Genomic DNA, 144,179 nt, shown 5'->3' on the forward strand with positions numbered 1-144,179 from the left:
TGCTCTCTCTCCGAAATTGTTCAATGAGCCCTTCTAGTGGCTACAGATGATGGGCTTCAAATAATTGTTTGCAACATTCTGTTCCTACAAAAAGCCATCAAGCAGGAAATACCCCCAAATCTCCGCTGATTATCCTGGAGTGCCACTAACTGAGTCTTAATCCAGCTCATTATCAGCACATTTATCTGCCAATGGGTTGTTTTTGTCTGCAAGGAAAATATGTGCTTCTTCTCAGAGTTAAATCAAATCAAATCAAATGTATTTGTAAGGCCCGACAACACACGTTAATGTCCCCATGGGCCGGACACGTCTTCTTTAAACAAGTCAAGAAGAAACATAACAAGGGCGGCTAAGTGGCGCAGTGGGCAAGGCGCTCGCCACTAATGCAGGAGATGCTGGGTTCGAGCCCAGCTCTCGGCATTGCTACCAGCTTGGCTGGTCATTCATACTAACACAATTGGCAGTGTTAGGGGTGGGAAGCTGGTGGGGTGGGGATCGGACGTTGTGGACAGCGACTCCTACAGGTCGGTTGGTGCGCCTGCGCAGCAGAATCAGGAAGCAACGAGGGCGGCGTGTCCCTCCCACGCAGACCCTCGCCGCTGAGAGATTGCGCTGTACAGGTGAAAAGATGCGACGGCTGCCTCTTCGTGTACCAGAGGGGACACGTGATGTAAGGCTTAGTCCACATTGCAGACGGCTTGTGGGAGGCATGGCCTAACAGCGTTTGAGACAGGGGAGGGTAGAATTGGACAATACGAAATTGGGATGGGAGAAAAATAGAAAAAATTGGAGAAAAAGTAGATAAAAAAAAGAAGCAACATAACAATAAGTCAAGAACAAAACAAGAACACCATAAGGTCCAACAAATTTAAAATAAATGCAAAATAGATGAATGAATGCAAACACTCCCAGACATACCACCACAACGTGTGTTGTCGGGCCTTACAAATACATTTGATTTGATTTGATTTAACTCTGAGAAGAAGCGCAGATTTTCCTTGCAGACAAAAACAACCCATCAAGGACTCCAGCCACCCGAACAACTGCCTCTTTGAACTGCTGCGGTCAGGCAAGCGATACCGGAGTCTCAAGGCAAGCACAGAAAGACTCAGAAGAAGCTTCTATCCCCAGGCCATCAGGCTGCTCAATGAACAATAAACACTATACAACAACCATCAAATGCACACAGCACACACATCCACACGCACACACTCACTTTAAACAAACAACACACTGCAGCACCCACTCTCCACACTTTAGATCACCTAAACACACTTTATATTTATTGATAAAGGATTTGCACTACAACTCGTACACCTTACTGTAAATTGTACCTAGATTGTACCTCATCCCATTTCTGCTTTGCACTATAAAGTATTGTATATTAGTACACTGCATAGTATATTGTATATTATATGGTAACTCAGTTACTACTTCTATTCTGCATCGAACATTGTACATATGTCTATACTGAACACTGTGACCTCTTTTTTTACTTCTAATTTACATGCTATACTATTTTATTTCATACTTATCTTGTCTAGCACAGTCTCTGGAGCGTAACAGTAAGAAGCATTTTGTATAAAAGTATTCTGTACTTCTGTATGACAACTATTAAAGAAACTTGAAACTTGAACATACCCCACGCGAAGGGGGGGTTAAAAAAGGTGATTTAATACTCTGCCTCGAGATAGCCACCTCACTTCAGTGTGGTATAGCAGCTGGTTTTGCGCAGAGCCCATTTCATCGGGGGCCAATCGGCACCGCTTCTGACAACAAACCTATCCATTTGCGAGTCCAGGTTACACACAAAAGACCAGACCCCCCTCCTGCGATTATAAATGCGCAGGATGTAGTGAGATGTGTATTGGAATACTGTGTGTCGGCCTCCGTTGATGAAGAGGCAAGACATGGCAAATACACACAACTGGCAGGTGGAAAACTCGATCTGAGTAATTTTTTCTTTTTGCCTACCCGCGACCCCACTTTGGGTCGCAACCCGTAGTTTGAGAACCCAGAGGCCCTCTACAGGAAGGGACAGAGCCGGCTGTTCTTCCTGAGGAGACTCAGGACTCAGGTCCTTCAATGCGTGCAATAGGCTGCTGCAGTCTTTGACCAGTCTGCCGTTGTATGCTGGGGACTCGAGGGACACAAACTAACTGAACACGCTGGTGAGGAAGGCCAGCTCCATGGTGGGAGTTGAGCTTGTCAAACTAGAGGTGGTGGCAGAGAGGAGGATGAAAATAAAGCTGGCCACTGTCCTGAAGAACCACTCCTCCCACCCCCTCTAACCGCCTCAGCCAGTCCTTCGTGCCAGCGGCCATCAGGCTCCACAACTGGTAACCACTAAGTGTGTCTGACTCTTAACCACCAAAACCAGCACGGACTATAGCATATATTATGACCGATAGACCGATTTATTACCTATATTTATCGTAATGTGTACTATGACTGATAGGGCATACAGACCTTCATCTGCACCTTTGTTTGTACTGTTTAATTCTCTCGTATCTTTTATTCAGATCAAATTGTATTGCCTATATTTATGTCTTTCTTCTATTACCCTGCCCGTACCTGTACCTCCCCTCCCCTGTGCTGCTCTGACGGCTGAAGTTCCACAAGGGGATGAGTAAAGGAATATCTTATCTTATCTTATCTCTCTCTACAAGCCCTGAACCCTACTTTGTGTGCACTGTGGAGTAGGTTTTAAAGTTTATTTCAGCACTTATTTCAGGGGGCGTGGCCCCACATTATGGATTGTGCAGAGAAAGGACTATATTTGGAAGGCTAAGTAGGAAATAGGGCTAGTTCTCCAAAATGCTGAACTTACTCTTTAAGGAGTACCAACAGGAATGTTTAGCACCATTGTTTCAGTTTCAGTTTCAGTTTAGACTTTATTTGAACAGGGACAGCACACATCAATGAACATTACTGTAAATGTGTGAGACAGTGTTAGCCAAAGCTCATTTTCAACTGCCTGGTGTTAAAAAGCAGCTAAAAAAGAAAGCATAATATATATAGCATGCAACAGTTAATTAAGAACATGTTAAAAACACATGTTAAAACACTAAATATGTACAGCAGACATAGGGCTGGGCGATATAACGATAACGATAATTATCGCGATATATTTTAATAATCGATATCGGAAGAAAAGAAATATCTAAAGAAAAGAATATTGAAATCTTTTTTTTTTTTAGTTTTTGTTAGACGAACACGGTTATTGGTAATCAATAATAATAAACTACGTCCCCCGCCCCCCTCCCCTTTCATGCATACATGCTTTGGGAGCGTGCAGATCATATGCAGTTTGAGTTATTTCTGTAGCATCTGTAAAACGGAAATGCCATTGGATATAACGTTAGCAGCTATTAGCTCTATATCTAGCCTTCCAGAAAATATACTAGTCCCAAATCCCGTATAACGCTTATATTCACGGCGCTATAAAATGAGAACATATTGATGATTTTTTTTTTCTTTAAGCCATTTTGAAGGGACGGTTTATGGACTCAATTGACAATGAGAATGGACAGATAGCAATACTATAAAGTATAGATTTAGCTGTACAAACAGCCCCACGTTTGTTTACATTCCCCGGTCCTCTTGACATTAATTAGACTCATCCCATGGCCCCGAATGTGTTAAAAAACAGGACATACAACATAAACACTCAATCAACATAAAACAACATCATAAAACATTAAGATACAATATGCATATACAGTTGAAGATAAAAGAATAATAAATAAATATGCTACTCTCTTTCGTACATGCTTTTTGAAGCCAGTTAACCCGGGGGCCTGTATAATGCTGCTGGGCAGGCTGTTCCACAGTACTGCAGCTGAGTAAAGAAAGGTCTGCTGGCCGTACGTAATGAGTTTGAATCTAACCGGAACTATGTGTCTCTACCGCGTGTAGTCTTTTACCAACGGAGTTGCAGTTTTCCGCGATCTGATTGGCCACTGACGTTTCTGTCAGCGCCAATCGCGTGACGCCTAGTTCTATCTAGGGCTGACCTTCGAAGCTTTTTTTGGCAATCGAAGCTTCGGGGCCGAGCTTCGATTTTAATTCGAAGCTTCGAAAAACGTGTAAAATAAATGTTTTATTTATTTTTTTTATCTTATGTTGTGAGACTTGTACAGCACTTTGGTAAACTTAGTTGTTTTTAAATGTGCTCTATAAATAAAGTGGATTGGATTAATGAATTAAGTAGCCCCTTTCGTGACTGACGCAGCCAACAAGGTTTCACTCGGCTGTGTGATTTAATTCAAGGTGGATCGCTGTTATCGTTTGAACAACTTCAGATTTCATGGGAACTACCAATCCCCCAAATCAAGAATGTTTAAGATGAATGAATGAAGTAAGATTTTGATTATTTGAAATATGGCCTGTGTAGACTAAACTATGCACAGAATTATGTCAGTCTACAAGGTCCGGATTCTACATGGTCCAGCAATGTAGACCTTGTAGACTCCACTACAGACCAATTATCAGTGAATGTTCATGCATTTTTAAGAAGGGCTACTTCCACAAAAAAACAAAGAACTCACCAAAACATCTCAGTAGCACCTTATCTAAATGTTATATTTCATATATGGAGATTCATATTTATTTATGTATTGCATGCATTTCTACATTTTATTTCCTATTTTGTTTATTCATCCCAGTATCTTTCTTTCTTATGTGTGGAATTCTACAAGGCATGTAGGTGTATATGTGTTTGAGGATGATATCCTTCAAACAGGCAATAGTGATGATATAATTTGGGCCGTGCTGAGCTGGGTTACTTTCCTCCAGTGTATTTGTCCCCCGGCCCCACCCAATTGCCCCATGCGCGCACACACACACACACACACACACACACACACACACACACACAAATCGAAGTAAAAAAAAATTAAAATAAAAATAATCGAAAAAAATATTTGAATTTTCTTTTTTTTTTACTTCGATTTTTTTAAATGTTCGAAGCTTGTGCCATCGAACGAAGCTTCGAAGCTTCGAAGTATTTAAGACAGCCCTAGCTATCACTGGTTAAGCTTGGCGACTCTTTCGAAGTTGGTTAAGGTTAGAGTTTGTCTTAGAGCAGGGAAATAGACCACAAGCCCTGATTCCAAACTCTAACCTTAACCAACTTCGAAAGAGTCGCCAAGCTTAACCAGTGATAGAACTGGGCGTTAGCTAGCTAGCAGGCTGTTAGAGGCAGAAATAGGCGTAACGCGATTGGCGCAGAGAGAAACATCAGTGGCCAATCAGATCGCGGTACCCGAACGCGGAACTGCAACTCCGTTGGTAAAAGACTACACGCGTCTCTACCTCTGGTTTCATGGCTATGGTTGTTTTTTACATATTGGAAGTCATTTTGAAGGTAGCTTGGCACCTCCCCTTTATAAATCCTACATGCTTTCCCCTGAGTGTGTTTTCTAAAGTACACCCTATAGATACACCACTGATTTGGTACTGGTGACCACTGAGCTACCTAACTGTATCTTGAAACCTTCCTGTTTTTTCTGTTTCCTTGTGGTAGTAAATAAATGGATTCTGTTTTACCTAAATGGAGAGACAGCCGGTTTTCTGAAAGCCACTGACTGACATTTCCTAACTCCATGCTAAGTCGGCTTTCAATAACCGTTTTGCTTTTATTTGACACCATGAGAGCCGAATCATCCGCGTAGAGCAGGAGCCCCAGCACACTGCCCTGAGGGACCCCGCAGTCCACCGTCCTCAGATCTGAAAGGACCCCTCCCACCTCTACACGTTGTTCCCTTCCCCTCAAGTATGAGCTGGCCCAGTTTGTGGCCATACCATTTAAAACCTATCGCTGTTAACTTCCTTAAGAGGATAGTGTGGTGGTCCACCGTGTCAAATGCCTTTTGTAGGTCTAACATCACCATGCCACAGAGATTTCCTCTGTCTATCTCTTTCTTAATGTGATCTGTTAGAAACAGAAGACAGGTGTCTGTGGAGTGGGACTTTCTAAGCCCTGATTGAAATTCATAAAGCAAGTTATGGGATGTAATATATTGATCAATTTGTTCATATATAATCTTTTCTATGACACATAAGATGGACACAGGCCGGTAGTTACCATGGTCCTGCTTGCTGCCTTTTTTGTAAAGTGGTATTACTCTGGTCAGCTTAAGCTCACTTGGAAACATTCCCGATTCTATGGAAAGATTCAAAATATGCGTTATACTGGGGGAAATAACCTGAGCTGCATCCCTAAGGAACCTAGTGGGCATGTTGTCTACTGTAGCTTTAGTAAGGTTGAGCTCCAGAAACTTTTTAAGCACTGTCTCCTCTGTCACTTTTTTAAAGGAAAAGGCATTTGTCTGTACCCCCTTTTTTGCATAGTGATCCTGGATATTATGGGCTATTCCATATCGGTCTGTCTGAATGGGCAGTTTAGAGACTAGGTTTTTGGCCACTGTTGTAAAATAGTCATTCAGGCTGTTCGCTACTTAAATTTGTTCAGATGTTGTTTTCCCATCGATCTTCAGGCTTATGTTACTAGTTTTGGTGTTTCATCTGTTACTGTATCCCAACAGTTTCAGGGTTTTCGACATTTTGCTTGGGTTGTTTTTGTTCTCCATAATCTTGTCATTAAAATGGTCTTTTTAGCTTGTGCCAGGTTGTGTGTAAATGAGTATGTGCTACTGCTGCTTCCCCGCGAGGTCCAGGTTGTGTGTAAATGAGTTTGTTGTTTTTGTTCTATTAGTGATTTACACACTCTCAGTTGGTTCATTATAAAAGATACAAACCTGAAAACAAAAGCACTTAAATGTTAAATAAAAGGACCACAGTAATGAGGCAGGAGGAACATATTTTTTTGCACTATAATTAGGGATGCCCCGATCGATCGGCCACCGATCGTTATCGGCCGATAATTAGTATAAATATGCGATCGGGGAATTCCGATAATTAGTCATATTCGCCGATCGCGGAAACTGATCAAGTGGATATCTCACTCGCTTGTCTCAGACGCACAGGACCTGCAAACTGCTCCTCCTCCCTAGCCCCGCCCGTACCCGTGTAGAGTTTGTAAACACAGAGGAGGCGGACCTCCTCTGCTGAGTCTAGATAGTGCATTCGACCTGAGCTAACGTTAGCTACCTAGCTATCGTTACTGTTTAAACAAAATTACCCAGTCAACTATTCACTTTTAGTAGGCATTGTCTAACGGTATTTAGCCGGCTAGCTACTGATAGCTCCGGATATCAACAAATGCCCCAGAAGTCTAGTGGTCCATGTTGATATCTCCGTTAGCTTGCGTTAGCTGACGTTAGTTCACCGTTCAAACGAAATGTCCGATTGAACTAAATAGTTGTCTTAACGTCATCTAGCCGGCTAGCAGTAGCTACAGATAGCTCCTGATATCAATGTCTTATATCAATGTCTTATCAATGTCTTATAACATCTAGTCGGCCAGCTACCGATAGCTCCTGACATCAACAAACGCTCCACAAAGTCTAGTAGAGACGTGTATGCTACCCGTTAGCTCACGTTAGCGCAAGTTAGTTCACCGTTCAAAACGAAATGTCCCATTGAACTAAATAATTCACTGAGGCGTTGTATTAACGTTATATATCCGGCTAGCAGTAGCTACAGATAGCTCCTGATATCAATGTCTTATAACACTGATTCGATGCGTATTCGAGCTGAGGGCTTGCTGAGCACAGTTAAGTAACGTTATGCCAATAGGGTCCAGGTGCAGCGCCGGAGAATCCTGGCCGTAGCTCTGCTCGAGGCTACTCGAGTATAGGTCCAGGTGCAGCTCCGGAGAATCCTGGCCGTAGCTGGAGGCTACTAGAGTACACACAGACAGTGGAGCTTGTTGCGTGGTGGCGATGTCTCGCAGATAATACAAGTACAAGTCTAATTATATAATATACATATTTTATAAAAAAAAAAAAAAAAACTTTTATATAAAATAATTTTTAATTTCTTTTTAATCAAAAACGATCGGTATCGGATCGGTATCGGCCGATATGGCTCACGACGATCGGTGATCGGCTCACGACGATCGGTGATCGGTATCGGTGGCAAAAAACGTGATCGGGGCATCCCTAACTATAATGGTAAAATTGTTATTTAAAAATGTGGCCCTAAAAAATATTCTGTGCCCCTAAATTTCTCATTTAGGGGCACCTGTGCCCAGGGCACGAAATTAGAGCCCGCCAAGCACCATTGGCGGTCAGATTTTACGTTTGGCGAGTGAGACTGAGAGGTCTGTCCGCCATGTGGCGGGCAATCAAATAGTCATGTGAAAACCGAACGAAAATCATGATCCAATTCTTAGCGGAGTTCTCACTCGCTGTCTCAGCACAGACATGCAGCGCACTGCTCCTCCTACTGCTCCTGCCCCTCCCTCACCCATGTAAACAGAGGCTATTGCCTCGGACAGTCACCGTGACGTTAGTCTAGTCAGTGGGACCTCTGTGAGCTAACGTTAGCTACCGTTACAAAATGACCCAGTCAACTATTCACTTTTAGTTTAATACATGAGGCATTGTGTAACGATATCCAGCCGGCTAGCTACTGATAGCTCCTGATATCAACAAATGCTCCAGCAATAGTCTAGTGCATAATACCTCCGTTGGCTAGGTACTAGCTCAGGTTAGCTCACGTTAGCTCACTAGTCACTACGAAATGTCCCAGTAAACTAAATAGTTCACTGAGGCGTTGTTTTAACGTTATCTAGCAGTAGCTACAGATAGCTCCTGATATCAATGTCTTATAACATGCGTATTCGAGCCCCTGGCTTCCATCGCATGAGGGCATATTGCAGGGCTATTCAACTGGCGGCCCGCGGGCCAGATCCGGCCCGCGGGATGATTCTGACCGGCCCGCCAAAGATGACATGATAATAAAAAAAAAAAAAAAAAAAAAAAAAAAAAGATTTAACTTTTTTCTTTTCATGTCAACGTTAACACGCACAATTGAGCCAAAAGTCACTCAATTAATGACAGATTTCATTGATAAATTGAGGGAAAACTTTGCAAGTCGATTTGATGAATTTGACATGTCCAGAGAATTGATGCATTTTGTGAGCAACTCATTTGCCAATGTAGCTGCTATTTCCACAAAAGGACAAGAGTTCCTTGCATCACTTCACATTGATGAAGGTCTCCTGCAACTTGAAATAATTGACATGCAAGCATCATCTGCTCTGAAGCAGGCACTTGAGAATGAATCCACCACAACATTTTGGATAAAGTGTATTCATGTCAAGACATTCCCCAAAATAAAAACGCTGGCAATATCTGTGCTAACAATGTTTGGCTCAACATACACCTGTGAATCCAGTTTCTCTCACATGAATGCCATTAAAACAAGCAACGTGCCTCCTTGACAAATGAGCATTTGCATCACTGTTTGCGGGTAGCCCTCACTTCCTATGAACCCTCTTTCTCTGCCATTGCCCAGTCAAAGAAGTGCAATCGCTCTCATTAGATGTGTGTATGTAGGCTAGGCCTGTCTGCCCCCCACCCCCCTGATGTTTGAGAGTTAAGAGTGGACAATAAGTGCTAATAAGATGCTGTGATTTGCTGTTGTTGCACAGACATGAAGCACTTTTTCATAAGCTCAGCTGCACTATAAATGTGTTTTTTTGTTCAAGTGTTGATGTTAGAATGTTCAGATGCACATCATGCACTTGTTTGTTTTTTATTTTATTTTTATATTGAAATGTTGAAGAGGAGATGTTGCAGTTGTTGCACAGTCATAAATGAAGCACTTTTTGCAGGAGATGTTGCAGATGTGGCACATAAATGAAGCACTTTTTTTGAAAAGTATACTACTTTTGCAATGTAGTTAAATAAAAGTTGTGAAAATGTGGTTGCGTGTTGTGTCAAGTGTACATATATTCATAGCACGGGGAGGCGCCGTGGCAGTCCGGCCCCTGGCCCCTTGGGTTTCTGACAATGTGGCCCCCTGAACAATTTAGTTGAATAGCCCTGGCATATTGAATAGGGCCCAGCTGCAGCGCCGGAGAATCCTTGCATGCTGAATGTAGAGTATAGGGTCCAGCTGCAGTGCCGGAGAATCCTTGCTGGAGCTGGAGGCTACTCGAGTATACACACAGACAGTGGAGCTGTTTGCAGATAGCGAGCATTTTGACTTGTTGTGTGGTGGCGATGTTTCGCTGATAATACAACTACAAGTATGATTATATAATATAGGCCTATATATTTTATTAAAAAAAGAATTAAAAAAAAAATTGGCTGGTAAGAAATATGCTTGGCGGGTAGATTTTTCTCATCTACCCGCCACTTGCCAGTGAGTAAAAAAGTTAATTTCGTGCCCTGCCTGTGCCCCTAGTGAAAAATCTTAGCGTACAGCCCTGCAGTAGTGCGGTCCTTGTCCCCAGTAGTGCGGCCCTTGTGGTCCCAGAACACAATACAGGACGGGTGCCCTGTATCTCCATCCTGCTGCTACGCCCTCAATAAATGGGCTAACGTTAGGTATGCATGCAGATATGGCCCAGCTGAGTGGCACACTTTAAATAGATCAAACGAACACCATGCGTCAAGCGTTGAACAAAAGCAAAAGCCAGATGAGTTTGGTATGGCTGGGTGTGTGGACTGCAGAAGAAAGACAGGTCAAACTGTGGGTCACTCTGTTGGCTCACTGAAACATCTAAAACTAAGGATCACAAAATCACTTCTATGACTTAATGTTTTATAAGATGATGTCTGTTTAGTTAAGTGCTGTGTGTATGTGCATAGTATGCGTGAAAACATAGTGAGTGAGTGAGTGAGTGAGTGAGTGAGTGAGTGAGTGAGTGAGTGAGTGAGTGAGTGAGTGAGTGAGTGAGCGAGCGTGTGTGAGAGTGTACCGGTATTTGTCATTTTAAGGGAACCAACCAAACTCTGATTCACGTTAGATCAATCAGTGCCACATTTTGATAGAAAATAATGCAAATTCCAATGTCACACAATTGTCATTTCATAATAGACACAGACCAGCGCGGACCTTTAAATTTAAGAGCTATGACATCTAGCTCTTCAGCCCTGCGTTCAACAACCCTATGACAACTCCTTTCACGAGTTGCAAGCAATGGCATCCTTGCCATTGATTGATTGATTGAAAATTGTATTAACAGATTGCAGAATGGGTACAATACAGTATGGCTCAATACACACAATTGTTAAGGGGATGCAGACCAGAGAAAGACTTTCGTCTTGTTTACATCAGGGTCCCCCATTTTCAATTCATAATAAAATACACGACAAACAGATAAACAGTACTGTTACATCCAGACATTTATGACATACAAGATATACAAATATACAGTATTGTTTAAGAGACAGAGTTTCTAAAAGAGAGTACACATTTGAGGGGGAAGAAACTGTACATTGGAGGGGGTTGGGTGGGGGGGGGGTTTACAGGGGCCAGTTTCGAAATGCAGCCTCCCGTAAGTGCTCTTTGAGAGCGGTTTTGAAGGTGGGTAGGGATTCACATTATTTTACGGCTGTGGGTAGGGCGTTCCACTTCCACATTGATGTGGCATAATTGCGAAACGTTCACAGTGGAGAAATACTCTGGGCGAAATAAGTTTAGCTTTCACAGAGCTACAATAGTGAGTAATGGGAGGGAGGGCGTGTGTGTGTGTGTGTGTGTGTGTGTGTGTGTGTGTGTGTGTGTGTGTGTGTGTGTGTGTGTGTGTGTGTGTGTGTGTGTGTGTGTGTGTGTGTGTGTGTGTGTGTGTGTGTGTGTGTGTAATAAGCACAATACTATCCCAATTTCTAGGGTCATTGGAAAGAAACTTTGGAAAGTTGGGTACCGGTATCGATTCGGTCAAATGTGAACGGTACCCAACCCCAGAGAGTGTGCATCATGCTCAAGTACATTCTAATGGGTCTTTCAGATAGGATGTGGTAAAAACACATTGTTTCTTGCACCACACAATGATGGCTATTTGGTGCAGTGAGCAACACATGAGTGCAGAGAGCCACTTGGCAAATCTGCACCCAAAGTACATAGCAAGTGAGTAAGTGAGTGAGTGAGTGAGTGAGTGAGTGAGTGAGTGAGTGAGTGAGTGAGTGAGTGAGTGAGCGAGCGAGTTGTGTACAAGCTACTTGAGTGAGTGTCTGCGTGCATACATGTTGCTGCATCCTCTGTGTGTGTGTCTGCGTGTATGTGCGTGCGAGCACATGAAAAAGCCATGCATGCTTCCAGGATAAAGCAAGCTTAGAGAGCCTTGGCTGGCAGCCATGAAGTCAGAGTTAATGAGTCCCGATTAGTCTCTGTGTGTATTGGGGGATTAGAACACTGTCCCCACTGAGGCCTCATCAGGTCAGAACACACAAAAATACTCATTCCATTTACAATATCAGCTGAGTCATGAAATATCACTTGTTAAGATAATTCAATATGTTCATCATATTGGGACTGTGTGGTAACTGGTAATAGGGACACTGGTGTGCGATTCAAAACTGAAACCTGAATTACAGTTTAATTTCAGAAGTAATTTTGTGTGGGAAATCTGACTTTAAAATTCCATTATTTTAACTTCTAAAACAATGCAAGTTTAGATCAAAGGCTGGTAGGGAAAATGTGAAACAGTGCAGTGTTGTATTGTATCTATAATTCTCCTTCTCTTGTTCTCTTCTCAACCCCCCCCCCCCCCCCGTTTGTCATCAGCTCTGTAGTTTGAATGTTTTGACACATAATACAATTAGAGCTCTGTAGTTTGAATGTGTTGACACATAATATAATTAGAGCTCTGTAGTTTAAATGTTTTGACGCATACCGTAATATACAGGATACATTTTAAAATACTACTCATCACATTTAAAGCCCTCAACAACCTTGCCCCTCCCTACCTGTCCGACCTCCTCCACCGTCACACGCCCACCCGTCGCCTTAGGTCTGCAGATGCCAACCTCCTAACACCTCCCACGACCAAGCTCCGGACCTGGGGCGACAGGGCCCTTGCTGCTGCTGCCCCCTCCCTCTGGAATGCCCTCCCCAGCCATATCCGTGATGCAAACACCCTGACATCTTTTAAATCAGCCCTCAAAACCCACCTTTTCAATCTTGCTTTTGACCTCTAATTCTGTCGGTTTTATTTTATTTTGTCATGTATTATTTTTGTTCTGTTTTGTTCTGTTTTTTTGTTTTGCCATAGTTTGTCTCTCCTGCCCATGTAAAGCGTCTTTGAGCACCTGGAAAAGCGCTATATAAGATAGATGTATTATTATTATTATTATTATTATTATATTATTATTATTATTATTATTATTATTATTATTATTATTTTATTATTATTATTATTATTATTATTATTATTTTATTATTATTATTTTATTATTATTATTTATTATTATTATTATTATTATTTTATTATTATTATTATTATTATTATTATTATTATTATTATTATTATTATTATTATTATTATTATTATTATTATTATTATTATTATTATTATTATTATTATTATTATAATTATAATTAGAGCTCTGTAGTTTGAATACGCTTTGACACATACTATAATTAGAGCTCTGTAGTTTGAATACGTTTTTGAACCATAATATAATTAGACCTCTAGTTTGAATATGTTTTGATGCATAATATAATTTAGCTCTAGTTTGAATGTTTTTTGACATAATATAATTAGAGCTCTGTAGTTTGAATATGTTTTTGACACATAATATAATTAGAGCTCTGTGGTTTGAATATGTTTTGACGCATAATGTATTTAGCGCTCTGTAGTTTGAATACGTTTTTGAACCATAATATAATTAGACCTCTAGTTTGAATATGTTTTGATGCATAATATAATTTAGCTCTAGTTTGAATGTTTTTTGACATAATATAATTAGAGCTCTGTAGTTTGAATACGTTTTGACGCATAATGTATTTAGAGCTCTGTGGTTTGAATATGTTTTAATTGACGGATCATCGAAAATGTAATCAATACCTCAAAATGGAAAACATGTGTATTGTTATTCCCCTAGAGGCTGGTATGATGATGACCCTCTCTTATCACAGCACTGGGAGGGTCAGTGTGACACTCCCATCGCTAGTGCTATACTGCACCTCTCCTTCCAGGTCAGTGTGACGCTCCCATCTCTAGTGCTATACTGCACATCTCCTTCCAGGTCAGTGTGACACTCCCATCTCTAGTGCTATACTGCACATCTCCTTCCAGGTCAGTGTGACGCTCCCATCTCTAGTGCTATACTTAAGGTCAGTGTGACACTCCCATCTCTAGTGCTATACTGCACATCTCCTTCCTCTTCCTCTCTCTGGGGAACATATAGACTCAGCTCTCTCTCTCTCCACTGTGCTGCCCTCGGCCCCAACACTCAAAAGTAATCCCAGTTTCACCGATCCTCCCTCTTCCATCTCTACTTCATCCTGATGTTGGGTGTTGACAGATAGTGAGCCCTAAGCCTTGAGAGAAAGAACCTGCAAACCATCACATTCTCACTTCCTGTGGAGGCTTCCAGTTCGATCAAATCAAATCAAATCAAATGTATTTATAAGGCCCAACAACACACGTTAATGTCCCCATGGGCCGTACATGTCTTCTTTAAACAAGTCAAGAAGAAAACATAACAATAAGTCAAGAACAGGCAGTGTGGAGTTCGATCTGTCACTATCGAGGAAAGGACAGACTTTCTCCCACATACTAGACAGACTGTCTGGCTCAACAGGCCATGGTCAGGGTCCGCTCCTCAGATCACTTAGAAACACTAAGATAAGATAAGATGTTCCTTTATTAATCCCCTTGGGGAAATGCAGGTGTCATAGCAGCACGGGGGAGGGGGGGTATAGGAAGAGTAATAGAAATGTAAATAAAATATAGAGAATAAAAACATCAGATAGAAGTTAAAGATAATAAACTATAAATAAACTATGAATAAAAATAATAAGAATAAACGTGAGGGTCTGGTCAGCCGGCAGGTGAGACATAATGCTACTCTATTGATAATAATAATAGCACAGTTACAGGTGAGACATATGCTACTCTATTGATAATAATAATAATAATAATAATAATAATAATAATAATAATAATAATAATAATAATAATAATAATAATAATAATAATAATAATAATAATAATAATAATAATAATAATAATTGTTACAAAGGATCAGATTAAACCGAATATATATATTTATTGATTGATATATATTGCATAGTATTTGTATATCGTTTGATATCCCTTGTATATTCCATTGTACATATACACGGAATATCCCTTTAGCCTATTACAGACCATAATATTTCATTCTCCTATTGGACAGCGGTCCACAGGCGCCGGGGCCGTGCCTCCAGAGTCAGGTTCAAAGCCACCGTCAAGACATGTCTGTACATGCCCGGCCTTGCCCAGGGATACGAGACAGAAATGAGGTGGCACTAGATTGTTCGCCGTGCATATAAATATGGCGCAGGTGAATACAGATGTAGAGTTACCCAATAAGTTGAAGCCTCACCCACGATACTCCGTGCGGTGAAGTATGGCCTGTTTGGCCCCAAATAGAGCATTGAGACCGCGTGCGAATTAATAACTGAATTGTCAGAGTTTGGCGCTATACCGTCGAGTGCGACATATTTCTATTAAGTCAGTAATAGTCTATTTGTGTATAGTGTATCGTGCGGCTAAAGTTCTACAGTGACCAGCATCACCAACGCTTCCTCGTATCAGCTAGAGTGCTTATCCAGGCTGGGCTGCTTTCATGGCGCTTTCACCCGAGGAGACCTAGACGAGAACCGTGTGGACATGTACACTGGATTAATCTACCCGACGACTACATAGCCCTTTGCGGCTGGATTATATTTGTTTTGGTCCTGTGATTTATGGAGCGGAGAATCGCCGACGCCTACACGGTGGGATTTACCCTGTGAGGAGACCAGTCGAGTCTGCGCCTCAGAGAGCCTGAGGCCGGCTAGCTTTCTTCACTGTGGAGCTACAGTCTACGGAGAACAGCTGTATTCGTCTGTGGATCAAGAGACTATTGCACCGTCTCCTGTACTTGGAGTCTCCTTAGTCATCATTGACCAGATTCTACTACCGACAGATCCTCTACCCCTGCTGGCTTACAACCGGGGGACCCTTCCAGTATCTCCCGCTATATATTACTAGTGTACCATAGATATAATTCCCTAAGATTCAGGTTGTATAATTACCTCCTGCGTAACCAAAGAATGGACATTCATTATTGATTTGCCTACGCACATTCCTTTGCCTTATAAGCGCATCCAAAGTAAAATACAGAGAAGTATATTATGTACCTTTTGCTGCAATAAATACTTGATTACACCTTGGTGTGGAACCGATTCATTGTGGGAAGTGTTCATCATATTATATATCATGTACTGTATGGCCAGTAATTAAAGTACATAAAGCGGTAGTGGTTTAATGATACCATACTTATCATACAGTCAGGGAATTGTACCCCTCAGTTACAATAATAATAATAATAATAATAATAATAATAATAATAATAAAATAATAATAATAATAATAGCACAGTTACAGGTGAAGACATATAAATGGTAAATGGCTGACTTTATATAGCGCTTTTATCCAAACAGCTTAACAATTTGTTCCTCACATTTTACTCATTCACTCAAACATTCGCACACCGATGGTGGAGGCAACCCATTCAATGTGCCAACCTGCACATCGGGAGCACTTAGGGGTTAAGTGTCTTGCTCAAGGAAACTTCAACACACTGCCCGGGAGGAGCGGGAATCTAACCGGAACCTCCGGATTACCAGACGACTGCTCTACCTCCTGACCCACTGTCGCCCCAACATAATTATGTTACTATATTGATAATAATAATAATAATAATAATAATAATAATAATAATAATAATAATTAAGATATATGTTACTCTATTGATAATAATAGCACAATTACAGGTGAGACATATGTATGCTCTATCCATAAATAATAATAATAATAATAATAATAATAATAATAATAATAATAATAATAATAATAATAATAATAATAATAATAATAATAATAATAATAATAATAATAAAATAATAATAATAATAATAATAATAATAATAATAATAATAACATAATGACAGGTGAGACATTATGCTTTATCCATAATAATAATAATAATAATAATAATAATAATAATAATAATAATAATAATAATAATAATAATAATAATAATAATAATAATAATAATTATAATAATAACATAATGACAGGTGAGACATAATATGCTCTATCCATAATAATAATAATAATAATAATAATAATAATAATAATAACATAATGACAGGTGAGACATAATGTATGCTCTATCCATAATAATAATAACATAATGATGACAGGTGAGACATATGTATACTATATCCATAATAATATGAACACAATGTGCCAGAGTCTGTGCAGGGTTCAGTAGTTAAGAGTCCAACAGTACTAACAATTCTCAAGTTCTTCAGCCATTAGTCATCCAGCCGTTGGCCAGGTCAGTCCTTGCCCACAGTTATGGAGCCTGATGGCTGACCAAAGTGATTTGTGGTGTGTCACTGTTAGTGACTGACCATACAAACGGTGTGTGTGTGTGTGTGTGTCAGGGTTTCCGTTAGAAAAAATTGTTGCCGGTCTCCGTGACCTGCAAGATTTCAATCTACCGGACAAATGAGATTAATTCCGGTCATAGTTTATTGAGCTTTAAAACAATCGATAGGCAGGCTATATAAAGAATGTCATCCTCAAGGCATGTAGATTTATAATAGTATTACTTAAAACTAGGCTACTTTTGCGTATACAGTCATTAATATATTCCAAATAAAATAAGTCCCTCGATACTCCGTGCTGCTGCTGACTTGAAATAAAATAGACCGCGTATGTGGGCAGTCGGTCCGACACTAAACAGCAGTCTGTTATAATCAAATTTTTATGAGCTAACGAATTCCGTTATATTGGACATTTGTATTAATTATATCAAGCGAAGAACTGAGAAAGCAGAGAGACGGCAACATTATCGTGGTTTGCGTGACGACTCTCTCCACCTCGCAACGACTTATTTGCAAAGAGTATGGCGCTGCAGAGAAGCTGATTCAGCTGTTATTGGCTCTTTTCTGGGAACCGCACAGCAGCGCCCCCCACCCAACATTGGCTGAAAATGGCTGAATTGGAGTACTGCTGGAATACTGCATTGTGCTGATAGTGCTCTGGCTCTGCAGCTTCACAAAAGTTCGCACACGCAGCACTAAGCTCTCGCTGACGACGTCGTTGTCATTATTAGAAGCAAAGAGGAAACAAATGTAATGATCGTTTCGTTCATCGCATAGGCTATTTAATTTTAGCCTATTTTAATACAATTCAAATAATCAAATTGTGCTTAGACTCAGGGAATTATTTTCACCGGACATTAAGACCGGAGAGATGAAATATGTCGGACTTCAACAGATTTTGCCGGTCAAATACCGGTAATTACCGGCTAACGGAAACGCTGGTGTGTGTGTGTGTGTTTTTTCTGTTTTGTTGTTGGACCCTGAAGGGCCCAGAACATTTGACCGAGCAAGATGAAGCCAAATACCCAAAACAAGACCAGGCTGAACAACACTGGCACCCCGTCACTACCAGGAAGTCTTCTGTAAAAGCTACATCTGTAGGCCCTTTTACCTTTTGTCCACAAGGATTAGGCTACATTTACAGTGGGGGTGTGTAGCGTGTATCAGTGTATCATGATACTTTAGTCCATGATATTATATAGACACCTGAGTATCGTGATATATATATTTTTTTATTGTACCTTTTCCAGGCATTTAAGGAAAGACCAGTTAGTACAATAGTGACATAGTACAATGTCAATCTTGTTAACAGATAAAGATACATTTATTGTCTGTTTACTTTGTTTATTTTACTAATTTGTTTACTTGCTTATAGTATTGCAATGTATCACAAAACCCCTGTACCGTTGTGATGTGTATTGTATCGCCAGATTCTTGCTAATACATAGACCAAATATAAGCAAAACTCGGCTCCAAAGTGCACACACATTCTTTGGGGGGAACGACTCCAGGGCACTACTCCAGAAACAGTGTGAATGAAACTATGTGATGTCCAATGACCTGTCCATGCAGGCGCTGTCATGTCCCTGGAGTCTCTCCCCAGGAAATGCATGCACAGTTTGGAGAACTTGCTAGAACAGAAACTTGCCAGGTCTCTGCCATTAAAAAGGGTTGGTGAAAAGGAACTAGCATAAAGGGAGAATAATTTACCATTAGGCAGCATGTGGCTGTGACAATGTCCAATCAACAACACAGTGCCAGCTCCCATCAGCTCCATACAGCATTTTTCAGATCTCCGGTTGAAAAGCATACTCACAAAAGGTCTGGCTACTCGTCGGGCTTGGTCATAGGGGTCCAGCAAAATCAGGCAATGTTAGACTTGCTTCCTTGTCACAAAGCAGGGTACAAGACTGGGATTCATGTTAAACTCATGGCGAAATTATGGATTCAACTGCAAGTGCAAGAGGAAAGAGGGGTCCAGCCAATACTATGCAGCAGAAAACAGCTCTGCAACTTGTTATTAGGTATTTGATATAAAACAACAATGAGGCTGGACAACTTGGTGGTATTCCAACCTGCAACCTGTCTCTGTGTGTCTGTGTGTGTGTGTGTGTGTGTGTGTGTGTGTGTGTGTGTGTGTGTGTGTGTGTGTGTGTGTGTGTGTGACGTGTGTGTGTGTGTGTGTGTGTGCGTGTGTGTGTGTGTGTGTGTGTAGATTTTCTGTACACTTGATCTCAAGAAGGTACTGAATGAGCTCAGTGTGTGACCTCTGTCCCAGCACAATTGTAACATGGTGTTATTCACCGGCACAATGCAAAAAGATTCATAATTTATGGTCTCCTTTTTTTCATTACAATTTACTCAAGCCTAGTAACAGACACAATATTTCTGACACTGGGAACACATACCCCCAGATGTTCCTAGATACCAAGAACATGCTAATTGACCTTGTAGAAGTGGAGCAATCTTCCATTTACTTATATAGGCATGTACCTTTATAGGCGACATTTCTGAAAATAGGCGTTTTTAAATTTTTCAAACTTCTATCCTAAGGGATGTAACTTAAGCTTACAAACATCTCTAGTATCTAGTCTATTTTTTTTTCCTGTATGGCTGAATAGTGTTTTAGCAGAAGATGTGGTATAGCAGCGTATGTGGCAACTGCTGTTTTGTTGCCAAAAAGAGGAACTTCCAACAGCGACTGTCTCGTGCTTTAGTCGTAGTACTACTGTACATGTCAGTAATCCACCGACCATCCAGTTTCAGAGCTCATATTGCATTTCCCAGAAGCCCATCCCGACGCCTATTCTATCATTCGAAATTAAATGTTACACGTCAGAGCCTTTAGTATGATGATCCACATGGTGGAAGCCTACTACTAGAGAAGAACTATAGTCCTCCTGGTCCCCCTTATCATCTGGCAGCCCTGTTGCATAATTCGTATAAACTTTGCTGCCAAGGACGTTATTTTGGATAATAGGGTTTAGTAGGACAGATTGAAAAACCAACTGGCCTACTACACTATATTGTCTTTCCAAAATGCCAGTGTTTCAGTACACAGACATTTGTTTAAATCCCCCAAATCCTGATTAAAACACACATATACTAACTATACTTGATAATAAAGATGCACCACCGACTATATAGGCTACTATTAAACAACAGAAATATACAAAAAAAAAGAATCATGAATAATATTGAGGTGCCATCGCCCACCGGTTTAAAAACTTCCCAATTCTTATGCGGGGAACATTTTGCAAATGCCATGCAAATTAACTTAGTGAGCCGACGTCCACGAAAGTCAAGAAAGAGTGAGGATGGAACCAGGTAAGAACGCGGAATTTCTAAAAGAAAATTCGAGGAGATAAGATTACAAATGTTACAATGTTTAGTGCATTGCATAAATTGAACAAAGGTGGGAGGCAATTTATCTCGCTTGTTGTAGGCTGGAATACATTTAAAGTTATTTTTTTTTGCGCAATGTGGCCATGGTCATGTTGTTGTGGGTCCGAAGCATAGTTGTTAACACAAAAAACATTACTTAGATTTAGTAAAAACACTAAAAAACAACAAGCTCACTCTTACCTTATGAACTCACACACGATACGCCCTCAATCTTCAGATGCTGACATGGATGATACTCTTTTGACTGACGCGTCGCTGTTTCCATTCCGCGCGTCGCGAAGCGGTGCTCTCCAAGTGGCTCTGCGCGCGCCCATGCGCGCCTCCTCCTCCGTACAGTGAATGAATGAATGAATGAATGAATGAATGAATGAATGAATGAAAACGTTATTTAACAGATTGCAGAATGGGTACAATACAGTACGGCTCAATACATACAATTGTTAAGGGGATGCAGACCTGAGAAAGACGTTTGTCTTGTTTCCATCAGGGTCCCCCATTTTCATTTCATATAGACATTTATGACATACACAACATACATGACATTTATGGCATAGGGATGGTATTTAGTACTGATACATTTGTGACATAAGCGGTATTCAAATATACAGTACTGTTACCCCTAGATCCTGACAGAGTATATACATATGATGGGGAGGGGACTGTACATTAGGAGGGGGTGGGTGGGTGGGAGGGCAATATTACATACGGCGGGGAGGGAATATATACATGCGGTGGGGAGGAGACTGTCTATTAGGAGGTGGTGGGGGTTTTGGGCATTTACGGTGGCCAGTTTCGAATTGCAGCCTCCCGTAGGTGCTCTTTAAGAGCGGTTTTGAATGTGGGCAGGGATTCACATTCCTTTACAGCTTTGGGTAGGGCGTTCCACATTGTTGTGGCATAATTGCAAAACGTGTTTAGTCCCTTGTTTGAGCCGAATCTGGGTTTAACATGATTTGTTGAGCTTCCTCTGGTGTAGTGGTTGTGGTATTCACTGACCTTTGGGAAGTATTTTGACATGTACATGGGCACCCCGGTCGTATAGTGTATCTTGAAGACCAGGCCCATTGCAAGTTGCTGTACTCTGTCGTCTACTCTAAGCCATCCTAGGTTGTCAAAGTGGGCAGGGGTGAGGTGGGTTCTGGGGTTCAGGTCAAGTAGTAGTCTGACCAGTTTGTTTTGTGATGTTTGTAATTTTGTTTTAAGCGCCTTTGAGGTGCTTTGGTACCATGAGGTGCACGCATAGTCATAGTACCCTTGAATGAGTGCTCCTGCCAGAGTCTTCAGGGTATTCTTGTTTACCAGAGAGGAGATCCGGTACAAGAATCTAGTTCGTTGGTTGACTTTTTTTATTACATTGGATGCCATTTTGTCACAGGAAAGATTTGCCTCTAGGATGGAACCCAGGTAGGTAATTTCGTCTTTCCTTGTGACAATATTGTCACCCACTGTAACTGAGAAGCCGTCGGTCTTGCTGAGTTTGTTATTTGAACCGAAGAGAATGGACTCTGTTTTGCCCATGTGTAATGATAGTTTGTTATCAGCGAGCCATATGCATATTTTGCCTAGTTCCGTGCTGAGGGTTTTTTCAACCTGCAATTTGTTCTTGTCAGAGACCAGCAGGGCTGAGTCGTCCGCAAACAGGAACAAGTTGCAGTCACAGGCTGACGACATGTCATTTGCATAGATTAGGAAGAGTAGCGGTCCTAGTATGCTTCCTTGTGGAACACCACAGGGGGGGATAGAGTACCGTTTACCTCTACCATCTGTTCTCTCCCCTCCAGGTAGGATTGCATCCAGCTCACTGATAAGCTATCAAAACCAATTGCCTTTAGCTTGTCCATTAGAATGGAGTGATTGACAGTGTCGAAGGCCTTTTGTAGGTCCAGCATGACCATGCCGCAGTATTTGCCTGCGTCCACCTCTTGTTTGATGTGGTCGTTCAAATAGAGGAGGCATGTGTCAGTGGAGTGGGACGTTCTGAAGCCAGATTGGAATTCGTAGATTAGATTTTTTTCCGCCAGGTACTTTTCGAACCGTTCGTAGACTATTTTCTCCATGACTTTCGAGATGGAGGTAAGAATAGAAACAGGGCGGTAGTTGCCTGGGTCTAATTTGCTGCCCTTTTTGTGCAGAGGGGTCACTCTCGCAATTTTGAAGTCCTTGGGGACGTGCCCCTGTTTTATAGAGAGGTTTATTATGTGTGTGATGACTGGGGTGATGGCGGCTGCTGCGTCTCTGAGGAATTTGGAGGGGATGTTGTCATGGCCAGTGGCCTTGTTAGGTTGGAGGGCGCTCAATTTTTTGAGTACCTCATCGGTTGTTACCATTTCAAGTTTGAAGTCGTCTTTGTGGACCCCTAGGTTTTTGTAGTATGCTACTATGTGTTCTACCCCATAATGCCCTGAGTGGGAGGGTAGTTTGTTTACCAGTGTTGTGGCTATGTTTGTGAAGAAGATGTTTAAGTAATTGGCTACATCCAGCTTGTCTGTGATGAGCGTGTTGTCCGTCTTTGTTTATGTTTGAGAATCTGGTTTTAAGTTTTTTACTGCAGCCTAGTTGATTATTGAGTAATTTCCAAAGTTCGCGGGGTTTGTTTTTGTTTTCCTCAGTTTTGTCGTTGATGAAATTTCTTTTTGCGGTTCTGATCATGGTGTTTACGTCATTTCTTAGTCTGTTTCTTTGGATTTTTAGTTCAACCACGTGTTCACGATTTAGAACGCGGAAAGATTCTTCATCAACCAAACATGCTTATGGAAATCCAAACTGTTCACCATTATGCCTCAATTCCCTGGCATCATAAGTCATTGAAACGCATGGCATGCTTGCCCAGTGTAAAGCCGAGGCACAACCTAATGGTCTGACTTTTATCTCACACGCGCACACTTTGTAACCCAATTAATTATAGTCATACACAAATATATGAACTGGCTCGAGAAATCATCCGCATCATCGTCTCTTCTGGTTAAGAAATGCAGCACTGTAATTCTGAACATCGCTGTAAAATAAGAGGGTTTCAACGAGTAGGTGTAATTGTATTGTTTTTATTGCATGAATTGTAATAGCTGCATAGAAACAACAATTCAGATGAGTACAGCTCAGTTTTGAAGTACCCGCAATATGGAGATGGACACATTCTGATGGCACCGTTGACATATTCACCTGTTCCCCTGGCTGTTGCCTTCAGACCAGCACTTATATACTGCATTTAGCCCCCCCCCCCCCCCCCAAAAAAAGAATTATGGAGGACAATACTCACTCATTCATTCAACATCAATATTTGTAGTGCATTAATTCCACAAAGGTATGCCGTCTAAACACAAGTACAAGGCGCTCCTGTTTACAACTAGTAACAGTTTGAGGCTGTAGAGGCGAGTGAGTAGCCTATACTGCACACACTGATGGTGGTACATGTTGTAATTCACTGGCTGGAGTAGGAGTAGTAATAGTAACAGTACAGTTAGAATAATTGTGAAAAGTAGGTACAGTAGGGTGGTAATTAGTACTGCCTATTGTATTAGGAACAGTTCCGTTTAGGATGTTTTCAGGTAATAAGAGTTGATTTTGGCGATTAGCCCCTTCAAGCGAGCAACACTCACAGCTTCCCTATGTAGAAGTGGTCGCTCCATTATGAGAAGCGGGCAGTATAGTAGAATAATGATGCCGGTCCAAATGTCCAAATGCAGTATACAGGTGCCAACTTCATGAAGACTCAAGACTTGAGCGATGACACCATCTATAGGTTAGTTGCTGAACTGCAATGAGGGGTTTGACACCAAAGAGGAGTTCGTTTCCAATACATGTCGCCCCCGCCCCCCCCAAAAAAAAAAAAAAAAAAACTCCGCTCCCTTTTAAAGTAAGTAGACCAGCCACATATTAAAACATTTCACTGTATGACTTGTAAAATGGTCTCTCAACTTTTTTTCTTTCCAAAGTAACTTGGTCACTCAACTAGCACTGAAAAAAAGGCAATGAAATAACAGAACAGCGACATTATACTGTACCTGATCAATTGTAACCCACCCACCCAAAATATCTCAACCCTATCCAAACAAGGATGTGGGCTCTAATGTTAATACATATCATATTCATACTATGTTCATATAATTAATAAAAAAATAAATACATTTAACAAATACAAATGATTCTGTAAATCTGTAAATTACCAAGGGAACAGATTTACCACCCACAGCTGGATCGTTTCACACATTTTCTAGTGTAGGGATTTTCTAAAACCATCACCTCGCCCACTGATTAGAGCCTGAAGTCTTAAAGCCTTTAAACTGCTGTGGCTGTGCTATAATAACTGTGTAAAGAGAGCAGTTTCCAGCCATTCATCTACTGGACTGTGCATGTGTGTGTGTGTGTGTGTGTGTGTGTGTGTGTGTGTGTGTGTGTGTGTGTGTATGCATGTATACACCCATTACCTGACAAAGGCCAAAATGCTAATATTGACCATATTCACACATGAGCCATTTTGCTCCTATGTCACGCTCAGGTTGGGATCCCGACCCAAGCAAGAGCAAAATAGCCACTGTGTGAATACGGTCAATTATAAACACACTCACAGAGAGAGAGCAGCTAGGAATAGAAATATTATGCTGATGATTTCTGTTGGCAATGGAACCCAAACCCGCTCTTGGCTTTGCCAAAAATGTGGGGGTGGGAGGGGAGATGTGCACATCTACATGTGATACTTTGAATGGGTATATCCTGTAAAAAGTAATATGAAACAATTCCTTTTCATGATCATTTTTTTTTTCTCCAAGTTTTTTTTTGCTCATTTGTCCTTTTCTTGTACAAATCTTTGTATAATCTGTTTAGACATAACAAAAAAAATACCACCCATTAAAAAAAAAAAAAATCTCATGCATAAGTTATGTCCCACACTCTTACGGATTGCATTTTTAAGGTTTACCATCTTTTAAAAATCTGTGTACATGTGTTTATTTTTGTTTGTGTTTGTTCTCAACATAACATTTTTGCAATTTTTTTCATTTCTCACATTTTTTTTCTTTTTTTTTTCTACGGTACATTTAAATGTGTATGTTCTTCACTGAAATGTGTAGCCCAGCAAGTTCCAGGTATTGCTCCGTAGTACTTTCCAGACACCTGTCCTGTCTCCTCCTGTGCACCAGGGGGCGCCAGAGGCAGATGTGTAGAGGCGCTGGCTGTGGGGGGAAAACGCTCCGGTAACGGGAGTCGATGTGAAGTGAATGAGCAAAAATCCTTCATGTTTTCAGGTCCAAGAACTTAAGCCCCATTTCCTATAGTACATTTTTTGTTCTTTTTCTGCTATAAAACATTGTGTGTGTCCCCTCCAAAACAAAGTGGAAGTGTGAGAGAGAAAAGAGGAAGATCCTTAATACTACTAACAACCTCCCAAGGCTGGGGTCCGTCAGTCAGTTAGTCAGTAGCAGACAGGTTGGGAGGGGGGGGCAGGTGCTCCTATCTACACAGGTCTTCATGCGCGGCGTCTCGTTGATTTTTCCTCTTTTTGCCATTGCCCTGGTGGTGAGGCTTGTTACTCTGGTGGCTTTTGCTGTTGGAAGAGGAGCTCTGCTGGCCATGGTGGGTGTTCTTGTTGTGGGAACGAGACAATCTAGCCTAGGGGGGAGGGGTGTATACAGACACATGGTTAGATTACATTCAAACGTATGGTCATTATACAGCACAAGTACAGTATAATGAAAATAAGTTTGGCATCCAAATGTAACAGTAAAGCGATAGTAATACACAATGTACAGGTGATTCAACTGGGAAAAAAATATATAAATTAGTACTACAGGGTGTAGTGCTAATCAGATGTATGTACAGAATTGTAATATTAATATGTACAGTGATACAGGTATAAAAACAGTAACTAGTAAAGTAGCTAAGGGATATGTATAGATATAGTATCTACAAATAGATAACTATACATCGCTGATAGGTTATGTTTGTCTTCTATTTTTAGTGTCAGTATTAGCTTAGAAAGCCCTGTTCCAGCTTGGTTTGTTTCCCTGAAATTACTGCATTTAGCCCAGATGTGAAACATCATGATCTACACTCTGCTGGACAACAAACATGTAACGTTATTACCTTTGTGAAAATATGAGTTTGGACTGGATTGCTATTTGCTATATCAGCTGACCTCTGACTTTGCTTTGCCTTGCCCCCCCCCCCAGGTTTTCAGAAGAGCGGTAATAGGTCATCACGGAGCCTACCTTGCCTCCCTTGTTGTTGGCAGGCGGCGTGCTGGTGGAGTGGCTCTGTGATCTGTGATTGGTGACGGCACCCAAACTTTCTCTGTGGATGCTGGAGCCACGACCAGACTGCTGCTTGGCCGTCTTACACGGGGTGCCATCAGAATCCTGGAGAGAACAGGCATGAATAATTGATAACTTAATCACAACACAGTCACAGTCACATCATTATCTAGGTCATTATCTAATTCTCCCTTTCTGTGTGTGCGTTTGGAAAGACCAGATGAAGTCAGACGAGTATATTATATTGATAGTAAATTTACTGAGGATGGACAGATAATGTTGATATTTAAACATAAAAAACACAATACATAATAAATGTATTCATGATCATCATGCAACATAAATCAATTGTAGGAACGGTTTGGGAGAGGAAGGGGTTTTAGGTTGCGTGTTCCAAAAACAACAACATTTACTTAAAAGTTTAAAGCTCAATATCAAAACGTGGCACTTTACAGTGAACAGGAGGTCTATTTGTATTAAAAACAATATTGTTTTTCATTTAACACTTTAATCGCCGATGACGAGTTTAGACGTCATTCCTAGCCATGCTCATTCTGCCGAAGACGCCGTAACTCGTCTTTGATGTCAATATTTCAAAAATCTGTCATCGAAATCATATTTCCTTTCTGGAGCCCTGAGATGTACTGGTGAGCTCCACTCAACTGTCTAACGGTTCGAGAGCAGATCGGCCAAGAGGGAGGGGCGCGCCAAACAGGAAGTGCCCATCCATATGTGCTCCGGGCACTCGCGATCGGTAGCCGGACTCCATCTCAACACACTGGATGATCAATCGCTCGCCCTAACTCAATAAACAACGTTATTTGGACGTATATAGTATTATACAACCTGGAAATGGTTCATCAGGATCAACATCCCATAATCGAAAACGGTCTACTCCACGCTGATCGTCCAACGGTGCGAGGAACATACGGTAAGATTCAGCGTTATTTTCTAACCTATTCCATATAAACTGCTATGATGAACATATGACCCACTCTGGATGAATCATCTAACGCTGCCCACGGAATTATAAACGATCCCCCGCCCATCATCAGATCATACGTAGATCATTCTAGAAGTACGTCCAGTTGAAATTTTTCAACTCGCGCCGATCGCTACCAAACTGTATTTCATCATCAATATAATGCATTTAGCGATTATGTCGACTAATCGTTGCAGCCCTAGTTTAAGCCTTCGCAAATTTCCCCGACCTCCCATTGACTTCAGTGCTGGCCCATATATGGTCAAAGGGGCGTGGCACTCAATGTGTTACGTGTGGGGTCTCCAAAAAAAAATCCTAAATAAAATGGGGTCGTGGTATAAAAACGTTTGAGAACCCCTGATTTAGTAGGTATAGGTTTAAAATGGGAATGCCACCCATTTAAGATTTTTCATATATTATTCCTGTGCCCCAGGACAGTTCAGTCAATATCTAAAAAGCAAGCCACTGCTAAACAATGAATGGATCACTGGCTTTATGGAGGCATTAGAAGGTCTGTCAACTATTACACACAAATTAGGTTTATAATCTTGTATTACAAATGGGGGTGAGACAGAATTTAAACCTCATTTGGGTTAAGAGCTCACAAATTTTTTAGAGATCCACAAATTCAGTGACTCATTCATACTCTTAATTATACTTGGGAAAATCATAAAAAATTTACTGTGGTTAAATGAAAGCAGCATTGCAATAAATCACAGTATGGAATCGCAATAGAGGACTTGCAGTCACGGGACACATAGTTTACTCAGCCATGCTGGACAGCAAAAAGCAGAGCGTGATGCATGCAAGTCAACATATAGGAATACTACTGTGGGGATGTTTTTGCCAAATTAGCGGCCATAGTACACAGTAGAACATTCTAGAGTTGTCCTACTTCATACATAGAGCTTTCTGGAGCGGTCCTACTTCATACATATAGCTTTATAGAGCGGTCCTAGTTCATACATATAGCTTCTAGAGCTGTCCTAGTGTATATGTAGCACATTCTAGAGACAAGAACATTTGGACAATGAACAAAATACATCATATATTGCAGAACATTTGATTATTGGATTGCATTCTTATAATTAGCTCTCAATTGTATTGCAAACAGGGCTGAACCAGAATTTAAACCTCAAACATTTTAAAGGCCCACACATTCAGTGACATCCCTTACTTACACTTGGACTTTTTTATTTCCCTAGGGATATCATTTCAGCTTTGTTGTGGTTAAATGAAAGCAAGAGGAATACTACTGTGGGGATGTTTTGACAAATGAGTGGTCCTAGTTCATACATAGCTTTCGAGAGCAGTCCTAGTTCATAGAGTTTTCTAGAGCGGTCCTACTTCATACATAGAGCTTTCTAGATCGGTCCTAGTTCATACATAGAAACAGGAGCATCTGGACAATGAACAGAGTGCAGTATTCTTATAATTTGCTCTCAACCATGCTTCAGAAAATACAGAACTGACAGACAGGCAATCTGCCTGACATAGCATAACACAACCAACTTTGACCAACTGGCAGTCATATTTCACAGGGAAGCCTCTGAAAGTGTTAAATAGTATCGAGGCTTACTTTATGGCCGGTCGGGTGACCAGGATGGAGCTATTGAAGGTGCCTAAAAAGTCCTTGTTTTTGATCAGGTCCAAGGCGATATGTACAGTCATATTCCAAGATGATAAGTACCCTCATATCCCAAGATGATATGTACCCGCATATCCCAAGGTGATATGTACCCTCATATCCCAAGATGATAAGTACCCTCATATCCCAAGATGATAAGTACCCTCATATCCCAAGATGATAAGTACCCTCATATCCCAAGATGATAAGTACCCTCATATCCCAAGATGATAAGTACCCTCATATCCCAAGATGATAAGTACCCTCATATCCCAAGGTGATATGTACCCTCATATCCCAAGATGATAAGTACCCTCATATCCCAAGGTGATATGTACCCTCATATCCCAAGATGATAAGTACCCTCATATCCCAAGGTGATATGTACCCTCATATCCCAAGATGATATGTACCCTCATATCCCAAGATGATAAGTACCCTCATATCCCAAGATGATATGTACCCTCATATCCCAAGATGATATGTACCCTCATATCCCAAGGTGATATGTACCCTCATATCCCGAGGTGATATGTACCCTCATATCCCAAGGTGATATGTACCCTCATATCCCAAGATGATATGTACCCTCATATCCTTGTGAAGTTAGCTACATTTCACACTTAGCCTAGAAGCACTATCCCCGTTCTGGTCCCTGTGGCACTTCATACTGTCCAAGGCTAGCTTGCAGCCGGACAGCTTTCTACTGAATGTATCCATCTTGTTGTCTGACTCTGGAGAAGATGGTAAGCGCATTGCTTATAATGTTGCTGTGTTCTTTTAAAATGTAGTTGTGCTTTTTCCGTGCTTTCTTCTCTTAGTCTAAGAGAAAAAGCGAGAGAGACAATGTGTGTGTGTGTGTGCAAGTGTGCTTACCCTCCCCCTCCCACTCTATGCTCATATGGTGCAGGAGAAAAATTAGAGACCATGGGAAGAGACCGAGAGAAGGACAGTCGTCGATGCGGTTTTAAATTCCGACACTGTATTCAATGTAAAAATAATAATAATAAAATCTTCGATGCTGTACCGAGATCGTTACACCCCTAATTTTTACTGTTCTAGTCAAATCAGTGAACAATGCAGTTTGTGTGTTTGCAGGACTGACCGCGTCACTGGAGCTGGAGGCTGTGGAAGAGGAGCACGGCGACAGCGGGGAGGAGGAGGGAGAGGAGCACAAGGAGGGGGATGGAGAGGAGGAGTTGGAGGAGGTTTTGCTGCGAGGAGTGGGTGGCAGCACCACCACCACGTCGTCCCCTGGAACATTGTTGTTGCATTCGTCCAGCTGCTGGGGCTCCACCAACAGGGTGACGTCATTTCCTACGGTAAGAGCAGAGGGACAAATGACAGATTTGACTCATCTAAAATGGTGCATTTGCATTGCGCCTGTAGATTGCGCCAAACTGGAACTATTCTTAATTTTCAGCGTTTGTTTCAACGGTGTAAGGAGTTGCAATATTTAAACTTTTTCACCCTCATCAAGCGGGATGTCGAGCCTCTCAAAACTGTTGACTTTTTACGAGAACAAAACTAAAAAGACTTCAAACTGAGCTCTTATTTTTATAAAAACTAAAGTCTTAATACGGTCTTTTTACTAGAACAACAAAACTAAAGACTCTTAAGTACATTAAATGTTGAGGAATAGTTTTCATGGGATTCATCTTCTGATCTTCCAATATGTCTGACAATTCTTAACACCCCTACCCACTGAATTTGGAACATACAGTGTAAACCAACTAAAACTGGACAGCAGCACCCTCCTGAACGCCCAGAAGGGACTTTTTCATAAGACACATGACCTTTGCCATTCCTCTTACCACACTTTTGCTAGAGAAGAGGAAAGGAAGGATTTAAGTGTTCCAGAATTAGACTACAATTTCTCAACTACAAAAAAAAGATAATGTATTGGGACTGAATAACGATATACAGTATATATATTTATATTATAATTTTTTTCTTTTTAATACATACTTTCCCCAGAGGTTCCCTAGATTTTGGATAATCTGAACCCAACCTAAGTCGTTGGAGAAACGTACCGTTGAGTGCAGGGTCGTTCTGGGACTGGGGTCCCCACTGTTTACTGATCCATTCCCTGTATTCATCCACCTCCTGGGTCACTCGGATTATTCGGCCAAGTATGCTGTGGTGGGGCATTGGGAGAAAAATATCCATTAGAACAATATTTAGACAATATAACTTTCAGAGCAAGGACAGTCATGGTGATAACTCAGCCACATCAAGATGAATATTCCAAGTATAAAGACGGACTTGTTTGAGGGATTATGCATATAGTTTAAATCCTTGAGATGAACAACCAATTAGATGCCTTTACATTTGTAGATCACTTAGTGATGCTTTAAAATAGTCTCATCTAAAAAACAGAAAATTCAAGTATTATATACTTTCATAATTAAAGACAAGACATTGTGTGCACTTAGGTGGATGTATGCCATTCATATATAATTTGTACTGAAAGTATAGCATTGTTTAAACCCATATAACTCTGTATGATAGCACGTACAATAACGCTGTATACTGTAAACGCAGTATATGTATTCTTACCGTATACATATATTATCCCCATATCTGTCTGTTAGGGGTGTAACGGTACACAAAATCCACGGTTTGGTATGTACCTCGGTTTTGAAGTCACGGTTCGGTATTTTTTCGGTACAGTGGGGGGGGGGGGGGGGGGGGGGTACCAGGGGGGGTACCAGGGGCGATACCAGTGCATACATTAAAAAAAATTAAAATTAAAAATAAATTATATAAATTATAATTTTTTATTTATACAGCTACTGTTTTATATATACTGTTTTTTTTTATAGTAATAACTAGAAAGTAATGGTATTTAATCAACAACAGGTGATTGTATAGATTTGTATTAGTATCATTAATCAATGAGTAGTATGGGGCTGCAGCACTGCAGATATACCCTACTCCAATGATCCACACGGACATTATTCGTTGCTGCACTTGCTTCCAGAAGGCTCCGTTGAAGTGCAGAGGATCTGTTGTGATTTTTGCACAATAAATATTCAACATTCTCTTTTGAGACTCCGCCTCAGACTCTTATCATTTGGCACTAAAAGCTAAACATTGTCACCGATATGGCTGTCCGCAACATGTCATTAATTGTGTACGCGAGGTGGTTCAGTGACGACGCTAACGTGAGCTAGGTTAGCTAGCATGAGCTACCGTGAGATGGAAAGACTAACGTTACTGGTGAAAATGTGATTTACGTTGGAATACACCTTTGCCAACTTGCTGTACTTTGCTTGCAGGTCTGCAGCCATTATTGCTGGATTATGAATAGCCCCAACTTTAGCCACGGTAACGTTATGGCTAAACCTTTAGGTTAGCTGTTCAATGCTAATAACACCACCAAGCGAACCCATCAGAGCTCCCCGTCAACACCGCTCTGTCGGGACAATGTGGCATTTAAGAAAGTATCTGCTGTTAAAATGACAAACAGCATTGACACTTTAATTCACGGTCGGTTAAACACACGTTTGTTTTATAATGCTCACAGCAGACCGCAGTGTTGTTGATAAATTACGTGGGGCCGGGGGGATTTAAGTTCAGCAAAAAAAGGTTCCGCACCGTTGCAATCGTACGGTGCACAGCCCGTACTGTACCGGAGGTCCACATTGAGGCGGTACAGTACGTATCCGCGTACCGTTACACCCCTACTGTCTGTACATACCTGAACATAATCCTTTTACCTGTAGATACTATATCTACAACTCTACATATCCCTTATCTATAAGCCAACAAAATTTCAATTACAATAGTTCATGGTTGAAGGATAACCGAAACTATGGTCGGCTGAGTTCCTCCATTTGTGACCATCAGACTGTTCGGTTGAGCTAGGTGCACCATGCATGTGGTTGGAAAACTGTATTGCAATAAGCTAGCTGAGCTTTGTTCGCCCCCAAGTACGTATTTTAGGCTAGCAGGTTATTTTGAGCTAGGTTGTTGAGCTCGCCCGTTAGCCTAGTGTTTTTGACATGCAAGCTACAATGGCTGACATGTTTTAGGTTGGTTAATAGTAGACGGCCCTTGGGTGGATAACAATTATAGCTTGTGCCAGGCAGTGTGTCGACACCCAACACGTAACAAATTACCATATAATAAATGAGTGGTTTGATTATGGCTTATGGTGTATATATGTGGAGCACTTCTATGCTCTATATGTATATTTTTTTGTACAACCAGGGGTCATGTCTGCTTGACATGGGCTGTGGAAACGTTCGGTTCACTTGACCTTTTTGTTATTTTAAGACTGGTGAGGGTTTACATCTTTAACTCATTACGTTATGGGGGGAGAGGGGCGTCTACATGAATCTATGATCCCAATAGAAATGAATGTGAATTTGACTGACTGTAGCGGTACATAGAATTGCATTATGAGAGAATAAAATGCCTTTTCTTTTTCATTAATGAAAACTAGACAAATTTCATCAGTTTTCTGCAACTAAATCTAGACAAACAGAAAAGACAAAATCGAGACTAAAACTGACTACGTCTAAAATGCTCAGACCTGTAGTTGACTAAACGGAAAATAAATGAAGGTGACTAAATATAATGAAAACGAAAAAGGAGCATTTGACACATGACTAAGACTAAAATTTAAATAGTGGACTAAATGAACAGCGCTTACGCTGCTGGCCAGTATGACTACGACCATACTGTCTTTATACCTGCATCACTGTACATATTGGTATTACACCCAGTAGTACAAATTTATATATTTTATACCCAGTTTAATCACCTGTACATTGTATGTTACTATTCCACTTTACCGTTACATTTGCACTCTGGTTGGATGCGAAACCTATTTTCATTGTACTGTACTTGTGCTGTATAATGACAATACATTTGAATCTAATTAAAATTGTAATGTAATGAAGTAGTTAGTCACACAGTTGGTGTTGCAGGTGGACTAAAGCTGAGCTCCTCACCTCTCCGTCTCGTTATTGGGGTAGTATTTGGCGATGGGCGACACGGCGTGGCTGAGCACCACGTAGGCGTAGTCGAATGCCTGCTTCACCTGCATGGCGCCGTAGGAGCTGCGGCCCACGTCGTTGTCTGAAGAGACACAAGAGGCAACAGATGATCCAGACGCTGCCAGACAGACCGCTTGACAAATTCAACACACTTCCCACGTTTCAGTCCTTACAGCCGTCCACATGTCATCACCTTTCAAGTGACACTGCACACCAGTGCAGTTTGTACAGGCCGTGACATTATTGTACCTTTTTTCATTCCACCCCCCCCAACAAGAGGATCACACAAGAAAACCTGCAAACCCGGAGCGTCAGTTACACCAAGTCATTCTACGTCTGCTTTCTTCTGTTGCGTGTACTCCAAACACAATGGTATAACATGATTTGTGTTTTGGCCTTTTCAAGATGTATTTAGCCTGTTTTCAATTAAGCTTAAAAGGGGGCCTGAAAAAAGGCCCAAAATGACAACTGAGAACAGAAACAGCAGGGATAACACAAGGGGCAGCTACTGTTTGCCACCCGTACAGGCATACAAAAAACTTGTGTGGGATTTAATATTTAAATATTAAATTAATATACATATAAATAAATAAAGGTAACGTATTAGCATTAAATGACTGGTCATACGGCTCTATATTGTCTCAATATATATGTAGATCGACATATACATTTACAGACACTAACCACACATCGTTACTAGAGAAGACGCAGCGGACGGCTCATCTCCCTGCACTCACGGACTGAGCGGCACAGGAGGTCCTTTGTCCCCACAGCCATCAGACTGTACAACAGCGTATTATAGTGCGGGGGACCTGACCTCTGACCCACACACCTGTTTTTACACCTGTTTTTTTTTTTACACCTGCTTTTATCTAATCACGCTCCTTTTCATATTGATGGGTATGATTTAATTGAATTTTATCATGTACTTATTTTAATTCATGATGCAGACATAACGTGTAATAACTGTATGGGAACGGTCAATGTCTGTATACTGTTGTGAGCTGCGAGATACTTTCCCCAAGGGGATTAATAAAGTATCTATCTATCTATCTATCTATCTATCTATCTATCTATCTATCTATCTATCTATCTATCTATCTATCTATCTATCTATCTATCTATCTAAGTTAACGTTGTGCCAGGCGGCAGGTAGACAGGAAGTGAAGTGAGTCACTCGCTCAAATGAAACCTGTTGCTAAATCAAGTACAAAACAAGGAGCGCCACTTAGTGACCAAAACATGGCACTGCAACTAAATAATAACACAAAAATGTAGTAGGCACATTTGTGACTGTTACACACGGTTGTACCAAAGAGCAATATCACGTCAATGTAACACTCCCTAAACTGAAAAGAAACTGCCAGTCCTGCCAACCCTGGACTAATTGTTTGAGTAGCATTTCAGCAACGCAGATGCATGGGATGTGAATAACTGCTGTTCACAGTGTATTATTATACATAATTTGCATACATACTGGGGATGTCCGATATTGGCATTAAAATGTGATATCGGAAAATATCGGTATCGGTTTTCAAAAACAATATATATTTTTTTTCTTCATTTTTATAACCTTTATTTACCCAGGCAAGCAAGTAAGAACAAATTCTGATTTTATTTATTGTCAAAAGTATGCATAATGTTGTGTTAATTCCACAACAAGAGATATGTAATGTTAATTACCTGAAATTATTCTGTTTTGGGGGGGGGGGGAACCCTGCATATATCGGTATCGGTTGATATCGGTATCGGAAATTTAAGGCACTCCCATAGTCCAGCAGACTGTACACAGAGCAGACTCCGCGGAGGTCCGCGCGGACTCTTGAGCTTTGATCTCAGCGGACAGCAGACCCACAGGTGCGAAGCTCCAATTTTCTGACGCGCGGACATCCGCGCCGCTGACTTGGTTATATTTTGAAATAAAACTGGTGCTTTTATTTCATGCAATGCGTGTCTTTTCAGCACCACGCGCTGTCCACCTCAAGCCTATACGGTACATCGCTGCCTATATACCTGTTATTCAAGTGCGCAAAACTGCCCGTTTTATTATCGAAATATTGGAAACGGAGATAACATACTCTTTATTTTGATATCGGATGACGACGACATGACAAGTTGAACAGCGTGGGGACAATTGTGTAAACTGGCGCGTGACATCTAGGAAATTGGTCCACGGAGGTCCGCTCGACTATGAAGGCTCAAAGAGTCCGCGCGGACCTCCGCGGAGTCTGCTCTGTGTACAGTCTGCTGGACTATGGGAGCGCCTTAAGAGTTGGACAATATCGGTATAGGTAAAAAATATTGAGCATCCCTAATACGCATTATAGTACATAATTTGCATAGACACAGGAGTTCAAACAAATGCACCAATGTGACAATTATTTATACCAATAACAGATTGTTTACAAACATATCTACAGATGGCAATATTGTTAGTTGGTCATTTATGGCTATGTCTGTCCATTTGTTTTTCACCTGCCTAAACATAGTTTACCAAGGATCACAATTTCACCACTATTGCTGCACTTCTGTGGTTTATATAATTTACACCGCCACAATAATCAAACTTTCAACCAATTTTATGAAAAAGAGATGTCCAGCTAATTTGAAAACATCATGATAATGTAGCTGCAAAACCCTAACCAGAGCCTAAACAGACAATTTTGTGGCTATAGTGAGATCAATATTTTAGAGCTGGCCGGGTAATACAACTGTTCCCATTATAAGTGTGATATTACATTAAATGGTATGATGACTCGATAACAATACAGGCTGAATATGAACATGGCTGTTGAAACTGTAGACACATCACATCCTTCCTTACATATTGTATTTAACACTTTGATTGCCTAAGGCTAAATTCATGATATACCATAGGTTGCCAGCTCTATTTGTCTATGGATAAGTACCCCTTCTTTGCAGGGCTATAACTTTTTAAATTCTATTGCTAAATTGCCATTATTATGGCCCATTCAAAGTCCTATATGTATTGTTCATTGTGTAGCAACGTAAACTTTTTCATTCACATATTCATAGTAAAATATGGTCTAATGTATAAGTATGTTTTCATCTCTTTCTACAGCTTTCTCCAGAACGTGATCTATAGCCCCAAATGCATTATATTGATGATGAAATACAGTTTGATGGCAATCGGCGCGATATAAAAAATTTCAATTGGACGTACTTCTAGAAGTTTCTACGTATCATCTGATGTTGACCGGATGGGCGGGGGATCGTTTATAATTCCGTGGGCAGCGTTATATCATTCATCTAGTGTGGGTCATATGTTCATCAGAGCAGTTTATATCGAACACGTTCAAAAATAACGCTGAATCTTACCGTATCTTCCTCGCGCCGTTGGACGATCAGCGTGGTGTAGACCGTTTTCGATTATGGGATGTTTATCCAGATGAACCATTTTCAGGTTGTATAATACTATATACGTCCAAATAACGTTGTTTATTGAGTTAGGGCGAGCGATTTATCATCCAGTGTGTTGAGATGGAGTCCGGCTACCGATCGCGAGTGCCCAGAGCACATAGGATGAGCACTTACTGTTTGGCGAGCCCCTCCCTCTTGGCCGATCTGCCACCAGATGGCGCTCTCGAACCGTTAAACAGTTGATGGGAGCTCATCAGGGCTCCGGAAAGAAAATATGATTTCGATCACAGATTTGTGAAATATTGATATCAAAGACGAGTTACGGCGTCTTCGGCAACTTGAGCATGGCGGGGAAGGACGCCTAAAAACGTCTTCCGGCAGCCAAAGTGTTAAGGGATATTTCACTTAGCAGAACTTGGCAAGTTTCAGCAGTCTTACCTCTATGTAGTCATCTACTAGTAACTGACCACTGCTGTCCCCGCCATCCACCGTCAACTCCACCAGTCCTCCCAGATATCGGGCTCCTCATTCACTTCCATTAATTTAGTCTAAATATCATAAGTAAACAAACTACTGCTGTACAGATTTCTATAAAACAGACAATTCTGAGTCAAAGGTATGCGTTTGTTTTGGCATTTGATGTGTCTTTACATATTTATTACCTTTGAAAAATAAAGATCTGGTCAATTTGTTATAAGTTTGCAGAGTGTGTTGTGTATCTATGGCTAGCATGGTATATTTGGAGAGTGGTTACCATGATTGCCTGCTGCCTTGTTGGAAGAAAAATTCTAAGAGAAGTTGACTGTTGGTCAAACTACATCTTAAGTGAGAAATTGTTATTTTACTGATAATTTCGGTCATGACGTGCTTTAAATAATAACACAAAAATGTAGTTGCAAATGTGGTGAATTGATATTCATTCAATCTTTATTTATACTCGATAATACACAGAGTAATTAAACTCAATTACAATGGTGAGTACCATAACTATCACCGGTGTGTAGGGTGTTTGAGGGACTGGCTGTTCTTTTTCGAGCAACACTGTACTTATTGTACTTATTTTATGCCTATTTTTATGTCTGCACTTTATGCATTGCTTTTATTCTGTCAACTGTATGCTAATGTTATGCCTATGTTCATTTTATGCTATTAGCTGTGAAGCACTTTGAGCTGCAATCCATGTATGAAAGGTGCTATATAAATAAGTTATTATTATTAGAAAATGTCAATATTAACAAAACAAAAACACGTTGACCCAGAAAGATATATTACACAGAATAATACTTCTGTATAGTACTTCAGAAGTATGATATTTAGACATGGGCCTCAAAATGAATGGAAGTGAATGAGGAACCTGCGAGAAATGGTGGTGGACAGTGAACAACAGGGACCTTGTAGGTGACGAGTTCTATTCAAATGATATCTATCCCTTTTTGCCTAATTCCTTTCTTTGAAATTATCCTAGAGTAGGTTAAGATTATAGATGAGTTATTATAGATTACACAATGCTAACACACACACCTAGCATTTGCGTACTGTATGCATACTTTAACTCTTTCTCCTCCAACAACGATTAAACTAGTTATTGGCCGCCAATCGTTGAACGCCAACAATGAGTATACTCGTTATTTGATTGTTATTTCTTTTATTCGCTATTTCCATTCATTATCCATACAGGGAGCTTGGTGTTATCATAGGGAATGAGTCTGAGATCGCAAAAGTCCAATACCGCCACCTGGTAAGATGCAGCTGGTATTGCAGTTCCTTTGAAACTCTGTGTATTGAGCTGTGCGTCGATTATATTGGTCCGGGCGGACTTTTCTAATAACCTGAAGCTAGGGCTTCACCCGATCGCATTGAATCGTTTTCGGGACCCCCGATTCATTATGCTGTGGTTGATTGATTGATTGATTGATTTTTATTGTGGAGTAAAAGACAGCATCCAAGGGATAAAAACATGAGAAAGTGCAAGCACTTATTTCCATCATGGTCCCTGATTTTGGACATGGACAGACATCATAAAACATAGAGCATCATAATAAAACATACTAAAACAGAGCATCATAATAAAACATAGAGCATCATAATAAAACATAGATCATCGTAATAAAACATAGAGCATCATAATAAAACATAGATCATCATAATAAAAAACAGAATAAAACATAATAGCAACCCCATACAAAAAAAAACTCCCTACCCTCTCCTTCCTATGGCTATTCTATACTTCACTGGTTAGCCATTTCTTTGTGGTACGTCTAAAACTTCCCCCCTCTTCGATGTTTTTCAGGGCCACTGGAAGCTTGTTCCACTCCAGTGCTGCAGAATATAAAAAAGTATTTGTGCCCATTAGGGACAAAAATTTTGGCAGAATAAAATCCGTGGTGGGTTATGTTGTGGGTAGAGCTGCCGCGATAACCGCATTACCGCGGTATCGCTGTTGCATCACGCTCACCGCAGAGTTAGGCTGAATACCGCGTCACCGCTGTTTTTTTATCATAATAATAAAGTTGGCTTGCGGCTTGCGGCTCTGCAGATATACCCTACTCGGTTCCAAGCGACCCTATTGGTCCAGCCTGGCTCTGCGGCTCTGCAGATACCCCCTACTCGACGCGTCACACTTTGTAGCCTCTGAACGAAAACAGAACGCCGCGCCGCCATCTTTACTGCCTCGCTAAGGATGCATTTCATTCAGGATTTGTTTGCGACAGAACCAAGTGCAATAAACAAAAAAGAATGGATTCACTGTGTATTCTGCCTTATTTATTGATGAAACAAAACCGACATCAACCCAATTTACCACCGAGCGGAGAGTTTAGTGTCACAACAAGATCGCTGATGTGTTAAGTTTGTTGTTGTTATTAGCCTAATACTACAGTCAGCCGATATACACGAGAGGTAACAACGTTAAACCCGGGTTTGCTTGGTAGAATACACAATGAGAGGTAACGTTAGCTTTGGCAGAATAGACGCAACGAGAGTCTGGTTAATGTTGTTATTGATTGATTGATTGAAACTGTGTTAAACTCTGGCTTGCTGCAAGCCCTCGGACATCTATGCCCACAGAGCTTTCAGTGTACACAAGCGAGCGGCGGCGGCCCCGCCTGCATCCCCATTCCCCAAACGGAGTAGTACCTGGCTGCAGTGGAAAAGGAACGAAGTACCAGGTGCCTAAAGCGGGTCGAGTCGAGTAGGTAATATGCAGTGGAAAAGCGCCATTAGACTAGAGGCAGGCTATAAGAGTAGACTACTAAAAAAAAAAAAAATGCATTCAAACTTTCTTTTTTTTTGTGCGCACTGTGCGGTAATTACCGCGGCGGTAGGAAATATTTCGCAAATTCGTGCGGTAAGGAAAATATCAATACCGCGGCAGCTCTAGTTGTGGGCCAAATGGACATACGATCTACCAGATGGCAATAGAATAATTGGAATATTCTTTTTGGAATCCCACCGGCCACAGGTAAGAGCAATTTTAATGTCAATTTCAGCTTGATTGTGCCTCGTTTTCATAGCCATCGCCCTGATCAGCGTATGTTGTTGTTCTAATGAATGCCGTTATTGACAATCAATTCATCAGAAACGACCCGTAGGGACGAAATGCGAATGGATAATATATAATACACGTTGTGGGCTATTACTAGCCTCCCAGGAATTACCCTAAACCGCTCTAAAACCATACTTATTCACCACGGTATAAAACGGGAATGTATGGATGGATTTTTTTTGTCTTTTTCACATCTTGAACGATAGATACTTGATGTCAAATGGGCCATAGTATTGCATCCATAGCTATAATATAGAATATAGTTATAGCCCTGCAAACAAGGTGACTGACTCCATTGGTTTTATGTGTGGCAGCGCATAGCCATATCCCGGAAACAACGTGGCAAAGAATGAGTTAAAGTAACAACTCATACCAGGGCACTTCAAAGTCAAAATGCATAGCTGCTACTAGGGTTGGGTACCGTTCACATTTGAACCCAACAGTACCTTTTTCGGTACTTTATTCTCAGGCGATTAAAAAAATTAATCTAATTAATTACAGGATTTGTAATTAATTAATCGCATAACCATTTTAGGCCTGATATTTTATATTCTATAATAATATTTCAAATTGCATGTGTCCGGATGGCAGAATTCAGTACTGTATCTATAAAACCTTCTGTTTAATCATCTTCCCTTTATTCATTTGCTTAGATTTTTCAGGTCTGGTAAATTTTTGCATGGTGTTATTCACAGTCAAAAATAAAAGGGGGGAAAAAGAATTGAATTGATATTCTCATTTGGTTCATTACAATTTACTCAAGCCTAGTAACAGACACAGTATTTCTGACACTGGGAACACATTCCCTGAGATCCATAGATTCAGATACCAAGAACATGCAAATGGTATAATAAATTATAAAAAGAAAATCTGTAAATGTTTATTCTATGTTTTAATGGAATGAATTAGACTTAAATAATTTTTTTTAATATATATTTTTTTGTAATACATTTTGAGTTAATTTTCATAACGCGATAATTTGCTGTGTAATTAATTAATCTAATTAACGCGATAAACTGACAGCCCTACTAAAAATGTATTTCAGTTAGTGATGCACCGATGTGAAAATTGTGGCTGATACCGATAACCAGCATTTCCAGGGTTAGCTTAGTTAGTGTTAGCAGCTAACGTCAGTTAAGGTTTTTACCGCGAAGTGGGCATACAGGAATGGCGAGAATGCAAAGCATGTTAGACGCATTGGACCCGTTGCTCACAGCGTTTTCACTGCACATAAAAACAGTGCAACTTGCGAGAAGAGTGGTCACAGGTCTGTCGAACACAGGGCTGAATAGCTAGATGGCAAAGCTTCTAAAATGTAAGGTGCGCGCTGGTCTGTGTCTATTATGAAATGACAATTGCGCATCATTGGAATTGGGTTTATTTTCTAACTGGGCGAGTCTTAATCCATCAGCTCTCAAGGTACCGAAATGTGGCACAGATTGATCTAACGTGAATCGGTACTCGGTAGTACCGACGCAATGGACCTGTCTCAAACCCTGCCCTCTTTTCTTGATCCTCCAATCACAACTGTCGCTTACCTCGGACAAACCAAGTTTGTCCGAGGTAAGCGACAGTTGTGATTGGAGGATCAAGAAAAGAGGGCAGGGTTTGAGACAGGTCCATTCGGTCGGTACCCTTGAAAGTACAGAGTTCGGTACCCGACCCGAGCTGCTACGCAAAATGCGTACAGGCTGGCATGTCTGTTAACTAGGGTTGGGCATCGTTTGGATTTGAACGATTCCGGTTCCGATTCCAATTCTCCATATCGATTCCTGTCCTAAACGATTCTCGATTCAGATTCTTTGAGGTGCAGGTCAAAACGGGTCACAGCTTATTTCGCAGGAGAATATATTTTTTTCATACTACCGTACTTTTCGGACTATAAGCCGCGGCTTTTCCCCCCATTTTTCGACCCTGCGGCTTATATAACGGTGCGGCTTATATGTGACTCGACGTGACCAAACCCGAAAATGTAAAAATCTAAATATTGCTTTTTTGACTGCATTGAAATGTTATTTATCTGTTCCCTTATTTGCTAAACTTAATACAACTTGTAAATGAGTTAATTCTTGTTATTTGTCCGACAGTATTGTGTCCCAATGCTAATTACATATGGTAATTAAACATTAAAACACCTGCGGCTTATAGTCCAGTGCGGCTTATATATGTACACATCATTCAATTTAGCTGCTGCGGCTTATAGTCAGGTGCGGCTTATAGTGCGAAAAGTACGGTATTCACATTTTCAGTTGACTTGATACAGTTTAATTTGGTTGCTGTACTGTAACTAGGGTATTAATTAACAAAGTATATATAAATAATAAAAAAAAAAAAAAAAAACTTTTTAACACTCGAGTGCCACGCCGGGTTTTCCTTTTTACCCCCTTGATGCCACGGTCCACTTCAATGTTAACGTTAATATCGCCTAATCTATGTTTTAAATTATGGCTATGTGTCTAATCTGCCCGTCACTTATCAAAGACTACTTTTCCAGTCAGTGCTGTCAAGGTTTTTTATCGCTTCATTTCCGTTTCAGAGCATTTTGAAAAGCACCCGTTTTTGAAATAAAAAACAGTTCATTCTAGACCATTCTGTGATAATAGTCTTTTACTGGAATATTCCAGAACGTTGATATTCGTCTGCCTATTTATGAATAGTTTTCAAATAAACGCTAGATGATCAATATTATACGTGCGCGCAAGCACATTCGCGCCGCGCACGGATAATCGGCGCGTTCATTTCCTCATGGATTTTCAGTAAAACCGAAAGAGCCCATTTCACATAACAGCCTATATCTTCATCAAAATTTGTCTGATTATCCTAACACTGATAACATAGATTCCTTACCCGACATCAGATGGTATCCAACTGGTATTTTCCAATTCCTGATCACCATTCGAAAAAAATCGATAAGTGTATGGATCCAACGTGATACAGTAGTACACATGATTCCGCGGGGCTGAGAGGCTCCAGAATGAACTGTGGTAACCCCGGCTGGATCAGTGGACTGGAAAATGTGGAGTACCGGATTCTTTTCCCCATCCATTTTCATTGAGTCCATTCCAAAATCCCTTATGTCATCTGGGAGACGATAAGGGGCGCTTTTTTCCACATATGATCGCCGGCGGCGCTCGTGTATACTCGGGTAGGCTCGCGTGATGCAATATGATTTCAGATGGCTTATATTAAAAAAAAGAAAAAAACAAAAAAACAGAAATCTCGTGAGTGGCTTTCAACATAACTATCGGAAACCCGAGATATCTCGTGTGTGGCAGTTAAAGTGTTAAGAATCGAAATTAAGAATCGAAATGCAAATATGTTACTTCCGGTTTCAGAACCGGAAGTTAGGAACCGGTTCCTATTAGAACCGGTTTTCGGTGCCCAAACCTACTGTTAACCCATGGTACCACTGTGCTACCCCTCTGCCCTCCTTACCTGGCTGCAGAGGGTCCTCTATGTAGAGCATGGAGGGCCTGTATCCATCCATCATGCTCTTCTGAACCTCGTCTTTGGCCACATAGCAGCCGCCATCTTTTATCCTGATGCCGGTCTTCAGGTAGTTGAAGTGGCGTCCATAGAGCTCGAAGAACTCGATGAGGAGGACCCCAATGTTGGTGTTGGGACTTCCCACATCCTCCCTGTAGTGTAGCTGAGAGAAACACCATACCAGCTGATTATCACAGCACATTTCTAGCCGTCTGTACACAAGTCTTTAATTGAGTCTTTATTTCCCAAATCTCCCCAAGGGGATCAATAAAGGAATATTGTAATTTCATGACTTAGAGAATGAATACAATTTCCAGACTTTCCCCCATCTGGAATCCAACTCATACAAATTCCATGACCCGTGGGGCATCTGTAAGACAGATGCAAGAATAGGTTGCAAAAATGGGCCTGACCTGCAGAAAGCTCACAGCCATGAGGAAGAGGCTGTAGGAGCCGATGCCACCGGTGAAGACTTCGTTGAGATCCCTCTGCAGCAGGAACTGCTTCAGCACCAGCACCAGGTATGGCAGCACGGGATACTTCTGCAGGGTGGAGGAGATACACTAGGTCATATATTAACACCTACAATGTTCTTCTGCAGGGTGGAGGAGATACACTAGGTCATATATTAACACCTACAATGTTCTTCTGCAGGGTGGAGGAGATACACTAGGTCATATATTAACACCTACAATGTTCTTCTGCAGGATGGAGGAGATACACTAGGTCATATATTAACACCTACAATGTTCTTCTGCAGGGTGAAAGAGATACACAAGGTCATATATTAACACCTACAGTACAATGTTCTTCTGCAAGGTGGAGGAGATACACTAGGTCATACATTAACACCTACAATGTTCTTCTGCAGGGTGGAGGAGATACACAAGGTCATATATTAACACCTACAATGTTCTTCTGCAGGTTGGAGGAGATACACAAGGTCATACATTTGAATTCATATTTCATCAATCGAGCCTCGGGTTAGTGCTGCAGAGTCTCTGAGCTCAATTGGGAAGATACCGCCCCCTATCGTCTCTCCCTGTGTAACTGCACCCCATTACTTTACACTGCTGAAGGGGGGGTGGCCAGTTTGCTCATTTTAAAACGCGTGGATTATGTATTTACAGGACCCAACACTGTAATCAATAAGCGTGATCGATATTTGGAATGGCGATCAGGAATTGGAATAATCTTTTTGGATAACATCTGATCTCAGGTAAGGAATTTATTTGACCAGTCTTAGGATAATAAGAGCTGTTTTCACAGAGATATAAGCGTTTGCCCTATGCGTGTGGCTGTGATCGCTGATGAGGAAATGAGAGAATCGATTTTTCAGCCCGCCTCTATAGCGTGCATAAGTACACGTATACTATCGATAATCTAGCGTTTATTTGAAAACGATTCATAAATAGGCCGAAAAATGACAACTTTTTGTGTATGCTAGAATATTCCAGTAAATGCCTTTTACCACAGAATCTATATATTTTCCTGAAAAACTAGGGCTTTTCAAAATGATATAAAACGAAAATGAACCGATTAAAAAACAATCCGTTTCGACAATGTTGACTGCAAACAAGTCATTGATAAGCGACAGGCAGATGCTGTATTTTCTATGAGTTGAGTGGATGCATGACCAGAGCACTAGCTTTAATAATAATATAATATATTTGATTTGTAGGGCACTTTATAGTTGTGGAGCAAATTCCAAAGCGCTACATTGTGAAAGAACATAAAAGCGTAATTTCTTTTATTTTAATAATCGATTATGTTCCGTCACTGCATCGATGCTGAATCGTCCATGTCCGCATCGCGATGCATCTTAGAATCGAGAAATGTCCACACCCATACCTACAATGTTCTTCTGCAGGGTGGAGGAGATACACTAGGGGCTAGATCCACAAAGAATGGATTGCACGGTGCTAATTGCGCCCTTACTTACAATTCGTTATGAATTGAAAATGGGGGACCCTGATGTAAACGAGACGAAAGTCTTTCTCTGGTCTGCATCCCCTTAACAATTGTGTGTATTGAGCCCTACTGTATTGTACCCATTCTGCAATCTGTTAATACAATGTTCATTCAATCAATCACCGCGCAGGGTACAATACAGTAAGGCTCAATACACACAATTGTTAAGGGGATGCAGACCAAAGAAAGACTTACATCGTTTACATCAGGGTCCCTCATTTTCAAATCATAACGAATTGTAAGTAAGGGTGCAATTAGCACCGTGCAATCCATTCTTTGTGGATCTAGCCCAGTCATACATTAACACCTAGCATGTTCTTCTGCAGGGTGGAGGAGATACACTAGGTCAGGGGTGGCCAACCCGCGGCTTGCGAGCCACATGCGGCTCTTTGCCAGTCAATGTGCATTAAAAAAAATCTTATTTTTTTTTAATATATTTTTTTCCCATAAGAACGTAGAATAAACATTTACAGACTTTTTTTTAAATGGTCCATTTGCATGTTCTTGGCATCTGATTCTAGGGACATCTATGGATCTCAGGGAATGTATTCCCAGTGTCAGAAATATTGTGTCTGTTACTAGGCGTGAGTAAATTGTAATGAACCAAAGGAGAATCAATTATATTATTATTTCTTCATCTTTGACTTAACACATTCCCTGCCACTGGTTATTATCCATCAATATAGCCAGTCTGCCACCACTCTAAGCCTATGGAGATGTTCACCGTGTTTGCAGGGCTATAACTTTTTAAATTGTATTGCTAAATTGACATTACTATGGCCCATTCAACATCGATTATCTATCGTTCAGGATGTAGGAACGTTATACTTTTTCATTCATAGATTCATACAAAAATACCTTCTAGAATATAAGTATGTTTTTTATCGTTTTCTGCAGTAATTCATAGAACGCGAGTTATAGGCAGTGATGCCAGTAACGCGTTACTAAGTATTACTTTTCCCCGAAAATAGTAATCTAACGCGTTAATCTTTAAAAGCCAGTAATCTGATTGCAGTTACTTGTCCAAGTGGCTGTGCGTTACTATTTCGTTACTATCTCATCATAAATTCATAATGCAGGCGGAATGCAGTATTTTATTTCGTTTTCGACAGTCAAAAATACATTTTGAGCTGTTTTTCTTATTGACGTGGTGTGGCAGTGAAAGGGTTAAATACAAGAATGTGTCCCGCGGCGTGACTGGACACTCTGTCTGTGAGTGACTCTGCTTTTGTCCAATCACATTCCCCATCCACAGTCTGCAAATCAGAGGCAGAGTAGGGCGGGTCTTCACAGCACGTCATGTGACATATGCACCAATCGTGTGACAGCAGGGCTCCGTGGTCGGAGAATTCCACCCCAAAACGCTTGGCAAAATTAAAAGTGAAACCGCAAGATGACTTTTGCGGTTTCTGTTCAGAATTCCACCCCAAAACGCTCCAAAAACAGCACATCCAATTGCATTGAAAGCATCTGGAATCACAACACTAGCCGACGCTTCGACTAGGTACAGGAGGGTTGATGGTGGCAGAGCAAAAGCTCTTATTTGCCAGATTTACAGTTAATTTACATGTTAAAGAGAGACTGATTGTATGTTTATAGAGAGACATTTATAAAAACAATTTAATAGTTACAGTTGATATAATTGAATAGTTCAGCCTGCATTTGTTAGATGTGATACACTGGTTTTGTAAAACCACTGGCTGGCTGCTCTAATGCTGTGAGCATCATAGACTGTTGCTTTACCATACTTGATGGTACAGAAGCTGAAGCACTAGTTTAACAATTTACATTATGTGCAGAGAAACAAGTTTAAAAACAATTTATGCACTTTCAATAAAGCGTTTAAAAAAAACTGTTGGGGGAACGACGACGACTTCGTAACCTAGTTACTTTCAAAGTAACTAAGTTACTCTGATAATCAAGTAATCAGTAAAGTAACTTAGATTACTTTTTAAAGGAGTAATCAGTAATCAGTAATCAGATTACTTTTACAAGTAATCTGTGGCATCACTGGTTATAGGCATAAACGCATATATAGATTATCAATTGCCGTTTATTCCCTAGACACGCTATATTAAAAAATTCAACTGTATATGATCCTATACGTTATGAGTCATCATGCACGGATGAAAGGGGGGGGGGGGGTCGTTTATAATTCCGTGATCGTCAGTAAATGCTTTATGTAGTATGGGTGATATATTGATCAGATCGGTTTGCAGTGAAATGAATAAACAATTGGGCTGAAAATAGCGTCAGTGTCCTCTTACCGTGCGTCAATGAAACTGGCGGTGAAAGATCCCAGGTATAGGACGTCGATCGCCTAGGTCCATTTCCGGTTTGTATGTTGCAATAAACGCCGAAATCATATAGATTATTGCGTTTATAAAGCGATCCATTATGTACATAGTGTCTGTCGGGAGCCTTGCGACAATATCCGACGGTCGGATGAATTTAATCGACGCACAGCAGCCATATCCTGTTTACCAGTGTAACTTGCCCGACCATCCACCAGGCGGCGGTATTGAGCCGTCGTTGTATTGAGCCGTAGGGTCCAGCTGCAGCGCCGGAGGTGTATATATGAATTATGAATGCCATGGCGAAAAAATGAAATATTGATCTCAATATCGCTGTACAGCGTGGTGTGGCAGACAACGCATGGCGGGCAATAACGCTGTAAAGCGTTTCCGGCGGTGGATGTGTTAATAACACCATGCTAAATTGACCAGACCTGAAAAATCTAAGCAAATTAATAAAGGGAAGATGATTAAACAGAAGGTTTTGTAGATACAGTCCTGAATTCTGCCATCCGGACACATGCAATTTGAAATATGATTATAGAATATAGAATATCAGGCCTATAAATTACCTTATTATGGCCAAGTCGCACATCTATGGATCGGGCCAAATCGCCCCTTTCTAATGGCAGAGGTCAATCTGGATTTAGTATCACCAGGCGTGATTCACAAACCGTGAATGAAATCTACTGTAAGTACAGTTACTTTTTTATAATGTAATTTTTCATCAGATTGCAATGCCGTTTTTTTGCTAGAAGTTCACAGAAAGGTAGAGAAACTAACTGCGTTCTGTTTTATGGCAATAACGTTCAGGTTTGTGGGAGATGATCCCGAAAGATAAGAGAAATAAAAAAGTAAATCCAGAAGTCAGATGATTGACAGGGGCTGGCGTGAACTGGGTATTTTTTTGAAATTCGAAAGCCCATCGAAAGCCCTGGGTCTCTTCCTTCAAAATACTACTCACTTTTGGCTCTGCCACTTCCTCCTGTCAATATGCGCCACTTTCCGACTCAATGCCCTGAGATTTCTATAATCCTATATTTCACTAATAACAGTTAAAATTAGGGCCGTCAGTTTATCGCGTTAATTAGATTAATTTATTACACAGCAAATTATCATAATCATATATTAACACCTCTTCTGCAGGGTGGAGGAGATACACAGGTCATATATTAACACCATGGCACTCAAGAGAGATGCTACATTTGGACTACATGCAATTAACAACCTGTAAAGCCGCCCTAGCATCCTTTAGGCGGAAAGGCTCGTCGGCCATCCTAGTCTTCCGCAGGGTTATTAGAATTTTGTATTTTTCAGTTGTTTTCAGAGTGGGTTTTGCTAGTTTTAATTATTGAAAATGTTTTGTTTTAATTGAGTTTTTATTTCGTTTCCATTTTAGTATTTAATAGTTTGAAAGATCAGCTTGATTTCTGTCCAGCTGAGGAATGCACACATTTCATGTATTTAAAATATCTGGGTTACACAGCTATGTTCTGACCTCAATGTGGTGTTACTTTCCAGAAAAGGGTTGGGGAATCAGTGACTTTGAGTGTTATAGCACCCTCTAGTGGGTGGACAAAGTCAAGTAAGAGTGGCTGGAGAGGGGATTCGCCTTGATTGATTGATTGATTGATTGAAAAGTTTATTAACAGATTGCAGAATGGGTACAGTACAGTACAGCTCAATACATACAATTGTTAAGAGGATGCAGACCTGAGAAAGACTTTCGTCTTGTTTCCATCAGGGTCCTCCATTTTCAATTCATCATATGACACACACGACATACAGATAGACAGTACTGCTACATCTATACATTTATGACATACCAGATTTTCAAATACAGTACTGTTTGTGATACTAAAAAAAATCCAGAAAAAGAGTGTATATACATTTGACATAGAAACTGTGCATTGGGGGAGGTTGGGGAGGGGCTGTACATTGGAGGGGGGGGGGGCACTGTACATTGGAATACTGACCTACATTTGACATAGAAACTGTTCATTGGAGGAGGTTGGGTAGGTGGGGTGGGGTTGGGTGGGGCTGTACATTGGAGGTGGGGGGGGGGGGTTGGGTATATTGGAATACTGACAAAGCCATGCTTGGTCTTTATTTTACAACTGGGTTAGGACATTTGTAGGGGCCAGTTTTGAATTGCAGTCTCCCGTAAGTGTTCTTTGAGAGTGTTTTTGAAGGTGGGTAGTGATTCACATTCCTTTACAGCTTTGGGTAGGGCGTTCCACATTGTTGTGGCATAATTGCGAAACGTGTTTAGTCCCTTGTTTGAGCCGAATCTGGGTTTTACATGATTTGTGGAGCTCCCTCTGGTGTTGTGATCGTGGTATTCACTGACCTTTGGGAAGTATTTTGACATGTACATGGGTACCTTGGTCGTGTAGTGTATCTTGTAGACCAGGCCCATTGCAAGTTGCTGTACTCTGTCGTCTACTCTAAGCCATCCTAGGTTGGCAAAGTGTGCAGGGGTGAGGTGGGTTCTAGGAGTCAGGTCAAGCAGTAGCCTGACTAGTTTGTTTTGCGATGTTTGTAATTTGGTTTTTAGTGCCTTTGAGGTGCTTTGGTACCATGAGGTAGAGCTGCCGCGGTATTGATGTTTTCCTTACCGCACAAATTTGCAAAATATTTCCTACCGCCGCGGTTATTACCGCACGCACACAAAAAATAAAAAATAAAACGTTTGAATGCATTTTTTTTTTTTTTTTTAGTAGTAGTAGTCTACTCTTTATAGCATATAGCCTGCCTCTAGTCTAAATGTCTATCTTTAGAGGATGACTTTGCAGCATGAATATTGTTTGGGATTCGGCAAGCACGCATTAGTTATTGAAAGTGAAACACGGATTCGAAGTTTCCCCTCTGGTCGTGCGCAGTTCACTCGGTGTCGCGGGCAGGGGTGGTTACCCCTAACCCCCCCGATCCTTTCTTATTATTATTACTATAAAGTTACTACTTTATAATAAAGGCATTCGTTTTGTGGCATTAACATTATATAGTTATACGTTCAATAACATCAGCGTATTTACCGGACCATAGCAAGGCAAGCAATACTCTATTCATATCTCAGTTCCTTTCTTTGCTCAGAGCGTGCTGAGTTGTCCCATTCTGCGGTCTGTTAATAAAGTTTTCAATCAGACAAGTGTATAGAACGAAGGGCTTTTATTATAACATTCGTTGCAGACAGTAAAATCATTATGTCTCGTTTAGTACTCCTGAGGAGCGATGGTAGTCCACTCCGGCGGAGAGTTAAAGCTAACGTTATTAGCCGTGTTGTGATGAGCTGACATTCAGGACGTAAAAAACTAATACGCGCTTGCCGATTGGTGGTAACACATTGCATGACGCTACAACGTGTGACGCGTCTCTCTTCTGACCAATCAGTGGTCTGCAATGTTTCACGTGACTTTTCTGGTACCCAATAGGGTCGCTTGGAACCTCGATAGAGGAGTAGGGTATATCTGCAGAGCCGCAAGCCCAACGAGAGGAGGGTAATTTATTATTATTATTATAAAAAACAGCGGTGACGCGGTATTCAGCCTACTCTGCGGTGGCCGTGATGTAACAGCGATACCGCGGTAATGCGGTAATCGCGGCAGCTCTACCATGAGGTGCAAGCATAGTCGTAGTACCCTTGAATGAGTGCTCCTGCCAGAGTCTTCAGGGTATTCTTGTTTACCAGGGAGGAGATCCGGTACAAGAATCGAGTTCGTTGATTGACTTTTTTTATTACATTGGATGCCATTTTGTCACAGGAAAGATTAGCCTCTAGGATGGAACCCAGGTAGGTAATTTCATCTTTCCTTGTGACAATATTGTCACCCACTGTAACTGAGAAGCCGTCGGTCTTGCTGAGTTTGTTATTTGAACCGAAGAGAATGGACTCTGTTTTGCCCATGTGTAATGATAGTTTGTTGTCGGCGAGCCATATGCAGATTTTGCCTAGTTCCGAGCTGAGGGTTTTTTCAACCTTTGGTAGCGTAATTTCAGATGACACCACCACTTCCATTGAATGCATGAATGCATGAATGCAAGACCATGATTTAAACAAGGGTGTCCTATGGGTCAGGAGGCACACTGAATACTACTACATTGTAATGTAATTGTCTCCTGAGGCAAGGCTAAAAGTATTCAGTAGGGATGCAACAGTATGATGCTACAACTACAGTTTGAGGAATTATCAGTTTTGTGGTACTACATTATTATCTAGTAATTTATTTTGCAACATTATGGAGGAGAAAACACGCATAAGGGTTTTTATAATCAAACATAATCTTTCCACATTTCCTTTGGTTCTGCAAAGATAGCCGTATGCCTAGTTTTAGGCCAAATATGAAATACAAAAAATTAAATACCAGAGGTTAGCTACAAAAGGCAACGTTTTTTATTCACAGTTGATAATGAAATCGGTTAATTGTTGCATCCCTAGGGCTGACCTTCGAAGCTTTTTTTGGCAATCGAAGCTTCGGGGCCGAGCTTCGATTTTAATTCGAAGCTTCGAAAAAAAAATAAAAAAAATAAAAATAAAATATTTTTTTTTAATATTTTTTTTTTTATCTTATGTTGTGGGACTTGTACAGCACTTTCGTAAACGTTGTTGTTTTTAAATGTGCTCTATAAATAAAGTGGGTTGGATTAATTAATTAAGTAGCCCCTTTCGTGACTGACGCATCCAACAAGGTTTCACTCGGCTGTGTGATTTAATTCAAGGTGGATCGCTGTTGTCGTTTGAACAACTTCAGATTTCATGGGAAATACCAATCCCCCAAATCAAGAATGTTTAAGATGAATGAAGTAAGATTTTGATTATTTGAAATATGGCCTGTGTAGACTAAACTATGCACAGAATTATGTCAGTCTACAAGGTCCGGATTCTACATGGTCCGGCAATGTAGACCTTGTAGACTCCACTACAGACCAATTATCAGTGAATGTTCAGGCATTTTTAAGAAGGGCAACTTCCACAAAAAAACAAAGAACTCACCAAAACATCTCAGTAGCACCTTATCTAAATGTTATATTTCATATATGGAGATTCATATTTATTTATGTATTGCATGCATTTCTACATTTTATTTCCTATTTTGTTTATTCATCCCAGTATCTTTCTTTCTTATGTGTGGAATTCTACAAGGTGCGCGCGCACACACACACACACACACACCTACACACACACACACACACACACTTACATTTAGTCATTTAGCTGACGCTTTTATCCAAAGCGACTTACAAGTTCTGTACGACAAGACAGCAAGAAGGGTACAACTCTATCAGCTGAGTAACAATGTTCATCAAAGTGTTGCGTGTTACAGTGTAGGTTAGTTTATTAGGACAAGTGCATGACAGTAAGGTTAGTCACGGTTAGATTTTTTATTTATTTATTTTTTATCATTTCAGATAATGGTTGAAGAAGTGAGTCTTTAGTCGACGGCGAAAGATTGGACGGGATTCGGCTGTCCTAACTGGGATGGGTAGTTCACACACACACACACACACACACACACACACACACAAATCGAAGTTAAAAAAAAAAAAAAAAAAAAAAATTGATTTTCTTTTTAATGTTCGAAGCTTGTGCCATCGAATCGAACGTTCGAAGCTTCGAAGCATTTAAGACAGCCCTAATCCCTAGTACTCAGTTTGGGTCCTGGGTTTAAGGAACCACGATTTAAACCATACAGGTAAATACTTTCCGTTTGGTGGGCTTGTATACTTGCTTTACCAGACATGCACACTACTGGTAGGCAGCCAGTCCAATAGGTTTTTTATTGATTCGTTCATTTTGAGTCAATTCACCCAAATTAATCAAACCTTTCAAATGTTTCAGGTTTTAGAGTTTTTTTTCTCCTCTCAGATTGATCTCCTAGAGGCCGCTGGCTGCCAAGCAATGTCATGTGGCACGCAAATAGGTTTTTAACACGTGGTGTTCATGTGCATCTTTAGTCTACTTGGATAATTTTGTAAAGCCTTGGGCTTTAGTTCATGTCACTAGTGTAGGAGCCAGCCATTAATGCTTCACTTGATTCAAGTGCTTAATACTTGACTGAGTGAGTGGGGAAAGGGAAGGACCAAGAGAGTGGGCAGCCTGGCACGTTTCAGGGAACTCAAACTATTCTGAGCATTTCTATCAGAGCTGTGGGTGGGAGAGTTTGATTACATTTGACCAGTACGTATCATTGGTGACTCGGTATGTACCGAACTTAAAAATCGATTTCATAAATGTTTGTCCTGTACTGAGGCACACTGGGTCTGTGTGGAAAGAAAAGTGTTCTCTACTAACTTACAGCACGACTCATCACATTATTATTACGACGCCCGCGAGGCGCCACGCACCTCTTTGAACTCTTTGATAAGCCGGGCAGCTTTCACTCCACTTTTCACATTGAAGCTGATGTCCACTTTCACCTCGGTGAAGGAGTCCGTCAGCTTGATGATGGGGACCTAGGGACACACAGAGAGACACAAACAACACAGGAACGATGATGGAGTGTGGGTAAGAAGGCTACTTTTAGGCTTCTTCACATTTACAATATGTAGCAAGCTAGCAAACTGCACGCTGACAGATATAATAAACTAGTTTATAAACGTCAGAAAGTTGACCCATTATTGGCTAATAAAAACACATGCAAGTAAACAATGTATGCTTTCTGAAATGGAGGGCAGTGAGCGTGATGTGGGAGCTACCATTTCAATCAAAGAAGAAGGATTAGTTCGATAGAAAGGTGCTTCCGAGCCAGGGTTTTCCATTTCATTGAACGACAGATTTCTTCTTCTTTTTTTATCCACTTTTTGTCCTTATTTTTCTATTTTTCTCCCATCCCAATTTCGTGTTTCCAATTATCCCCTCCCCTGTCTTGAACGTTGCTCGCATATGCCCCCCACTGGTCGGTTGTAGGGAGGATAGAAGCCTTGCATCACGTGTCCCCTCCGGTACACGAGGAGGCAGCCTTTCACATCTTTTCACCTGCCAGCGCGGACTCTCATTGGCAAGGTGTAACGTGTGGGAGGCTCACACTACCCCTGCTATTCCCTGTCTCTGCTGTGCAGGCGTCCCCCAACCGACCTGTAGGAGTCGCTGTCCACAACGTCCAGATTACCACCCATCGACTTCCACCCGCTGACTCTGCCAATTGAGCCAGTATGACGGCCGGCCCAAGCCGGAGGCAATGCTGACACCCAGATTCGAGACCGGAGTCTCTTGCATTGGTGACGAGCGCAATCTCCAATCCGGACCCATCAAACTCACCATCAATGACTCACTCCACCATCACCCCCTCCCCCCTAGTCCGCAACCTCGGTGTCATCCTCGACCCCACCCTCTCATTTGACCCCCATGCCCGCTCCATTGTCAAAACTTCATATTTTCACCTCCGCAACATTGCCAAAATCAGTCACTGCCTCTCCCCCCCTGCTGCTGAATCCCTCATACACGCCTTCATCTCCTCCCGCCTGGACTACTGTAACTCCCTCCTCACTGGCATCACCTCCCGCTCCCTCCATAAACTTCAGATGGTCCAAAAATCAGCCGCCCGCCTGCTCACTAACACCCGGTCCCGCGAACACATCACTCCTGTCCTCCACTACCTCCACTGGCTCCCGATCAAGGAACGCATCAACTTCAAAACACTTCTCACCGTCAAAGCCCTCCATAGCCTGGCCCCCCCCCTACCTGACTGACCTCCTTCTCTCCTACCGCCCCACCCGTTCCCTCCGGTCCTCTTCCAATCTTTCCCTCACTGTCCCGTCATCCAAACTCAAAGGTTTTGGTGACCGGGCATTCTCACGAGCTGCACCCCGACTCGAACTCCCTCCCTCAGACCATCAGAGACTCTCCCTCACTCTCCACCTTCAAATCCAGACTCAAAACCTACCTGTTCTCCCTAGCATTCAACCTTCCAACCCATAACCACCCTCCTCCAACCCACCACCATTTTCCCCTGCCCTACGTTCTCTCCTCTCCTGCCCCCCCCCCACCCCCCCTTGGTTTTCCCTTACTCTCTTCCCGACTGTCTCCCCTATACACTCCCGTATTTGTTATCCGTTACTCATGGTTTTATGTTCCTGTGTATTCTTATTGTTCTCCGTTTCCCTGTGGTTCTATGTTTCTTTGTTTTCTTTGTTTCTTTTTTGCCTATTGTCAGCGACTGTGGGTCTTTGAAAAGCGCTATACAAAATAAATGAATTATTATTATTATTAACGAGTTAACTCGTTATTGGCTGCCAATCGTTGAGCGCCAACAATGAGTTAACTCGTTTTTATGATAGTTATTTCCTTTATTCGCTATTGGCATTCATAATTCATCCAGCAAGGCTCCGGGAGCCAGCTGGACTCTGTCTGATATTTCAATGCGTCAATACTGCCGCCTGGTGGATTTCGGGCGAGTTACACTCCACTCTAAACCGGATGTGGCGCTCTGTGCATCGGGGAAAATGTTCCGGCAGAGCTATCATGTTATGTTGATCCAGACAAACACTTGAGTGCATTGGATCGCTTTCGAGACGCAAGAATCAATTATGCTTTCGCCGTTTATTGCGTCATACAAACGGAAAATGGATCTAGCAGATCGAAATCAAATAATTGGAATATTTTTTCCCCAGACTCATCGGCCACAGGTAAGAGGAATCTAACGTTAATTCCAGCTCGATTGTCCATTTATTTCATTGCAATCCATCCGATCAACGTATGATGTCATACTAAAGAAAGCGGTTACTGACAATCAAGGAATCAAAAACGACCCCCCCCCCCCTTTCCTTCACGCATGATGGAGCATAATGTATACCGAGCATATGCATTTGAAATTTTTTATATAGCGTGTATAGGGACGAAACGGCAATCGATTATGTATAATATGCGTCGGGGCCTATAACTCGCGTTCTAGGAATTACTGCTCTACACTCTAAAAATATACTTATATTCACGACGGTACTAACATGACAATGTATGAATGGAAAAATATAACGTTCCCACATCCGGAACGATAGATACCCGATGTTGAATGGGCCATAGTAATGTCGATATAGCTATAATATTTAAAAAGTTATAGCCCTGCAAAGAAGGTGAGCGACTCCATAGGCTTACAGCACTGGCAGAGAGTGGTATAAGATGGGCAAACTGCGTGGCACAGAACGTGTTAACCTCTTAACGTGCACGTATACATCCCATTTTGCACTTGCGCGCACGTCACGGCACTTTGCGAGCATCTAGCGGCTCGGGCTGCATTTTTCGCTGAACATATAAATTACAGTTTGAAAGATCTATTTTTATAAACCATGGACCTGTACTACATAAGACTTCAGGCTATGGAACCATTATGTTTTCCAGCTCCTACCTCTCAGCTGGAACTTAAAAACAGGCATCTGGCAACCAGCAGAAATGTGAGTACACAAAACATTTAGTTCAGTGTGTTCAAACCTCTGTTACTTTATTTCATTAACACTCAAAGTGATTTTTTGAGAATGTTATCTTTCAAAAGAGACCAGACTCATGCATGTGCTATAAGTATAAAGTATAATAACTCGCAAATACCTTTGAGTATGCATTCGTCAAAAAGAAAAAGAAAACTAGCCCCATTTTTGCCCGATCCTTAACTCATTGACTGCCAAAAACTAGTACTCGTTTTTGGTGCCCATGCGTTTAACGCCACAGTAGCCAGCCAACTGACAATGGCGACGCGTGGAGCGAACTATTGGAGATTATTACGAAGGGGACAAAAGGTGACGATCCATCCATAACTAGGTGCGTTTTCACCAGACTACGTTGGACTCAGCACTTCTGGTAAATCATAAAAATACTATAGTCAAACCGGCCGAAGATGTAACGTTATCTGTTCACCGCTCCACAGTAGTCGCCGCCAGAGTTAAGAGCACTCCAGAGTAGGGATGGGTATCGTTAGGATTTTATCGATACTACTACTCTTATCGATACTGCTTAACGGTTCGGTACTTTATCGATACTCTTATCGGTTCTTTTTGGTTATTTTTTTGCAAGAAAAAAAGACAATTAATTAAGAACAGAATCAACATTGCTTTATTATTTATACAACTTTATAAATAAGTATTATAAATAAATATAATTTCTTCAGCAACAGCAGCAGCAATGTTCTTTTATATAACTTTATAAATAAATATAATAAATTAATATAATTTCTTCAGCAACAGCAGCAACAATGTTTTAAATGTGTCTGACTCTGAATTATAGACTTTTTATAATAAACAACAAATGCAAAAGGCTAACAGAACTGTGACACTCGTTCACCCTATCCTCTGTCATCCTTCCTCTAGCTGCTAGGGTGAAAGGACTTTGGGTGGTGGAGGGAGGTAGAGGGAGGATGTGTGGTGGCCCTGGGCTCACTGGGCTGGGACATAGTGGCTGACGCCTCAGCTTGACGATCTATAAAAAGTTTAGATTGTAGTATTTGTAGCTAAACAATTGTTTTGTTTATTAGCCTATTTGTAATAATTCGTTATTAGCCTAGGCAACTCCGTATCTTGGCTTACGGCTGCAGTGGATGCAGATGGAACACTGCGCGCAAGGCAGTCGAATACGCGCATTTCTGCACACTAATATATCATATTTTGCCAACAGATGTTTTGATAAATTGATTTGCTCGTATTGCCACCCTTACTGGCAAATGTTTTGTTGCACTTGTGGCAACGTGCATTGTCGGCATTGACCCTTGTAAAGTATATCCATACTTTAGAACGCTTCGCTCTATCCGCCATGATCACGACTCAGTGCATGCAGAGCTGCTGTCTGTGTGCAGCGCGCTATAGCACGGGGCGTCGGGGCACTTTCATTAAGGAGTACCCGTATGTAGTACCCGTATGTCTATGTGTAGCACTAGCGAGCGACTCGCGAGGAGTGTGTGTAATAATTGACTCGCTGGCTGCGGCTCGCTTCTCGTGCAGAGACAGAGAGAGGATCGTTCGCAACTTTTAAATAATAATAATAATAATAATAATTTCTCTAGAGTATCGATAGCAGTACCGAGGACGTCAGAGCTTATAAATACTCCGGTATTTTCTAATATAGTACCGGTTCCCGTTTAAAACCGGGGTCGGGGGGGCATCCCTACTCCAGAGCCAACTAACGTTCAGCAATGGCGATCGCGTAGAGCAAACTATTGGAGATTATTATGAAGAGGACAAAAGGTGACGATCCATAACATAAGGTGCGTTTTCACCAGACTACGTTGGACTCTAGTATTTCCAAACCGGCAGAGGATGTAACGTTATCTGTTCACCGCTCGGCGGTAGTCGCCGCCAGAGCCAACTAACGTTATTTATTTAAATTGTTCCTGTTCAGACTCAGACACTTCGGAGCAAGAGGGGACAGGGTTTGGCGGACCTGCTGACAAAGGTAATGTCTATCTTACTGAACCCCATCCTAAAACATGCCTTTGTGATGATCCCAGCCTCAGAAAACGAGTCTGACGAGTATGTGCCAGACACGTAATATTATGTTTTTGGTTTGTTTTTCTTTTTTTTCTCGATTTTAATATCCTATTCAATGCCAGGGACCCGTATGTTGCCGTTAGAAGGCCTACTGCGACGCCAAGGGTGCAGTACCGGCCAGATTCTCCCAGGTGGCGGTATAGAGTGCAGTAAACCCTGTTCCAGACCCTGTCTTACACTGAAAGGTCTCCGGGCGCAGATTTTCAGTAGACGGCAAGGCTAGAGGTTCAATCGGTCGCATCCAAACGTCTACAGGACATCCGACGCATATGCTGTGGTGGGTTATGTCGTGGGCCAAATGGACATCAGATGGAGCAGATATCGATCAAATTGGAATATTACTTTTGGAATACTCCCGATCAAAAGGTAAGGATCATCCGACGTAAATTCTGGCTTGATTGTGCAAGGTTTTCATACCGATCCAGCTGATCAGCGGTTTTTAGCGTTCAATACTAATGGCGGTACTGGTAATCAATAATCAGAAACGCCCCCGCCTCCCCCGCCCCCCTTTCATGCATTCATAATGAAACATAATACCTACTGTATAGATTTTATTCGGGAATACTAGCGTGTATAGGCAAGAAACGCCAACGCAAATAGTAGAATGGACCTATATGGCTATTACGCAGCCTTTCAGGAATTACCCCATACCGCTGTAAAACCATACTTATATTCACCACGGTATAACACGCGAATGTATGCATGGGAAAATTATCTCTTTTTTGCATCTTGACCGGAAGAAACAGTCAAATTACTATAATATTGTATCCATGGCTATAATATAGAATATAGATTTAGCTCTAGAAACAAGGTCACGCAGTGGTATCCTTTAACCCTTGGACCAGCTACAGCGGTCAGCGTCTAATCCCCAGCATCCAATGTGTTAAGCTTGCCCCCCATTTAGCAGAAAACAAAAGCGATTTGTTTACCTTTTTTGCAAAGCTTAGCTTTATACTTATAGCACATGCATGAGTCTGGTCTCTTTTGAAAGGTAATATTCTGAAGTTGCTAAGTCAATAAAGAAAAATCACTTTGAGTGCTAATGTATTAGAGAAACAGAGGTGTGAACACACTGAAATAAAATATGTCCTTACTTTTTTGTTGACTTGTTGCCAGATTCATGTTTTTAAGTTCCAGCATAGACTGATGTATGAGCTGGAAAACACTGTGGTTCCATAGCCTGAAGTCTTATGTAGTAGAGGTAAAACATTTTTAAAAATCCATTCAAAAACTAGTGCTTGAGGAAGGTTTTTGTAAACAGTGTACCGGAAAAATACAGCGTGAAAATCCAAAATGGCGATCCACTTCCATTCATTCTGACAACAACAGACTTCTTAGTCACCTTTCACCACCTTCCCCCACTCTCATCTACTCTGCTGCAGTCTCTTTCAGAGCGGACGCTCGTTGGCTACAATGATGATCAATAATTTTCGCCATCAGTGGTGATAGACCGGAAGTGGTCATTTGACGGAGCGGCCTGCAGCATGCAGCTGGTTGGGTGTGGTGGCGATGAAAAGGCGGCAAATTCAACATTCGAATGGTGCATTGGATGATCCTCAAAAAATGCAGCTCCGACCCGGTAGACGAGCGCAAAGTGCCGCAACGTGCGCGCGAGTGCAAAACGTACCGTATGAGACCCACCGAACGTTAACAGGTTAAGTAAAAGAAAAAACTCAGTTAAGTCTTGTACTGCTCCTAAAGCATTTTAAATATTATTATACCAAATATACCGTGATATATACCGTTACCATCCCAAAAAAAAAAATATATATATATATATATATATATCTGGGGTGTAGTAAAACCTACCGTGGCTTTGTCCAGCACTTTAATTGAGTTCTCGTCGGCCACGTTTCTCTTGCGGAGTGCCTCCTCCAGAGTCCAGAGGGGCAACGTCTCCCACTTCCCAAACACCACCAAGTCAATATCACTGGAGAGAAGACAGGTCAATCAGTGCCATATCACAACACACAAGTCACACGGCTTAGTTCAACTGATCCACATCCCCCACCCCCAGTATGGTGTCAAGAGTCCAGTAATCCAGATGACCCTTGAGTGTGTTCTTTTTTGAGTGTATGCGCGTGTCGGCGGATGCGGTTTGTTATGCAACTCAGGCTCTTTCTGAGAATCTGGGTTAAAAAAGAGGGTGGGGGGGGGGATTAGCCATGCAAAATGTACTAGCTTTTTGGTAATCCTCAAAAACAAATAAGATAAAACGTCATGAAACGTCATTGGCTCATAGCAGTGTTACCGTTTCCTGTTTCAGAAAGGCTGGTTAGTAGTCACAGTTTAGCAGTGATTAAGAAAAGGGTGCTCAGTTATCTGAAGGAGTCTGGAGAGATTCAAACAGCTTACCTTGTGGGCAGATAAAGACCTGTGCTGAAGCTCCCAAACACTTGGACCTGGAGAGAAGACACACACACACACACAATTAGGCTATTTATTTCACTCATAAATAACATCTAATATGCCTCCCTACATGCTGGCTTGAGGATAATCATTCATTTGAAGAAGAAAAAAAACTTTAAAAAACAAAATGTCTCCACATTGGTCCTCATTCTCTTTTACCAGTTTCATCACCTGTGCATTGTATGTTACTATTGCACTTTACCATTACATTTGCACTCTGGTTGGATGTTGTATTGTACTTGTGCTGTATGACGACAATACATTTGAATCTAATCGAATTGTGATCAGTCGCAAATCGCTTCCGTGCTACCTGTTTAATACAAGGGTCAGCACAGCAGAGATGCAATGCAGACCTTCTCGCTTCCGTTTTGCACACGGCCCTGGCCTTATAAAGAGCTGGTGGGGCGGCGTGTTGCTTTTTAACAGCGGAGCAGTGCAAGAATGTGACAATTTGACCATGTGACCGCGGCAATGCGGGAGAGCGGCAGTGCGGAAATAGGCTGTCTATTGCCATTCTCTAAGACAAACGCTAACCTTAACCAGCTCCTTAACAGCGCCTAAACTTAACCGTTCTAACCTTAACCAACTCCGAAACAATGCCTAACCTTAACCTTAACCATAACCATGCCTAACCTTAACCGGCGAAAGAATACACATTAAAAAAAAAATCACGTTAAAAAATTTTTTTTTTGATGGGATTCGAACTCGTCAACAACGGACCGCAGGACCGCTGCGCTGCCAGGTGAGCGCCGAATGAAAATCATGGCGGATTAGGGCGGTTACATAATGCCGCAAGCTCTGCCGCTCCGCGCCGCTCTGCGGTTGCCGCGCCTGCCGCGGGGCGTGTCGCAGCCAATCAGGGAAAACGCGGAAGCAACGGCAGCACTGCTCCGCTGTTATTAAGCAATAGGCGGTGGGGCGTGTCTGTATGCAAATTCAGGTGTACGGGAACGCACTTCCAGTTCAAGAATGAGTGACGTTTTTCATTCATGTGAATCCAGCTGCGTTGATTCTGGCCACCTACGAAGACCGTTTCACGCGTTCAGGAATCCGGAGGAGGATTTTTGTAAATGTGTTGTTTGTAAAAAGATATTTACAAAAGGGTACTTACAGACATGTTCGAGAATGAGGACCATTGTCTTTAACCCTTTCACTACCACACTACAGAAGGTTAACCCTTTCACTAGTGAAAGTAGTGAAAGCGTTAACCTTCTGTAGTGTGGTAAACTTGTCCACACGATTAGTCTTAGACACAGATGTCACAGCAATGACAGCGTCTCCACCCAGCGCACTAGGGCTGTACCGAATGCTTCGAAGCTTCGATCATAATGTTGACATTCGAATTCTAAATCAACATTCGAATTTTTATTTAATAAAAGAAAAGAAAAAAATTGTAATCTTTTTTTTGTGTCTTTTCAATCCGTTTAAACCAATGGGGGTTTTCTTCACAGTTGCAGTTAAAGATTAGGCTACACTAATATTATAATATTATACTATAAGACGTCACCATCACTTTCATACCAACCGTACCCTTATTGAAAAAGAAAAAGACTAATTTAATCAGATTAATCACTTTATTCAAATTGAGGATTCAGTTAAAAAAAAACATTCAAAGCTTCGTTCGAATACTTCAATCGAAGCTTCGAATGTCAAAAAATGACATTCGGTACAGCTCTACAGCCGCACACATCGATTTCCCACACTAAGCAACTTCTACAGCTGGAATTTCATTATCACAAGAACCTGTTCTTCCAGTTGCAAACTCATGATTACTTGCCCACAGTCTTTCTGATGGAAGACAAGCAGGAGCACAGCACAGGGCCTAACAAAACTAGCAGCCAGTTAACAGAAGGTGAAAAAACAGGGACAAGGTGATATTTCAACCCCCTGCCGGCGCACCCTCACAGAGTCACAGCCATTTAAAGGTAAATGTTAAATGGACAGCATTTATATAGCACCTTTATCCAAAGTGCTTTACAACTTATGCCTCACATTCACCCATTCAGTCACACACTGATGGTGGGGGCGACCATGCAAGATGCCAACCTGCTCATCATGAACAGTTATGGGTTAAGTGTCTTGCTCAAGGACACTTCGATGTGCTGCCAGGAGTAGCCGGAATTGAACCAGAAACCATCTGATTAACAGACGACCGCTTTGCCTCCTGAGCCACTGTCATCCCGATTACAACCAGTACAGAGACTGAGTCCTACAAGCTTTCATGCATCTAGGCTAGGAATCACATTTCATTAGAGCTTCTTTTTTGGGTACTCCATGTCACAGTGTGGAGTTCAGTTTGGGTTCCAAGGCAACAAAAATAGCTTACGCCCTGAACCTAAGCCATCCGTCCTCCTTTTGCTTTGCTCCCACGACTAACTGGTTAAAGCCTCCAATCAGCTTAGCACAGGGCATGTGACTGGGACGGAAACAAGAGTGTGTGTGTGGGGGGGATGTTGATGAATGAATGGTCAAAGGACCTCCGCAAAGAGGCCAACGTAACAGCAAGGATACCTGAGGTGAGCTAAGATGACTTGTGAGATCTTGCCACTCGATCAGCAGAACCTTTACTTACTACTACTACTACAGTAGTGCAGTCAGTTAGACAGACGGGCAGCCGTCCCTTGACCATGACACTGGGATCAGATGATGGATTACAACTCCCAGACTGCAGGCTCTTCCTCTAGTTTAATTGACCCAGACAAGCTTGCTCAGATACCTCACCTTGCTGCATGCAGGGGGTCTGGGACAGGATTGTTTACAGGCTTCGCTCCTGGAGTGCATAATCTGCAGACTGGGTGTCTTAGCCCATCAGTCAGTCTTAATATCAAACTGAGTGTATGTCACCAGAGCCGGCTCTATCCTTTGCTCTGGTCTTGGTTGAAAAGGAACAGCACCAGACAGGAGAGGGATGCTATTGTGCAACTCTTTCCACTTAGGTTGCTGCTAAGCTCAGGGCAGATGCATTCCCCACCCGGACACTTGCAGCCCGGCTCCATCGTCAGACTCAAAGTCAGTGGAAATAAGGCCACCTGGGGCACTGCCGATTACAAGGTCCAAATAGCACACCATACAGAACAGGGAGATATGAGCGGGGAGAGAAAGGATGTTTAGTAAATAGTCAGTGCTTGGAAGTCCCATGATATACCGCCTGCCTTTCAGCACCATTACAGCTGAGCTCATCTTGTTGAAAGGTCTCCCCTCTCTGGTGGGAGACAGCCAACAGGCATGAAAACCACTAGAGAGAGATGATGTGAAAACAAACAGCTTTCCTCCTGCTTCTCAGCATTCCAATTAATTATGAGAGAATTTCAAGCAGCCAGCTGTGTGGGTGAGGCCCGCGCAGAAATCCCAACCATGCCAAAGAACTGCTGCCAGTTTCTGCTCCAGTGACACTGCCTTATGGTAGCAGCTCCAGGCATGAAAACACCTCTCCAATGTGTCTCGGCAAGTAGCAGATTAGTGTAAGCAGTGCATTTGACCTCTCAAATAAGACATCTTGCTTAGCCTGTATCCACCCAGCCAAATACTCAAGAGAGTCTGTAATCCAGAGTAGCAAACGTTGCTACTGGAATTGATCTAATCCATAGGGATCCAGTAGATGTTTCCACTTATGTACTGGATAACATCGCTACTGGCCAGAACTACCTCAACTATACTAATATACTAACTCTCTCAACTATAAAGGTTGAGAGAATCTGGAGAATTTCATCCACAGAGTGCATCCGTCACATGGTACTTCATATGTCGCCTAAAGGCAGAATTAGACTTCAGCTTGGGTCCTATCTCCTACTGTCATACCTACACGTTGTCTGTGTTGCCCGACACGTAGTTACATTTTTGGCCAGCTATACGTAGGCCTCACTGTGGCTTTGGACGAAGCATCCGTGCCACGTTGACGTTCAAGAATACATTTAGCTTTAGTAGCAGAAGGATTTCTCCCATCTATTATCAACATTCAAATCAGTCCAGAATGCACAGAGGTGATACACAGTCAAATAGTGTGTTCAGTGTCCATAAACTGTTCAAGTCTGGTCAACTGCACTTGAATTTAAATATCACAGATGTACTGTAATCAGCCATAGCTAATTAACATCTTAAGCCCTAGCCATATTTTTTTTTAAATACATAGCTAAGTAAATGAAAGATTGCTCCACTTCTATTATTGGTATCTAGGGACAACTATGGATCTCAGGGAATGTATTCCCAGTGTCAGAAATATTGTGTCCGTTACTAGGCTTGAGTAAATTGTAATGAACCAAAAAGGAGTATCTTTTACAAAATTGCCACTGAGCTCATTCAGCACATTTTTTAGATGACTTGTACAAAGAATCTAAGCAAATTAATAAAGGGCAGATGATTTACAGGGGTTTTTGTAGATACAGTATTGAATTTTGCCATCCGAGACATGCAATTGGAAATATGAATATAGAATATCAGGCCTATAAATGACCGTATTATGGCCAAGTCACACATCTTTTTTTATTATCTACTTTTTCTCCCCATTTTTCTATTTTTCTCCCTCCCACTGGTCGGTTGCAATGTGGACGAAGCCTTGCATCACGTGTCCCCTCCCGTACACGAGGAGGCAGCCGTCGCATCTTTTCACCTGCACAGCGCGATCTCTCAGTGGTGAGGAGTAACGCGTGGGAGGCTCACACTGCCCCCGATACTTCCCGATTCTGCTGTACAGGCGCACCAACCGACCTGTAGGAGTCGCTGTCCACAACGTCGAAATTCGAAAGCCCATTGAAAGCCCTGGGTCTCCCCGTTCATAGGACTACACACACTTTTTTTTTTATCTACTTTTTCTCCCATTTTCTATTTTTCTCCCATCCAAATTTCGTATCGTCCAATTCTACCCTCCCCTGTCTCGAACGCTGTTTGGCCATGCCTCCCACAAGCCGCCTGTAATGTGGACTAAGCCTTACATCACGTGTCCCCTCCGGTACTCGAGGTAGCAGCCGTTGCATCTTTTCACCTGCACAGCGCGATCTTTCAGCGTCGGGGGTCTGCGCTTTGGAGGGACGCCGCCCCCGTCGCTTCCTGATTCTACTGCGCAGGCGCACCAACCGACCTGTAGGAGTCGCTGTCCACAACGTCCGATCCCCACCCATCAGCTTCCCACCCCCTAATACTGCCAAATGTATTAGTATGAACAACCAGCAAAGCTGAATGCAATGCGGAGAGCTGGGCTCGAACCCAGCGTCTCCCGCATTGGTGGTGAGCGCCTTGCCCACTGCACCACCTAGCCGCCTTGACTACACACTTTTGACAGCTTGCTTTACTTCCGCTTCAAGACAATAATTTCAAAATACTGCAATATTTGATATCCAAATCCATATTTATTAGGCTATGGGCAAGCTCTATAAAATGAGCTTGCAGGCATCAGTGCCACCATCCAAAAAGGAAGCTTACAGCTCTGTATTGGAGCCCTCTTACCTCAGCTCTGGGCCACAGGTCGTGGATGACACCCTTGATCCGCTCCACCACCTCCAGCCTCATCCTCTCCTCCTCCGGCCGTGGAGAGATGTACTCGTAGAAGTCACTGATCTCCTCGTGCAGCCTGGACATCAAACACAACACATTACAATCGTACACAGAATTAACAAGAAAATAAACAAGGCGTACATCCATTATTATGTAACTACAGTTACAAAATATTCTGCCACCATGGAAAATGTCCTCCAACACCTTGATTATACTTGTGGTGTAGGAGGAGATGATTAGGTGCCGTCTCTCATGCAACACATGTGTGATTTAGTGAATAGTATGCAAATCCTAATATGGAATTAAATTGGCTTCTTTACTAGATGCAAGCTATACCAATAATAAACCAAACACAGATTCCAGACAATACAGGCTAGCATAGTGGGACATTTGATACAGATGGGAACAAATGTGTTTGACACAATGACAAAAATGTCTAGTCTATCAACACAGTAATTATGACTGTTGTGCTGCCTGGCAGTTATGTTAAGATAATCAGTATTATCAAACAACAAGAATGCACCTGCTGTCCTGTGACCTTCAAAGGAAATTGGTGCCAGGGAGACCTGGGGTTATTGAGGCACCACTATTCATGTAGTCCCAGCAGGAGCCTCAAATCTCACATTTTACGTTCCGTTGTTCTTTTTACTGTAACTGAGAGGTGACACAGTATCCCTGGAGAATAGACATCACGTTTCTGTCGTAATTTTACCGCCCAAATAAGAGAGTCCAGCTACACCCAGCTCCCAAAGGGAAATTAATTGGTTATTAAAAGTTATTGTATTAGCAAACACTTCCAACAGGAATTGTGCCCATTTAGAATGTTTATGTGGTCAAGTTTAGGCTATAGGCCATTCCTTCTGTAAAAACCTAGTGTTCCCTCTCACTGCAACTGCACTGTAAAAAGGACTAAATTACTGGTAAACAGGAACGGAAAACAGTACCCAGATCAGTTTCACCACCGGTACATAAAAAAGCAGCCAAGCTTTCCAAAACAATGACAACATTTTAGTTTCATCAGGACCCTGGCTCAAAGACAAAATACTGTCATGTAAATTATCCAAAATACATTGGAAGTAGGGATGCACGATAATTATCGGGCCGATATAAGCAATTATGACGTCATCCCAATAAAATTATTGATAGCTCCGATAATATATAATATATTTTTTGGTTAAATTTTTTTTGGTGTGGGTGGATTGGGATGAAGGGCGTTTGTTTTGACTGTAGGCTCCTCCCGTGTTGCCAGTACTGTGGTACGACTGATAGCGTGTGGTTTAGGAAGAGGGAGTTTTTCACAAATCCAGCACTCCCTTTCTTATGCCTGGCTGTGACGTAGTCACGTAACTTTCAGAAGCAGCGCGGATAGTAAACAAAGATGGCGTCAGTACAGTAGTGTGGGACTTTTTCAAAGTTTCAGAGGAAAACAGTTTGCTTGCTATTTGTAACAAATGCAATGCAGAAGTTCCACAAGGAGGGAAAAGGGCAACAAGCTATAACACATCCAACATAATAAGTCACCTGCAACATCACCACCGCTACGATGGTGTGTTAAAAGCCTACGACGACGCACGAGCAGCTAAAGCTGCTGCAAATCTAGCCCCTTTCGTGACTATGATGCAACCCTTGGTTGAATACGCAGTCACTTATTGCTCCGTAGTAGCCAGGTTAATTTGCACCACCAAGCACTGCTTAAAAGCTAGCGGTGGGTCCAAAATATATCAGATATAAATTTCAAAAGGTACCCAGCATTCCATTAGGGTTTAACACACACACACGGCGGGGTTTGAAAGCTTGGCATTGCTAATAAACATTTTAAATTACATTTTATATTATTATTTATAAACTAGTAAAAAAATCACTGAGCTAGCTTTCGCTAAAATGGCTGCTTCCGCATTTTACAGTAGGAGCGCTGTGATTGCTGGTCGCACCAGACACGTGACAAAGCAGCCAGCAATCACAGCACGTAAGTTTCACCACGGACATATGGACCTGTGATGTTTGTTTGGTTTATTTAATTCTTTTTGAGGCGTGCTGTCCTATAAATGCCAAGTAATAGTTGTTTCATGGACCAAGACCACAACAGTCTCCTCTCCTATAGCGTCAAATGTTTTATCTGCTGACAAAGCACAATACCTGTTGGTTTTTAGTTCACTCATTGTTCAGGGAAACACATTGTTAATGACATTGACGGATTGTGAATTTTGTGATTGACTCAAATTATATTTATTTGGAAAAATAAATAGTCACTTTATTTTAAGAGTCAAAACTGTTCTCTTGGCTTTGTTTTTTTCATAGTAGTAACGCTCATGTCATGATAAATCTGGTTAGGTCAAAACTACAGGAATATACATTAAAAAAAATGTATAATACAATAAATATATATATATATCATCGGTTATCGGTATCAATATCGTGCACCCCTAATTGGAAGCAGCAGAGAACCAACCTGTATTTCTTGGTTCCTAGAAAGTTGGTTTAAGTAAGGCACTCACAGTATAGAATACTGAATATCAAATTTAGACTCGATACAAAAGTCTAAATGCAGGTGGATTGTACAAATGAGGACTCACATCTTATACTTAATGCTATCATCCTAGCTATCAGCATGGCTATCAGCATGGCTATCAGCATGGCTATCATCATGGCTATCATCAAGGCTATCATCAAGAGAAAAGGGAAGTGGGACAAGTAGCAAACATTCCTGTCACCAAACACCCGGTATAGTCCTTGGGCCAAACACTTTTTTGGTACCATCTGGGTGGGCAAATTCTAGATGTGATTTTATTATTCATACATCTCTAGATTATGTTTTGATATGATGGACCTTTTAGTTTTGTAGCTTATAGTTTTGTAGCTTATTAGTGGTTATCCCCTCCTGAAGTCTCATGCCATATTTTGCTCCCCTTCATAGATTCGCTCGTAGGTCGGGTTGTGTGGGTACTAGAGACATGACCATGATAACATTTGTATGCGCCCGAGTCTCCCGAACACGTAGAGAGTAGAGACACCCCCCTGAGTCGGACCTTCCGCTGAGGTATGGTCATTTTCTGCGCACCTACCCCCTACCAGTGAATGCCTCACTGACACTGTTGCGGTTTTTCTGAGGTATTATGCGGTAGGTGCGCGAAAGTTACCATAGCTCAGCGTAGGAAGCTCTGATAGACTCGCTACCTCAACCACAGCCCGAGCCGTGAGCGAATTACGCGAAGGGGAGCAGAATATAGCAGGGGACTTTTTTGGCTCCACCTGAAAAGTTGAAAAGGGTAAAACATTTTACATAATAGATATCACCACAATACTTTCCCAGTTCATTACTTACATTGAGACAATTATTTCATGTATAAAAGGTTTTTGGAAATGTTATGTTTTAAATATGCAAATTATGCATAGATAAATATGTTCATTTGCATATATTTCCAGAACATTGGTCGACAGATTGGATAAAGCCAGTAATTCATTTCTATACATCCCTAGATTATCTTTTGATGCAATATACCTTTTGGGACATTTTGTTGACAGTTTAATAGTAGTTAGCCCCTCTGGCAATAAAGACCTTTTTTATTCTGATTCTGATCTAATCTATCTAATCTACAGAAACGGGGCTTGGGAACAGGACTGAAAAAACTAGTTTGAAAAGGACTACATATGGGACCTTTGAAACTATACCCGTTTCAAACCGTATCATTCAAATGTAACAACCTCAGAATGCTTGGTCTCTTTTAAACAAGAGATGATTGTGGTCCTTCTAAGTGATAATTCTAAGTACAATGCCCTGGGAAAATCCACATTCAACCACATTCTGCTGCAACCAGGCATCCAATCAAAGTTTGTGAGTTCCAGTATTTATATGTTGTACAGCCCAGGCCTATACGTATTTTTATTTTATATTGTGCTTCTATGTTCATTTAGTTTATATTCCATTTTATTCCACCTTTTTATTAGGGATGCAACGATATGAAAATGTGCAACCGATACCGATTGTTCAACTAACACAATCGGCCGATACAGATATCGATATTTGTGGCAAACAAATAAAAATAATACTAATTAAAAATAAATAATAATTTTTATGAAACTACTGTATATTTGTATGTCTCTAAATGTTTTGATGAATTGAAAATGGAGGACCCTTATGTAAAAAAGCCGAAAGTCTTTTTCTGGTCTTCATCCTCCAGTCTTAGCACTGTTGTTGTATTGAGCTGTACTACCCATTCTGCAATATGTTAAAGGACGACTCCACTTTTTTTGGAAATTAGCTTATTTAACATCTTCCCTGGAGTTAGACAAGAAGATGCATACCTTTTTTGTCTCCGTGCGTGCATTTTAGCTTTGGGAATAGACGCTCCGTTAGCATAGCTTAGCTTCATCACTGGAAGTGGGGGAGGACAGTAGCCTTACAGTGCCTTACAGTGTATTGCAAGGTCTGACATTGACCAAACTTGATATGCATGACCTTGGTGGGCTCTAGGTCAACTCCTGAAAAGGGGGTCAATGTCAGACTTTGCAATCAAAGTTAGGGGGCTAATAACCCTTGCCATAATTTCAGTGCGCCCCCTAACTTTTGATTGCAAGGTCTGACATTGACCCCCTTTTCAGGAGTTGACCTAGAGCCCACCAAGGTCATGCATATCAAGTTTGGTCAATGTCAGACCTTGCAATACACTGTAAGGCACTGTAAGGCTACTGTCCTCCCCCACTTCCAGTGATGAAGCTAAGCTATGCTAACGGAGCGTCTATTCCCAAAGCTAAAATGCACGCACAGAGACAAAAAAGGTATGCATCTTCTTGTCTAACTCCAGGGAAGATGTTAAATAAGCTAATTTCCAAAAAAAGTGGAGTCGTCCTTTAATAAAGTTTTCAATCAATCAATCAGACAAATGTATAGAAAAGCTTTTATTATAACCATATAACAAAAAATTATATTATTGTTTATGAAAATGTATTAGCCCTATGCTTGACTATTATTTTAGGCATGGCAACAAATAAAAAAAATAATAATAAAATGAATAAATAAAATATTAAATAAATAAATAGGCTACACGTCTCTTTTTGTGTTACAAATTGTGCTCACCGATATGAACATAGGCCTCTTTACTTACTTAAAAAAGGAAACATCAAGAAATATGTTTATGGCGGTCAGGTGGCGTAGCGGAGATTGTGCTCGTCACCAATGCAAGAGGCTGCGGTCTCGACTCCCGGAGAGTCAGCATTGCCTTGGCTTGGGCTGATCGCTATACTAACTCGTTTGGCTGAGTTAGGGGGAGGGAAGCCGGCCTCCCGGACCAACAGTAGGGGGGGGTGCGCAACAACCAGGAAGGGGGTTGGGAATTGGCATAACGACTAACAGTGGGATGGGAGAAAAATCGAAAAAAGGAGAAGAAAACAAAATAAATACGTTTATGGTATTCCATCATGCCATGTGTGTTTTTTTATATATATATTTTATAATGCGCATTTTGCGACCAAATCTCAGTGCCGTGCGACTGGATGTTTTCCCTTGTCGCACTGGTGCTCCCAGCAGGTCTGTCTGTCTGTGTGTATGTGTATCGTTTTTTTTCCCCGTGGCCCCAATCTGGCTCTGATTGGCTCTGATCATCACCCTGCCATTATTATTCACTGAATGACGGGATAAACAAAGCAGCCATGTGACATCAACTTTCCGAATAGAAACGATAAAAAAACACAGCGTCTCATACTGGTTTCATAATACAACGTTTCCGAATGGACGTTTGGATTAAACAAAGTGTATGCAGTGATGCTTTCCCAGCGGAACACAAGCTGCTTAACGTTACACAGGTATGTTATACACGTTAATTAAGCTATGTAACATTAGACCGCAGCCCTTTAGCTTTAGCTAACGTTAAGATAGCAGGAGCCGTCGGCCAACAAAGCCGTTTCAACAAATGTATTCACAAAATGGATTATCATTCAAACGTTATTCAAGCCTTCCGTGACCAGTAAGTAGGTACATCTACTACTCAACCGCAGCAATGTGCGCTATGTGCTTAAACTTTGCTAGTCAAGACTCGACAGTACGCTTATGCTGGGTTGAGGCGCGGGCGGAATGGTGGATGTTGTTTGGTAGCCAGGAAAGCGCCTATGCAAGTTATTTGTGTGTGTACTTGTTATTGTGCAATAAACAAGACCAAGTTCATTTCAAGCTTGCCTCTGCCTCCGAGTACTGTGTTGGCCCGAACCCAGGGATGGGTAGCACCCACAATGGCTAGTTAGATCAATAAAAAATTATCGTTAGATGCAGTTCTACCCTGGACTAGAGTTGTTCCGATACCGATACCAGTATCGGAAATGCCGCCGATACTGCCTAAAATGCTGGTATCGGTAAATACTAGGGCTGCAACGATTAGTCGACATAATCGACGACGTCGATTATAAAAAATCGTCGACGAGAAATTGTTGCGTCGATTAGTCATATAAAAAAAAAAAAAAAAAAAAAAAAAAAAAAAACTTTATTTAATTTTTTTTTTTTTTTTTTTTGTGCACTACCTATCTTTGTGAGAGTGGCTTCTCAGGGTTCCAGACAACATCATAACATGATGATCCCATAGCAAATTTTGGACATTGAAAACATTGTTCCCCTGCAGGAGATGATGATCAGACTAGACACACAATACATTACACACCAGGGTTTCCGTTAGAATTTTTTTTTGCAGGTCTGAGTGTCCGGTAGATTTCAATCTACCGGACAAATGGGATAAATTCCGGTCAGAGTTTATTGAGCTTAAAAACAATTGATAGGCCTATATAAAGAATGACATCATCAAGGCATTTATAATATTTTAACTTAAAACTAGACTACTTTTGCGTATATACAGTCATTAATATATTCCAAATAAAATAAGTCCCTCGAGACTGCGTGCTGCTGCCGACTTGAGGTGTCGGTGGGCAGTCTGCCCGACCTTAATAAACAGCAGTCTGTTATAATCACATTTTTATGAGCTAACGAATTCCGTTATATTGGACATTTGTATTAATTATATCAAGCGAAGAACTGAGAAATTTGGCAGAGAGACGGCAACATTATCGTGGGTTTGCGCCGTGATGTATATCTCCACCTCCCAACGACTTGGTGCTGCTGCTCATAATGTCTGGTGAAAATAATTCCCTCTAAGCACAATTTGATTATTTGAATTGTATTAAAATAGGCTAAAATTAAATAGCCTATGCGATGAACGAAACAATCATTACATTTGTCGTTGCTTCACCAAGCAGCCGGTCAATGACATCCTGTGTCAGCGAGCTGGCAGCTGATATATTTACGTGAAGCATGGAGCAGGAGCAGACAGAGCAGAGCAGCGGTGTCAGCAGCGCCCCCACCCAACAGCTGAATTGCCAATGGCTGAATTGGAGTACTGCACCCTGCCAAGCCATGCTTCACGTAAATATATCAGCTGCCAGCTCGCTGACACAGGATGTCATTGACCGGCTGCTTGGTGAAGCAACGACAAATGTAATGATTGTTTCGTTCATCGCATAGGCTATTTAATTTTAGCCTATTTTAATACAATTCAAATAATCTAATTGTGTTTAGAGGGAATTATTTTCACCGGACATTATGACCGGAGAGATTAGATATGTCGGACTTCACCAGATTTTGCCGGTCAAATACCGGTAATTACCGGCTAACGGAAACGCTGTTACACACGCACTCCTCTCACTCACACACAGCGATCAGAGTAAGACACACACATACACACTCCTCTCACTCACACACAGCGATCAGAGTAAGACACACACACACTCCTCTCACTCACACAGAGCGATCAGAGTAAGACACACACACATTCACACTCCTCTCTCTCACACACAGCGATCAGAGTAAGACACACACACATTCACACTCCTCTCACTCACACACAGCGATCAGAGTAAGACACACACACATACACAAATTACACAGTACACACCTCTCACTCACACAGCGATCAGAGTAAGACACACACAAATTACACAGTACACACTCCTCTCACTCACACAGCGATCAGAGTAAGACACACACACATACACACACACGGACTCCTCTCACACACAGCAAACAAAAGTTATTTAAAGTACACTTCCACTTTAATTTGTATTATTTAATTTATTTATCTTGTTATGAGTGATTGCTGTATTGTTCTTCAAATACATTTTCATTTAAAGTGGCTTAAAGATCCAAATTCAAATGTTTCATGAGTCATTATTTTAATTTGCTATGGGATCATCATGTTATGATGTTGTTGTTTGGTCCTGACAAGAGTCTCAAAGTCTGGGGTGATGGTAGACAAGCAACTCTGAGGTCATGCTCAATGTCCAATCTGTTCCTCTGCTCTGTCTTCAGCTGGACCAGAGCTGAGAAGCCACTTTCACAAAGATAGGTAATAAAAAAAAAAAAAAAAATTGTTGTTGTTTACATTGGTTTTCGATTAGTCGACTAATCGAAAAAATAATCGGCAGATTAGTCGACTACCAAATTAGTCATTAGTTGCAGCCCTAGTAAATACCCTCTAATTTTGCGCTCCGATACCACGTAATTTATCAACAACACTGCGGTCTGCTGTGAGCATTATAAAACAAACGTGTGTTTAACCGACCGTGAATAAAAGTGTCAATGCTGTTTGTCATTTTAACAGCAGATACTTTCTTAAATGCCATCCTCCCGACAGAATTGCCCCTTTAATTGGCCGTTGCGATTGGTAAATATTATCTGAGGGCGGGCTTGCGAGTAGTGCTTTCAAGCCTTGCATTCGCATTTCACTCCTAAATTATCCAAGGCGTGTGATGACGCGATGACGTCACTCACGCGAGCTGAGCAGTGAGCACTCAGCAGGTATGATCAGCGGGAACAATCGACTGAGCACTCACTCTGATAGACTGGCTGACTGATTTAGCTATGAAGAAAAGTAAAGTTAGTATTGCTTCATATTTTCGACGCGTTCGACCTCCTATAGTGAGCCGAACTGAACTGAACTCAGACACACGGAGAGAGCTGCGGCGTCTGCTGCTCCTCCCGCACCCGTGGCTGTTGTAAACACTAGTCTCTAGTGGGACACTGGGACCTCGGTGAGCCTGCCAGCCGGCTAGCTACTGATATCAACAAATGCTTCAGCAAGTCTAGTAGTGCATGATAGCTCGCGTTAGCTTACTGTTCAAAACGAAACGTCCCATTAAACTAAATAGTTCAGATAGCTCCTGATATCAATGTCTTATAACACTGAGTCGATGCGTATTCGAGTTGAGGGCACGCTATATAGTCAATAGGGTCCAGCTGCAGCGCCGGAGAATCCTGGCCGTAGCTGGAGGCTACTCGAGTACACACAGACATTGGAGCTGGTTGCATATAGCGAGCATTTTGACTTGTTGCGTGGTGGCGATGTCTCGCAGATAATACAACTACAAGTATGATTATATAATATATATATTTTATTAAAAAAAAAATGATATCGAAAAAACAATCGATAGCCAGTTAGTTAGCACCAGCCAGGTATCAACGTTAGCTCCCGGAACGATAGCCACGTAACCCTCTGCTGGTGCGTGCTGTGCACTACAATCAACTCTGTGTCAGTGTAATAGCAGTCTGTGACGTCACGGTATTGAGAATCATACCGGCGGGATCTCGAAATATCCTGGTATACCGTAATACCGTCCAAGCCTAGTAGGTAGGTAAGTAGGTAGTAGTGTGCGTGTGTGTACATTGTGTACCGGATGGGAGGCAGGCTTGGTGATGGAACAGCAGCTGACTGCGGAGCGGGTCATTCTGCCCACATGTGCTGCTGAATGTCCCTTCTCTTGGCGTACTATGTCTATACACAGAGGCACAGACACAGGCATGAGGGTGCACAAACAAACACAAAGCCTATACACTAGAGCCATATGAAATCAGTTTTATTTTTTTCCAAATTCCATTTTATTTTTTTCCAAATTCCGTTTTTTCCGTTCTAATATTTCAGAATTCTGTATTTTGCTTTGTATGCTCATTTTACCATCAGAAATAGTGTCTAATAAGTGGGAATGAATAAATTACACAATTTAATAAGATATAACAGTCCATTTAATAGGGCTGTCTTAAATACTTCGAAGCTTCGTTCGATGGGCATGGGATTCGAATATGAAAATAAAATTAGATTACAAAAAAAAAAAAGTATATATATTTTTGCAAAATCAACTCTGCCTCTCTTTGTTGACTACAACAAGCAATGCTGTTTGTTATTTAAGATGAGGTCGGACTCGGCACTGACAGATTTGTGTTCATTGTGCTGCTTTTATAAAGCCTCAAATGACGGCTTACAATATTTCATGAAAGTAAAGTGTTTTGTTTGTCTAAGATTTAAAAAGGTTTAAACTTTACAGCACTGACAAAGTTGAACAAAGTGCTGTACAAGTCCCACAACATTTAAAAAAAAATTAAAATAAAAAATTATAGTTGATTCCATTTTTATTGCTCAATTCCGCGATTCCGTCCGCGATTCCGTGATCGCGGATTCCATATGGCTCTACTATACACCCACACACACGCATACAATTGCGCCAATGACCGGCTTGCCATACTGCTCCCTTTGGCAGGGGGTAAAGAAAGAGGAAGAAAAGAGAAAGAAAAAGCCATCTCTTCCATAAAAACGTCCGCGTTTCGCATCAACTCCAGCTGTAAGGGAGGGGCTGAGCCCGATACCGCCCACCTTCAATTTTAAAAGCTATGACAGCTCTTCAGCCCTGCGTTCTATAGCCCTGAGGAGCAACAGGTCCAATGCGTCTAACATGCTTTACATTTTCGCCATTCTTGTATGCCCACGTCGCGGTAAAACCTTAACTAACATTAGCTGCTAACGCTAACACTAACTAATAGGGGTGGGAATCACCAGTTTCATCACGATACGATACGATATCGATTCTTTGGACAACGATACGATATTTGCCGATATCACAAAGTCTGCCACGATACGATACGATACGATTCGATTCAGGTGCCTGCGATCGATATGAGGCGATATTATGTGCCCATTTAACACAATCAGTCACATTTAGATCAACTAAAAAAAGGCTACGGAAATATCAATTGATGTTTTTATTTTTGAGCTCTTCCAGACATTTAAATGAAAAACAATCTATTGTTTTTAATACAAATAGACCTCCTGTTAACTTTTTATATATTGAGCTTTAAACTTTAAGTAAAATGTTTTGGAACTCACAACACGCAAGCTAAAACCCTTTCCTCTCCCAAACTTCCTACAATTGTTTTATGTTGCATGATGTTCATGTTTAAATATCAACATTATCTGTCCATCCTCAGTAACACACACACACACACACATAGGGGTGGGACGATACATCGATCCAGATCGATACATCGATGTAATTATCAACGATCGAATCGGATCGATGCAATGTAATAAGATCGATTCATATCGATACTCTTATTTTGAAAATCCTGTGGCGAGTCTCATATCCGCCCAAGAACAACAGCAGTAGCTCCGTGTGTGTAGACGTTACAGCATAGCATTCTCCCTTTCTGTGTGTGTGCGCGTGTCTTTGGAAAGACCAGATGAGGTCAGAGGAGTTTGATGTTTAAATGTTATTTAAACATAAACAATATAATTAATACATAATAAATGTAGGCCTATACATGATCATGCAACATCAACAAATTGTTGTAGGAACGGTTTGGGAGAGGGAGGTAGGGAGGTGTTTTAGGTTGAGTTTTGAGTTCCAAAAAATGGAGCTTAAAGTTTAAAGCTCAATATATCAAAACGTGGCACTTTACAGTGAACAGGAGGTCTATTTGTATTAAAAACAATAGATTGATTTTCCTTTAAATGTCTGGAAGAGCTCAAAAATACAAATGTCAAATGATATTTTCGTTACCTTTTTTTAGTTGATCTAAATGTTACTGATTGTGTTAAATGGGCATATGATATCATCTCATATCGATTGCAGGCACCTGAATCTAATCTAATCGTATTGTATCGTGAGAGACTTTGTGATATCGGCAAATATCGTATCGTTGTCCAAAGAATCGATATCGTATCGTATCATGATGAAACTGGTGATTCCCACCCCTACACACACACACACACAGAATGCCCCTCACGCAACCCAGTCCCCCACAGAAAGGTAGACTGCCCAGTGCCCCCACCCTTGCTCTTTCCCAAGTCCCCTCTCCTCTCTCCTCTCCTCTCATGGTTAGCTGCAGTGCTTAGCATAGTTAGCTCACGCTAACGCAACGTTCATTTCGGTATTTAACGCGACATATTGGGCATAAAGGAATGGAGAGGATGGAAAGCATGTTAGATGCATTTAATCCCTTGTGGGGAAAAAACAACAGGCACTTATTTCGGGCAAAATAGGCGGACTCTGAAGCAATACTATCTAACGTCTACACACGGAGCTGCGCTGAGCTTGTTGTTCCGGCCGGGCGGAAATGCTCACGAGGGGATTTTCAAAATAAGAGTATCGCAATATGAATCGATCTTTTTACGTTGCATCGATCCTATTTGATTATTGATAATAGATCGATATATCGATCTGGATCGATGTATCGTCCCACCCCTACTAACTAAGCTATCCCTGGAAAGAGTTCCAATAGTGAGGAAAAGGGGGGCTGAGCCTGTCTCTCTCCCTCTCTCTCTCTCTCTCTCTCTGTATGTTCAATGATATGAAGTAGCGTTACACTATAAAAACTAACTGGATAAGGGCGGCTAGGTGGTGCAGTGGGCAAGGCGCTCACCACCAATGCAGGAGATGGACCGGGTAAATCGACATCCCATAATGGTAAAATTTCTACTCTACGATGATCGCCCAACGGCGCGCGGAGACTGGGGTGAGTTTTAGCGTGTAAAATTACCGTCTTCGATACTAACTGCTATTATCAACATTTGACCCACATTAGATGATTGGTATAACGCTGCCCACGGAATTATAAACGCCCCCTCGCCCATCCGGTCAACATCAGATGACGTGTAGTAACTTCTAGAAGTACGTCTAGTTGGAATTTTTTATATCGCGCTGATTGCCATAAAACTGTATTGCATCATCAATATAATGCATTTGGGGCTATAGATCACGTTCTGGAGAAAGCTGCAGAAAGAGATGAAAACATACTTATACATTAGACCATACTTTACTATGAATATGTGAATGAAAAAGTTTAACGTTGCTTCACCCTGAACAATACATATAGGACTTTGAATGGGCCCTAATAATGGCAATGTAGCAATAGAATTTAAAAAGTTATAGCCCTGCAAAGAAGGGGACTTTCTCCATAGACAAATAGAGCCGGCAACCTACGGTTGATAATGAATTTAACCCATGGCACCCAAAGTGTTAATAAATAAACAAAAACGAAAATGTTCAATAGGTCTACCTAAATAACAGATAGTGAAAACTAAAGAAGCATTAATTATATAGCCAAATATTAAATAATTCTTTTGTTTTAAATATTCGAAACACTGTTTAACACAACTTAATAAATAAACAAAAACAAAAATGTCCAATAGGTCTAACTAAATAACACATATCATGCTGAAAACTAACAAGCATTCTATAGCCTGTTTCGCAAATGCCTCTATTTCCCAGCGCTCGCGTTAGACTGACACGGTGCCTCGTCACAATCAGTCCCAAATCACTGCTAGGATGCTACCGAATCCGATGTTGCGAGTATACAGAGGTACTGGCAGACAGACTAAAATATTAATGTCATCATCATGAGACAAAAGTATACAGAAAACTCGACCGCAGCAGCCAATTATAATAAATAATTCAGGACTCACCACGCTGTTGACGTCAGCAACAAAAACGTCTGGCGTTGAATAACGTTAATAAAACTTCGCCAACCAGCTGCTACATTCAAGAACAAATTAAAACGTTCGCCAACTGGCTATATTCCAACTTCAACTAACAATTGAAGTTATTGAACCACTTCGGTCTGCTCTTGTCCACCATCCACCGTTGATGTCCTGTTCAGCACTGTTCTACTGTCTAAATTCTCCCTGCGGTAATTACATCCAAACAGGGACCGAAACTAAAGCCTGCCGCACGCCAGGGGCGCTCAGTTTTTACCTTTGGCGCTTGACACTTAGAGGGCTGCCCGCCGTGTGGTTCATAACGATACTCTTATTTTTTTCATACATCTACCCGCCACTGGCCGGTGAGTCAAAAAGTTAATTTCGCTCCCTGCATCCAAAAATCCAGCTTTCCCAGACGCATTGGGAACTTTCAAAAGCTCTCCCTTTACCTAATTCCATATCTGTTAACTTATCCGAGAGAGAAGAGAAGAGAAGAGAGAGAGAGAGAGAGAGAGAGAGAGAGAGAGCGAGAGCGAGAGCGAGAGCGAGAGCGAGAGCGAGAGCGAGAGCGAGAGCGAGAGCGAGAGAGAGAGAGAGAGAGAGAGAGAGAGAGAGAGAGCGAGAGCGAGAGCGAGAGCGAGAGCGAGAGCGAGAGCGAGAGCGAGAGAGAGAGAGAGAGAGAGAGAAATTCAACTGCATCGATTTGAAAATGTTAGAATAGATTATCGCAATTTTAATGTGTACACGTTATGTTATTGTCATGTCCGTTACAGCCAACACACCGACATACGCTACTGCATCAACGTTATGATTAACAAAGCAAGGCATTCGTTTTGTTGCATTAACGTTATATTACTATTGCTATCGATAAATCTAGGTGTTCTAAATTCTATTGCTATTGGTAAGAGAGAGACTATAATAAGTTAGTGTCTCGGAAAACGAGAGCCCTGATCACAATGGCGGAGTTTCAGGAAGTAAACAAGCAAAATGAGAGCTTCCGATTGGTCATTTGCTTTATTATTTCCCATGAAACCAGTCACTTCACTCTACTGTGATTGGACCGTTGGCTTGAGTGCAATGTGGGACTTGTAGTTTTTTAACGATTCTCAGTGGAAAAATAAAAAGTACGATTTAGGCTGTCATCAGCAGTTCGCACACCGTGCGCGTAATTGGTTTATGAGGTTCGCACACAATTATTTTTAGGGGCATATGCGAGCAATATGGTCGCACTGTAGAGCCCTGACCTAGTCATTGATTTAGTTCAGGGTAATCTAAGATTAGCCGCAGAGCTAACGCTAGTTAACGTGAGCTAACGCTAGTTAATCAAGCTCAGTAGCTCACAGAGAGAGATAAACAGCTGACAGCGAATAGTAGGGGTGCACCGATATATCGGTCGGGTATCGGTATCGGCCGATAAGTGCCTTGTTGACTGCTATCGGCCTATCGGCCGATAAGCTCAAATGTGCCGATAGCAGTCGCCGATAAATACCCATCAATTTGTGTAGCGTCAAAAGGCAAAAAAAAAAGTTCACTCGCGCGATCTACCTGCACACCGCCCGCCGTCCCCCACACACACACACAATCTACTGCATCAAAGTAACTACTTATGATTAACAAGGCATTCGTTTTGTGGCATTAGCGTTATATAGTTAGTGTTACACGGACAATAACATCAGCATATTATTATTACCCATAGCAGCAAGGCATTACTCCGAGTCCGTTCATTAGCTCGGTTCCATTCCGTTGCTCATTCCGTACCCAACTACACATTCTGCAATCTGTTAATAAAGTTTTCAACCAGACAAATGTATAGAAAGGCTTTGTTTTATTATAACATTTGTTGCAGTAAAATCATTATGTCTCATTTGGTCATGCGTGGAGCGCCGGTCGGCAGCTAACGTAGCTACGTTATTAGCTATTAGATGCAAGACTAACGTTACTGGTGAAAATGTGATTTGCGTTGGAATACTCCTTTGTCAACTTGCTGTACTTTGCTTGCAGGTCTGCAGTCATTATTGCTGCATTATGAATAGCCGCAACTTTAGCCAAGGTAACGTTATGGCTAAACCTTTAACAATAGTTAACGCTAGCTTTCGGTTAGCTGTTCAATGCTATTAATAACACAACTCCCCGTCAACACCCTCTCTCGGGAAGATGGCATTTAAGAAAGTATCTGCTGTTAAAATGAAGTGTTACACGTTCAATAACAAGCATATTATTTACCCGAAGATAGCAGTAAACAAGGCATTACTCCGTTAGTACGTTCATAGCTCGGTTCCATTCCGTTGCTCATTCCGTACCCAACTACACATTCTGCAATCTGTTAATAAAGTTTTCAACCAGACAAATGTATAGAAAGGCTTTGTTTTATTATAACATTTGTTGCAGTAAAATCATTATGTCTCATTTGGTCATGCGTGGAGCGCCGGTCGGCGGGCGCCGGGCCGGGCAGCTAACGTAGCTAAGTGTGTTCTGCTCTCGCAAACAGAATGCCCGGAAGTAGAAAAATTTATAAACGCTTGCCGATTGGTGGTAAGGACAGCAGGAGGTGGGTGCTAGCGGTCACCGGTGTGGCGTAATTGGCCGAATCGACTGTCAATCAAAATGGTTCCATTGCATTGGTTGAAAGCTCTGGTTGAGAGAATAGTATCCTGCTGCAGGCCGCAAGAATGGTTCCATTGCATTGGTTGAAAGCTCTGGTTGAGAAAATAGTATCCCTCTGCAGGCCGCAAGACGATACTGGGAGAGAGATAGTGATACCATAAACATATTTCTTGATGTTTCCTTTTTTTAAGTAAGTAAAGAGGCCTACAAATACAAACATACACATACAAATATACAGTAGTTTCATTTAAAAAAAAAAAAAAAAAAAAAAAAATTTACAAATACTTATATACAAATATCGGTATCGGTATCGGTATCGGCCGATAGTGTTAGTTGAACAATCGGTATCGGTATCGGCGGCCAATTTTCATATCGGTGCATCCCTAGCGGATAGTACAGGACGGTACAAATACAATAAAAAGGTGGGTGGGGGCTGTTGTGTAACCCTTGTACTCTTTAGTTCACATATAATAAGAGACGGATTATTTGCTTGCTCCACCAGTTGCTCCACAACAACACACACCAACTCTCGTCACAACGCTTTACGGTATTTTCACAGCACTGTCGCAACATTACCGTAAAACGTGAACACCGTTGTGACCCACTCGCTCCACTAGGCTGGTCTCGCCCTCTGCTGGCGCGTGTGTGCACTACACTCAAAACTCTGTTTCACTGTTATAGAAACTGAAGCGCATCTGTGATTTTGACGGTGACGGACGGTATTGATTTTCAATACCGTCGGTAGGGATGGGTATCGTTAGGATTTTATCGATACTACTACTCCTATCGATACTGCTTAACGGTTCGGTACTTTATCAATACTCTTATCGGTTCTTTTTGATAATTTTTTTATGATTTTTATATTTGCAGTTGAGAGCATTGGTCATCTCCCTACAGTAAAGATTAGAAATGATTGAATTATTGTAAATTTGTGTGGAGTGGTGGGAATAGCTGCTTCAATAATAACTTATAACAACAACAGACAAGTTAGACAACTATGTATACAAAAAAAACGATATACACTGAATGATTAGTTGTTACCTAAAGTCCTTGGACTCCACTGTAGAGAACGGGTGCAGGCCTTTGACAACAAACTTTGTCACAGCCCTGTGACACTCGTTCACCCTATCCTCTGTCATCTTTCCTCTAGCTGCTAGGGAGAAAGGACTTTGGGTGGTGGAGGTAGAGGGAGGATGTGTGGTGGGCTCACTGGGACACATTGGTGGCTGACCTCAGCTTGACGATCTATAAAAAGTTTTTAGATTGTAGTATTTGTAGCTAAACAATTATTTTGTTTATTAGCCTATTTGTAATAATTCGTTATTAGCCTAGGAAACTCCGTATCTTGGCTTACCGGCTGCAGTGGACGTGGATGCAGATGGACCACTGCGCGCAAGGCAGTCGAATACGGCGCATTTCTGCAAACTAATAAACTAATATAGTGTTTTGCAAACAAATGTTTTGATAGATTGCTCGTATTGCCACCCTTACTGGCAAATGTTTTGTTGCACTTGTGAACGCTTCGCTCTATCCGCCATCACGACTCAGTCCATGCAGAGCTGTCTGTGTCTGTGTGCAGCGCGCGTCAGCACGGAGACAGCGCTGAGATGCTTCCAGCTGCAGCACATCAGGTGTGCAGGGCTTGTATGTGCGGGGCTTGTAAGCGCTGCGGTCTGACGTGCTGCAGCTGCATACTATTGACAGCGCTTTCATTAAGGAGTACCCGTATGTATGTGTAGCACGACTCGCGAGGAGTGTGTGTAATAATGACTCGCTGCGACTCGCTTCTCGTGCAGAGACAGAGAGAGGAGAGATCGTTCGCAACTTTTAAATAATAATAATAATAATAATTTCTCTAGAGTATCGATAGCAGTACCGAGGACGTCGGAGCTTATAAATACTCCGGTATTTTCTAATATAGTACCGGTTCCCGTTTAAAACCGGGGTCCGGGGGGCATCCCTAACCGTCGGGATTTCTAAATACCCTGGTATACCGTCATACCGCCCAAGCCTACGTCAGACTACACCGCCCTATTTAGGAGCAAATTGCTTGCATGATTAAAAATGATGGTTCGAACATACGTTCGAAAAACCCTGGCGAATGTTCGAATCCCTAAAACAGACATAAAAGGTGAAGGATTGGACTTTGCGAGCTAACTGTAATACAATGTTATTTTTTACAATAATTTACATAACATCTTAAGAAATTACTAATGTGTATGCAAACTGACAAAAAAGGTAAAGGTAACTCTTAAAATGTATTATTGCAGCGGCAAAAGGCACAGTGGACATTTTTGGGTGCACCTAAATTATGTGCTGGTGCACCTAAATGAAAAAGTTAGGCGCACTGGTGCAACTAATGTAAAAAGTTAGTCTGGAGCCCTGAATCCGATTGGTTAGGTAGTAATTTAGCGCTCTGCTCGTGAGAGTCGTGACTCACTTCCTTTATTTGGTCCGTGTTTGGTCCGATGAAGCGAACAGAGACCTACGTTTTCAGGCGGACCAGAGTTTGCGTGTTTGGTCCGCACCAGAGTTCGACTGAGCATTCACACCACCCCAAAAAAGCGGACTATCCGAGAAAACGAACTCTGGTCCGATAGTCCGGACCAAACAGCTCTGGTGTGAAAGCACCCTTACTTGCTCAGTGAGTCATGTCCTGGAAAACTGATCTATATATATCTGTGTATGACTTGGTCTTTAATTCCTAGATTTGCAGAGATCCTTCTGCATGATTGCATTCCTTTGCAGAAGGATAATATATTTGGGGAAAGCCATATTCACAAAATCCTTGTTTAAACGGATCATGTGACTAGTCGACAAAATTCTGATACCATTAGACAATTAAGATGAGGCTTCAGTCCGACTGCAGTTAGTAACAACATAGCTATCATTTTCCTTAAAGGCTTGCAACGTGGTCCAAATTGTTTCTTGTGCGTCATAGTACAAAGACTTGACACATGTGGGAGGCACTCTGCTTCTCTCGTGGCCTAGTGGGAGGAGTCTATTTCCTTGCAATGCAGCTAGCCCACTCACACGCGTCACAAACCTAATACTGCACGGTGCACTCTGCCTCGTTTACTCAAAGTCTCTCACACACATACTAATCTGTAGGGGAAAGGATACAGCAATATATCGCAATATTTTGCATGCCGAAATTATATCTATAAGGCATAACAAAAAATATTGTTTGTTTCCTGTTGGTTGTCAGTTAAGGCCATGGGTAGGTAGGGAATTTATTTTTATTTTTTATTTTATTCTTTCCCACGGCAACTATGGATAGGGAATTTCTTTATTTAAAATGTTCACAACAACATGGATGCATGTACTCTGCCAGCATGTTTAATATCCATAATACTAAAGGTTTGACTAAGATTTCTATGAAACTTTATTCTAAAAAAAGATAGAAAAGAATATATGATTTTTTTTTAACTCATAAAATATATTGGGTTGTACCTAAATCGGCAGGGTCGGTCGGCAACCGGAAACAAACCATTATTTTTTTTAGGCCTAAAGTGATGCCAATCATCAACTTTCTTTTTTATATATATAATAAAAATTATTTCTTTTGCTTGCAATTTTATTCTACTGCAATCAAAATGATTGGAATGAGGTGAACAGACTGAAAATGTTATCCTATTAGATAAAACAAGATGTATATTATTTTATTGCAGATGTTAAAAGTTTTCCGGGACATCATTTGAAGTTAAAAAAAGGTAATAAATCGTGGGGGCCCCTGGCGATTCCCACCCCTACCCAATAGTGCACAGTCTCTCACTCACTCATATACTCTCCATCTCTCACACACACACTATTCTGCAGAGGCAACCTGACAGCATCAATCACGCCCATTCTCTGCAACAAAGACTGCAACATGAACACACCCAGAGTCAACATGACAAGGTCTGCGGCGGGCAGGGCACACGGCTAAAGTCCCTCCCTGGCTACAGCTGCAACAATAGAGGGCAGCAAAGGGGGGTCGCCGGCACACATCCAGGAAGGGGGGGGGGGGGGGGGTGAGTCGGCTTCCATCTGTCTGGCACTGGGCCTGAAGGAAATACTCAACTCACTCATGGTTACACTGGTGAATACAGCAACGTTTTTGTTGCATTGCGTTTGCTGTCCAAGTTAAAAATAAACGCCGTTTTGGCAGGATAACGCGTTGTCCTACTGGCAACGCTGAAATTGTGTTTCCGTTTTGGATACTCGCCAAAACTCGCAGACAATGGTGCCATGTAATCTGCGCGAGCCGGATACGGAGCCGTTGTTGCTCAACGCCCATGCGCAGTAGAGACCTGCATGGTTATTTCCAGTGTTTACAGCTGTCCCAAGGAGCTGCGGCTACAGGGCTCTACGCTAACCTTTTTCCCAAGGAGCACATGTGCTCCTAAATGAAAAAATTTAGGAGCACACAAAGAAATTTAGGAGCACCCAAAAATATTTAGGAGCACAGTGAAAATATTTCAAGTAACAGTTTATTTTTATTTTTTTTAAATAAATGTATATTTGTACTGTGCGTGCATGCGTGTAAATTAGTAGGGATGCCCCGATCGATCGGCCACCGATCGTTATCGGCCGATACTCAGTATAAATATGCGATCGGTGATCGGTGATAATGCTTTATTTTCGCCGATCGTCAAGACCGATTTCACTCGCTGTCGCTGAGTTCTGTCTCAACACCGGGTGGTGCGGCGTCTGCTCATCCCTCCAGCACGCATGTAAAAACGGTTCTAGTAGTGGTCTACTCTAGTGGGACGGGACACGGGAGGACGGCGTCTCCATGAGCTAACGTTAGCTTAGCTACCGTTACAAAATGACCCAGTCAACTATTCACTTTTAGTTTAATACATGATGAGGCATTGTCTAACCCAGTGGTCGGCAACCTGCGGCCTCGAGGCCGCATGCGGCTCTTTAGCCAATCAGCTGTGGCTCCCTGGCCCAAAAAAAAATAAAAAAAAAAAATTATTTTTTTTGGATATCGATATCATACTGTGACACTGAAATGAACAAATATTTCATCAACTAAAATTTTTTTTTTTTTTTTTTGGATATCGATATCATACTGTGACACTGAAATGAACAAATATTTCATCAACTAAGATATTTAGTCAACAAAAGGCTTACCTGTATGCCTGATATGTGGTGCGAAATTTGCGAACAACGAAAAATGTACTTTTTATTTTATAGATTTTCCACAAATAAGGGAAGGACTCTAATAGAGCTGCATAGTTCAGGGTTTTATTTCAAAGTAGGTTTACAGATGCAAGTGTTTTTTCTCCTTTTCTGTGTTTTATTTCAAAGTAGGTCTACAGTACACATGGTAGTCTTTTTTCAAAGTAGACTACTTTTATTTTATAAATGTTCCACAAATAAGGGAAGGACTCAAATATACCTGAATAGTTCAGGGTTTTATTTCAAAGTCGGTCTACAGACACCAGTGTTTTGTCTCCTCTTCTGTTTTTTATTAAAAAATAGGTCTACACAGCCAGTATTTTTTCTCCACTTCATAAGAGTTTGAGGTTTTCCTTTGTTATAACAGGTAAAAACAGCAATTAAAAAGTCAATTTTTCTTTTTGTTGCTTTATAATCCCATTAATGCAACACTTGTGTGCTATAAGTATAAAGTATAATAAATCGCAAATTACTTTGGGTATGCAATTGTCAGGCGTTTTATGCTAAATGTGGGGTATGCTTGGGGATATATAAAATGTTATACACTGTTATCTTCATTTTAAGGGTAAATAGGTTGTGCGGCTCCCTGAGCATTTTATTTTGTGGGACGGGGGAAAAGTGGCTCTTTTGATAGTAAAGGTTGCTGACCCTCTAACCCAGGGGTCAGGAACCTTTTTGACTGAGAGAGCCATAAAAGCCAAATATATTTCATTGAGAGCCATATAGTATTTTTAACATATAAATTAAATATGTCTTACTTTTAATGCGACTTCTGGTGCTGCATGGTTTTGCTGATGGCCTTGTAATCTGGTTCATACGTGGTGAGGTTGAGCTTCATGCAGGCGTTGAGGCTTCCATCAGTTAAACGTGAGCGTAGGTTGGTCTTAATGTTCCTCATATGCGAGAATGACTGCCCACATGCATATGTAGAGCCAAACATGGTCAATACGGCAATACTCACGCTGCATTGTGTGGTATGTCACAGGAAGCTCGTTCCAAGTTTTAAGAATCAGCTGGTCTTCAGGTTGAATATTTTTAATTTCTGTCCACTTGTGTTCCCTCGCCAGCTCTGCTCGCTATATCTTCAGCTACAGATACTATTAGCTGTATCTTCAAAACTAATTCTGTTTACTTTAAAATGACAGTATTATTAAGAAATATCACAAGTATTATTAAAAAAAAAAAAAAAAAAAAAAAAAAACGTTTTTTTTTTTTTTACTCAAATATTTCTGGGAGCCATATGCTGTCACCAGAAGAGCCATATATGGCTCGCGAGCCATAGGTTCCCGACCCCTGCTCTAACCGAACGGTATCTAGCCGGCCAGCTACCGATAGCTCCTGACATAAACAAACGCTCCACAAAGTCTAGTATAGTGTGATACCTGTTAGCTGTTAGCTCACGTTAGCGCAAGCTAGTTCACTGTTCAAAACGAAATGTCCCATTGAACTAAATAATTCACTGAGGCGTTGGATTAACGTTATATATCCGGCTAGCAGTAGTTACAGATAGCTCCTGATATCAATGTCTTATAACACTGATTCGATGCGTATTCGATCTGAGGGCTTGTGAATGTGATTTAACGTTATACCAATACTAGGGCCCAGCTGCAGCGCCGGAGAATCCTTGCCGTAGCTCGAGGCTACTCGAGTATAGGGTCCAGGTGCAGCTCCGGAGAATCCTGGCCGTAGCTGGAGGCTACTAGAGTACACACAGACAGTGGAGCTTGTTGCGTGGTGGCGATGTCTCGCAGATAATACAAGTACAAGTCTAATTATATAATATATATATTTTATAAAAAAAATAAAAAAATAATATAAAATAAATTTTAATTTCTTTTAACACTTTGATCGCCATGGGTTAAATTCATAATTTACCATCCCTCGCCAGCTCTATTTGTCTATGGAGAAGTTCCCCTTCTTTGCAGGGCTATAACTTTTTTAATTCTATTGCTACATTGCCATTATTATGGCCCATTCAATGTCCTATATGTATTGTTCAGGGTGTAGCAACGTTAAACTTTTTCATTCACATATTCATACTAAAATATGGTCTAAAGTATAAGTATGTTTTTATCGTTTTCTGCAGCTTTCTTCAGAACGTGATTTATAGCCCTAAATGCATTATATTGATGATGAAATACAGTTTGGTAGCGATCGGCGCGAGATGAAAAATTACAACTGGACGTACTTCTAGAATGATCTACGTATGATCTGATGATGACCGGATGGGCGGGGGATCGTTTATAATTCCGTGGGCAACGTTAGATGATTCATCCAGAGTGGGTCATATGTTCATCATAGCAGTTTATATTGAACATAGGCCTGCCGCGATAAGCAATAAATCGATTAATTGCCGCGATAATTAAAATGAATGCAATGATTTTGACGGGCGCGATTAATTGCTATTTGCGCGTTTGTTTTAATGAGGCGGAACCAGTGCCCCTTGCAGTCTCTCTCCGTGTGGGTTGGCAGCTGGCGTTACTACAGAGCACAGCACGGGAGCTCCGTGGGGCAGTAGCAACGCCACATAGCTTAACTACATTTCTCAATAGTGTTGCTCCTTTTAACCAAGTAGCGTTATTTGTAGTGTAACGTTAGAATAACACAGAATAACGTTAATACAATTACATGCATCATTGTTTACAATGAACGGGTGGGGCTAGTCAAAGGACTGGAGACGGGGACAAGTTAAACATGAATTAATTTATTATAACGGGTCGTTTTCGAGTCGTGCTGCAGTGCCTACGCACCACAGCTATTCTATTATATACTGCTTTGACGCTTCCTCCTCATCGTTGATTGCCTGTAGTAGCTGCATCTAACGTAGGGCTGGGCGATATAACGATAACGATAAATATCGCGATATATTTTAATAATCGATATCGAATATCGAAATTAAAAAAAAATCGAAAAATCGTTTTTTTTTTAATTTATTTTTATTTTTATTTATTTTTTACCTGCAACAGGGCAGTTTTCAAAACCAGAGACAGTGGACAGACTTGTCTTTCTTGCCTGCAACTTAAAGTAATGGCTTTGCTTGTCCAAATGACAATACTGACCAAATTCAGATTTATTTTTCTCTTGTCCATTTATTTTGTTTGCTTTCTAATTTAAAATACATTTTGAAACCGTCTGTACACAGTAGGCTATGTGTGCTAGCAGAACTAGACTCCAGTCACGAGTCACAGTGCACAGGTTTGTCCACCAAAAAAGCGCCAAAAGATCGAAAATAAACTAGCAGAGCCAGAACTGTTCAACTCCTCTGGAGCCACAGCCAGCAGAGAAGCCGGTTTACTTTAGCTTTTAAACCAGCTGCAGCCTGAGAACTGGAGTGTGAGGGGATGTAATTAAGCATTACATCACGCGCAGGAGTGGTTTGTGACCAATAAACCATGCCTAGGGGTGGTCGTTAGGCCCGAGGCGCAGCCGAGGGTCGTTAGACCCCCCTAGGCATGGTTTATTGGTCACAAATCACGACTGCAAGTGATGTAAAGCTTTTATACAACTGCTAGATTCATCCAACCTTATTTCTATACAATAAACACACATTAATCGAAGATTTATTGAAAAAACAAAAAAGACAAGTTGCCTCCATGTGGAAGCAGCTTGAAGTGCATCCAACCAAACTAACACATCCAACTGTGTATTATTGGAATGATTGAGAGAAGTTGCCTCATGTGGAAGCAGCTTGAAGTGCATCCAACCAACTAACACATCCAACTGTGTATTATTGGAATGATTGATTGAACATTTTATTACCAGATGCAGAATGGGTACAATACAGTACGGCTCAATACACACAATTGTTAAGGGAATGCAGACCTACTTTCCATAGAACTTCATTCTTAGATGCTTCTATATAAAGTAGGTAAAACAAATTAAAAAGTCTTCTTTGCCCTATAGGAAAAAAACGTTTTCTTCGCCCTATTCTTTTATTTATTTTTTTAAACCTACTGTAGAGGGCCTAAACTTAACCAGTTGGAAACCAAGCGTACAGTAATAAAATTAGCAATCAATCAATCAATCAACTCAATAGGCCATGCTCACTTAGAACAGCGCAGCACCCAGCTCTCTGACTATCCCCCGCGTTGCAGGCAGAGTGTGTGTGTGTGTGTGCGTGTGCGTGCGTGTGTGTGTGTGCGTGTGTGTGTGTGTGTGTGTGTATGTGTGTGGGGGGGGTGTGTGGCGGTGGGTGGAGACTAGAGCGAGCGCTGACAGTCGAAAGGAAAAAGAAATTGAAAAAAAAAATCGCAAATTAATCCATCAATCAATCCGCGATTTTTCTTTTGTTACAGAATGATTCAAGACCCATCAATTACATCATCCAACATTGTTTAAACGACTAAGACATTCGCTGTGACAGAATCGCTTGATATTTAGTCGTTTAGTCGCCATTAACATATCCATTTGTAAAGATTATTGGCCACCTTCTTGTGATCCGGCGGAGTGATGTGATGTGGGTCGGTTGTGGGCGGGTCCTGGGCCAGCAGCGTGGATTGTTGCCAATAAAGACGTGTAAAATGACTGTTTCAGCCAATCAGAATCGAGAAATTTGCATGCCGTTGTATAACACTAAAGATGGCGGCAATGACAAAGAATTGCTGCAAAATAAACATACATCTGTTGTAAATTTTTTTTTTTTTTTTTTTTTTAATTTTTTTTATACTTATAACAATTCGATAATTATCGATATCGAGAAATAAAATAAAATTATCATATCGTTATCGCGATATGATTTTTTTCCATATCGCCCAGCCCTAATCTAACGTTAGTAGCTAACGTTAAAACTAAAAAAACACAACCGGACGAGACAAGTTGTCGGCTAGGATAATCACAACAATACTTCCGGTCCGGTCGGTGGGCTTCAAAATAAAAGTCTTAAACACCGGAAAAGACTGAGCGGTGGGCTTCAAAATAAAAGTTTTGGGAAATAAATTTCTCAAAAAAATTCTCTAACCGGTCGCAATAATATCGCTTATCGCGATATTTTCGGGGGCAATTAATCGCCCAGCAAAATGTGTTATCGTGGCAGGCCTAATTGAACATGTTAGAATATAACACTGAATATTACCGTATGTTCCTCGCGCCGTTGGACGATCAGCGTGGAGTAGACCGTTTTCGATTATGGGATGTAGAAATGCCCGATCCATTTCCAGGTTGTATAATAGTATATACGTCCAAATAACGTTGTTTATTGAGTTAGGGCGAGCGATCTATTATCCAGTGTTTCAAGATGGAGTCGCGGGAGCTATAGAGAGTGGCCGGACCACATTTGCATGAGTACTACTGGTTCAAAGGTTAATATCCGGTTGGCGATCTGCCGATCGGCCACCAGATGGCGCTCTTGAACCGCTGGAGAGTTGAGAGGAGATCACACTTGTGTCTCAGGGCCCCGGAAAGGAAATATGATTTCGATGACAGATTTTTGAAATATTGACATCAAAGACGAGTTAAGGCGTCCTCGGCGGAATGAGCATGGCGGGGAATGACGAGTTCCGGCGTTTTCGGCGGTTAAAGTGTTAATCAAAAACGATCGGTATCGGCCGATATGGCTCACAACGATCGGTATCGGTGGCAAAAAACGTGATCGGGGCATCCCTATAAATTAGCTCTTGCTACAACCCTGCATGTTTACATTTTGTATTTTGTACTTGATGTTCATTAACATGTCCTGTCCCTATCAAATAACCTATCAAATCAAACTACTGCTACAAAAGGTTCAGTCACTTAACTTTAGCCCCTTTTATGCATACAATGCCTATGTTTTGGCTGTGTTGCTCTTCTAGAAAAATAATACTTTCAGGGTTGCCTATTGAAATACTGTACACCTCCAGTACAGAAACATTGTTTATGAGTTTGCGTGTCAGGTAGACCATTGATTGACAGTCGAGTCTGCCAATTACGTCACACCGGCCGTCCGGCGCTGCAGCTGGACCCTATTGCCCACCTCTGCTGTTGATAACGCTAGCCAAGTTAGCTGTACACACATACACAGTGGGCCAGTTACTTTGGTGTAGGGGTGTAACAATGCATCGATCCTAAGGGGAAAATTCAACTGCATCGATTTCAACACAACAACATACGCTACTGCAGTGGTCACCAACCCGTCCATCTTGATCGACTGGTCGATCTTTCAGACCTTCCCTGCAGATCTTTCCCTGAAAAAATAAATGTAAAAAAAAAAAAAAATCTTTCCCCTATGAGAGTCCACATTACAGTTCTACTTTTGTTTTGATGTGAAAAGTGATGCTGCATAAGATTACTGCACTTAGCACTGACTGAGAAAATACATATTACAGTTCTACTTTATAAAATGCTAATTGTAAATATGTTTGGCAATGTTAATTAATAGGAGAAGGTCCACATTACAGTTCTACTTTTGTTTTGATGTGAAAAGTGATGCTGCATAAGATGACTGCACTTAGCACTGACTGAGAAAGTACACATTACAGTTCTACTTTATAAAATGCTAATTGTAAATATGTTTGTCAATGTTAATAATATGAGAAAGTCCACATTACAGTTCTACTTTTGTTTTGATGTGAAAAGTGATGCTGCATAAGATGACTGCACTTAGCACTGACTGAGAAAGTACATATTACAGTTCTACTTTGACGTTTTAATGTTGGACCAAAGCATTGCATGTAATTAGAATACAGGCAAAAAAAGTAATTTAGTTTAAAGTACAATCTTGGCTGTCTTTTTCTCTCAATGCTTCAATAGGTAGATCTTGCCTTCACCAAAAAAAAGTGATCTTGGGCTTAAAAATGTTGGTGACCACTGCGCTACTGCATCAACGTTATGATTAACAAAGCAAGGCATTCGTTTTGATGCATTAACGTTATATTACTATTGCTATCGCTAAATCTAGGTGTTCTAAAATCTATTGCTATTGGTAAGACTATAATAAGTTAGTGTCTCGGAAAACGCTCGCATATCGCAATCAGAGCCCTGATCGCAATGGCAGACTTTCAGGAAGTAAACAAGCCAAATGAGAGCTTCCGATTGGTCATTTGCTTTATTTCCCATGAAACCAGTCACGTCACTCTACTGTGATTGGACCATTGGCTTGAGTGCAATGTGGGACTTGTAGTTTTTTAACGATTCTCAGCGGAGAAATAAAAAGAACGACTGAGGCTGTAATCTGCACTCGCACACTAGGGCTGCAACTAATGACTAATTTGGTAGTCGACTAATCTGCCGATTATTTTTTCGATTAGTCGACTAATCGAAAACCAATGTAAACAACCATTTTTTTTTTCTTTTTTTTTTTTTAATTACCTATCTTTGTGAAAGTGGCTTCTCAGCTCTGGTCCAGCTGAAGACAGAGCAGAGGAACAGATTGGACATTGAGCATGACCTCAGAGTTGCTTGTCTACCATCACCCCAGACTTTGAGACTCTTGTCAGGACCAAACAACAACATCATAACATGATGATCCCATAGCAAATTAAAATAATCACTCATGAAACATTTGAATTTGGATCTTTAAGCCACTTTAAATGAAAATGTATTTGAAGAACAATACAGCAATCACTCATAACAAGATAAATAAATTAAATAATACAAATTAAAGTGGAAGTGTACTTTAAATAACTTTTGTTTGCTGTGTGTGAGAGGAGTGTGTGTGTGTATGTGTGTGTGTCTTACTCTGATCGCTGTGTGAGTGAGAGGAGTGTGTGTACTGTGTAATTTGTGTGTGTCTTACTCTGATCGCTGTGTGAGTGAGAGGTGTGTACTGTGTAATTTGTGTATGTGTGTGTGTCTTACTCTGATCGCTGTGTGTGAGTGAGAGGAGTGTGTATGTGTGTGTGTCTTACTCTGATCGCTGTGTGTGAGTGAGAGGAGTGTGTATGTGTGTGTCTTACTCTGATCACTGTGTGTGAGTGAGAGGAGTGCGTAGGCCTGCCACGATAACAAATTTTGCTGGGCGATTAATTGCCCCCGAAAATATCGCGATAAGCGATATTATTGCGACCGGTTAGAGAATTTTTTTTTTAGAAATTTATTTCCCAAAACTTTTATTTTGAAGCCCACCGCTCCGTCTTTTCCGGTTTTAGACTTTTATTTTGAAGCCCACCGACCGGAGCGGAAGTATTGTTGTTATTATCCTAGCTTGCTGATGCTGCTGGTAGATCGACATGCTGCTGGTGGACTGGGGCCAGCTAACGTTAGCTTGCTGATGCTACTAGTAGATCGACATGCTGCTGGTGGACTGGGGCCAGCTAACGTTAGCTTGCTGATGCTACTACTACTTCGACATGCTGCTAATGGGCTGGGGCCAGCTAACGTTAGCTTGCTGATGCTGCTGGTAGATCGACATGCTGCTAGTGGACTGGGGCCAGCTAACGTTAGCTTGCTGATGCTACTAGTAGATCGACATGAGCTAATGATAAAACAAATGTTGAGATTGTTGGTGAACAACTAACTTTAAGTTAGTTTTAACGTTAGCTACTAACGTTAAAACGCTAACGTTACACTACAAATAACGCTACTTGGTTAAAAGGAGCAACACTATTGAGAAATGTAGTTAAGCTATGTGGTGTTGCCCCACGGAGCTCCTGTGCTGTGCTCTCTGCTCTGTAGTAAAGCCAGCGGCCCGCCTCCCAACACGGACAGTGACTGACAAGGGGCACTGGTTCCGCCTCATTAAAACAAACGCGCAAATAGCAATTAATCGCGCCCGTCAAAATCATTGCATTAATTTTAATTATCGCGGCAATTAATCGATTTATTGCTTATCGCGGCAGGCCTAGGAGTGCGTGTGTAATGTATTGTGTGTCTAGTCTGATCATCATCTCCTGCAGGGGAACAATGTTTTCAATGTCCAAAATTTGCTATGGGATCATCATGTTATGATGTTGTCTGGAACCCTGAGAAGCCACTCTCACAAAGATAGGTAGTGCACAAAAAAAAAAAAAAAAATTAAATAATTTTTTTTTTTTTTTTTTTTTTATGACTAATCGACGCAACAATTTCTCGTCAACGATTTTTTTATAATCGACATCGTCGATTATGTCGACTAATCGTTGCAGCCCTATCGCACACCATGCGAGTAATTGATTTTTCAGGTTCGCACACAAATTTTTAGGGGCATATGCAAGCAATATGGTCGCACTGTAGAGCCCTGGGCTACCATGTGTTGTCAAGTTATTGTTATAAGGAGCCCAGTCCAAGCTACAACAGTCTGCATTCCCTTAACAATTGTTTGTATTGAGCCGTATTGTACCCATTCTGCAATCTGTTAAATAAAGTTTACATCCATTCATTCTGCTAGCATTAACGTTACTAAGCTGCTAGCCACAATGCTATACTGTCATAATGGCATATCCCTATCATGTTAGCACATAAGCTAACAAACTTCGCTGCTAGCCACAATGCTATACTGTTATACTGGCATATCCCAATCACGTTAGCACATAAGCTAACAAAATCGGCAACGATCTTTTTGTGAGACTAAACTCCGCTCTTGGTGGTCAATTGTGTTGATGTTAGTTTTGTTTCATCAACAAATGAGAGGCAGAACACACAGTGAATGTATCCGTTTTGTTTATTGCACTTTTATTGCACTTTCTTTGCTAAAAAATAAATGCTACGTTGGCTAAATCAGTGGTTCCCAAAGTCGGGGTCGCGACCCAAAGGTGGGCCGCGAGCAGCCACTGGTGGGCCGCGAGATGATTAAAAAAAAAAAAAAAAAAAAATTATTTTTATTATTATTTTTTTTTGTCAGGCCACTGAACTTAGAAGCAGGCCAGGACAGTGTTTCTAGTTGTATTCTAAAATTCTATTCTATTGTATTCTAAAATGTGACTATATGGTTTTATATTAACTTAATAAATAAACAAAAACGAAAAATCTACTTATTTCAACGAACATTTCAAACTAAATAACAGATTATGCACATAAAACGCTGAAAACAACCGAAGCAACAATAGTATTTTAATGAGGCTATTATTATTATTATCATTATTATTTTGCAACAAGTTAGCCCTCTCATAAATAGCACATATAAATGAATAACTAACTTGAACTAACTTAATAGGATTGAAGTGATATTTGGCTTAAAAAATCGGTCGCCTGGCAAAAAATTAAAAATAAAAAGCCTGACGATGTGCATTGGCTCTCTGACGCCTTATTTTCTGGGCCCTGGCCTGAAAAGTTTGGGAACCCCTGGGCTAAATGGCTCACGCGAGGCATTTAAAGATGGTGGATTGTTGATTTTGAGCAGGAAGTGTATTGGCACATTCAACTTTTCTGATTGGTTGCAAATGGCCTTCATGTTTGAACTACATCGCCACCTACTGCCACCTACTGCTTTGGCATTGTACTACATGTATATACATCACTGTACTCACTGCTCAGGAGGCAAAAACAATGTCTAACTTGCCTGCCATTACGTTGCGTTCTGAAAAGCGAAACTGACCCTGAAAACTAAACGAAAACTGGCCATTAGTGGCACATTCAACTTTTCTGATTGGTTGCAAATGGCCTTCATGTTTGAACTACATCGCCACCTACTGCTTTGGCATTGTACTACATGTATATACATCACTGTACTCACTGCTCAGGAGGCAAAAACAATGTCTAACTTGCCTGCCATTACGTTGCGTTCTGAAAAGCGAAACTGACCCTGAAAACTAAACGAAAACTGGCCATTAGTGTAACCGCAGCCTCAGACACACACAGTGCCACCCCGACCCACTGATCTCTCTCTTTCTCCCTCAACATAAACTCTCATTCTCTTCAAACAAACAAGTAATGTCAAACTTATCTGCTCTACACATGCCACAGTGACGGATGCGACGTTATACGGAGAAAATGTCCATGCAAAGGCCATCGCTAACTATGTGTGTGTGTGTGTGGAGTGATGCCCAATAGTAGTTTCATTTCAGTGTCTGCCAATCTCCAGGCAGAGATGACGTGCGCCCCAGGAAATTGAACTTGTTCAGTGAGGCTGCGTTGGCAGACAAACACAGCAAGTCACTTTCATCTCAGAGTCAATGTAGTGCAAAGAGATACTACTGCTGCTCCTAGGTTTAATTTCTTCAGACAGGATCAGGCGAAGAAGTTGAAGAACATTGTTTCATTTCAGGGTAAAGAGAACAACCCGAGAGCACCGCATCACCCAGGGATGTAATTTAGGGAGGGGCGGGCCGAAAGACAAAAAGTTACAGGAACAATAGGCCTACAGCCACACACCCCATTGGATCAAATTACAGCCAGCCCCGCCCCCTGCCCTGCGTAGGAACAAGGGGACCCTTGGCACTTCTTATCTGATAATCTGCCTCATCTGTATCATATGGAAATTATGTAATTCTCTCTCAGGCTGCGGTTACACTAGGGCCATTTTCGTTTAGTTTCATTCGCTTTTCAGAACGCTGCGTATTGGCAGGCAAGTAAGAGTTAAGTTAGACGTTGTTTTGTCTCGTCTACATGTAGTACAATGCCAAAGCAGTAGGCGGCGATGTAGTTCAAACATGAAGGCCATTTTCAACCAATCAGAAAGGTTGAATGAGACACTCCACTAGGGCTGTCTTAAATACTTCGACGCTTCGAAGCTTCGTTCGATGGCACAACCTTCGAACATAAAAAAAGAATCGAAAAAAAAAAAAATGCAAAAAAAAAAAAAAAAAAAATTTACTTCGATTTGTGCGTGCGTGCGTGCGTGTGTGTGTGAGAACTACCCATCCCAGTTAGGACAGCCGAATCCCGTCCAATCTTTCGCCGTCGACTAAAGACTCACTTCTTCAACCATTATCTGAAATGATTAAAAAAAATAAAAATAAAAAATCTAACCGTGACTAACCTTACTGTCATGCACTTTTCCTAATAAACGAACCTACACTGTAACACGCAACACTTATAAACATTGTTACTCAGCTGATAGAGTTGTACCCTTCTTGCTGTCTTGTCGTACAGAACTTGTAAGTCGCTTTGGATAAAAGCGTCAGCTAAATGACTAAATGTAAATGTGTGTGTGTGCGCGCGCATGGGGCCATTGGGTGGGGCCGGGGGACAAATACACTGGAGGAAAGTAACCCAGCTCAGCACTGCCCAAATTATATCATCACTATTGCCTGTTTGAAGGATATCATCCTCAAATACATATACACCTACATGCCTTGTAGAATTCCACACATAAGAAAGAAAGATACTGGGATGAATAAACAAAATAGGAAATCAAATTTAGATAAGGTGCTACTGAGATGTTTTGGTGAGTTTTGTTTTTTTGTGGAAGTTGCCCTTCTTAAAAATGCATGAACATTCACTGATAATTGGTCTGTAGTGGAGTCTACAAGGTCTACATTGCCGGACCATGTAGAATCCGGACCTTGTAGACTGACATAATTCTGTGCATAGTTTTAGTCTACACAGGCCATATTTCAAATAATCAAAATCTTACTTCATTCATCTTAAACATTCTTGATTTGGGGGATTGGTAGTTCCCATGAAATCTGAAGTTGTTCAAACGACAACAGCGATCCACCTTGAATTAAATCACACAGCCGAGTGAAACCTTGTTGGCTCAGTCACGAAAGGGGCTACTTAATTAATTAATCCAACACACTTTATTTATAGAGCACATTTAAAAACAACAAAGTTTATGAAAGTGCTGTACAAGTCCCACAACATAAGATAAAAAAAAAAAAAAAAAAAAAAAAAAATTATTTTTCGAAGCTTCGAATTAAAATCGAAGCTCGGCCCCGAAGCTTCGATTGCCAAAAAAAGCTTCGAAGGTCAGCCCTACACTCCACATCCTGCTCAAAATCTCAAAAGCCACCATCTTTATACCTCGCATGAGCCATTTAGCCACATAGCATTTATTTTTTTGCAAGAAATAAAGTGCAATAAATAAAAACGGATACATTCACTGTGTTCTGCCTCATTTGTTGATGATTTGTTGATGAAACAAAACTAACATCAACACAATTGACCACCAAGAGCGGAGTTTAGTCTCACAAAAAGATCGTCGCCGATTTTGTTAGCTTACGTGCTAACGTGATTGGGATATGCCAGTATAGCATTGTGGCTAGCAGCGAAGTGTGTTAGCTTATGTGCTAACGTGATTGGGATATGCCATTATAACAGTATAGCATTGTGGCTAGCAGCTTGGTAACGTTAACCCATTCTCTGCCACCACTTTGATCATCCTAAACCATTCTCTGCCAGTACTATAAGTCTATGGAGATGTTCACCTTCTTTGCAGGGCTATAACTTTTTAAATTGTATTGCTAAATTGACATTACTATGGCCCATTCAACATCGATTAGCTATCGTTCAGGATGTAGGAACGTTTTACTTTTTCATTCACACATTCATACGAAAATACCGTCTAGAGTATAAATATGTTTTTATCGTTTTCTGCAGTATTTCCTAGAACGTGAGATATAGACATAAATGCATATATTAGATTATCAAATGCCGTTTGATACCGATCAACGTTATATAAAAAATTTCAACTGTACATGGTCCTAAGCGTTATGACTAGGGATGGGTACCGAATTCGGTACTTTTGAGGTACCGAACCGAAACACGTCGGTACTACCGAGTATCGAATCAAGTGAGAAACCGAAAAAAAAATAAAAGAAAAATTAAAAGAAATATTTTTTATTAATTTTTTTTTTTTTATGTCAACGTTCACACGCACAATATATGCTTACCTAGGATTTGACTTGATTCAACAACAAAGCAGTCGGAGCAATGACAAGCCGAAAACTGTCGAAATTGTAGTTATTTTTTTACGACTGAGGTATGTAAATTACATTTCTTGAGACTAAAGTACCGAAAAAAGGTACCGTTGGGTACCGGTATCGATTCACAGGTACCGGTACCGGTATCGGTTCAAATGTGAAAGGTACCCATCCCTAGTTATGACTGATCATCCGCGGGTGAACGGAGGGGGGGCTGTTTATAATAGAGATGTTCCGATACCATTTTTTCCTTTCCGATCCGATACCTAAGCTTTGGGTATCAGCCGATACCGATACTGATCCGATACCAGTGCATACATTAAAAAAAATTAAAAAATATATATATATATGATTTAGATATGAAATATGATGAATTGAAAATGGGGGACCCTGATGTAAACAAGACAAAAGTCTTTCTCTGGTCTGCATCCCCTTAACAATTGTATGTATTGAGCTGTACTGTACCCATTCTGCAATATGTTAATAAAGTTTTAAATCAATAGCATTTTTATGAAACTACTGTATATATGTATGTCTCTAAGGGTGTGTTCACATCTGAAAGTCCAGGGATAGTCCGGACTTTCTGGTGGACCAAATGTGAAAATGATACATTGTTTTATTTTGGTCTGCGTTCACACTACCCTGTTTGGTGCGTATCTAATTTGTAAACAAAGGACATGCTGTCGCATCTATTGGACTATAGCACTCACAAACGTAATCAGTTGCCGGCAGCGTAATGAGAGAGATACATTATGAGCACGGCGCTAGTCGACACGAGAGCGAGAGCGAGAGCGAGAGCGAGAGACCTTTCCTTCCCTTCCTGCGTAAGCTGTCAACTACTAGACAGCTGCATAGAAGCAGCTCGAGATGCGTTGTTGTTACAGAGCTGGTCCACGCTGCTATTATGAAATTACCCAAAAAGTATGCAAGCTTTTTTTTTCCTTCTTTATCTGAGAGAATGTCCGCGAATGTCCTCCTCATGCAGGAGAAAGTTGGGGGGTGTGTAAAAAAGCCGAAAGACTTTTTCTGGTCTTCATCCTCCTGTACTGTACCCATTCTGCAACCTTTTACGGAAACATAATAATTTTGATTGACAGTCGAGTCTGCCAATTACGTCACAGCGCTTGCACCCGCCCTGTTGTTCTTAGCACCAATCGGCAAGCGCTATTAGTTTTTGACTTCCTGAATGTCCTGTGTGCTGAACATCAACAAAGCTACTAACGTTAGCTCCCCGCGGCCGTCGAGTAGGAGACCAGTGCTCCACAGGATGACTAAATGAGGCATAATGATTTTACTCTCTCTCTCTCTCTCTCTCTCATAACTAGGAAGGTGCGCTCAGTAGACCTAAAATCTCCAGCAGCCACTCTTTCTCTCTCTCTTTCTCTCTCTCTCTCTCTGATCTAAAGATAAACAAAGGGTTTTAAAAGTGTATTTATCTTCTCGTATAGTACCAGAGAGAAGCTGAGGAGAATCAACCAGCAACAAAAGCAAAATTTGTAAAAAAAGAACAAAAAAAATAATAAAAAAACAATTATATATATATTTTTTTTTTGGTATTGAAAGTATCGAAAGTATCGATACTTTTCAAGGTATCGTATCGAAGTCGAAATTCCAGTATTGTGACAACACTAATAGCTATTAATATTTATTATTGTTATATTGTAGAAATGTGTGCATTGAAATGTCTGTAAAGTCTCGACTACATTGAAAATGAGGGTGACCTCAATTGTAATTTCGAGAATAAATAAAGGTTGATGATGATTTCAACAATCAAAGTAAAGTGACTTGATTTGCTGAATTTTTTTTTTACAAGTTAACTTTAACACAATGGGGACGAACAACGTATATATCCGTGTTTCGATTTCACCCGTTGTGGACAGAAGCACAGATAAATCCGTGGCAAGTTGTTATTGCTTTTATTCCATTTTAATAACATATTCAAGGTCGCAGAGCGGCACAGCAGATATACCCTACTCTTTGAAATCGAGAAATTGCAATACCGGCCAGATCCTCTTAGGGGCGCTATCGCAATAATGCAGTGTTCCCTGTGGCCGAACGGTGGACTATTTTTTTTTACTTTCAATGGAGTTTTATGTTAGCTCGATTCTGGATCTGCAGCCTGTAGCTTGGATTACGTTTTGCATCGCAGATTTCACCATGCAATAAGGGGATTTATCATCAGCCAATAGACATATCGATCTACCAGATGGTGATCGATAAAGGGGAAATGCTCGGAGGGATCCCACCGGACCACGGTAAGATCTTTTTCACATAAAGTACATCCCGATCGGGCCTTGTTTTGATAGCCATCCAGGCGTTCGGCCTATGACACTAATGAGGCTAACGCGGTTAATGGTAATCAATAATCAGAAACGACGTCCCCCGCCCCCCCCCCCCTTTCATGCATACATGCGTGAGGATCGTGCCGATCATATGCAGTTTGAGTTTTAACTGGAGCGTATCTATAACCGAAATGCCATTGGATTTAACGTTATTAGCTATTAGCCCAGGAAATAATTTATACTAGACCAAATCCGGTATAATCCTTATATTCACGGCGATATAAAATGAGAACTTATTGATGTTTTTTTTGTCTTTATGCCATTTTGAAGGGACGGTTTATGGTCTCAATTCACAATGAGAATGAACAGATAGCAATACTATAAAGTATAGATTTAGCTCTACAAACAGCCCCACGTCTGTTTACATATCACGGTCCTCTCAGGGTTTCCGTTAGAAAAAATTGTTGTCGGTCTCCGTGACCTGCAAGATTTCAATCTACCGGACAAATGAGATTAATTCCGGTCATAGTTTAGAATAAAGAATGTCATCCTCAAGGCATGTAGATTTATAATATTATTACTTAAAACTAGGCTACTTTTGCGTATACAGTCATTAATTAATATATTCCAAATAAAATAAGTCCCTCGATACTCCGTGCTGCTGCTGACTTGAACTAAAATAGACCGCGTATGTGGGCAGTCGGTCCGACATTATAACAGCAGTCTGTTATAATCACATTTTTATGAGCTAACGAATTCCGTTATATTGGACATTTGTATTAATTATATCAAGCGAAGAACTGAGAAAGCAGAGAGGCGGCAACATTATCGTGGTTTGCGTGACGACTCTCTCCACCTCGCAACAACTTATTTGCAAAGAGTATGGCGCTGCAGAGAAGCTCATTCAGCTGTTATTGGCTCTTTTCTGGGAACCGCACAACAGCGCCCCCCACCCAACATTGGCTGAAAATGGCCGAATTGGAGTACTGATGGAATACTGCATTGTGCCGTTGCCTCTCTGGCTCTGCAGCTTCACATGCACTCGCACACCCAGCACTAAGCTCTCGCTGACAACGTCGTTGTCATTATTAGAAGCAACGAGGAAACAAATGTAATGATCGTTTCGTTCATCGCATAGGCTATTTAATTTTAGCCTATTTTAATACAATTCAAATAATCAAATTGTGCTTAGACTCAGGGAATTATTTTCACCGGACATTAAGACCGGAGATATTAAATAAGTCGGACTTCAACAGATTTTGCCGGTCAAAAACCGGTAATTACCGGCTAACGGAAACGCTGGGTCCTCTTGAGATTAATAATTACTCATCCCAGTGGCCGCGAAAGTGTTAATGGAGAAACATTTATTATATCTCAATAATTTGTGTCTAGTGACCACAAAATGACGGTCCAAGTCTATACTGTTCATTAAAAGTAATGGATCGCTACTGAGTATCAGCCGATACCCAGAGCCCAGCTATCGTATCGGGACTGAAGGTGGCAGACTGGTCCGTCCCTAGTTCCAAATTCACTTTTTTCCCCCACGTGGCTTTCTTGCCCCCCTTAATTGATTTTCGGGGGCACTGAAATGTTATCATGAAAATATTTATGAAATGCCTGGATCTCACGGCAAGCTTTATTATACAATATGATCTGATAATTTTCATCCTCGACTCAAACGCAGTCCAATTTCCAGGATTTTTTTGTTTGGTGGGGGAAACTTTTTTCTTTTTCCAGTAATTGTCTGCTCACGGCACCCAGCTATAATATGACAGAGGAATCAGAGCCGTAAATAACAGTGTATTGTGCCACGACCGTGTTCAAGAACGCTGCCCAAAACAGTGGCACCTTCACCTTCTTTCGTGGACTTAAATGTCAGGCTTCAATTATCTGCAACAGAAAGGTGAAGAGACAGGGCTACCTATACTACTCTAGGCTAACCAAGGGGGTTTGGTGGACAGAGAGTGACTCACAGAACCATGCTGTGAAGAAGGAGGTCAGCCACAAACAGAGTCACAGGTGTCCCATGTCCCATGTCCCTCAGCTGGCCAGTTCATGAATGTTTCAGCAATGAACCTCACAGAACTCATGGGGCCGGAAGGGTCGGCTGCTGGGACCAAAAGCCTACTAGTTACACAGAAGCCCAGCAATGAGGCCAGACTGCTGGCTTCCGTCTCACCAGGATCATCAGGCTCTGTGGTCAGAACCAGGTTAGTGGAACAGTATGAAGCGTGCAGTGTTTGACCCAGCATTTTAAACATCAAAGACGCAAGTGGCACCCCGCTAGGGATCCCCATGCCGCTGCGCTCATTGTTTGGCTGATGGGGAACATTTCACCCTTCCTCCTACACATGTTCCGTTTTGAAATTCCACACTTTTCAGTACAAAGGGTCAAGTGTGGGAAAATGTGAAGAGAAGCGATGTAATGTCCTAGAATCGACTACTGTGATGAAACTGTTCTGAGAACTGTGTAGTTTGCTGACTACATCAGTCTAGAGCTTGAAGGGTTTCGATTGGACAGGAGGGCCGAGGTGGAAAAAAGAAAAAAATTCCTCATGCACATGGGAAGGCTAAGTTACGAGGGTTCCCCACACGTGCTATTCAAATGGGTGGGTGGGGGGAGCTGTTTCACACAGTCCAAAGGCCCAGCATTCTCTCTATAATGTAGGTTTACACACCACTTGGCTGTGAGTCGAGGAGTAAGCAGAAAGAGAGAGAGACTTGCTAAGTTACAACTCTAGGAGTGGCGCTTCGGTCATAGTGGTAAATATCTATATGCTAGAGCTGTGAGTCATCATAAATCTCTGAGTGGCAGCTCAATAAAACCATGACCCAGCAGCAGTGCTCGTCAGAGTGATTAGCCACACATTTCATTAGCCTCAGAGTGATGTTTCACCATTAGGCTAGCATGCTGCTGACACCTGGCTTCATGACTACCGGCTACTCGGCTAGTACTATTTACAGGTAACCGGGCAAAATAAAAGACAACACACATTACTTCCTTGCACTTCATATAAGCTATTAACTAATTTAATATAGCCTTGTACTATACAAATAATAATTAAATAAAAAGGAAAATCAGCTGTCGGCCTCAGCTCAGTGTCTAAACTATGACAGATTTTGGACAAACAATTAAAATTAAGTAACATTCATCTCAGAAGGAAACTACATTTGAACTACATTTATAGTGGCCAGTTCTCTATGAAAGATGGGATCCATCCAGAAAATCAACTGCTCATCCTGCATTCCCCTAAGTCCTAGTCCTGTGACTCCCGTCTTTGTGAAAAAATTACCGCAAGCCATAGGGACACAAGGGCGGTATTGTGAAATACAGCTACTTACCCGTGCAATAACAGAACAGAACACGGATTTAACCTTCATAATTACTGACATTTCTGTTCCCATGCAGACAACTCGACTAGAAGAAGGACAGGGTCTGGGTGAAAACAAAGTGAGAGAGAACACCCTCAGAGCTCCAGATCTGATTGGATGGAGGTGTTGTGACATCACAAAAGGAGGAGATCGGATTTCGCTTCTGGACAGGCCGAGTTTGTTTTGGGGAGAGCAGAGGCCAGGACATGCTCAGCGTGTGCTGCATGTAAACACTGGCTCCTCTTCTGCCGAGAGGCAGCCCTCCGACTGGACCTTCTGGGCTCAACAAGTACCCGGTCCAAAGAGTCTGCGCCGCACACATACTCCATCCCAACCCCACCACAGCCTAAGTACAGCATCTCATTCATGGAAAATGTGTGTCTTTATTCGTACTGCCAGCCATCCTGCTTTTCACAGATGTAAACTTCTGTTTGTGACCAAAGTGAGCCTGAATAGACGATTCCAGCTGGTATCTCATACAAAAAAGGAAAATAAATTTGGAATGTTATCACTTTCCGATTGCTTCCTCCTGTGTGGCTCTCGGGGTAACAAGCTAAAATTACCCATTTCTTTCAGTGACCAGAGATTAAGGGGTGAAAAGCGTTTTTAGAACACCAGATATGTAAGTTCATATGGATAGACCAGTATGTGGGCTTAAAAGTCATTTAGGCTACATGTGGAAGTAATGCCCCTCAGCATGGCTGGCATATTAACAGGAACTGAATGAGTGTGGAGGAAAAGACAGAGGCCACAGTGGTGCTGTGATCCACTGGCTCTGTGGTTCAAGGTTGTGGAATTAGAGTAGCTAGTAATCTCTAAGGAATGCCCTTATGCAAACAGTGCTTCAATATTACTATAAATGAGGATCAGCCAAAGACTTAGCTCTGGGTTCTGTGCACTGCTTGTCTACACATGTCAAGCAGAGAGAAAGGAGGGGGAAAAAACACCCCAAAACCTATAAGGCCTTTTAAACCAAACCCCACCCACCACCAGCAAGAGATGTTCTCCCCAGATGTTATCGTAGTTTTATGCTTACACTGAACTAGTGAGGAAAGGAGCTCCCCTATATCACAATGACAAGTTAATTAATAGATATCTACTGGTGCAATGGCCTGTAAAGTCATAAAGAGGGCACAAGCTGGGCAGTTGGACACAAAGTTATAAGATTGAAAGATAAAGTTGTTTGTCAATTCTAAAGTGGATTCACTCGTTTCACCCTCACGTTTCTCTTTAAAAAAAAGAAGAATATTCCGAAGAACAAATGTAAAATGATTAAAAAAAAAAAAAAAAAAAACGTGGCTACTTAACCAAGGACAATTATCTTCAAGTTTGTCAGAAAGCCAGGAGGATCATGTTTCCCGTCATTTAGGTCGTTGGTTATTCCTAGGTCTTAACACCACAGTCGTTTGTTTGTGACCGTTGCTCCCCCTGGATTAGCCAATACAGCAACGCATTACCACCAAAAAACTCCACATTATTGGACACTTTCTGGGCTGTCAGTGGAGGTTCAGACAGAGGAGAATGCCTCTCTCCTCAGTAGGACCTATCAGGGCCTAACAAGTTTTCTGGAATCTAGAACCACGAAACAAGTGTGCCACCTGCTACTCAACAGTAGCCTGAAGACAGTTAATAAAAACATAAGTCTCTCAAGTCTCGTAGTATTATGGCATCTTGAGATATGGCTTGACATACACGTTGGACTAGCGTGTACAACATACTAGATCATTGTCAGATCTATTTCACTTCTATTTTTATTCCTCAACTTGAGACGTCGTGGTGGGGCTGTGGACACATGTTGCGGGACACACCGGCCACCACGCCGCATCAAGGTCACTCACACACCGCGGAAAAGCAGGCCGGTTAGTTAGCCGTTAACATCGGCCACATATCGACTTCACTACTTTACTTCACTACTTTACTTCACTGGAAATGGGTTTTACGCCGGAATGGCAAAGCCAAATGTGGAAGTATCATGGCCTAGCCTAACCTAACCATTGAAATATGCGAGCCAACTTCACTAAAAACGTACGAGGAGGACTCGCTGTCAAGTGTGTGGGCGGAGGGACACGTGCGCTGCTCCCTACAACAGTGGTTGTCAAAGTAGGGTCAGGCGACCCCCAGGGGTCCTTGAATGGGTTCCAGGTGGCCCCCAAAGAAATAAGGAATAGTTTAATGTCACTAATATTTTAGTTGGTAGAATGAGAGAACGTATAAAATGGACTATTCTGATAACAGGGTTTACTCTCCCCAACTGCGTTATAGACAGTTATTGAATTATTGACTAAATCATATAAAAGGCAAAACATATTCTCCATATGGGCGTCCGTGGGACATCATCATCACACGGGGTCCTTGGCCAACATCCTATCAACGTGGGGGTCCTTGACGCGGAACAAGCTTGAGAACCACTGCGCAGTGCTAGTATCCAGTAGTTACTCCATGCTTACCCCACAATGCCCTCCGTGTAGTTCCTCACTTTCCACGGCGTGCCTGTGTACCCGGCGCGGCCCCCCGTGTTCTCGGAGCCGCTGCCGCCGTGCAAGAGGCTACTATTGAATCCAAAAGTGCTCGCCTTGTTGTCCCTTTTCCTCTTGTTGGGGTGTCCGGCCACGTCCGAGACCCCCCTCCAGACCACCGCGACCCCCCCGCCGCCGCCGCCCAGCTGACCCCCTCCTCCCCTCCCCACGGCTCGGTTGTTATGGTTGTTATTGCTCTCCAGTGGTATAAAGTCTCGCTGTGCCACTATCTCACAGGTGGAGTTCGACATGATGCCGCCCTGACTCCTGCTGCCGCCGCCGGCTGCGGTGACGGTCCCGTTCTTCTTGCTGGAGGTACCGTCGCCCGGCGGCGCCCCGTTGATGTTGGCTTTGGGGCTGAGGCTCGACGTGGTGCTGCTGCTGCTGGTGTAGTTGTTGTTATTCACATGGACATTACCGAGCCCTTGCGTCGTCTCCCAAATCTGCATCCACAGGTTGTTCGCGGGTCCGCGTTGTTCTGGCTGAAACCAGGCGATTCTTGGATCCATCAAACGACTTACTGCAGGCGCACACTGCCCCCCCCCACCCCACCCCCCGCCAGAGCGAGGCTCAGCTCGTGTGGAGCTACTAGCCCGGCAGCTAAGCTAGCTAGCCTTAGCCTCGATATGCTAGCTAAGGTTTAGCAGTTCCCGTTACTTCTTCAGTATGCAATAAAATGTCTTCTTTTAGGATTTATCCCAGTGATTGTTAACAGAAATCATCCGCGATAAATGTGACGAGGCTGTATGCGATGTGTTAAAAAGGAGGGTTGAAGCCAAACTTCAGGTCTGAAGACTGGAGGAAAAACGTGCGGCCGCTGTCTGTAGAAGCAACGCTGCTGACCCCTTTTCCTCCTGATCATGGGTTCCTCAATGGCGGAGCGCACGGGGGCATTGCGCATGCGCGCTGTGAGAGGGGATTGGAGCTAAACAGGGCGGAGAAATATTTGCTACGGAAGAGAACACCGTGTTTCTTGTTACATAACGACAGGCGATTGTTTGATTTCATTTTTTAAGATATAAATAATATGAAAATATCACAAGAAAATTCGTCTGTAAATATAAATGCAGTAGTTTCTTTTTTTAAATATTATGGTTAATCAGGATTTATTTTTATTTTTTTATTATAGAAATATTTTCCACTGAACTCTCCACACACAACAAGTACACATGAGCACACACACATACACACATTCTGCATTCGCTCACACACAAACGGTCACTTTAAACACAATGGAAAGAACACTTTAAAGGAACGAGGAAAATAAAGGTCACTGGAAATAACTGATTTGGTTTTGATTGATTGATTGAAAAGTTTATTAACAGATTGCAGAATGGGTACAGTACAGTACAGCTCAATACATACAATTGTTAAGGGGATGCAGACCAGAGAAAGACTTTCGTCTTGTTTACATCAGGGTCCCCCATTTTCAATTCATCATAACATATATGACATACATGACATACAGATAGACAGTACTGCTACATCTATACATTTATGACATATCAGATTTGCAAATACAGTACTGTTTGTGATACAAAAAGTGTCCAGAAAAAGAGTGTATACATTTAACGTAGAAACTGTACATTGGAGGAGGTTGGGTGGGTGGGGTGGGGTTGGGTGGGTGGGGGCTGTACATTGGAGGTGTGGGGGGGGGGGGGACACTGTACATTGGAATACTGACGAAGCCATACTTGGTCATTTACTGTACAACTGGGTTAGGACATTTGTAGGGGCCAGTTTCGAATTGCAGTCTCCCGTAGGTGTTCTTTGAGAGTGTTTTTGAAAGTGGGTAGTGATTCACATTCCTTTACAGCTTTGGGTAGGGCGTTCCACATTGATGTGGCATAATTGCGAAACGTGTTTAGTCCCTTGTTTGAGCCGAATCTGGGTTTAACATGATTTGTGGAGCTCCCTCTGGTGTTGTGATCGTGGTATTCACTGACCTTTGGGAAGTATTTTGACATGTACATGGGTACCTTGGTCACGTAGTGTATCTTGTAGACCAGGCCCTTTGCAAGTTGCTGTAATCTGTCGTCTACTCTAAGCCATCCTAGGTTGTCAAAGTGGGCAGGGGTGAGGTGGGTTCTAGGAGTCAGGTCAAGCAGTAGTCTGACTAGCTTGTTTTGAGATGTTTGTAATTTGTTTTTTAGTGCCTTTGAGGTGCTTTGGTACCATGAGGTGCAAGCATAGTCGTAGTACCCTTGAATGAGTGCTCCTGCCAGAGTCTTCAGGGTATTCTTGTTTACCAGAGAGGAGATCCGGTACAAGAATCGAGTTCGTTGGTTGACTTTTTTTATTACATTGGATGCCATTTTGTCACAGGAAAGATTAGCCTCTAGGATGGAACCCAGGTAGGTAATTTCATCTTTCCTTGTGACAATATTAATAATATAATAATAATGCAGGACCTGTAGCAGAGGTCTTTATTCGGCATGCAACGACACTCAATGTTTTAGTGGTACACACAGCGGTTAGTTTAGCACACACACCGGAACACACACGCATGCATTGTCTCTTTAGGATCGCAGATGCGATTTGTCTCTGCGATTAACCCATCCCGTCGTCCTTCCCCCCCAAGGGCAGCCGGAAGCAGACAGGCGTCAACGTGAGCCGCACCAGGGGACCAATCCAAGTGCTCCTGTCCGTCTTCGTCAAGGACGCCACAGCGTTAGCGATCTGTTGTTGTGCATGTTTTTCCATTGGGTTTATCTTATCGGGGGGGAAACCCTTGCGAGCACGGGGAGAACATGCAAACTCCACACAGAAAGGCCTGGGAGATACCCCACCTGGGTACCTGGCATCATGGAAACCTGGTCCCCAAGCGGGAATCGAACCCTGGACCTTCTTGCTGTGAGGCGACAGTGTTAACCACTTCACCCACTGTAGTCGAGAAGCCGTCGGTCTTGCTGAGTTTGTTATTTGAACCGAAGAGTTCTTGTATAGTATAGTTTAGAAATAGCAAGTATAGCATTGATTGATTGAAAACTTTATTAACAGATTGCAGAATGGGTACAATACAGTACAGCTCAATACACACAATTGTTAAGGGGATGCAGACCAGAGAAAGACTTTCGTCTTGTTTACATCAGGGTCCCCCATTTTCAATTCATCATAACATATTATGACATACACGACATACAGATAGACAGTACTACATCTATACATTTATGACATACCAGATTTACAAATACAGTACTGTTTGTGATACGAAAATAGTCTAAAAAAGAGAGTATATATTTGACGTAGAAACTGTGAATGAATGAATGAATGAAAACTTTATTTAACAGATTGCAGAATGGGTACAATACAGTACGGCTCAATACACACAATTGTTAACACTTTGAGTGCCAGCAGGGGGTGCACGGGTTGGCTCTGGATTGCCAACGCTCTATTCAATGAGAGAGCGAGCACATTTGCGAATGCATAAACTATATCTTAAATGATGGCTATGTGTCTAATACGCCAGTCGCTTATCAATGACTTGTTTGCAGTCAACATTGTCGAAACGGATTGTTTTTTTTAATCGGTTCATTTCCGTTTTATACCATTTTGAAAAACGCTCATTTTTTTAAACTTCCAGAAAAAAAAGATTCTGCAGGAATCACGCTTTACTGTAATACACAAACACATTGTAATTTTTCGGCCTATTTATGAATCGTTTTCAAATAAACGCTAGATTATCGATAGTATATGTGTACTTATGCACGCTAGAGAAGCGGGCTGAAAAATCGATTATCTTATTTCCTGATCAGCACACACACACTCACACACACACATTTACATTTACATTTCACACACATATGGGACACGCTGATATATAGGTGAAAAGAGCTCTGATTATCCCAAGACTGGTAAAATAGATTCCTTACCTCAGATCAGATGTTCTCCAAAAAGATTATTCCAATTCCTGATCGCCATTCCAAATATCGATCGCGTTTATTGATCCAACGCTGGGTACTGGAAATACAGATTCCACGAGAGAGAGAATAGGGATACGGTATGTGTCAACTTATGCAAAACACGCCCCTTTTAGTTTGATTGATTGTAGCCACGCCGGAATTTGGAGCGTTCTGATTGGCAGAGAGGTTTAAGGGGGCGGGACTTAGGGTAGGTTATTTTGAGATGATTTATGACCCCCTAGGGCTTCTCTGATTGGTCTAGGATGTAAGGAGGCGGGACATCCGGTTTTGAGGGAGGGACATCCGGTTTTCAAAATAAAAGTTTTTTATTTATTTTTTTTCAAAAAAAAAAGTCTTTCAAAATAAAAGATTCAATTTTTTTTTTAGATTCAAACGTTTTTTTTATTTTCAGATTGTATGTATTCCATGGTTTTCACAATATGTATTTCTGTATTTCCAAACGTTTTCAGAATATATCTTCACAATTAAGTTTTACAAGGTTGAATACATTATGTGTATTCCAAAGTCTTAAGAATATATCTTCAGAATAAAATACATTTAGTGTGTTTTCTTCAGAAAGTGCATTTATTTCAAATGGTGAGTGTATCTTCAGAAAGTGCATTTATTTCAAATGGTGAGTGTATCTTCAGAAAGTGCATTTATTTCAAATGGTGAGTGTATCTTCAGAAAGTGCATTTATTTCAAATGGTGAGTGTATCTTCAGAAAGTGCATTTATTTCAAATGGTGAGTGTATCTTAAGAAATACCCTCTCTCAAATGTCTCTCAGTAGACTGAATATTTCTCCCTCTGTCTAACTGCAGCTTCTCTGAAAATTCTGATAGTGACATCCCCCGTAGATGTCATAGGAGGCTGGAGAATGACTACGGCCAATGAGATGACTCAAAACCATCTGCCAAAAGCAGATTTATGACTCTGCGACTTCCCGTTTCTGTAGAAAAACGGCCCCCAAGGTGTCTGTGTGTGTTTTCTTAAGGCCAGATGCCAAATGTCACAATCTTTAGATAATTGTATTCCAAATTACAAATGTAATGTGTCTAATGTGTTTAAGCAAAAGTCTAAATAAATGTAAAATAAATTGTTTGTATTCCAAATTACAAATGTATGTATGTCTATTAGTTTCTTGGATAAAGACATAATCTTTATACACTTGTGTTTAAGCAAAAAGGAAATTACAAATGTAATTTGTAAAATTAAAAGTGCACCATTACATTAGCATGCAAGGGTCTAGGGTTTGAATATTTCGTTAATACAGGTGTTTTATATTATACACTTTAATTATTTTAGAGTTATTATTATTAAAGAGTTGGGCTGTAAAATATAAAAGTACAGAAAAGATCTATGTGTGTCTGTGAGGTGTGTGTCTCTGATCGGGGGTGTGAACAGGGCCCTCTTAGGTGCTAAAACACAGCATGGGAGGCGTGAAGATTAGGGGACAACTCAATACACATTTACAGTCATCATTCAAATGGTTTATATCTTTGTAACATGTACAAGTAATGTATACTCATAGCCTATTTTTTAAGATTAAGATCACACATATTTTAAAAGATTTCACCATAAACAGGCATATGTCCTAATAAACTAACCTACACTTTGATGAATATTGTTACACCGCTGACAGAGATGTATTATAATTATAATTTGGATAAAAACGTCAACTAATTGACTAAATGTAAAAGTAATACCAACTATTTGACAGTTTGGGTGGTGATTCTTATTTTCTTATTTCGTAAGACTAAAATTAAAAGGCTACAGATCATAAGACTTATGTCTTGTTTACATCAGAGTCCCCCTTTTTTTCAATACATCCAGACATTTAGGACATAGCAGATTTACAAATACAACACTGTTTGTGAAAACAGTCCTGAAAATATCTGTCCAAGCTGTTTTAACTGTTTAAATAGGGTATTTCAACCATCTCTTTAATTAAGACTTATTTTGGATATAGATCGCCTCAAGGCCTGAATGTCCATATACTGTAGCAATGCTAAGCATGCATTTTCAGGTCAACTTCCCTTACCAACATGCACATCTAACCCCTCTTTTAATGTCACAGTAACCTGAAATAGCACAGAGTGTGGGGAAAAGGCCTTATTCAAAATAAAAAACTTTTAAACTGTACCCATTCTGCAATCTGTTAATAAACTTTTCAATCAATCAATCAATATATGATTAGGTATAAAAGTTAAAGACATGATAGATTAGAGTTGGGGCGAAAATATAAAGTGCTGTAAATATCTGTCTTTTTGAGGATCTGGGTGTGAACTGGCTGTTATAGGTGTCAAAACGCTGCAAGGAGGTGTGAAAGATTAGGGACCAAACAACCTCTGTATATTTGCTTGTAATACTCTGCATTTACTCTAAACAAAACTAATAAAGTCTGTATTACAGCTAACTCTTTAAGTTTCAATAGTTTGGATTTAATACATAATTCATTGGTATGTTCTCTTGAATCTACATTGTGAACTATTCTTACTGCTCTCTTCTGTAATATAAATAAGGGCTTTATGTTGCTTTCATACGTGTTACCCCACACTTCCACACAGTAACTCAAATATGGTAGGATGAGTGAACAATATAATATTCGCATAGAATTATAATCAAGCACATTCTTTGCCTTGTTCAAAACAAAACACTCTTGGCTACCTTATTTTTTTTATGTACATTATATGTGGCTTCCATGTCATTTTCTCATCCAACATAATCCTTGGATTCCTTTGTCAATACATAATGCCACATTGTCCTTCTTTCGATTAGTAAATATCATACATTTCGTTTTTCCAAATTTAGGGATAGCTTATTGTTATTAAACCATATCTTAAGTTTACACATTTCATTTGTAATTTGGAATACAGAAATTTGTATCGACAGCAAATAAAACAAATTGCAATATGTTTGACACTTCACATATATCATTAATATATATAAAATAAAAAGTATGGGCCCCAGGACCGAACCTTGAGGGACAACACATTCAATATAGTTTGCTCCACCTCAAATGTAATGTTCAGAAAATGTGTATTTTTAGGTCTTTGCTGTTGCTGTCATTTTGACCATCTAGCTAAAAGAGGGGTCAATGATCGCAAATGAATACATGGTAAAAAGGTCTACCAATTGTCAGGCAAGAATGCACTTCTAATATGTTACACACTAGTAATACAGCCATAATATTTCCAAATAGTATTGTTCTAAACAGTGTATTACAAATACAGTGTATTTGTAGCTAATGTAGACAATAGGCAATTATATAATTGTCACCTGAAAACATATTGTTGTCTATTTTCAAGATAGCTACTTAACCAGTTAATCGTGACCACTCATTAAAATGTGATGATCAATCGTATCAAATGCTTTTTTAAGTGTATTTCCTATTCCTATTGTGTAATTCCTTTCATCTACGGTTGTGGTTATTTCTTCATATATATTCATTAAGGCTAAGGCTGTTGATCGATTTGCCCTGAATCCATACAGACTCTCACTAAGAATCTAAGAATCATGAATCAAGAATCTTGGAAAATTGTGAAAGCAAAGACACTGGTCTGTAGTTGGTAAAACTGTGTTTGTCCCCAGATTTAAATAGAGGAATAATAATTATTTGAAAAAATTAATAGAATTATCCCACAGGGATAAGGTTTATCTTATCTAAGTGTGCTACTGTTTAATAGTGTATAGGGACATAGTGTGTAATAGTGTAATATTGTCATAGGGTAGTCCTAGTATGTAATAGTGTTATATAGTGTAATATTGTGCAAATGTGTAATAATGCAATAGTGTAATAGTGTGTAATAGTGTAATAGTTTAATACATTATTTTGTTTCCTCAAACAGACATGTTCATGTAACTTGCATCAATCCAGTTTTCAGTCACCTTTTCAGTCACCTTTCAGCCAACTGTGTTGAAGATTTGTAGCATGGTCCTAGGATAAACATAAATTATAGACATCTAAAATCATGAAACAGGTCGATTTTTAGTAGATTTAATCAATAGTCAGAAGGATAATGCTATTTTAGTCAAGGGTTGAGATGTATCACCCCCATGACACATCCCTATTTTGTAAGACAAACAGTTTGATGTTGTAATTTCAGTGATTAGGCTCGCATGCCTGTATAAATTTTTATCAATCTGCTTTTGGTGTATTTTTTAGGTGTTTGGTTATGTTTTTATCTGTCATTTTGATCAGGTCTAGCTAAAAGAGGGGATTTATGATCTCAAATGACTAAGGTTTACCAATTGTCATGCATGAATTTCAACTCTAACGTGTTACATAAGTAAAACAGACTATTTGCAAACAACATTGTTCTAAAACAGTGTATCTACTACAGTGTGTATTTATATTTTAGCTAAATGTAAAAAAACATGAGAACACAATCCTAGTGAATTCTGAATTTGATGTTTATTGGTTGAATGTCAAGGATAAACATAAATTATAAAACATCTAAAACCATGAAACTGACTGATGCACTTAAAACAGACATGTCAACATAATGATAATGATAATGATAAGGTATAAAAACAAAATGCTTCAATACAAATGTATTTTTTAGAAGTTCAGTAATATCAAGCCCCAAATGTCTAGTTTTTTAGCCCCCCAGAGTTTTATGCTCTCAATATTATGGATATGCATTAAATCCTACACACGATAGGAAATATTCAATCAACTCAAAGATGATGGTTCTAAGGTAAATAAAATGTAATTCAGTCAACATAGTTAGTGTATAGTATGGCTAACATGTATGAAAGTTGTTGATACAATATTATAATTCATAATTCAATTCAAAATAATTACCGGCGAGGTTGTTTGATTTTTGTCCCGATGATTGAAGGAAATTCATTTTAAGAACTATTTAACATGAAATATCTTAAAGATGTATTTTTATTCATTATAACCATGAAAATAATGCAATGTTAGGTTTTACCGTGATTTTAGTGTTCACAGATAGGAATGTATCATTCACATTCAATTATCCAAATGTACTCTGAACAGACTTGTGAAGTTAGAGATAGGAATGTATCATTCACATTCAATTATCCAAATGTACTCTGAGTCAAATTTACTCCGTGAAATGTACTCTGCGAAAGTTCCCTGCGAAAGTTCCCTGCAATATGCAGGGTTTTACATAGACTATAGCAAAAGCAATTCATATTGTTTCAGTGATGGCCTGGTTGATAGCTACATTGTCGACATGTCTTATTTTTTATTCTTATTTCATTGTATAGTGAATCCAGGGGTATAGTGGAGCGATTATATTTTGTTTTTATAATATTTTATAATATCAAAACATGTCTTATGTTCTTATATATCTACAAGTCTTATATAGAATGCTGTAAAAAGAGTCCTACTAATATATTTCACTTAAAAAACTTGTACAGAAAGATAAATTTCCGACCCCCGGAGCCCTGTCAGAGTGTATACAGGTTCTGTACAGTATACCATATGCAAATCCCATATGGTCTAGCGGTAATGATGCCCTGCTTTCATCAGGGAGACGCGGGTTCGACTCCTGCTATGGGAATAACACTTTTTTTCTATACATAACAAATGTGTTGGTATGTTTTATTGTAACTGTTTGACTGTTAGACTGTTTTTAGTGCAACACTACTGTCACCGGCATTTAAGAAGGGTCTAGGGTTATCTCCTCAACACTAGGTTGGAGATGCATTTAAGTCCTATAGTTTTTTTCCATACTTTTGCAAGGATATGTATGACTGTGTTGCATTAATTTATTTTTAAATTTGGTGGACTTTATGGTATTTTATGGTTTTTTTATGATTGTGATACTTCTTATTGAATTGTTTAAAGAATATGTGTTTAACCAGAGTATAGTAGGACCTTACAAATTTGATTTGATCCCAACAACTGGTGACATTTCGAAGTCTTTAAGGGATCACATTCACATAGCTGAATATAGTTGCACAACTGGATAATATTTGTATTATTACTAGGATGAACTTAAAATCATTCAAAACAATTATTACATAACAATTATTACAATGAAGCCTAGTTGTGTATATTATAAATGTTTTTTATTAAAGAATATTACAAATCATGCTGCAACCTTTTTTATCAATAATATAAGCGTGCATAACATCAATAATGTGATTAATATCTAAAGTTTCTAAACACTTATGATTTTTCAGCTTAAAAGCCGTAACATCCACTATTACGGTGTATAAACACAACAGGTGTGCTCTGTTAAAATGACCATTCATATGATCTAAAATAGTAACTAAGCCGTTTTCAGATAGAAGACTTTCATCCTCTGAGAGTGTCTCTATCATATATAACCAATTATTTAACAAGCCTTTCTCTCTCACCAGCTTCAACATATTTTCAAAAAGCCTTAAGCGCAGGCTATTGACATTCCCGGTTACCCATCGATGTACAATTGCCCTGACAGCTCCGCGGCTGTCACTAAGGCTTTAAGAGTAGATACTTTGATTGGGAAGTGGAAGGTTTTTCTTCTAGTAGGACACAGTCTCTTAACCGTACCCCCGGTTGGGGATGGTAGTCCTGATGCTATGTTGGTTACATCAACGATAGGTATTTCTTCGCGGTCAGGGTGGAATACATCAGATTCTGATGTAGGAGGAGTGTAGCAGGGGCTATTAGGAGGAGTGTAGCAGGGGCTATTAGGAGGGACATCCATATGCCTGACGGGGTTTGGCGGTGATGAAACCGGCGACGAAGTCTCCCAAGGACCCGTGTACCAGGGGCTATTAGGATTCGTACACCTGACGGGGTTTGACGGTGGTGAATCCGGCGATGAAGTCTCCCAAATCGTTGTAAGAGGGCTGTATCTAGTCCTAAAGCTGTCTAGGAGGCTTTGCAATGAAGGAGTTTTAGTTGAACCATACAGGGGTACGGGTAATGTCTCAACTTCCTCGTCTGGAGCGTATAGTGGAGACATGCTATCTAGTGTATCCAATCCATTCTTAGAAGGATCAGCCTCATACCAAGCAAAGTTTGGTTGCTGTGAAGGAGGGTCCATGAATCTATAACCGCCAGCGGGTAGTGTCTCAACATCGTCAGGCGTGTTTAGTGGGGACAGGTAATCTAATGTATCCAATGCAGAGTTAGCAGGATCAGCCTCATGTGCCACATACAAAGCCATGATTGCTATCTAAAAGTACAAAATGCACTGTAAGTCTTTTTAAAGGAGGATTTAGGGTTGACACGCCCCATCCTCCGCCCCCCTCGCTGGGGTTAATCGCACTCTAGGTCCCCTGATTCGCTCGGTAAGAGCCTTCTAGCCTCGAACACCTCTTGAAGGACCTCCCCGCATGTCTGGAGACATTGCAGCCATTTGGTTACCGGAAGTGAGAAGATGAAATACTCAAGAGTAGAATTATACCGCCTGGTGATGGCTAGATCAGGCTCTACATCAAGTGTCGGAGTACTTTTTATAGATATCCTAGCCACGTAATGCACATACCCGTACCCTAGCCGGCTATGGCCTATTAACAGCGTGATTAGCTGTCCATCCTTAAGCGTTTTACCCACTAATCCATCCATAGACTTAAAAGAAGCCTTTTTCATTTCCCAAAATTCCGTCTCCTTTAGATACATCTCAGGCCTGCTTGCAACGCCCTGGAAATCCTCCACGGTCATCTTGTAGAACAGTATTCTCTCAGCTCTAGCATCGTATTCAAATCCTAGGATACCCCCTAGGACCGGGCATAGTTCGTTATAGATCTCTCTACCATATCTGCAAGGTGCAAGTAACATGGTTTTAATCCTGGTAGCTCTGTCCGTAACATGGCTAACCGTTGTAGCTAGACTGCTCGCCATTTTATTTTTTAGGGTCTCTCTAAGAGGTAACTCTCTAAATATATAGGTTTCTATCCTACACATCTATAGCGTCATATACACCCGTCCGCAGCTACGCCCCCACCCCCATACAGAAATACACACCCTATATCAGCTGTTGTTTAAAGTACCAGGATCGTAGCATAGGAAATGGGGAATTTCTTCAGTAGGACTACCAGCTGTATTACGACCTCTATAAACTATGATATCGCATTGCTTTTAAAGCATGCTATAGCTAATAAAGTCAACGATGTCCACTTGTACACTGTAACCGGGAATGTCAATAGCCTGCGCTTAAGGCTTTTTGAAAATATGTTGAAGCTGGTGAGAGAGAAAGGCTTGTTAAATAATTGGTTATATATGATAGAGACACTCTCAGAGGATGAAAGTCTTCTATCTGAAAACGGCTTAGTTACTATTTTAGATCATATGAATGGTCATTTTAACAGAGCACACCTGTTGTGTTTATACACCGTAATAGTGGATGTTACGGCTTTTAAGCTGAAAAATCATAAGTGTTTAGAAACTTTAGATATTAATCACATTATTGATGTTATGCACGCTTATATTATTGATAAAAAAGGTTGCAGCATGATTTGTAATATTCTTTAATAAAAAACATTTATAATATACACAACTAGGCTTCATTGTAATAATTGTTATGTAATAATTGTTTTGAATGATTTTAAGTTCATCCTAGTAATAATACAAATATTATCCAGTTGTGCAACTATATTCAGCTATGTGAATGTGATCCCTTAAAGACTTCGAAATGTCACCAGTTGTTGGGATCAAATCAAATTTGTAAGGTCCTACTATACTCTGGTTAAACACATATTCTTTAAACAATTCAATAAGAAGTATCACAATCATAAAAAAACCATAAAATACCATAAAGTCCACCAAATTTAAAAATAAATTAATGCAACACAGTCATACATATCCTTGCAAAAGTATGGAAAAAAACTATAGGACTTAAATGCATCTCCAACCTAGTGTTGAGGAGATAACCCTAGACCCTTCTTAAATGCCGGTGACAGTAGTGTTGCACTAAAAACAGTCTAACAGTCAAACAGTTACAATAAAACATACCAACACATTTGTTATGTATAGAAAAAAAGTGTTATTCCCATAGCAGGAGTCGAACCCGCGTCTCCCTGATGAAAGCAGGGCATCATTACCGCTAGACCATATGGGATTTGCATATGGTATACTGTACAGAACCTGTATACACTCTGACAGGGCTCCGGGGGTCGGAAATTTATCTTTCTGTACAAGTTTTTTAAGTGAAATATATTAGTAGGACTCTTTTTACAGCATTCTATATAAGACTTGTAGATATATAAGAACATAAGACATGTTTTGATATTATAAAATATTATAAAAACAAAATATAATCGCTCCACTATACCCCTGGATTCACTATACAATGAAATAAGAATAAAAAATAAGACATGTCGACAATGTAGCTATCAACCAGGCCATCACTGAAACAATATGAATTGCTTTTGCTATAGTCTATGTAAAACCCTGCATATTGCAGGGAACTTTCGCAGGGAACTTTCGCAGAGTACATTTCACGGAGTAAATTTGACTCAGAGTACATTTGGATAATTGAATGTGAATGATACATTCCTATCTCTAACTTCACAAGTCTGTTCAGAGTACATTTGGATAATTGAATGTGAATGATACATTCCTATCTGTGAACACTAAAATCACGGTAAAACCTAACATTGCATTATTTTCATGGTTATAATGAATAAAAATACATCTTTAAGATATTTCATGTTAAATAGTTCTTAAAATGAATTTCCTTCAATCATCGGGACAAAAATCAAACAACCTCGCCGGTAATTATTTTGAATTGAATTATGAATTATAATATTGTATCAACAACTTTCATACATGTTAGCCATACTATACACTAACTATGTTGACTGAATTACATTTTATTTACCTTAGAACCATCATCTTTGAGTTGATTGAATATTTCCTATCGTGTGTAGGATTTAATGCATATCCATAATATTGAGAGCATAAAACTCTGGGGGGCTAAAAAACTAGACATTTGGGGCTTGATATTACTGAACTTCTAAAAAATACATTTGTATTGAAGCATTTTGTTTTTATACCTTATCATTATCATTATCATTATGTTGACATGTCTGTTTTAAGTGCATCAGTCAGTTTCATGGTTTTAGATGTTTTATAATTTATGTTTATCCTTGACATTCAACCAATAAACATCAAATTCAGAATTCACTAGGATTGTGTTCTCATGTTTTTTTACATTTAGCTAAAATATAAATACACACTGTAGTAGATACACTGTTTTAGAACAATGTTGTTTGCAAATAGTCTGTTTTACTTATGTAACACGTTAGAGTTGAAATTCATGCATGACAATTGGTAAACCTTAGTCATTTGAGATCATAAATCCCCTCTTTTAGCTAGACCTGATCAAAATGACAGATAAAAACATAACCAAACACCTAAAAAATACACCAAAAGCAGATTGATAAAAATTTATACAGGCATGCGAGCCTAATCACTGAAATTACAACATCAAACTGTTTGTCTTACAAAATAGGGATGTGTCATGGGGGTGATACATCTCAACCCTTGACTAAAATAGCATTATCCTTCTGACTATTGATTAAATCTACTAAAAATCGACCTGTTTCATGATTTTAGATGTCTATAATTTATGTTTATCCTAGGACCATGCTACAAATCTTCAACACAGTTGGCTGAAAGGTGACTGAAAAGGTGACTGAAAACTGGATTGATGCAAGTTACATGAACATGTCTGTTTGAGGAAACAAAATAATGTATTAAACTATTACACACTATTACACTATTGCATTATTACACATTTGCACAATATTACACTATATAACACTATTACATACTAGGACTACCCTATGACAATATTACACTATTACACACTATGTCCCTATACACTATTAAACAGTAGCACACTTAGATAAGATAAACCTTATCCCTGTGGGATAATTCTATTAATTTTTTCAAATAATTATTATTCCTCTATTTAAATCTGGGGACAAACACAGTTTTACCAACTACAGACCAGTGTCTTTGCTTTCACAATTTTCCAAGATTCTTGATTCATGATTCTTAGATTCTTAGTGAGAGTCTGTATGGATTCAGGGCAAATCGATCAACAGCCTTAGCCTTAATGAATATATATGAAGAAATAACCACAACCGTAGATGAAAGGAATTACACAATAGGAATAGGAAATACACTTAAAAAAGCATTTGATACGATTGATCATCACATTTTAATGAGTGGTCACGATTAACTGGTTAAGTAGCTATCTTGAAAATAGACAACAATATGTTTTCAGGTGACAATTATATAATTGCCTATTGTCTACATTAGCTACAAATACACTGTATTTGTAATACACTGTTTAGAACAATACTATTTGGAAATATTATGGCTGTATTACTAGTGTGTAACATATTAGAAGTGCATTCTTGCCTGACAATTGGTAGACCTTTTTACCATGTATTCATTTGCGATCATTGACCCCTCTTTTAGCTAGATGGTCAAAATGACAGCAACAGCAAAGACCTAAAAATACACATTTTCTGAACATTACATTTGAGGTGGAGCAAACTATATTGAATGTGTTGTCCCTCAAGGTTCGGTCCTGGGGCCCATACTTTTTATTTTATATATATTAATGATATATGTGAAGTGTCAAACATATTGCAATTTGTTTTATTTGCTGTCGATACAAATTTCTGTATTCCAAATTACAAATGAAATGTGTAAACTTAAGATATGGTTTAATAACAATAAGCTATCCCTAAATTTGGAAAAACGAAATGTATGATATTTACTAATCGAAAGAAGGACAATGTGGCATTATGTATTGACAAAGGAATCCAAGGATTATGTTGGATGAGAAAATGACATGGAAGCCACATATAATGTACATAAAAAAAATAAGGTAGCCAAGAGTGTTTTGTTTTGAACAAGGCAAAGAATGTGCTTGATTATAATTCTATGCGAATATTATATTGTTCACTCATCCTACCATATTTGAGTTACTGTGTGGAAGTGTGGGGTAACACGTATGAAAGCAACATAAAGCCCTTATTTATATTACAGAAGAGAGCAGTAAGAATAGTTCACAATGTAGATTCAAGAGAACATACCAATGAATTATGTATTAAATCCAAACTATTGAAACTTAAAGAGTTAGCTGTAATACAGACTTTATTAGTTTTGTTTAGAGTAAATGCAGAGTATTACAAGCAAATATACAGAGGTTGTTTGGTCCCTAATCTTTCACACCTCCTTGCAGCGTTTTGACACCTATAACAGCCAGTTCACACCCAGATCCTCAAAAAGACAGATATTTACAGCACTTTATATTTTCGCCCCAACTCTAATCTATCATGTCTTTAACTTTTATACCTAATCATATATTGATTGATTGATTGAAAAGTTTATTAACAGATTGCAGAATGGGTACAGTTTAAAAGTTTTTTATTTTGAATAAGGCCTTTTCCCCACACTCTGTGCTATTTCAGGTTACTGTGACATTAAAAGAGGGGTTAGATGTGCATGTTGGTAAGGGAAGTTGACCTGAAAATGCATGCTTAGCATTGCTACAGTATATGGACATTCAGGCCTTGAGGCGATCTATATCCAAAATAAGTCTTAATTAAAGAGATGGTTGAAATACCCTATTTAAACAGTTAAAACAGCTTGGACAGATATTTCCAGGACTGTTTTCACAAACAGTGTTGTATTTGTAAATCTGCTATGTCCTAAATGTCTGGATGTATTGAAAAAAAGGGGGACTCTGATGTAAACAAGACATAAGTCTTATGATCTGTAGCCTTTTAATTTTAGTCTTACGAAATAAGAAAATAAGAATCACCACCCAAACTGTCAAATAGTTGGTATTACTTTTACATTTAGTCAATTAGTTGACGTTTTTATCCAAATTATAATTATAATACATCTCTGTCAGCGGTGTAACAATATTCATCAAAGTGTAGGTTAGTTTATTAGGACATATGCCTGTTTATGGTGAAATCTTTTAAAATATGTGTGATCTTAATCTTAAAAAATATGCTATGAGTATACATTACTTGTACATGTTACAAAGATATAAACCATTTGAATGATGACTGTAAATGTGTATTGAGTTGTCCCCTAATCTTCACGCCTCCCATGCTGTGTTTTAGCACCTAAGAGGGCCCTGTTCACACCCCCGATCAGAGACACACACCTCACAGACACACATAGATCTTTTCTGTACTTTTATATTTTACAGCCCAACTCTTTAATAATAATAACTCTAAAATAATTAAAGTGTATAATATAAAACACCTGTATTAACGAAATATTCAAACCCTAGACCCTTGCATGCTAATGTAATGGTGCACTTTTAATTTTACAAATTACATTTGTAATTTCCTTTTTGCTTAAACACAAGTGTATAAAGATTATGTCTTTATCCAAGAAACGAATAGACATACATACATTTGTAATTTGGAATACAAACAATTTATTTTACATTTATTTAGACTTTTGCTTAAACACATTAGACACATTACATTTGTAATTTGGAATACACTTATCTAAAGATTGTGACATTTGGCATCTGGCATTAAGAAAACACACACAGACACCTTGGGGGGACTGTGTGGTCTACAGAAACGGGAAGTCGCAGAGTCATAAATCTGCTTTTGGCAGATGGTTTTGAGTCATCTCATTGGCCGTAGTCATTCTCCAGCCTCCTATGACATCTACGGGGGATGTCACTATCAGAATTTTCAGAGAAGCTGCAGTTAGACAGAGGGAGAAATATTCAGTCTACTGAGAGACATTTGAGAGAGGGTATTTCTTAAGATACACTCACCATTTGAAATAAATGCACTTTCTGAAGATACACTCACCATTTGAAATAAATGCACTTTCTGAAGATACACTCACCATTTGAAATAAATGCACTTTCTGAAGAAAACACACATTGTATTTTTATTCTGAATATATATTCAGACTTATATATAAGACTTTGGAATACACATAATGTATTCAACCTTGTAAAACTTAATTGTGATGATATATTCTGAAAACGTTTGGAAATACAGAAATACATATTGTGAAAACCATGGAATACATACAATCTGAAAATAAAAAAAACGTTTGAATCTAAAAAAAAATTGAATCTTTTATTTTGAAAGACTTTTTTTTTTTGAAAAAAAAAAAAAAAAAAAAAACTCCTCCCCTTCCGAAAACCGGATGTCCCGCCCTCAAAACCGGATGTCCCGCCTCCTTACATCCTAGACCAATCAGAGAAGCCCTAGGGGTCATAAATCAGCTAAAAAAGGGGGCGTGGCTACAATCCATCAAACTTTGATATATGCCCTTATAAGGTATGACATACACCTAAGTCCCGCCCCCTTAAACCTCTCGACCAATTAGAACGCTCCAAATTCCAAAAAGGGGTGTGGTTACAATCAATCAAACTAAAAGGGGCGTGTTTTGCATAAGTTGACACATACCGTATCCCTATTCTCTCTCTTCCACGCTGTTCTGAGGGTGGGCAATGAGTGGGATCGTCTCCGGTTACATGCCTGACAAGTAAAATGTGGAATCCGGACTATTTTTTCCCCATCCATTTCATTCAGTCCAATCCAATGGGGTGCAATACCATCCGGAGAGACGATAGGGGGCGGTATTTTCCCTGTTCGAGCTCAGACAGATCCCCACTGGTAACGTGAGGCTAGATTGATGAAAAATGAAAGGAAATCGATAATAAAAAAAAGAATGATTAAATAACGAGATTTCTCGTTCTTGGCACTCAACGCATGAACTAACGAGATTTCTCGTCGTTGGCACTCAAAGTGTTAAGGCGATGCAGACCAGAGAAAGACTGTACATTGGAGGTGGTTGCGTAGGTGAGGTGGGGGGGGGGTTGGGGGAACTGTACATTGGAGGTGGTTTGGGGGGGTGGGTAGGCGGGGTGGGGGAAACTGTACAACTGTACAAGCAAAACTGTACATTGGAATATCGACGAAACCATACTTTGTTCCAAGAAGAGGGTCTCGTGTATTATTGGGTTAGGAGTCTCATTTACTGTACATTGGAGGGGGTTGGGTTAGGACATTTACAGGGGCCAGTTTCGAATTGCAGTCTCCCGTAGGTGCTCTTTGAGAGTGGTTTTGAAAGTGGGTAGTGATTCACATTCCTACAGCTTTGGGTAGGGCGTTCCACATTGATGTGGCATAATTGTGAAACGTGTTTAGTCCCTTGTTTGAGCCGAATCTGGGTTTAACATTATTTGTGGAGCTCCCTCTGCCGGTGTTGTGGTTGAGGTATTCACTGACCTTTGGGAAGTATTTTGACATGTACATGGGTACCTTAGTCGTGTAGTGTATCTTGTAGACCAGGCCCATTGCAAGTTGCTGTACTCTGTCGTCTACTCTAAGCCATCCTAGGTAGTCAAAGTGAGCAGGGGTGAGGTGGGTTCTATAGGAGTAAGGTCAAGTAGTAGTCTGACCAGTTTGTTTTGTGATGTTTGTAATCTTGTTTTTAGCGCCTTTGGTACCATGAGGTGCAAGCATAGTCGTAGTACCCTTGAATGAGTGCTTCTGCCAGAGTCTTCAGGGTATTCTTGTTTACCAGAGAGGAGATCCGGTACAAGAATCTAGTTTGTTGGTTGACTTTTTTTTATTACATTGGATGCCATTTTGTCACAGGAAAGATTTGCCTCTAGGATGGAGCCTAGGTATGTAATTTCATCTTTCCTTGTGACAATATTGTCATCCACTGTAACTGAGAAGCCGTCGGTCTTCCTGAGTTTGTTTATGTTATTTGATCCGAAGAGAATAGACTGTTTTACCCAGGTGTAATGATAGTTTGTTATCAGCGAGCCAGGTGCAGATTCTGCCGAGTTCTGAGCTGAGGGTTTTTTCAACCTGTAACTTGTTCTTGTCAGAGACCAGCAGGGCTGAGTCGTCCGCGAACAAGAACAAGCAAAACTGTACATTGGAATATCGACGAAACCATACTTTGTTCCAAGAAGAGGGTCTCGTGTATTATTGGGTTAGGAGTCTCATTTACTGTACATTGGAGGGGGTTGGGTTAGGACATTTACAGGGGCCAGTTTCGAATTGCAGTCTCCCGTAGGTGCTCTTTGAGAGTGGTTTTGAAAGTGGGTAGTGATTCACATTCCTACAGCTTTGGGTAGGGCGTTCCACATTGATGTGGCATAATTGTGAAACGTGTTTAGTCCCTTGTTTGAGCCGAATCTGGGTTTAACATTATTTGTGGAGCTCCCTCTGCCGGTGTTGTGGTTGAGGTATTCACTGACCTTTGGGAAGTATTTTGACATGTACATGGGTACCTTAGTCGTGTAGTGTATCTTGTAGACCAGGCCCATTGCAAGTTGCTGTACTCTGTCGTCTACTCTAAGCCATCCTAGGTAGTCAAAGTGAGCAGGGGTGAGGTGGGTTCTATAGGAGTAAGGTCAAGTAGTAGTCTGACCAGTTTGTTTTGTGATGTTTGTAATCTTGTTTTTAGCGCCTTTGGTACCATGAGGTGCAAGCATAGTCGTAGTACCCTTGAATGAGTGCTTCTGCCAGAGTCTTCAGGGTATTCTTGTTTACCAGAGAGGAGATCCGGTACAAGAATCTAGTTTGTTGGTTGACTTTTTTTTATTACATTGGATGCCATTTTGTCACAGGAAAGATTTGCCTCTAGGATGGAGCCTAGGTATGTAATTTCATCTTTCCTTGTGACAATATTGTCATCCACTGTAACTGAGAAGCCGTCGGTCTTCCTGAGTTTGTTTATGTTATTTGATCCGAAGAGAATAGACTGTTTTACCCAGGTGTAATGATAGTTTGTTATCAGCGAGCCAGGTGCAGATTCTGCCGAGTTCTGAGCTGAGGGTTTTTTCAACCTGTAACTTGTTCTTGTCAGAGACCAGCAGGGCTGAGTCGTCCGCGAACAAGAACAAGTTGCAGTCACAAGCTGACGACATGTCATTTGCATAAATTAGGAACAGTAGCGGTCCTAGTATGCTTCCTTGTGGAACACCACAGCTCACTGTGAGGGAGGGGGGGGGATAGGGTACCGTTTACCTCCACCATCTGTTCTCTCCCATCAAGGTAGGATTGCATCCAGCTCACTGATTGACAAGCTAAAAGCAATTGGTTTTGATAGTCTATCAGAATAGAGTGATTGACAGTGTCAAAGGCCTTTTGTAGGTCCAGCATGACCATGCCGCAGTATTTGCCCGCGTCCACCTCTTGTTTGATGTGGTCGTTCAAATAGAGAAGGTATGGGTCAGTGGAGTGGGATGTTCTGAAGCCAGATTGGAATTCGAAGATTAGATTTTTTCCTGCGAAGTACTTTTCGACCTGTTCGTAGACTATTTTTTCCATGACTTTCGAGATGGAGGTAAGAATAGAAACAGGGCGGTAGTTGCCTGGGTGTAATTTGCTGCCCTTTTTGTGCAGGGGGGTCACTCTCGCAATTTTGAAGTCCTTGGGGACGTGTCCCTATTTTATGGAGAGGTTTATTATGTGTGTGATGACTAGGGTGATGGCGGCTGCTGAGTCTCTGAGGAATTTGGAGGGGATGGTGTCATGGCCAGTGGCCTTGTTAGGTTGGAGGACGCTCAGTTTTTTTGAGTACCTCATCTGTTGTTACCATTTCCAGTTTGAAGTAGTCTTTGCGAACCCCTAGGTTTTTGTAGTATGCTACTATGTGTTCTACCCCATAATGCCCTGAGTGGGAGGGTAGTTTATTAACCAGTGTTGTGGCTATGTTTGTGAAGAATGTTTAGGTATTTGGCCACATCCAGTTTGTCTGTGATGAGTGTTTTCTGTCTTTATGTTTATGTTTGTAAATCTGGTTTTTAGTTTTTTGCTGCAGCCTAGTTGGTTGTTGAGTAATTTCCAAAGTTCACAGGGTTTGTTTTTGTTTTCCTCAGTTTTGTCATTGATGAAATTTTTTTGCGGTTTTGATCATGGTGTTTAGGTCATTTCTTAGTCTGTTTCTTTGAATTTTTAGTTCAACCACGTGGGCTTGGAGTTCACCGTTTGAGCTTTTGGTAAGCTTTGTCTGACTTTTATGAAGTTCAGAGCATTTTTTGTCTCTGGTTTACATAGCGGTCAGTATTTCAGTGTGCATCCATGGCACAGCGCGATTTTTAACCCTGGTGGTTCTTAGGGGTGCCATGTTGTTAAGTATTGTTGTGAATTTGGTTTTGAATCCAAGCCATGTTTCTTCAACCTGTGTACCACTGAGCTCATCTGACCAGTCCATGCTCTCCAGTTCTTGGTTAAAGGCCTCTCTAGAGTAGGTTTTGAGGTCCCTAGATGTGACTGTTTTGTGACAGCCGTCCTTTTGTTTTAGCTTTTTGCGGGTACAGAAAATCATATAATGATCACTTAACCCACATGCTATCACCCCTTTGTTGGAGATCATGGACTTGACAGAGGTCAGAATGAGGTCAATGGGGTTTGTGTTGAATCACATACCCTTGTGGGTTGGGTGATTAGCTGGCTGAAACCGTGCAGATCACAAAACCTACTGAAGGCCTTGAAGACGGGTGCTGCTTTACGTAGCATATCCGTGTTCCAGTCCCCAATAAGAATATTTTCTACACCCTCCACCCCAGCTAAACACCCATCAAGTGTGTCATAGAAGCCACTCTGTTCTGGCGGTCTATAGATTGTGCATAAGGATATAGAGTAAAAACTGTATATGTATAGTAGTGTACATAGGACCCAGTGCCTTAATTCATAGCCAACATTGTATTGCATTATCTCAGGACTTTAACATGTCTATTTTATTATTTAGTATTATTTCACAATCAAAGGGGACATGGCCACCCGCATTTCACTGTATGCCCAGGTATGTGACAAATAAACCTCTTGAATCTTGAATTTAGATGAAATATGTATCATTCGAATTTATTTTCTGACATAGTATTTAATGAGGACCCATTTCACAAAACACTGTAGCCCGTCTTGGCCACCTATTAATTTGACAAATTTGTATCAAATAACATGTTTTGTTGAAGACATCACACAAGTTAATCACTGGGGAACAAAGTCATAATACCTGCACCTGTTTGATTGTGACACAATCAAGATTTCCCAAAACATGATAAATTCAAGCTAGTCATATATATATATATAAATATATATATTATACTCTGTGTCTCTACCTTACTCATGGGCTTGAAAGTTCAGGAGAATGGCACTTGATAAAGAAAAGAAAATTCCTGAGGACAATAAAAGCATGTTCAACAATGGACCACTAGCACGAAAAGAGCAATTTCCAGTATTGACATTTTAAGTCCATAAATGTTAATGTTGGAAAGTTTCCTTTTACATTTCGCTTTAGTAACAAGTATACTAGACGTTTAAATGTGTGTCACCTTTTAGTAATGTCACCCAAGTAATTTTTTTGGTTTGATTTGATCAAATCTCTGGACATTTAATTTTTTTGTAATTTCCATTTGAGTCACATTTGTATCCTTATTTTACCTTCAAAGTAAATGTCAATTATATTATAGTGCTTTTGCCATTGCAGAAATCTGTAAATTCACAAGTGTTTCAACTGAGGCCACACAGGGTTCAATTAAGGTTTGAGAATATGTACTGATATTCTCTGTAGAGACAACACACAACATAATAAAAAAAAAAAAAACTTTAGTTATAGACATGTTTTTGTTTATAAACATATCTTGTTTGAGCCCATCAGCAATACCCGCTGAATCACGTGATGAAAACGAAGGTTATCCTATAACCCTAGTTATGCGAGTTCTGGCAAGCGTTCTGCTGTTATTGGACTAGCTTGTTTATACTTATTGTATACATTGAAAGTATTTTCCACATGCACCTTATATCTACCCAGCCACGCCCATTTCCGGTCACGTATATAAACTGTGGCCCGAGGCCATACTCATCCTTCCCGAGTCTTGAACTTCATTCGAAAGACAGTCAGGGGTCCTCAGTGCGTGAAAGCAGAACGATTGCCAGAACTCACATAACCTTTGTTATGTTTCGTTCTGTACAGCGTTCTGCTCACTTATTGGACACAAGGAGCGGAGCAGGACGCGAAGGCCCGATAAATACACCCGCTGAGGTCGCCTTTACAACCATCAGAACAATGGAGAAGGGTCCGGGCCCTCACACCTGTCCTAGTGAGGGGTGGAGGGACAGAACACTGACTGTGCAGTGCGAAAAAAGGGTGACGGCACCCAAAAAGATGCACAAGGTGACCCCACCGTGCATCCTGCTCGCTATAAGTGAATACGTACGCGAAGCATATGTTCGCGTTACCGCTTCCACATCTCGTGGGGTCGGGGTTCTGAACCCTGACTCCGCCAGCGAGGCCTTAGCGGCGGGACGCGGAGGTCCCAGCCCCATGGACCACCCGAGGAACAGGGCTCTCTGTCGAGTCCAGGAGCATGGCTCAACCCGTGCCTGGAGGACCACAAACTACACAGGGGCGCTTAGAGGGGCTGACTGCAAAAAAACAGTACCTTGATGGCCCACCCGCCGAGCGGGGGAGGAGGGGCCCTGTGACATCAGGTCCGCCCCGGTATTTCCTCCTGGAAATGCACAGGGCCCTCGGGTTGACAGATACATTGTATGAGCAGAGCTTGACTGTAACGAGTCCTGGGTCCCCAACGCTGCCGCCCCGCTTTTAAAACCGGTTACCCCACGTTTTAATCAAAAGCCACAGGGGGCGCCACCAAGACTGACCCCCCTGTGACACTCGATCTGCCCCGTCATTTCCCCTTCAAACTACAGATACATTGCACAAGCAAAGCTCGCCTGCCGCTCGGCAGAGATGAACTCCCTCCTGGCTGACCACATAAACGCCGGGACCAGGCACTGATATCGGTCCCTAAGATAGCCAGTTCAAACCAGATAGTTTGAGACGCCCGGGACCAGGCGCTGATATCGAAGGATAGGGAACAGACCTTTACATTATGCCCATTCAATGGGCTGTAACTGTCCCGGTTCGAAAAAAGAAAAAGAACGGTCTCTGATTGGCCGGGGCTATCAAAGTAAAACCCGAGAACGGTGTTGGGTGAATTTCAACTATGCCAGCGCTCAACGGCCTCCGGGCGGCTCGCACTCGGCACCGCCGAGGCTCACCCTCCCGCCATGATTGCGGGTTCAGGGATCCCCGCGGCGAACGGTGGAGGCCAAGAGGAGGAAGCGCTGGTGGAGCCCCATTAGATCTCGCCGGAGATGCCACCCCAAGGAAAAGAATAGACAAAAAGATAGCAAAAAACACAAATAATTTCCAGACTGTCAGAGCGTATGTAGCTACACTTTCGAATGAAAGACGAGTGGAAGGATGAGTACGGCCTCACGCCACGGTTTATATAAGTGACCGGAAATGGGCGTGGCCGGGTAGATATAAGGTGCATGTGGAAAATACTTTCAATGTATACAATAAGTATAAACGAGCTAGTCCAATAAGCGAGCAGAGCGCTGTACAGAATGAAACATAACAGCTGGATGTCATTTTGCCAAATCAGCATGGATGCGAGTGCGAGTATCTCACCTTTTACATATCTAGCATTGACATGGATTTATTGTTAAGATCGTTAGCATGGCTAACAAATGCCAATATATTGTAGTCTGCCCCATTGTTCTGATCAGGATTAAGTTCCTTTTTGCTTCCTTGATGCGCACGCACAGAGTCTGATGTGGATGAGAAACCAGTCTATAGAATGGCCATTATTCCCATTATAAATTATGGTGTTGTTGGATTTTTGTCAATAAAAATGCTAAATAGTGTCAGTCTCGTTATTGCTATTAAAGTCCAAACAACCTAGTTTTTGTTTCAAATAAGTAAATATTTTTAATGACAATTGCCCTACACACATTTTCAGACTCAATTAATACTGCGGACAGTCAAACATTGCCCAAACTGGCATAAGAAGATCATATAAACACACAGAATACTGCCCTCTTCATGCACAGGTCCATTCAGATATTTGTTGATGAGAATCTGAAAATGATCTGAATATAGCCTACAAGTTCAAGTTTGACAACCAATAGCATTCAAATAATCAAAATGTGCTACTTTACACAGAGCACACAAGGTCTCCCATATTGCAACATACTCTTGCGACATACACCTTATGTTGTACGTTTCCATGAACGTATGTTTTTTTCCAACACAACAAATGGTGAGTAAAACAGTAAAGCATTCAACAAAAAAACAAAATCAAATGCGAATGCAACTCTTCTACTATCAATGTAATAAAAGATTTGAATGAAGGGTCTGATGATCGTATTCCCACTGCCCAGTGTTGTCCCATGGCTTGGTGGGAATATCTCGGTCTATATATTGAGAACCTTTAACCTCAGCCAATCAGATGAGGCAGCATTTTGGAAAGCCCCCTCATTGTTTCATCACCGTCTCCAGGTAGCCAATGAACCTTCTCAAGTTGACTTTGATGTTGTCCAGCACACACAGCTGCTCCGGGCTGTACCTGCCCCTCCCTTCCTTACGGATCTAGTTGAAAAGGAGGAGGAGGCGAAAATGAGAATCACATGCCCACATTTATAACGGGGAGTACAGCTACAGATATCTTGTCAAAGTGCGACTCTTGCTACCTTGGCTTTGAAGACAGGCTGCAGGGCCTTGAGCGCAGACAGCAACTGGATGTTTCTGGCCGCTGTCTCGGCCTCCTCTCCGTCCGCGAAAACATCCAACAGGGCGTCCAGCGCCTCCCCGTTTACCACAAGGTTGACATCCTTTGTGGCAACTTGAAGCAAGGCGTTTCCGATCATCTGTAAATAGTATACATCTTAGTACTAGACTGGACAATATGTTAAATTGAAATGAGGTCAGCGTAGGAATCTAAAATGTAGGGCTAGCTAAACAAAAGGTCAAATACCTGCAGGGTTTCAGCGGTGCCCTTTTCTTTGGCCAGAGTGCTGCCTGTGATGCCAAGAATAGCCAGGGCGTTGACCCTCACGCCAACTACGTCACAGCGGGTGGCTGCCTCACTCAGGCTCATCAGCTGCTGGGGGGTCATACACTAGCAAAAGCCCCAAAACAAGAGAAAGGGGGTTGAGATGAGTTTTTAATTATAGAAGAACTTAAGATCTGTGTGAGGATAACCATGTGTTGGTCTAGTCACTGGGAGAATAGGTGTTGTTCAAAAGGGGGATGACACCCCCTCCATGCAGCTGAATTTTATGCATTGCTTTTATTCTATCTTATTCTATTCAATTGTATTCTATTTTAGTGCAGTTTGTGCTCATTTTATGTCTGTTTTACAGTATTTCCTGCTGTGAAGCACTTTGGGCTGCAATTCTTGTATGAGAGGTGCAATCAAAATAAAGTTTATTATTATAAAAATGAGGGATGCTCGATATTGGTTTTTTATAGCTACCGATATACCGATATTGTCCAACTCTTAATTTCCAATACCGATATCAACCGATACCGATATATGCAGGGTTTCCCCCCCCCAAAAAAATTGAATAATTTCAGGTAATTAACATTACATATCTCTTGTTGTGGAATTAACACAACATTATGCATACTTTTGACAATAAATAAAATCTGAATTTGTTCTTACTTGCCTGGGTAAATAAAGGTTATAGAAATGTAAAAAAAAAAAAAAAACATTGAAAACAGATACCAATATTTTCCGATATCACATTTTAATGCCGATATCTGCCGATAATATCGGTAGGCCGATAATATCGGACATCCCTAATAAAAATATAATTTATGACCCGTTGTGTTTGTCAGGATAAGTTACAAAATAGTTTGTGCCCCTGAGGTTTGTGCCGCACCATTTCAAAACAATAAATTAAACTGCTCCCCCCCTAAAAAAAACGTACCCTAAAAGGTAAATTTTTGCAGAATAAATTCTCCTATTCTTCAAAACAATGTTGACACCCTCCCGGCCATGTTGTTTTGTTCTTTTCATGTGGCACTATGCACAATTCCTTTTATAACATTTTCTTCAACCACCAGCAAACTCAACTCAATCCATTGTCCGTGACTGGGCCACTTCCATCCAAGCATTCATGCCTATATTACAGCCTGTGTATTCATTCTACTCCTGAGCTACAGTGACACCCATTCTTTAAATGGACAGAAGTGTGACGGCCAGTGTTGCCAGATGTACAATTGTATTTGTACGATAACTTTACCCTATATGTACACCTATTATGTTCCATTGGTTAGAACTTGCAAATAATAATTTTCCAAAAAAAAAAAAAAAAAAAAACTCAAAAAACGATAATTTTAAGCCTCTGGTACGATAATCTAACATTTCCCATCTGGCAACACTGGTGACAGCCCAAATCACAGTCGGCTAGCGAGCCACATCTTGTGGTCATCCCATGAAAATTCACCCGTGAAGATAAAGAAAAAAAGGAATAAGAGCAGAACGAGCATGAAATCACGTCTTTTCCTTCCGACTACAGATTTTTTTTTTTTTTTTTGTTTAAATTCCCCTTTAGTTGACACTGAATATGAATGGAAAGAAAAGTGGAGCATATGGCACTGCCTCCTCTACCTGAGGGATGTTCTTAGTGGCGATGATATGTAGCAGTGATCGCATGGCCCCGGTCACAGCCTCCAGGAACTCCTCCTCCTTTGGGATCTCTGAGCACATCAAATAAAGTCATCACGTCAGGTTACCTCTATGTGGACATAAACAAATGCCGATTTCAAATGAGCAGTGAAAATTATTCAACTAAATCTCTTGTCAATTTTACAGATGTGTGTATGTGTAGAGTATGTGGTTTAAAGATTAATATTATCAACCCATCCCATCTTTACACCCTTCAAATGTTTTACTGTTCAAATAAACCAGAATCAATTCTCTACCCATCATGCATTTATGTAATATTTATACTGTAATTACAGACATAAATCAACCTTGATTGAGATTTAAACCGGAATGGATTTAAATGGCCTTTCCTAGTGCATCATGATAATTCCCTTCAGTACATCCGAGATGTCTTCCATAGAATTCTGATAACATTGTCATGGAATAAGGTTGGAATGTTCATCCGAATTAAACCTTTGTCATGGTTGTCACACACTAAAGCAGCACGGATCTCAATGACAGTTATTAAACATTTTATGACAACCATTCTAAGCAGGGGTGATGGAACCAAAACTATAATAGAATAGGTTGATTCCAAACGTTAACCTTTTTCATTTCAGTTCAAACATTCCGATGAATACAATTTCTGAACCCATTCAAACCAAAAGAAAAATAAGGTTCACAAACATCCTCTTTCATCAAATGGCTGGTTTAGAACCTGTCAACCACCTGAGAGCACCAACACATCCTGCATATTTGATGCTACTATGGCATATTCCTGTACGTTCAGATACAACGCAATGAGAAATATTATCATGCGTCAGTTTGACAATATTGACATTTACCAAAACAAGCTCATTTCTAAATGTAACCTATTCAATATCTATATGTCACAGAGCATTCATAGCAGTCTATTTCATATTCATTGTTAAGATATACCTATATTTGCTCCATCTCGCCTAGTCAATTTCTTGCTCAAGTTGAAATATTTCAAACAAACCAGTCGACATCAATCCATTCAATATACACTAGTTCTACGCTCCGTGCTCGTGCAGAATTTTAAGTATTTGCATATAGAACCGCCCGTAATTATCCATATACGGTAATGAAACACCCCCATGAAATGTGGAAACATTTACTAAGCGGAGTGAATGCGTGTTATGAGAGAAATACGCGACAGGCTGACAGACGTGTACACAGTGATGTCGGATATGATATCTATTAACTTCCTAAAGACCATTGCTGCCTGGGCAGCGCAAACACTAATAAAGACCGTTAACCACTGTTTGCCATTGGTGTCATTAATAACCATGCTGGAATATGACTGCCTTTTTTCGTTTTGTTCGATTAATACTAGAGTTGTTCCGATACCGTATCGGCGAGTACGCCGAAAGGCTAGCCTCCGATCCCATATGACGTAATTCATCAACAACACGTGCGGTATCCTCCTACTGAGAGTGAGCATTATAAAACAAATGTGTTTTTAATCGACCGTGAATTAAAGTGTCAATGCTGTTTGTCATTTTAACAGCAGATACTTTCTTAAATGTCATCGTCCCGACAGAGCAGTGTTGACGGGGAGCTCTGATGGGTTCGCTTGCTGGTGTTGTTACCTTGGCTAAAATTGGGACTATTCATAATCCAGCAATAATGGCTGCAGACCTGGAAGCAAAGTACAGCAAGTTGGCAAAGGGGTATTCCAAGGTAAATCACCTTTTCACCAGTAACTTTATATTGTCTTGTTTCCATCTAACGTTAGCTCACACTAACCTAGCTCACGCTAACATGGCTAACTGATCTAAGTTACCTCTCGCACACAATTAATGACATGTTGCGGACAGCCATACCGGTGACAATGTTTAGCTTTTAGTGCCAAATGATAAGAGTCTGAGGCGGAGTCTCAAAAGAGAATGTTAAACATTTATTGTGCAAAAATCACAACAGAGCCTCTACTACTAGCTAACTGAAGTTACCGGAGCCTTCTGGAGTGCAACAACATATAACGTCCGTGTGGAATCAATGTCCCAACAACCTTTCCGTGGGTGAACTCATTGAGCATCCAATTGATGATACTAATACTAATCTATACAATCACCCGTTGTTGAATAAATACCATTACTTTATAGTTATTACTAAAAAACAGTATATATAAAACAGTAGCTGTAAAAAAATAAAAATAAATAAAGTTTTATCATTTATATATATATATATTTTTAATGTATGCACTGGTATCGGATCAGTATCGGTATCGGCCGATACCCAAAGCTTAGGTATCGGAATCGGATCGGGAAGGAAAAAATAGTATCGGAACATCTCTAATTAATACCCAGGGATTAAAGTTCTCAGTCAATTCGATTCCAAATCGCGACGGATTTTCTGTCCATTTTCTACCTGCATGGTTTAATATGATTTGTAGAGGCATACAATCTATTTTGATGTCGGTAGGTAGCCTATATAAATGATATATAACAGCATAGCCTACATTATGCAACAGTAATTTGCGCATAACGCAGCATGGCACAGACACGTCACACAAAGCGCCGCGAAGCCTGCATACAGTAAACTAACTTGATCGTTAATATAACTGTTGTCCTTTTATCTTTACGCTTATGAAAACATTTAATAATATTTATAGGCTATAGGCCCTCGTTTGGCCATAATAGCCTATTCTCAATGGCTAAATCTCCTCGCTGACGGACCCATGTATAGCCTATATCATATTCCTATATGTCTCCAAGGAATCGTGGGGCTCGGGGAAGAAAAGTTGGGAACCCCTGCTATAGCCTATATCCTTTATAATGTTATAGGCTATTTTATGTACAGTAGTCTATTTATGATTTGTTTCCATAGCCGGTGTTGTGCCGAATTCGGACTCCCTGCCAGAATCGGACCCCCCTCGGGAAATCGCGCATACACTCTATCATTCTATCCAGCATGTAATACATTCTTTGTTAGAACTCAACTCGTTATTATTTTGCGCATAGATTGCAGAAATACGGGAACGTTTTGATTATATTTAAAAGGCTTTGACATTGTAAAACGAAATAAGTGGAATTTCGAAGTTGTAAGCAGAATACAAGTCATATCACACACACGATATATGCTACCTGTATCCAGAGCATGTATGCTTTTCATCCATTTAAGACACATTTATTGCAAGGGTTTTGTAATACACATGAACTCAACAAATAACCTCTGTTCTCGTTGCAATGCGTTTTTAATTCTTTCTTATACAGTAGGAAGGGGGAAGAACACTATATTGTGGGTGTTCATATGACTTGTATTCTGCTTACAGCTTCGAAATTCCACTTTTAAATATAATCAAAACGTTCCCGTATTTCTGCAATCTATGCGCAAAATAATAAGAGTTGAGTTACACCCCGTAGTATTCCGATAACGCTATATATAATCCATGCTGCATAACATTTGAACATTAATTACATTAATTAATACGGACTGTATTGATCTATTTATGACGCGATATTAAATCCGACGCCGTACCGGGCCCGTCAGGCTTAAAGTGTCCAGGAGCTCGGCTATGGCACGGGGAAGCAGGACACACAGGGAGGAAGAGTTGGGCACACTCACACAGGCAGTACGGGGAAGCAGG

The 144,179-nt window shown here is 40.8% G+C and overlaps 2 protein-coding genes across 3 annotated transcripts in view; both read right to left on the bottom strand.

The window, feature by feature from the left end:
* Positions 1-24,135: 24,135 nt before the first annotated feature.
* Positions 24,136-112,989, bottom strand: tent4b (terminal nucleotidyltransferase 4B). Its single transcript, XM_084337386.1, has 12 exons — positions 112,152-112,989; positions 68,761-68,884; positions 63,268-63,314; positions 62,722-62,842; positions 55,792-55,899; positions 45,598-45,726; positions 45,134-45,347; positions 34,729-34,855; positions 31,801-31,904; positions 30,873-31,084; positions 27,117-27,263; positions 24,136-26,517 (listed from the first exon to the last, which is right to left on the bottom strand). The coding sequence occupies exons 1-12, from the start codon at positions 112,727-112,729 to the stop codon at positions 26,359-26,361; spliced, it is 2,070 nt and encodes a 689-aa protein (XP_084193512.1). The 5' UTR covers positions 112,730-112,989; the 3' UTR covers positions 24,136-26,358.
* Positions 112,990-137,428: 24,439 nt separating this feature from the next.
* The window catches only part of heatr3 (HEAT repeat containing 3), a 43,103-nt gene continuing 36,352 nt past the window's right edge, over positions 137,429-144,179 (bottom strand). For both annotated transcript variants that reach the window (XM_084337207.1, XM_084337206.1), the window contains exons 12-15: positions 140,534-140,622; positions 138,893-139,036; positions 138,609-138,785; positions 137,429-138,507 (exon numbers count right to left, since the gene is read on the bottom strand). In XM_084337207.1, coding sequence (XP_084193333.1) covers positions 138,394-138,507; positions 138,609-138,785; positions 138,893-139,036; positions 140,534-140,622 — 524 coding nt within the window. In that variant the 3' untranslated portion in view covers positions 137,429-138,393. The remainder of the gene's footprint in view (positions 138,508-138,608; positions 138,786-138,892; positions 139,037-140,533; positions 140,623-144,179) is intronic.

Source organism: Notolepis coatsorum, assembly GCF_963971535.1.
Source record: "Notolepis coatsorum genome assembly, chromosome: 20".
NCBI classification, from domain to species: Eukaryota; Metazoa; Chordata; class Actinopteri; order Aulopiformes; family Paralepididae; genus Notolepis; species Notolepis coatsorum.

Coding starts and splice junctions, on each gene's coding strand:
- tent4b (XM_084337386.1), bottom strand. CDS start 112,729: ATGGATCCAAGAATCGCCTGGTTTCAGCCAGAACAACGCGGACCCGCG. Junction 31,905..34,728: donor CCCAATAACGAGACGGAGAG/GTGAGGAGCTCA, acceptor GCCCCACCACAG/CATACTTGGCCGAATAATCC. Junction 26,518..27,116: donor CCAACAACAAGGGAGGCAAG/GTAGGCTCCGTG, acceptor CCTCCCCCCTAG/GCTAGATTGTCTCGTTCCCA.